Genomic DNA, 116,194 nt, shown 5'->3' with positions numbered 1-116,194 from the left:
GTCCTACGTTCGCACTTAAATTTCAGAATTTTCTCTTTACTGTGCAAGAAAGACAAAAGAAAGAGTGGAGACTGAAGAGCAGGGAAGATATCTAGACATCCTTCTTTTAGGCCCAGCCAACATTTTGTGGTTTTTCAAACCTGCTAGTGTTTGATGTCTCTTCAAGGATTTCTGACACCAATAGAAAAGGTTTACTGGACTAAATTTATTTCTACATTTCTTCTGAAATCTGAAGCTTTTGGACTTTGATATGGACTGATATGTGGCGTGTTCAGTGTTTGTAGAAACCTTTGTTCATACAGCAACTTTCTGGCTCCTCAATAATTAATGAGATGGCAGCACTGAGCTGCATTCACTGAAGGACAAATTGGAAGGTACAGGTTGAACAAGTGAATACAAACAGAGAAAAACAGAAGCGGTGAAGAAAAAAAACTAAAGGCTTTAATTGCTGATTACTTCTCCATTAATCTCGATTGTGAGGACCCTCAGATTCCATTAGCTTTAACCTTGAATCTAAAACAAAACACTAAGAACATTAAGCTCGTGTGGGTGAGATATGTTCTCACAACAATTTGCAACAAGGTCTTTGTGTCCTTAGGTCTGCCTCATGCAATTGAAGCTGGAGTATTTTACTGCATGATATTAATAAAAGTGAACTCTCAAGGCTTTGTGTGTTTGAAGACTGAAGCCAGTGTCATTTCTTTCTGTGTGAAAGTGAAACCTTTACTTAAATAGCTGAATATGCCTTAATTAACATTGGGGGCACTTGAACGTACACTTTAAAACTGCATTTTAGGTCGTTTTATTTAGTCATCCAAAAAACATTTGGCAACATTATGTGTATTAATTGTGTTTCAATTCACCTAATGAGTTTAATCAGTGTGCATCCGTGTGAGTCTCGGCTGAACCCTGGGAAAAGATCTCTTTAGCAGTTAAATGCCCTACTCTGTTCACAAACCTCTGGCTTATTTTGTGCATATACTGTATACACTTCATTAGCTTCACCTTGCTAGTACCAGGTTGAACCTGCCGGTGTCCCTGCAGGTTTTAGATGTGTCCTCGAACCAACACAGCTGATTTAAATGGCTATATTAGCTCCTCAACATGTCCTGAAGTTCTCCAGAGGCCTGGTAACGAACTAATCGTGTGATTCAGGTGTGTTGACCCAAGGTGAGATCTGAAACCTGCAGGGACACCGGCCCTCGTGGACTGAGATTGCCCACCCCTGTACTGGATCATGGAGGCTTTCCCCATCTTTTCTGTTGTTATAGCAGTTGCTGCAGATTTGTCAGTTGCACATGATGTAAATCGAATGCTCCACCACATCCTAAAAGTGCTCTACTGGACTGAGATCTGGTGACTGTGAAGGCCACTTGAGTACAATGACATCAATGTCATCTTCAAAAAACCAAACCAGAAGATTGATAACCTACAGTCATAGGTATGGACATGGTGAGCAGCAATACTCAGGTACGCTGTGACCATCCTCAGGGGTCCAAAGTAAGCCACGAAAATATCCCTTGCACTGTAAGACCACCAGCAGCCTGAACCATACAAGGCGGGATGTCTTTCATGCCATTTACCCTAAAATATGACCCTAACATCTAAATGTCACAACAGAAATGGAGGCTCATCAGAACAATGTTTTTTTCCCCAATGTTCCAATCTCTCTTCTCCAATTTTGTTGAATGAACATATGAATTGTAGGAATGGCACCTTTTTGCGTTGTATCCCTACTGCATCAAGGTGTGACATGTTCTTTTTCTGCATAATTTGGTTCTGTTGAGTAGTTATTTGTGTGACAGTTACCTTCGATTCAGTGCAAAGCAGTCTGCCACTCTCCTCTGACCTCTGGCATCAATGAAGCACCCAGAGAGCTGCCACTCACTGGATATTTTCTCTTTTTTGTAAAACCTAGAGATCGTTACGTGCCAGTCCACCTGGCATCAAGAACAGTGCCACATTCAAAGTCACTTAAATCTCCTTTCTTCTCCATTCTGATGCTCAGTTTGAACTTCAGGAGGTCGTCTTGAAGGCTAAATGCTTCCATGTGACTGGCTGATCAGATATTTGCATTAACAAGCATTTGAACCTGTGTACCTAATGAAGTGTCATTGGTTTAATAGACTTTATATTGTTGAAACAAAGCCAAGTTGAAAGCAGCAAGTGTGTGACGCTCATAGCTTCAAATCATTGTAGAATTGAGGTGGATATGAACACTAATAATTATTCAGTCCATCGCTAACACAAAGTTATTCGTACCGCAGCTTAAACAATGGGACATTGAGCTGACTGGAGGATTAAACACTGTCAGTTCACTCTGTGGACGGTGTAAAGAGTGAAGACACACACTGCTTAATAACAGTTTAGATGAGTACAACTGCCTGAGGCTGTGCACAGTCTGATGTTTGCTTGTTTGAATGCAAATTGATGTGAGACCAGAGATGATCATCATGCAGTGGGATTCAAACAGATGACAAAAACAAATTCGATGGGCCCTGATTAATTGTTATAAATACCCACGCAGGCAACGACAGTCTAAGTTAGTTAATCTTGAAGCACGGAGGGACAGAGAGTCGGCAGTAAAATTATGCACACCGGTGGTTTCACTTTGGAGGGAATGTTTTCTTTACATTTCCATTTTTATTGCTGTCCATTCCGGGTCATTTCATGTGCAAAGCAACATCAAGCCTAAACTAATTTCTTGGCTGTTTCACATTCGAAACATTTCCATTAGCAGCCAAACTCATCCACGTAATGAAATATTGTACAAATAAAAATCTATTTCCCAAGTATTTTATTTAATTTCCTCTTCTGAATTTCCTGCAATGTTGCTGAAATATAAACCATTCACTACACTCCAAGTCGTTCAAGATATTTTTGTTAATTTCTCAAATTGTTTCTACCTCTAAGAATTAGGGGAATGGAAAATGCTGAAAGAAACATCTAAAACATCTTCACTCTCCACAGTAATAAAAACAAAAGCAGGATGGGATCCCAAAAGTCATTACGAAACTTATTAAGATGCAACATTTATTCTGTCCTCTTTACTTGCAAGATATATCACTTGCAGAAAGCCAAAGGCCGAAATGTAAATTGATGAGTAACTATAAATATTCAAGTAGTAAAACCGCCTATTTCTTTAAATTAGCAATGGGCGGCATGTCCTTGGTGAGTCACTTACTCTAAAAGGCATAGGGATAAGTCTTTTTACTCTCAGTTCAAATGCTGAAAGACTGTGTCCTTCCCTCTGGCCGAGGTGAAGTGAGAAAATGGGTACAGAGGGAGAGGAAGGGATGGGACGGATCACTCAGGGAAGGTCCGTCATCCTGGTGTCAGATTCCACATTAAATGTCCCGGAGGTTATTCACGTTTGATCAGTGTATCCATTATGCGCTCCTGTCGCCGGCGCTGTGTCACGGATGTCCGAAGGCAGTATAAGTTGTGGATTTTCAGGATGAGGAAATACACACACACACACACACACACACACACACACACACACACACACACACACACGAGCACAAGCAGATATATGTTTTTACTACGTGCATAAAAATGCATGTGAACAAATCATTGTCTAACACACATACACACCCTCAAGTGATAGCTGTTAAACCTGAACCTACATATTCTCTGTGTTTTCATAATTTTTAAATGTGTTAACTCACAATACAACTGACCTGTTCAGAGTGCTGGTGCTGAGAAATATGTAGAGCCAGATTGCATAAACATTTAGAGAGAATAGCTTATTAGCATGCTCTGCAAGGAGCCTCAGTTGTATATCACAACACTGTCTCAGTGAAGACTGCAGAACTGCAAGAACTGAACCTGAATTTAATGTTAAAATTGACTTTAAGACTTATTACATAAGACTTTTCTACAGAGTCGTTTCAACTCCAACAGAAGGACAGCTGCCATCGTCCTGACTCTCCATACCCACAAAGGACAGTGCTAATATGGTTCAACTGACAGACTGTATATAAAAGATGGGCATAGCTATTTCATCTAAAAGCTAAAAACAATTCACAAGTTCCTTTTCTCTCTTAATGGCCTCTTAATTGCTCTGGCTGCAAACATAAGTAAAAAAAAAAAGAAGCAGGATAGGATTTAGGGAATGGCAACCCTTCATTCTGAGCTTCCCTCATTCATCAATCACAAGGCAGTAAAACTCTCAAATAAAAAAGAAATAAATAAATAAGACTTTAAGCTTCTTATATACAGCCTTTTGGTTCACTACTGTTAACAATTACCATGAAAAACTTCCACTTTCCCAAGATTTACACTTACTGATGAAAACAATCTACAGTAAAAACCTGGTTAAATGCAGGCTTTAAATACATACATATGCCTGGCATTAAAAGTAGCACACCTCTCCTTTTTCACACGCTTAGACTCTTGCATGAATAGCTACATTATTCAATCAGACACCAACTCTCTCGCTCCCCTGTCCAACTTTGACAGGAGCTTGTGTTTTGCATACACACAAAACACAGAAAATAATCGCTTGACACACACGCCGACCGCTGGCCAGCTTTCTTTATTTTACACAGCACACTCTACACACATGCACACAGAAATTTCTCCCCAAAACACACTGGAGGAGACCCTTACCCCTCATCACGGCCCCTGTCACAAACGCTACTTGTCGTCAGGCGGTGTGTGACTCCCCTGAGTCGGTTGCCGAGCAACCGTGGCTACATTAATATGTGCGATGGGAAAGGAGCAGGGGATACCTCTTGCCTGTGGAGCGAAAGCAGCCACGACAGCGTCAGTGTGAGGCGACTGGTTCCCTCTCACCACCCCCTACCCCCTCCCTCTGTCTCTTTCTTATAGCCGTCCAACGTTCACGCTCTGCTCAGTTAGTTGGGGAAACACACACAGCCGCCGTAGCAGGAGAAAAGGTATATTAGGTTGCACATCATGTAGAGCTAACAGGGGCTTCCACCACTTTAGCGGGGGTGCTTTTTAAAAAAATCCTTCTTTTAAATTTTTGTATGAATCATGTAAAAGCCAAGGTGTCTGCTAAACATATCTTATGCCGCTGAGCAGTAAAAGTTTTCTTGAGAAGATGAGCTTTTAATAAGGGTTGACAGGTTGTCTTGGAAGGAGAGACAAGCCCGAAAATCTCTCTTTTTTTGTAAGCTTTGCGGATTAAAGACAAAGGAGGATGGAAATATTCGCATGAAACAGCTTTGTTACCCCCCACCCCCATCCTGCCCATCAACTGACTCAATTCTTCAACTTGACATCATCCCTTCACACAGACAAGAAGAAGAAGAAGAACAAGAGGAGAAGAGAGAAGCAGAGGTGGGGAGGCAAACAGACGGGAAAGAGGAGGAAGAGCGGAGAGGAGGTGGGCAGCACACTTTCAGCTCTCACAAGGCTGAGGAGGAGAAAGTGACAGCAGCTAGAACTTGGCCACACTAGTGAGATGAAATTTGGAGAGGAGACGCTGCAGCGCTCGAGGAGACGACATCTAAAGAGAGCCCTAAAATTGGACCGCCTGGAAGGCAAGCCAGCAGTCTCTGGATCCCGTCCACCGCTTCCACCCCCAACAGCAGAAGGATGAGAGGGGTCGACTTTCACCTTAGTGGCCAGGGATGTCTGTGCACTACGGGAAGGCATCCCCTTCCAGCATGTCCAATGCTATGTTATTCCTGATGCTTTGCAAGGTAAGTCTGCTGCAGTTCCACTCTCATTCTAAACCATTAAACTCAAAAGGATTTACATCTGGAAGCTGTCTACAAACAATTTCACTGCAGTTACTCCACAACAGTGCATGGCTAGGAATTTAGTATGCAGCATGATATATTCTTTATAAATGTTAGATATTTACAGGCTCAGAGTTCTTTGCATGAAATATTGACTAAGGGTACCAGAGACCCCTTGAATCTTGAATAACAATTGAACTATTGTCTTTTTGTCTCTGTGCCTTTGCTATGAAAAATCACCTTAATAGTTAATAGCTTCGGAGTTGCACCTCATCTATAATGTTATCAAGTTTAAATATTTAATAAATGGGTTAAAGAGGTAAAAAAAATCTTTACATTTTTAAAAATAATTACAAAATAAAGCATTCCAGCTTTTCAAAGCATGGTATGGAGAGGCCAATTACATAACAAGCCATGAAAACGCAGAAACTTTCCTGTTTCTCACTTTGGTATGTGACTTCCTGAGTGCGTGAAATAAAAAAAAAAGGAAAAAAAAGCAAATTTAAATGTTGTCAGTTCAAAAATAGGCCTGCCAATTTCTTCTCACTCACAAAACAATGAGTACAGGTTACGGAAAATGGGTCACGCTCACTTGAGAAACTATTTCATCTGATTTTCTTTCTCTGTCACTCTTCCTCTTTCTTGATTGGTCTACATTCATTCGCTGTTGAACAGTTTTTGTTCTCTACGTGACGCTCACTAGTTTTTGTGTTTTTTGTCAGCGTGTGATGGGTGTCAAACCCATGTATGCGCGCGTGTGTGCGTGCGTGTGTATACATACACACTCGGGAGGGGCTGGGAGCCGTTTGATTTAATTCCATTTTAAAACAATGCCAAAAGCGACTCTGCCTGTCAGACTCGGTTAGCATCTGGAGTTGTTTGACATGCTCGGGATTATTCAAGTGGTAAAAGGTTTTACTCTTGACTGATCTAATCTGAGGATGTTAGCTTCCGTTAGGTGTAGCAGGAGCGTCCAGATTTATTGTCCCAGGTATGGATTCTTGCTATTTTCCCTCTTTCTGTTCCTGTCTGTGTGTCTGTCTGTTCTTTCTATACGACTGTGTATCTGGATGTGCACGACTGAAGAGCAAGGTTTGAGTTTGCTATGAAAAAGAAAAAAAAACTCCCAAAATGATGCTTCAAATTTTGAAGGAAAATTTGTTGATCCAGAGATGCTGCTTTTATAACGTTGGATAATGTCGGGACCTTAAGTGGCCCTGCCAGTGACAGACCTGCTCGGATTAATTACAGAGACAAAAGTGAAGACGTTAACATTTTATAATCACATAAAACAAGCTTGAGTATAAGAATAGAAATCAACTCTGAAATATTGAATGCCCTGCGCCTTAGTGCACAGTCAAAAATAATCAAGAGAATTAGAAACTGATCCAGATGATAATCTCTCATTTTGATATATTAACCTCAGCACGTGTATACTGTTAATGACTTCTGTTTCATGCTTGTTCAGAATGATAGAGCTCTAAAACACACTGCCCGGCCTTAGTGTTAAACAGACAGAGGAAGTCATTATGGGCAGTTAATGATTATAGCACATCGCACGATGCCAGCACCGGCTGCCTCTTGAAACAGAATGCTCTCGGTTGTTGGCTGTACAGACTGGAGCTGTTGAATGAGGATTCACTGGAAGGCATCCAGAGGGTTTTGCTGCGCTATGCACAGCTGTACCTTTCGGTGAAGCTCTTTACTTAATACACAGGTTTTGGCAGAGCCTGGAACCTCGTACTCACCACCACTTCCACGACCACCTCATCTGCCTCCCCTTTCTTCTCCCTCATCATCCTCAGGCACATTTCTCTCCTGTTTTTTTTTTTTTTTTTTGCTGAGAATGTTTATATCAGTAGCGAGCAGGCTTCTTTATGCATGAGGGCACATCCAGCGCGCCACACAAAGATCTCCTTTCAGGTTGAGGGAAGCCCCGTATATAGTGCTCCCCGGGAGAGGCAATCAAATCCCATTGTAACAGGTCGGGGAGGAGGATGAATTTAACATAGAAACCGAGCATGACGTATTTTTATGTACGTCAAGAGCAGACTGTACAGTGTGTGGATGATTGCAGCAATTCAGAGTATCCATGTGGGATGTTCTGCTTTAGAAAAGACAATCATTTTGATGGTCTTATAAAAAGTCCTGCAGCAAACGTCATGTGACATTTACTTTATGAAAGGCATTTTAACCCCCCCCCCCCCCCCCCACAGGTAATCCTTACATACAGTACCCCCCCCCCCCCCAATAAAAACCCCCCACAAAAAAACCACATCATTCATGCATACTTCTTTGGTCCATAAAATCCAACTTTTTTACAGTAGCAAGTACACTGAATTGAACCTCTTAAAATGAAAAAATCTGACTTTATCTTACTGTAATCAACCCAGTTTAATCTCCCTCGGCTTCCCTCTCTTTGTAGTACATCAGCCTTACAGACTTTGACATAGTGTAAGTGATTCCTGGCAGGTGATGATTTCTGCCAAGGTCTTTTTTTTCCTCAGCCAAACCGTCACAGAATGCAAGTCAGAGAAAAAAGGACAGTGCTTACAACACTGATATAAAACCTTCTTTGTCCAAAGTTCCTTTAAGAGGACACATAAATTCTTTTTAGAGGAAAACAAACTCTGTAATTTAGCCATAATAGTTGTGGATTATAAGTGATTAACTTTAGTAAAACTTCTGTGTGAACTTGGATTAATCTGAAGAAAAAAAAGACAATCTGGATTGCAAGTATACAGAAAGTAAAACTGATTCAACCCAACGAATAAACACCAACCATTGCGATCACCAAATGACCTCTTATTTGACGAAGTTGATGGCAGTCAAAAGTATAAATATCTGCTAACATGGATGCTGTGAATTTGTTTTTTCTCAAGCACAAAAAGCAATAAACATGCAAACGTAAATGCAATGTAAATCTAATCTGATGTTTTGCTTTGGCAGTGTGCTTTGATCCAAATAGGAAGTGCTACCACACACAAATAATAAAGGTTTATTCAGGCCTGTATTTAATATTGCAAGTCTGTTCCTTTTCAAAAAAGACCATAAGCCAACGAGGTACACTGTGTACCTTGGTTGAACTTTAGGTAACCTCTACCTTCTGGAAGTCAGAAACATTGAGTTTATTGAGCATCAAAGCTTTTTTACTTAGAGGAACAGCTTCCTGTTAGAAGGTTTATTTTTAGTTAGGTTACATGCTTTTCTGTTGTTATTTGACATATAAAACCCACTGACCCGCAAAAGGAGCTTTTTCTCCTGAGAGGTGTTTGGATGCCAAGTTGCACAAGCTGCTGCGCCTACGGGCTAAAAACATACTGCTAGTATCTAATACTGCACCCTAGGCTACACAAATCGACACACACACACACACACTAAAAACTCACACTTGAGAGCGCTAGCACACTCAGAACTTGTTTGAGAGCAGTCCCAGTGTTGAAGAAGTACCACTGCTGAATAGAGGCTAGTGCAGAAATATCTGCTGTCTTTTTGTTTTCACTCACTAGGCTTCAAAGACGAGCCAAACAAAGGGTTTAACCAGATGTTAGCAATGAACAAAGCAGCTAGTATTTTATTTATGGTAAAATTCCCCCGTCCTCTATTGAATTCATGTTTCATAGTACATTAATAATATCTGTAAAATGGATAAAGCATTGTGTACTAAATGTACCGAAACTGCGTTATTTTTGTACACAGATTTGAAGAACATCTCACCATATTGGAATAACCTGCAAAATATGTATATATATACATATATATATATATATATATATATATATATATATATATATATATATAGTACTTAGCAAATTCATTAAAATACCCCCAATGTAAGGCTTATCACAGCTGTCCAAATTTAACAGCATTGGAAATTACCAAAGTCATTTTTAATGTTTGTGTAATGGTTAACCCACCAATATGCAGAAGGTCTTTATAGTAATTATGAGTTTTATATAATTACTGTGGTTATCCATGACATTTAAAACATATTGTTTTACAAAAAAGTAAAAAAAAAATAGTAAAAATTATAATTACTTTTTTTGATTACGATGCCAAATTAAAGTTCTATACTTACAGCCCTGAATAGAAAACTTAGTTTAATTGGTTGAATGTTATGCTTGTCCAGTGTCCAAATTTGCGTGTACGAATGCAAAATCATTTTGTTATTTGCCGAGTTAATAACAACATGACTTTGAATTTCAAACAGTTTTCTTTTGACAGATTTCTAAACTATTTGTATTTACTTGTTTTTGTGATTTCCCGACAGCATTCAAAATCCAGATCATTCAAAAGAAAACATATTATAGATAAATCATTCTGCTTTTTGTTGTTTTTCTTTAAAGCTAAAATGTTCCAGCTACTTCCCTCCATTGTATTATTTATCACTAAAATCTGACGTTATTAGCTTTCCAGCCTTTTTTAATGTATTAAAGAGAAAGCATACAGGAGAATGGTGTTTGTTTACTTTCTGTTTTTCAATGATTGTAAATTATTGGTGCCTAAGCAAACACCTCACCAGCAGAAGACTAGATTTCCTGTTTTATTGCCATTATCACTGTCCACCACACACTGTGCAAGGACCCTATTCAAGGAAAATGAATAACCAATTGCATTAACTAAAACATGGATTGTGTTTGTCTTTTCTCCTTATCTGCCTGCTCCAGACTGGTCTGAGAAGAAAACTGCAGGCTTTTCCAGGGAAAATGGTAAACACTCTCTACAGTGATGAGGAAAAGGGAATCCAAGACAAGGAAAGTAAGGAGGAGACCATCTTGGCCATGCTGGGAATCATTGGGACCATTCTCAACTTGGTCGTCATCATTTTTGTCTACATCTACACCACCTTGTAGGTCTTGAACTCTTATTGTGCTTCATTAGTGGACACAGCAGAGCACATCTGAGCTGCTTCAGCAACACTATGTTGACTGAAAAGGAGAAAAAGATGGATGGAGAGAGGAAGAGGCTGAACTGTGCTGTTGCCATATGGCACCAGTCCTGCATCACTTCAAACAGCTGAGACTATAAGAAACTGGCTTGTTCCTCTCCCTTTACAGGTAAAATTATCCAGAATTTCTGGTCATTTTGACTTGTATATAAATGCATGAAGCAAAGTCGAGAGACTGAAAAGATGAGAGCTTTCACTAACACGTGGACTTAAAACAGCAGGAAGAGTGGACATTTTTGAATAATACTTTACAAATGCTTTTATTAAATGAATTATGATTTATTGTTCTGTTTTACATCCATGGGATAACAGTTCAAATTGTAAGTAAAAATTAGCTTTTGGTTTGCTGTTTTTTTTTTTTTAACACAACAAATTTCCATTTCTATGAGATTTTAACAGACAAAAGGAAGAAAATGTTATTCTGATTGATTTAATGTTCACTTTAAGACTGTATTTGTCACCAGTGTTTGCAAAGTATTGACCGGACGACATTTACGGAGACTATTATTCCTGAAATTTAAATACATGCAGAGTTTTAGGTTGTATGCTTGTACATTTACAGGTCAAAACTGAGTCTATAAATGGTATAATATCAGTTTAATGTGCTGAAATGAATCCATAATGGTTACACTTGACATTGTACCGAACATTAAACCACGGAAGAATACTTAAATTGTTACTTAAATTAGTTAAAAGCAACGTCGTTATCCTGTAAGTGTTTAATTTATCACTTCCACCTTTAAAGGCCATCCATATAGAAAAAGAAGAACCGAGAAGCATATTTTACTCAATCAGATGCAGCTTTGAAACTTCATAAAGCCTTTCATAAATTTGTCAACATGTACAAAATGTTTCATAATCTTTATGTTACTTATTACTATAAAAAGCTCACTCTTCAAAGTAGAAAAGGGAAAGCGACAGCTTGGGCTCTCAGTTCGTGCATCACTAAATCAGAACTTGTCCATGATTACTGTTTGCCTTAAAACATGAGGAAATGTCTATTTCCGCAGTGTTTATCAGGTTAAAAAGACTTTGTGAAACCCTTGTTGTACATACATATAATGTTCGTATTTTATGGGTTTATTGGCGGTAATTTTTATAAAAGCATCCTACTCTTGTCTTAACCAACATGATTACTACAAGATATTTCCAGACCTGGGCCAAACAGCTTACCTTGAGTCATTTGTGTCCATTTTCAGAGGACGACACTGGACAGTACTGTGAATCATAGGAAATTTACATGACGGCAAGAACCTTTAGATTAGCTTTTGGTATGATTCTTTTTCTTACACTGACTAAACTAACACTGTGTCTATTTTAAGGCCTCGTTCCATCTGAGAGCAACCATGTCAGCTAGAAATTACATTTACATACAACTAAATTTCAACAAGAAGGGAGTGTGTTGCTGACTGACTTAAGTTTTCTTTTTAAATATTTAGGAAATGCTCTTTATTTATTGAACAAGTGGTTTAGTTTAGGTTTACACAAAGTTGAGGTCAGCTGCACATCCAATTGAAAAAGTTAGTTCAAGCTGCTTTAGCATCCATGCATTTGCTGTGCACCTCCAAGCATCTTGGCAACCCACCTTCACCTCCAGCATTGCCTATGACTATTTATATACGCAAACTCAAAGATGAGGCGGTCCCAGACAAAAAGAATCTTCTTTAAGCATGACACAACAATGTTGATAATGAACTTAAGTGTAACACGTGTAGTGACAGCATATTTAATTTTTCACAAAAATATTTGGCTTTGGAAAAGTATATATAAATGCACCAGCTACAAAATTGTTAGACTGCTGTTTTGGCACTCTGTGTCAACACTTTTGATGTTTCATGTTTAAAATCTTCTGATTCTTACCACTGAACGAAAACAGTGACACAGCCCGCAGTCAGCCAGTAAGGCTGAATAAGAATGTAAACCCCAGGCTGTGGTGTCGCGGTCCAATTTGGGTCCTGTTGTCTATGTCGACTTCCTTATGCTGACTGAACATTCCTGCAGTGCTTCACTCATTAAAAAAAATGATATTAACATATAACCATAATGTTCGTGAGACAGGCTTATTGTCAGACACACTGGACAAAAACCGATTAATTCTACTTGACCCAGGACTGGAATTAAGAAACATTTTGCACTTAAACATGAGAAGAAAGTGTGTCAAGTTTTTTTTCTTCTTTTTTCCACATTTGTGAGTCTGACTGATCTGGTCCAGCTTGTACAAATCAAATCAGGTCAGGTTATGTGACAGTTTGAGGTAAAAGTGACTTTCTGTAACATCCTAATTTAAGAAGCACTGAAATTCAAGAATTTTTCTTTATATTTGCGTTGAAGGAGGGAGATAAATATTTGAGAAAAACATTTTGTTTTAGAGGCAATGGTAGGTACTTTTTTCCTGTGCTTCCAATCTTAATGCTAAAATGACTGGATGCTGGCTGTAGCTGTCAGACATGTAAGTGATATTGATCTTCTTATGAAACTTCCAGCAAGAAAACTAGTAAGTTCCCAAAGTGTTGCACTATTCTTCTAATAAAACTAGATATAAGAGATGAGAAAAGGCCTCCAAATAACGATGTACAGTTTGTAGAGAATGTAAGGGTAGACAGGAGGCTATATTATGTGAAAAAATGTCATGTTTGTGCTCTTCAGTCAACAACCTCTTGATTTCAGAAAGTGCCTGAGATGAAATGTCTCGACCTCACCAGTGGAGAGGTGAAGGAAAGAAAAATAGATCGCCTGTCATACAGCCAGATGAGTGGAAGAGGTTTGCAGAAAAACATGTATCCTGATGGGACTGGATTTCCACATAGCATAGTTAGCGATGCCAGTCATTGTTTGTCTGGGCTGAGGGGCTCCTTTGTTTCACAGAAAGGTTTTAAAATGAAAGCTTAGTAAGCACACGGAAGAGTCTTATGAATGTATTTATATTTGATGTTAAAGTTGATTATTTCTCTTATTCTTATTGTTTATTTATCTTTCCTAAAGCTATGTAACCCGATGTATCCTTATGATTTATTTGTGTGTATGCAAAATCTATTTAAAGTCACTGTAAAGTCTCTTGTGGGTGACAAATGGAAGGGTTAACAGTTTTTCAGCCTGCAGTTTTGTTAACAAATATTAAATAAATACATCTAAAAGTGGTTGCATCAGGTCGTATAATCTTAATGCAGAGGGATAAGGATCCGTGGTTAAATATTCAGGTATAAGCAGCTTCATTCATTAAACATGATATCCATCAATTCTGAAAGATCCTGTCAATATATTAAATAATATATAGGTACGATACTGTGCAAAATTCTCAAGCCACCCCCGATTTCTTTAAATTTTGCTAGGAAACAGGAACAGGAACTTGTGCGGGAAATTACTGAAATATGAGTAAATGTACACAGAAACAGAGGCTATAGAGATAAAAAATATACACCATTCTAATAACCTCTAAAAAGGCTTCTTGAAGGACATTCAAAGCTTTTTTTTTTGGACTTTGGCTGCCTTTTGTTTTGTTCTATGTCAAGATGTTCCCACACTCTTCCAATAATGTTGAGGTCCAGGCTTTGGGGAGGCCAATCCATGACTGACAGTGTTCAACTGTGTGTTTATCTGGTATGCTTTTACTGCATTGGCAGTGTGTTTGCTGAAAACATCAGATCAGCTGCTTTCACCTGATCAGAGGGCCCGGTGGCAGCCTCGCCTCTGTCAGTGCGCCCCAGGGTGGCTGTGGTTACAATGTAGCTTGCCATCACCAGTGTGTGAATGTGTGTGTGAATGGGTGGATGACTGGATATGTAAAGCGCTTTGGGGTCCTTAGGGACTATATAAATACAGGCCATTTACCATTCAAAATAATATTGCATAGTGGCTGAAAATCGGACAATTTACTTTTCTGTGTTCATAATTCCATCAGTTTTAACAAGCTCTCCAACAGCACTCACTGAAACGTCGCACAAATCATAACAGAGCCTCCACCGTGTTTTGTAGATGGCTGTAGACACTGTTGTGCCTGTCTCCTGACCTCCACCGTACATATTAATGACAGTTTGAACCAAATCAACATCTGGACTCATCACTCCATAAGACCTGATGTCAGTTCTTGTGTAATCTGGCGTGCATCAGTCTTTTCTCTGTGTTTCCCTTCCTTAAGAATGGCTTTCTGAACACCAACCTTCCACTGAGAACATTTCTGATGAGGTTTCAGTAAAGAGTAGACAGATCAACTGAAGGGCAGGTTGCATTTCTGCTTGAGTGATTGATAGGACAGGGCTAAGTGTCTAGCATTGGTAGCCAATGTAAAATAAAACTAACCTTCAGAAAGCCTGAAGAACTCTTTCTTAAGACCTTTCTTTTAAAAAAATACTCCTTTTCTGTCTCACAGAGAGAGAAACCCCTCACTTACCAACACTGAAAAATATATTTTACCATCTATAATCTTTTCATTTGACAGCTTTGTGAGATTTCAACAGAACCTCGAAGAAGGAGATGGATGAGAAAACTAAATCTTTATGAGTCTACAGCGTTACATCCTACGAGACGTACATCCGTCCGGCTGCAAATCAATCTGAAAGATGGAGAAAAATGGAGAGAGCACAGAACTAGCAGGACAAAGACATAGAAACCATATTCCTCTAAACAAATTTATTTTTATTTCATCTCCTTTTAGTTTGTATCTTTTGGGTCACATGCAGAGAGTCGTGTCAAAATAATTTTCCACTCCATTAAGAGTGCTCTATGACAAGTAACACAGTGGAATAATCCTGTTGCAGGGAAAAATGGGACTAAAATCAGCTTGACTTTGCTTTTTCTTTAAATATAATGGATTAGGCAATGAACCAAGCGAGAACTGTGCTGTTTGAGGAACCCCAGCTGCTTAAATTCACACATGCCGAGAAGCCTGCTCTAAGCTATTGTTTCACCTGGATTCAGGAACAACCACAGTCCTCTGTATCTGAACGATGATTGGCGAACAATGTGCAGGATTGTGGCGCATCCCAGATGGATGATTCAACCGAGCAGATTGTCCCATCTCTATCTAGCTGAGCTGACACTGTTTTGATGGTTTTGCAGAAGCTTCGCGGACGATTACGCCAACCAGCACACGAGCCACACCGAATCAACACGACATACTCATGCCTGACGATGTCAGGCTGCTTCTGTTGTTACTCAAAAAGGAATTCAACCTGTGGCAGCAGCACACATTAATATTTAATGCCACTTTACAGAGCATGGTTTCCAGAATATCTCAGTAACTTTCTTCCACAAATCCTATCAACAAATCACATATATTTTTTTAATACAAGTTCATAATTTTGCACAACTGGAAAAAGGGAAAAAATGATACTCTGAATAAATAATAATGGTTATTTTCTTCTTAAATACAACCTACAGATCCACATCCACCTATAAATGGATTTAGTGATTGATTAAAAAAAATCCTGATGTTAATTCTTAGATGTCACCTGATATGATTTTGGATAGAAAACATAAAAACAGAGCTGATCCTGCTTCACTTTTGTGACAGTCGCCTCTCAGGCATGTCAGCTAAGAGACAGGTACCAAATAGGAATCTGTAACTGGGAGCAGAAACATTACCTCGCCTGTGATGGTTAATGCTTAATACCACTGTCACTGTTATTCCCCTTTCCATGACACATGTAGTGCCAACAGCTGGATGCACACAATTGCAAATTCTTTGGGGTTGTCAAAAATGATTCTGGAAAATGTATGAAATCACTAACTGAATGTGAAACCGTCTGAGAGAGAGAAGAATAAGCATGACGGTTAAAAAAAATAGCACCTAAATGAAATATTTCTAGAAATGTATTGAAGACTGTGGAAATAAAAGTGGGACATCTGGGGGGGGGGAACTTCAGGTGGAAATGATATATCTTGACACGGTATACTTTTTATCTGCATCAGAGTCAAATCCAAACTGAGAAGAGACAAGAAAAAAAGGACCCGAGTCATACTGATTTCAAGTACAAAGGTGACCTCCAAATCGTTGATTAAAATAAGGAAAGGAAGCAGTGGCTTTTCGGCCTGTCCAGGTTGAAGTTCGCTCCGGGTTTTTGATGTTGTGATCCGGATCTGCCCTTCGCCTCAGTCCTCCCCTCAATTAGACTTCTGAGAGGATTTCCCCAGCAGATGTGCCCTATATAGATTTCTTGTCACAAAGAGTGCACATATCCAGCTGCGTCTCTTCACATTTATTCATGCAGAGAAATAAATCCTGTGATCAAAATCAGGAAACAGGCTTGAAAGCCGTGACAAATCCTGATATAAATGTAAAACTCGAGAGTGGAAAGTGTCAAAGTGTCAGGTTCAGCTTGACTGTCAGAGATTACAAATCTTTTTTCTTCTTATTTTTTTTTTTTGCATGGAATTCATTTAAATTGTACTGATCAACCTTTGCCAGGTACAAAAGCAATAAAGATGATTTTCAAAGGACTTAAGCAAAGAGTTTCAAAGTTACAAATTCAAACAATAAAGAAAATTAATATTTGATAGGAAAGATATAGTATGTTATTAAAATTTGATTTAGGCTTCTTAAGTGCAGTTTGCTTTCTTAATGTTGTGCAAAACACAATGAATTGGTTTTAAAATACTAACTAGGATATATTTCTTCAAGTAGATTAGACTACAGTTACTACAATTATGCAGATTCTTGCAAAGAATTAGATGCAAAGGTGCTAAAGCTGGTGGTGGACCCAACATGTAGTCTCTTTAGCAAATCTGTCTTAGGTTGAAGACTGAAAACATGTGGGAAACAGTCAAGCTACCTTAACAAAGTCTGCTGTTTTTATCTTGAGTTTATTCTGTAGAAAAAACTCAATATGCTGGAGGCTTTCTTGGCCAGGACAAGTTAGTTGGTAAGTGGCAAATGGACTGATACTGCTATAGCTCCTACTCTAACTCACACTAAAAGCACTTTCTCACAATCAGTGTTGGGACAGTAACTTTTAAAATGTATTTTACTACAGATCACAGAATACGTGCACCAAAATGTAGTTTGTAACATATTTGGTTAAGTTACTCAATGTGAGTAATGTATTCTAAATACTTTGGATTACTTCATGTATTAAGATTTAAAAATCTAGTTGGTATTGCTTTCAGATTTGCACGATTATTTACAGCTAGCAGGTTGTTAATGCTATCCATCAAGTCAAACAGTCTGCAGTCTATGAACTAACCTCAGCTAACGCCAGCTAACAATGTTAGCTTGGTGGCGAGTAGCCTTCAGTAATAGTAATAAATCACACAGCAATAGTACATCGAAGATACTGAAGTGACACATAACCCAGGTAGCTACCACAAGGTAGTTGCAGTAGGCTAACTAGTTTTTAAAAAAGAACTTGCTTCCAGATGTTTCTTTAGGTTGGAGTCACTTGACCCTGAGAGCAGCTTGGTTGCTGGCAAACAGAGTCTGTACTGAATGGTCAGATTTCACCCATCCTTTTCTTCTTTAAATGTGAAGTCGTGTTGGAATTTCCAAGTAAGAAATGCATTCCATGCCCATGCTCTGCTGGCTTTGTTGTGCTAGCTTCGGGTCCATTGTGTAACTGACGTCACCAACATTAACGGAATACAGTTACTCATATCTTGTATTTTAAATACATAACAACGGTACATGTATTCCGTTACTCCCCAACACTGCTCACAACAAGCCTCATTCGCGTATTCACACACACACACACACATTAACATAAGTATTTTCTTTCTGTACCTAAGCACCTTGTCTAACGTTTGCATATACACTTTGGTGTTTATGCATTGAGAGTAACTCAGAGTACAGTATCCTACACAAAGATACTTTGACATGCAGAGAGATCGGACTGCCGACATTACGACAACCCACTCCACCTTCACTCATGATGAATAAGCAAGAAGGAACACACTAAAGAAATAAGCCCCCTTAAAATGGCAAGTCCTCCTCTTTTTCTTCATTTCTTCAGTTTTTCCTGTGTTTTTTAAATACAGATAAAAAGTAAAACATATATCAACTGGTGACGTTCACCGCGGCGCTCCCAGCAGTAGAACCAGGTCGGATCCATTATTAAAGTGCAATTGCACACATTTCAAAGAGGGTGCTGAGTATGGTGTAATTAGTATGGAGGCCTCAAATAATTAATATGGATGCAGCTTTGTGGCTTTCAACAGCAACTTTTGAGTCTGTTGGGTGCTCTGTTAGCTGAATTAACTACTGAATATCAACTAAAAAACCCCAAAAACAAATGCTGTGTTGCCAGTTGAAGTTATTCAAGTACCTCTCCTTCATAGTTAAGGTTAGCAGAGTAGCAGCATTTAGTTGTTCAGCACCATGTTTAATATTTGTAATTTGTTCCACTAATCGCTATCTCGTTTTTGTTTTGTTTTTTTAAACAGAAATATGCACATCACTTACAATACGAGTGAGTCAGCTGGCCCCCCCTTAGAGAGGTCAGGTCTCTCCTGCTGTCATTGGAAACTTTGCACGTTATCACTGCTGTAGTTTCACGTTTGTCAGCCCTCAGGGGCGCCCTCCATTGGCCTAGGGGCCCAAGCAGTTGCCAGCCTTGCCTGGTGGCAAGCATTGCAGCATTGCCTGTGAGCTTTATTGTCCTTCAATGTTGTTGTATTATATTTTGTAGATAGCTAGGTGAGAAAATAATATTTTCTTTTAAAAAAGTGATATAACCTGGCCTGGTGGAGACTTATTTTATGTGTGAGGCTTTGTCTCAGTGATGCCAATTCCAGACATTTCCTATATCTGGAGCTGCTGGCTGCAAATATGAAATCCATCAGTCATCTCATCTGAGTCTCAACAACAAAGTGGATGAGAGAGAGATGAGAGACACCTCACATGGTGACTGCTGAAAGGTAAACACATATTTCAAAGAATCATTGTGTTACAACTGTAATGGCGCTTCTTCATAACTGAGAAAAAACTGTCTTCTATCAGGTTGACATCAGGATCTTTGCTGTTAGTAGTTAATTTATATGTCCTTTGAGATTTTAGTTTGATTTAATATGAGTATAATTTTGCTCCTAAATCCAACTACTGCAGAGTAATGAGAGGATAATGTCATTAGTTACCCCTCTTGCTAACCTAAAAGTTCTCATATCTCACACACACACACACACACACACACACACACACACACACACACACACACACACACACACACACACACACACACACACACACACACACACAGAGCTTTATTAGCAGCAGATGACAAAGACGTCGGAAGAGAAAGTCATTAGAAGGAGAAGATGCTTCAAAGCAGTTTGTCTTACATTTAGGATGCCAGCCAAGGATCCTCACTTTACACACGCTTTGTCGTCATCCTTATCTTTCAAAGTGGGTCATCGTGATCAACGCAGTGAGCAGAATATAAAACTTTATTAACCCTGTGTTTTGTATCTTAAAATAAGTATATTTTTAGTCAGTCTGAAGTATTAAGAAAACACATTTTAGAAGAAGTTAATTGCTCATTTTAGCCACAAGTTGTATTCAGAATTGTCCATAAGAATGTAAAGGTTTGTGTAAAAGTGGCTGTTAATTATTAAAAACTGTTCAGCCACACAACCAGGTGTGATGTGCTGAGTGACTATGATTAATTATGGTAATATTTACACTGGATCTGGTGTTAGAGAGAGGCATGATTAAATAGTTTTCTTGTCAACTGTCAGCCAACTTTTTCCTTTTTTTTCTTCTTCTTTTTTTTTTTTTTAAATCCAGCCTGATCTGCCTAAGCGCGGCGTTAGCCAACTGTAAAGTCTTTGGAAAGATTTTCGCTTGTGCTTCGGAGATCAAGCTGCATCTCAGATTACTGTGCTATAAATTCTAAGCTAGACTAGACAAAGTATGTTATTGTTTACAAGCCTATTATTATTCAGACCTTTATCAGTGAGATATAGCAAACTTGACCTCATGTTTTTGTTTACTGTAAATGAATGCACAGGAGACATGGACACAAACTTCACTGTTAAAAAAACCCTAAAAACCAAAAAACCGAAATGGATGCCTACATTGAAAAGGACAGATCACAGCAAGCTGTTTTTTAATGGGCATAGGAGAAGAAAAAGTGTGTGTGTGTGTGGGGGGGGGGGAGGGGGGGGCAGCTGTGTTGTCTCAAGCTGAGACTGGACGAGTCAGCTCCCAGTATCTGTCACTGTTGTCTAAACAAAGACTGCTGATTTGATCGATAGACTGCAGACCACTGAGCCTCTGGAAAAATGACTGCTTCAGTAAAATATCTGAGTATAAATGAAAGGGCAAAAGAAAACTATAGATTCAAATGAACGCCTCTGTTTTTTGTTTTTTTGCACTTAAGCTTCAGCGTTAAACTGCGAAGGCAGACGGTCAGAAAGTACAAGACAGATTTGATCTGGTGTGAAATCAATGCTTGCTAACTACTTACACTGTGCTGGATAAGCTTAGCAGAATGGGTTTTGCTCTTACTGTACTTCTCACTTTGAGTCTGATTTGTACCCAGAGGAGAGGAATGGATGACTCCTTGGCCGAATGATGAAGGCCGTGTGGAGGCGAGGTTTAGGCAGAAAAAACCCACCAACCAGACACAGTCGTATTCAAGGGCTGACACACCCCAGTGCACTTCAATCAGTCCAGTTGTTGCAGTAGCACACACACGCTGTGCAGTTGCTGAATGTACATTCACTCATTTCTGCTGTTTATAACACATCTCTGGCACATCCAAGGGGCATCTTATGTTTGTATATATATATATATATATATATATATATATATATATATATATATATATATATATATATATATATATATACATATATAGTGTTCTCAGTACACATAAAAATGCCCTCTTTAGAGAGTTTGCTTTATGAAACAACACAGATTTCAAACACTCAAAAGATGAGAGTGTGCATTTTTTAGTTTGCAGTGGGCTTTGGAAGCATGCTGCAATCAACTGTATTTGAGCTTTAACTCAATCCTCACATATGTAATTACATAATTGGACTATATTTCCATGAGCATCATCACATCATATGATTTATCTTGGGTTTTCTGCACTGGGTTTCCTATGTCATGAAGAGAGAGTTCATAATATCTTAAAAAAAATGCTACATTGGAAATACTGACCTTTGATTCATCAAAAGCAGAAAGTATGTATATATTTATATATAAAGCAAAGCCGATTAAATAGACGAGTTACAGCATTAATAATCATCATCATGACTCTGTTCGCTCGAGTACTGTTTGCTAATTGAGTGGACACCTCACCCTGTGTTTGCAGCAGCAGCAGTCCACTCCAGTTTAGCACAGAGTCATATTTTAATGGGGTCACAGAGGCTGTTTGCTCGTTGGATGCGTGCACCTTCAGCAGAAAAACATTCACATTGATTTGTTCAGCATTAAAACAATACTGCGAGGAGAAAAGCGGGATTCTGAGGCAGACGGGACAAGTATGCAGACGACTGCCAAAGAACAGAGACGACATCTTCATAAGAGCTGCCAGGGTAGATTTTTAGGTCCAAACTCAAATCTCTTTCAGAGCGGAGGCACGCTGCCACCTGCTGGTGGTCACTGAAAAGCTTAATTCACTAAGGATTTAATGTGTTTTGTGCATTAAAAAAGAGAAAATGAAAAAAATTCTAAAATTCATGCATAATAAATAGACATGCATACAATATCAATAGTGTGATCTAGTGGTGCTTAGAATACAAAAATACATATAACTGAAACTCTACAAAGCCTCCAAAAACAAAAAGTCATTGGAGTGTCAAGCATGGCTTTGCTGTTAGATTTGGTTGCATGACATCGTAAAAAGCTCCAGTTCACATATATTACATGCACAATGGCATATGAGGATATTTTAACATTTCATCCCACCAATGTTTGCAAGCTGCTGACCTCTAGCTGATACAGAAGGTAACAGCAGATTGTCTTGACAAAATCATCTTCCTGTAATTGACACAGCAGTTAGCAGGACCCTCCAAATGTGCAAGTAAAATCATCTGTTTACCTTAGTGGCAAGACTTGGTTACACTTAAGTCATTTTTATTTAGTTCAAACACACATGTTTGACTCAAAAAGCATAAAAAATTCATTTGCCTCCCATGTTTTGTTTTGTTTTTTTAAATGGTATCATAAAACCATGACCCCATTTGGAAGAGAAAAAAAACCAAGGGAAAAAATCATTAGAGAGAAAAGTCTGACTTTGTGCCTGATCTGTATTCAGGCCTTTGTAATGGTGTCCACTCCACTTGGTGGCACGTTGACAGACTCCATTGATATTCACCAGGGTGAGCGTTTGATTTAAAAAGGTGGTGCTCTCCTCAGAACCAAATCTCATTTATGATTCTGTGTTCCCTGTAATATTAAAGTTAAGGGAGGCACTTTAGAAATGACACAACACAAATCTACCATGACAGCTGAGGGTTTGTCATCTCAGACCATGCTTGGAGAAAGAAACATGAAAAGGATTTAACTGAGGTTAGGTCTCTTAACGGCACTTAAAAAAAAAAAAAAATCACTAAGTGGGCTGAAATTGCCCATCTTTCCAGGCAATCATGTAAAAACCCCACATTTAAGCACATCCTGTAGATAATCAGGCACTTTAAAAAATTACAAACCAGCATAATGCAACCAGCTTTAGAGGACTTAAACTCGGGACTGAAAAGCTTGACTTATAGAGGAATATTATCAATTACATCTTTCTTTGTAGGCTGCTTTTTTTAACATTGTAAAAAAAGCAGATTTTTATCTACATGCAAGTGTAAATTTAAGCACAATCAGACATCATTCTTAAGCAAGATTACGTGAAGCTGAATGAGAATAAGGAATAATTTGAGTTAATACTGCACCACTTCATGCTTCTCAAAGTTCAAATGAAAATAAAGACATCAAACGTTCAAGAGAAGCAGCATCATAAAGATTTAAACATTAATGCAGCTAATAAATATGCCATCAACACCAGCTGAGCAATTTATTAATGAGGTTACAAATGGGCATGACCTTGCAATCATCCCACTTCCTCTTTAAATGTCTGGTCAAATACGAGTCTTACACGAGGTAGGACCTCTGGAGTTTGTCATTTCCAAACGCGTGTTCATTTCACTTCCCTGACAAAATTAGAGGTGACAATCTTTCCATTAGCTTGGGCCGAGGATGTGTCACCTTCTGGGGATTAATTGCTAACATCTAGCATCTTCATGTATACATCAATAATTAATAATCATTAATTGCACCTATTGCGTGGCTTCATCCCGCCTTATAAATGAAACCACATTATGTAAACACTTGAAACATTAAGAGGGTCAGAAAATGTTTTACCTTCATAAGAGTTGTCTGAAGCTTAAAACATTTAGCGTGTTAGGAGTTAGCAGTTTTTGGAGACTTAAGCCCTCCTCTGTTGCCCGCTTGAAGATCTACTTCTCTGTTAACCACTTGGGTGACATTTTTATGCGACATACTTGGGTTTCTGTGCTGTGGGTGTGTCTGTTCAGTGATACTGGTGATTGCTTCTGAGAATCACTATGCAGGTTTTTTATTTATTGTAAACAAACTGTTTTTGTGGCATGACACATTTCATTTTAATGGTGCTGTGTGAACAATTTAGTGGCATCTATCTGATGAGACTGAAAACCTCATTGTCTTCTCGGTGTGTAGGAAAAGACCGGTAGCTACAAAATATACTCGCCAAGATGCTCAAAACACATTCTTCTGTCGGTTGGTTGTTTGTATGCAAAGAACCAATTTTAGATAGTATCTTGTGGCTCTTTAATACTAACACCCCGTTTCAAAAACTCAACATTTATTTCCATTTCTTTCTTTGAATCTATGAAAAATGCCAAAGATAACACAGCTTGACAGGCATAAAATATTTCTTTGGCACCAACAAGATGATTCCCAAAAAGCTATTAGCTGAAAACTTGGCATATCTCACCATGATACGCAGTATGTCCTTGAAAGATTTGAGAAAATTGGACAAATGGAGGACAGAAGAAGAAGTGACAAGTTTAGAAATGATCTACAGGATATGAACAGTATCTGTCATATCATTAAAAATCCATCAAAGACCTCATACAGGATCTGAAAGATGCATCTGATCCTTCACTTTATCCATTTACTCGTTACCAAAGCATCATCAGAAATGGTTTCAGTGGAATGGAAGCCATTCTTCAGGAAAGGAAGAATGCTGTGGGATGCCAAATTACCCAAGAATTGGACTGAAAATCAGTAGCAATAGAGCTTATAGGGTGAAGATCTTATAAATCCAAATGTGAAATGTTTTGGTTTAAATCACCATCAGTATGTTCAGATGACATCAGGAGAGAGTATTGTACAAGTATTGTACAGCCATCTCTAAAACACGGTGGAGGCTTTTTCATGGTTAGCACTTTATTTCAGTGAGTGGTGCTGGAGATCCTTTAAAATTGATGGAACTACAGAACACAGCTTTTGATCCACTATGCATCAACATCTGGAAAACATCTGATAGGCAGCAGCTTTATCGTTCTATGGGGTAAAGATCAGACATGGATTGGACTCCCCAGAATCTGGACCCAAGCATTATTGAAGCGTGTGGGATCATCTTGACGGAGAAGGAATTAAAAGGAAGCCAACATCCAAGGAAGAGCTTCAAATGTTGTTCAAGAAGCCTGGAGAAATATTCCTGAAAACTGCATATAGAAATTACAAAAGAGCACACCCAAGAAAGTTCAGGCTGTGTTGAAGAATAGCAGAGTTCATGCCAAATATCGACTTCCAAGCCACTAAAATTGTGCAGACTGTTGTTACTGACTGACTTCTATGACTTCAGGGCTCAGTTAGTTGACATTGTTTATCCTTGGGTGTAGTCAACACTGCAAATCTTCACGACTGGAGGGAATGACAGGAAAGGAATCGTGGTTATGTCTGTGTGTGTGCATGTGTGTGAACAGACAGGGTTGGTGACCTTTTCAAAGAGCTATCGTTTAATCAACCCTGACAGCCTTTTAGAGACCACTTACCATTCATCTGGTCTACAAGATTAGACCCTCCAGTGAAACTACATAGTGATCGAATCATGGCCCCCAGACAGCATAGTGACAGCAAGAAAACACAAAATCAATATTTTAGTGGCGACACTTCATATTTTAGGGGTTCAGACAGCAACAGGCAATAGTCTTCCAACCATTCTTCTTTTTCACCTGATTACTATAAGGGCTGTGAGAGGCAGAAGATAAAGCAGGTCACCAGCCCACAACACACACAACCAACTTTTTGTTATGGTTGAATACTACTGGAAAACTGGGACATGTTTCTTAGTTTTCCTTCCTTAAGTGGAACAACCAAACAAAAATCCTCTGAAAGTAGTCACATACAAGGACTGGACTGCAAATAAGGGAAAACGCAGACAATGACCAAAGAAAAAAACTTTTAAGGACCTTCAGAAAGACTCAGGACTACTGCTCAAGACCAGAACATCTTTAGAAAGTTACAGGGAACGTCATTGGAAGCAAAGCATAAAGAAATGAGGGGTAGTTTAAGACTTTATCAAAGTACTATAAGTGATAATCAGGATCATTCAATTCAGGAGACATTCAGAACTTTCTGGAAACATTTAATGGAGCATCAGTACAGGATGTTGTAACGCAGTATCCTAAAAGCCCTGAGGGGAACAATTTTGTATGACCTACAGGAAAGAATATGAGAAGATTTTCTTTGTGCCCCAAATGAATGAGGCATCCTTGTGACTAACAGAAACCATAGGAGAAGGTGATGTCATTTTGAGAGGATTTGCAAAAACAAAAGACAGGTTTTAGGAACATTCCCAATTTTCTGTAATGTTTCTGGAAATTCATCAACTTTGCAGAACATTACCCAAGTTTTTTAGCAGGTCCTGTTCTACTTGTGAAGCCAGTGTCAAAGCAAACAGTGTCCTGGGTGCTTGGATTATACAGTCAATATGTCTATTCCTCTTTAACTTTGAACACTCTTTTCTATCTGCTCTTTCTCTCCTCACACAAACACTCCAGCTGACAGGAGTAAGATTGAACCGGGGACATTATGAGTCTAAAATGACACTCAGGCCTCAGCCCTCAGGACAACGAACTGAGAAAAAAGTATTTCAAGGTTTAATATTTCAAAAACCGTCAAGGTCAGTGTACAAAACTAACCCACTAGGAGTAAACACACACATACCACTTGCACACACAACCCTGAAGACTGGTTCACTGTGAGTGCTTGGTTTCACGCACCGCTGCTGCAAACATGAGAAGTGCATACCGGAAACAGGCCGACGAGAATAAAAGCAAGAACACCAGCATGGGGCACGCAACTACTTTTCTCTTTGTCTGAGGCAGCCTCTCACCTACCCGGCTTCATGTTTTTCATATTAAATATGAAGCATTTACACATCCACGCTGCTTCTTAGTCTTGCATTTTAAATAAAAAAGACCAATTCCCCTGTTCTGTGAAAAACTTCAAAAGCTCATGGAGAAATCAGGCATCCCTGCTCCACACTTCTCTCCAGGCAGACTCGTGCAGTGCATTGATAGTACACTGAGGAATAAATTGATGGAGTTACATTTGGATGAATAAATTAGTTGGCCAACTTGTACTAGAATACATTTACATCCAGATGAGATTAAAGCCCTGACACGCCAGCTCATTACTGGCCTCTAAAGCTTCCTCCAGACGTCATCACCCAATTGCATCCCACCTCATTCAGTCGGATTGCTGTGACTGTGGGAATAATATGTACAGTAACTGGCTGATTGAAGTGATAAATTGCAGGCAGGGAACACAGAGAAGCTACCAGCCAAGCATAATGAAAGCTAGATTTTACTTACAGAGCTAAAGAGACTCCAAGGTACAGTAAAAATAAATATTTTAAAAATTGGGGGTTAAGAGCATTCTCAGTTAAAGGCTAAACTGCACAGCTTCTGTCAACAATCTTTGATGATGATCCCTCTGCCGTTTGCAGTGACCCCCCTTTGTTAAAGAAAAAGCCCCAAATGTTTACCCAATTATAAAGAAATATGAAACTGGTTTTCATTTATGTTTCTTTATGTAAGTAAAGGGCTGAATAATCTAAACATATAGATACATGTATGCACTACTTGTTGTGTATTCAATACAATATACTTATACATTTTTTACTCATGTTATTTCAATTAAATCTATTTTAAAGATTAAGAGTCTACATTGAAACTATAAGATGGCAAGTAAGAATAAATACCCAACAGCGTTTAATGTTAATAAAGTTATTAGATCATGTCAGCGAGCTACAACTCTCTGACATATATTTAAATAACAATGTATAAAATATGTATGTGACATTACTAAAGGGGTTATATATAGCAATGCACCTGCAGAAATGTGTAGAGCTTTTGTGTTTCACCTGTTTTATTGATTATTTGTGAGAACAGAAACCTTACTGGTTTGACTTGGTCTTACATGGAGTCGTTTTAGGGCACAGGAGGCAGCTGTGCTTGACAAAAAAGCTCTGACATCCACTGTACACTAATTGCTCGACAGCAAAAGGCAGGCGAACACAGAAAGCTGGTGAAAATTGTTGTATTTATACAAGTCAAAGAGAAGAAAAAAGAGAGTTATAGTCATAAAATGAACAAGAACATGACTAACTGCTTAAATCAGTATCCTCCATTTTCTTCCACTTATCCAATTCAGGGTCACAGGGGGGCTTCCACTTATACTATTCCAGCTGTCTTAGAGCAAAAGGTGTAGTACAGTGTGGACAGGCTGCTGGTGTATCAGAGGGCTAACACAGAGACAGTCAAACCATTCACACCCATTCACGCTTAGGTCCAATTTAGAATTACCCCCCCCCCCCCCCCCCCCCTGCATGTCTTTGGACTGTGGGAGGAAGTACCCGTGAGAGAACCCACCCACACAGGGGGAGAACATACAAAGTCCAAATAGAAAGTCCCCAGCCAGCCACTGGACTCAGACCAACAAACTTCTTGCTGTGAGGTGGCACGATCATGCTGCTAAGTAACGCAGTTATACAATACAATAACTTACAATTAAAAACACATTATTACCATGCTTACATCTGGTTTTCACTGCCAAAAAAGTTACCAGCAGTGTGAAAACTTGTTGGTATTTTGTGCACAAATACAACAGCTGAAGCAAGTCGGTTACCTTTAATGACCACATAGCCAAGCTGGTGATCCTTAAATTTAATGGCACAGTATTACAGAAAAAAATGTAAATGAAAAATATAACAGTTTACAATATAATAACTCTACTAAATATACCTCTATAAAGCAACATTAATAACAAAAAAGATATATAGCATCATGTATACAAAGTCCAGCAGAGTATCTTCATCAGTGTGTAATTATATGTGTGAATGTTTTGTGTTACACCTCATGAGCAAAGTGCTGAATTAATTAATATTCCAACTATTTAGAATGACTGTTAATTCAAAGGGCATGCTTGCAGAATAAAATGATCAAATTAAATTACTACATTCAATTCATTTAGTTTTATTTTCCTATACTGTCACAGTTCTACAGGAAAAACAAAACACACACAGCCAGTTTGCTGGTGCGCAGGATCAAAATGACAGAGCTAAAATGGCCTGCAGCTTAAAGTGAAAAGACTGGACAGAAATGGAAGGGGAAAACAACACCATGTGTAGAAAGGTAAAGGCTTTCCTACAGGGAAATCTGTTGAAGGGAGGAGGAAGACAGGACACCATGATCGGTGGCTTAAGTGCTCAAACAATCACGCACACTGAGCATGCACACAGACCTCTGAAGCATGCCCGAAGAAGCACTAAGCAAATATACTTACTCAGTTGTTATTTTTCATCTTTCATGATGTAAAGTGCAGTTTATTAAATGCTTTTTAATGACTATTATAAACTGAATCATGGTACGTTAGACTTGATTAAAAAATAGAAGAGCTACAGCTTCTACACCATTTGAAGGACATTGCCTAAAGAGTGGTCACATCAGCACCTGTCACTTCTTGCCTTCAGATGCCTTGTGACACTCTGCACTATCCATGTATAACACAGCACAAAGCCATAACCTTCTTCCATGTGCGCCATCACATATTCAGGCAGCAATCTGGCTATGAGGTGCTGGGAGGAAGAGGAGGAGCAGCTGTGCAGAATGAGAAGTGAAAGGTGAAGTCGAGGACTGCAGTCATTGCAGGGCAGGTTATTGTGGACGCGTTTTGGCAAGTATATGTTATAGCTCTGAGAAATTGCTGCTGTTTATTGTTTACAGCTGGCAATAAGGACAAGGCAGTGGTGTCGATGACCTCACGGGTTGATGGGCTGCATTTGGTATTAGATCACAAAAGAAAACTGACCCATGTGGGATAAACGACACAATCAGAACAAATAATTTCTTTCCATTGAGGGACGACTCAAAGGTATTCGTTTAATAAATGTTTTGTAGCTAAATGTTTAATAAATAACTGAGAACATTTTGATTTGCAGTGTAATCTCTATAAGAGTTCACATTAATCTAAATAGTTAAATCCTAAAATCTGTGTTTTGACATTTATTTGTAGCTTCTAAATAAAGCTTGCCTCTTAGAAAATAACCTTGAACAGGTTACACTGGATTTATTCCTGAATGTGCACAGGGTATTAAAGGAAACTAATACTTAAATGGACTCTAATCAGAAAACAGCCGATGATGCTTAATGCGGCAGGTTTAATCAGAGAGCTGAACCACACATTGTCCTTGAATGTAGGTCTAGATCAGTACGACCTTTGACTTGGCTGTGATGAGTAAAAAAGTCTCTACAGGTCACAAGTGTGACCTATAATGCTGTTAATGATAGTGGGACACAATTATTTCTCTCTCTCTCTCTCTCTCTCTCGCTCTCTCTCTCTCTCACACACACACACACACACACACACACACACACACACACACACACACACACACACTCATAATATAAAATTTGATCACTGTACTAGTTGAAAGCAGGTTAGTGGCCTGCCAGCAACACTCAACACAACACTGATGTGTGCCAACGGCTTGGTTATAAGAAAAATCATTGAAAATATATGACAGATCTAGAGCTGGATCAATGTTAACATTTAAACCAACACTAACTCACTGAATATGAATGTTGACTGGAACTGATCTGTAGATGTAATGCTGTGTAGCTTTTGCTTGTTGTATTGAAGAATATTAGGGGCACCTTTTGTTTACACGGATGTCAGAGTCTCAATCCGAATTACCCTAACTGTCCCGATCAGCTTGCTGATTGGGTAAGGAGGGTCAGGTGTCCAGGATCTTTTGGAAATTGCATGGTCACAAGTCATCTAATCTTCCAGATATGGGGACTGGATGACCACCAGCAGGTTGTGTGTGTTTGGGTGCAAGTAGGGAACTGTCTTAGGGCCAGAGTGTTATTGATTTAAACCTTGCAAGTTTAGTATTGTACATATAGTTTTTTTTTCTTTGTGCACAGGTCAAACAAATCTTGCAGTACACAAATGTGCAGCGCTGACAGATTAAAATGCAGTGTCAGAGACATGTTAGCATCAGTGATAGTAGATGCTACAGACAGTATAGGTTTATTTATGTTGCCTGAACTGGTGACATAATGAGTTCACAGAGTGTGACATTGTCTATGAGGCCACAAATGAAGTGTGACATCACCTGTAAAGCAGAGCTTATTTTATCTATTAGTGAGACATCATCATGCGCACACACGAGGTGTAGGCCACGCAAGCCCTGCTTTCTTTATCTATGCGGGAAAAGAAATGTTGTTTTTTTATGATTAGTATTATTTCTTTAAACAGAACCTGACACAACTGTGACAAAACAATGTTGAAAGAACTACTGACTACAACAGCTGTATATAAGAGATAGCACAAGAATTATAGTGGTACAAAGAGATGAACAGACAACATTTGGATGGTTTGTCATAAAATGCTTTTGTGCTCTTGGCATTCATTTGCAGAACACTACTTATCCATCTCTCTTGCTTTTATTTGTCTGGCCCCTGCCTTCAGGCTGGCAAATGTTATATACACTTACCTTTTGGAAGATAGGTCACCATTCAAACATATGGGAATTAGACAAATGAGATGCAGCAGAGCAAAAATCAAATGTTGCTTCAAATATTGTTCATGCTAAAATATATTTTTAAAATGCTTCATGTAGTTGTATAGATTGCTGCAGGGATGATGTTTTTTTTTTTTTTTTTTAGTAGGCCAACCTGCAATTTACCATCACCCCATATTGCTCAACAAAACGGCTGTCGAGGTACAGATGGAGTCAGACATGAAAACAAAAGGCAAGTCTTTATTGGACTGATGCAGTCCAAATAATAAGCAAATCCAACAGAAGAACAGCAAAGTCCACACTGAAACATGGAGGAGAAACAAATGTACAAACACAAGAAGAAGCAGAGCACTTTATATACAGATAGCACTAAAACAGGACACAGGAGGAAACAATTAAGAAGAGGTGAAAACAATCAGTAAAGCCACAAAAATAAATATAATTGAATAAAAAGGATTATATCAGGAACCAAAAAACAAAACAAACTAAGATGGGGCGACCGTGGCTCAGGGGGTTGGGAATCACATCTGTAACCGGAAGGTCGCCGGTTTGATCCCTGGGCTCTCTGTCCTGGTCGTTGTGTCCTTGGGCAAGACACTTTACCCTACTTGCCTACCGGTGTTGGCCAGAGGGGCCGATGGCGCGATATGGCAGCCTCGCTTCTGTCAGTCTGCCCCAGGGTAGCTGTGGCTACAACTGTAGCTTGCCTCCACCAGTGTGTGAGAGTGAATGAATAGTGGCATTGTAAAGCGCTTTGGGGGCCTTGAAAAGCGCTATATAAATCCAATCCATTATTATTATTATTAAAAGAATAAACAAATATATACTGTATATATTGAGGATCCCAAACTCATAAACATAACCACAGCTTGGGACCAGGACAGCAGTGGTGGGGTTTTCCAACTGCTTTTTGAATTACTAATGAAAATGATGCTTGTGGGTTATACATTTTCAAGATACTTGCATAAATAGCACAATTACTATTACAATTGTAAAGGTAAACCTATCTTATCTGGACATTTCAGAGTAAAGCTGTGAGAGACCATGATGATATGCAGTCATGAGGTCAGATTCACAACAAGGCTTTCCAGTAACTGACATACTGTCATGGTCCTGGGTCGTGCGACCCAGTGTTTTGTGTTTTAGCCTATTTTGATGTTTATTCTTTGTTTAGGGTCACTAAGGCAGTCCAGCCATTTGTACATATTACCCGTGTATTAAGTCTCCCTTGCCCTTCGTGTGTTTATGTCTGCGTGTCTTATATTGTCAAGTCCATGCTGTCGGTTATGTCATCTCCCCTGTACTACGTCTCCCCGGTTCATGTGTCTTGTCTAATCTCCATGTTTCCTGTTTTACTTTGAAAGTCTGTATTCACGGTCAGTGTATTCAGTTTCACTCCTTCTGTCCTGTCGTTAAGTTCATGTGTGTCAGCTGTGTTCCCATGTGTGGCCACTTCCCCTGATCATCCCTCATGTGTATTTAGTCTCTGTGTTTCATACAGTCTGTCTCGCGTCGTCTGTGTTACCACCTCCTGCCATAGTCTTTCCTTAGTTTTGTCCAGTTTAGGTTTTCTGTTGAGTACTACACGTATGCTGCCCTCATTCTGTTTTTGTTCTTTTCATCAGCCATAATAAAAGGCTCGTTTTGTTGGAATCCACTCCTGCATCCTCGTTTGTGTTCGCACCTGGGTCCACCACACACCTTTCCGCACGGTCTGCCGACAGTACGACGCGAGCATGCCGGACCCAGCGACACATGACATGGAGATCGTCCGGACAGTGGAGTCGCTATGCGACCGATGGCTGCACTGCCCCAGAGAGGGGGAACGGGAAGAGTTAGCCCGCCAAGTAGGGGTGTGCGTGTCCGTGTTCCCCTGGTTATGGGAGACGCTGCACCCCCTCGTCAGCGACTTTCTCGTCTCCACTCTCCGACTCCGCCCGCAGCAGCAGCGGCTCGGCGAGCATGAGTCGTCACCAGAGCCATGCTGTTGCGGTGTTACCCCGCTACCTCATGAACCAGTGGCGGTCAGAGTCGGAACGGTGAGGCTCACCACCGACACACACACTTCATCGGCTTCCGCATCTTCGCCACCGCCTGTCTGCACGGAGATGCCCGAGGCTATTGACTTCGGTGAGGAGGAGCGGCAGCAGGTGTTGCGGGCGTATCGGGAGGACGAGCTACGCTGGAAGCCCTGGCTTATCTCCGAGGAGGAGCTTCTGCCAGCCGCCCCGCCTCGGACCGGCCGCCCGTCCTCGCCGCCTCGATCGGACTACACTTCTCCCGCTTCTTATCTGGCGCGGATGTGGTCGGAAGACGAGGAGCCGCTCGCCACAGAAATCCAAGTTCCGTCCGCGTCCACTTCAAGACGGAAGCGACGTTCACGTCGCCGTCGCTCATCGCTACGGCATGTGTCGCTCTCCACTGAGCTACACGAGGAAGCTGTGGGGGGCATGGATTCCGACCTCGAGGGGCGGCAGCGCGCCGCATGCGCGCAACTGCAGGAGGAGCTACGGGAGGAGCCATGGCTCGCTCCTCACTACGGTGAGATCTTCTGCGGGACACGCCTAGCCCTTGGGGGCCCCCGGAGTTGCCTGGAGCTCCCGCCTGCCGCCCCGCCAACACTCGCCGCCTCAGCCTCTGCGACGCCGCAAGAGGCTCCACTTTCCACGTCAACGGGACCCACGGCCAAGAAGAAACGGCGTTCGCGTCGCCACCGCATCGCCCGACGCTCGGAGGTTAGTGACGATGTTTTGTGTCCACCTAATCGCTCTGGATGTACTGAGAGCGAGGGGCTCGGAGGGACAATAAATGTCTCAGAGATGAAGACCCCGTGTACCGGTACTGTTAACTCTGTCACCCCCCCCAGGCACCGTGTCACAGTCTGTTTTCTCGGAGGCCAGTGAAGAAGCTGTCTTTCCCGTGCCTCTGGCTACTGATATTGAAGGTGTTACTCTCGTGCCTACGTTTTGTATTGACAATAAAGCTAAGTTTTCTGGTGTTGGGCATGCTGTTTTTGGGGACGCCACACTGCCCTCACAGTACTGTGAACCTGACACTGCCAAACCGGCCATAGGCACTTCGGTTTTGGGGATCAACCCGTGCGATGTTCTGTTAAACCCTGTTATTATGAGTGTGCAGGCTGAGGGGGAGGTTAGGGAGATAGAGGATAGAGAAGACGCTGCACACCCAGGACATGCGTCTTTCGCTAAGGAGGCTTCTTTTAAGACTGTTACGGCATCTGGAGCCTTTTCGAAGACTGTGTCTCAGCACCTGCTATCCATTGACTATAAATCACGTGAGAAAACGTCTGATCTGACTAGTAATAAGACTGTATTCCCTTTGACTAGCACCCACCTTTTGGGGTCTTTTTTCCCTGTTCCCAAGCCGAATAATGAATGTTCTGCTTATGTAACGTCTGGTGTTGATCGGGAAATTGTATGTTATGTTCCGGCGCTAATCGGGCCCCAGGTTCCTCACTCTGCTGATGATTTGACCAGAGTGAGTGCTTTGGGGTCCGACATCAGCAACCGCTCTTCTGCACCAGTCCGCCGGGGCTGGACGAGTATTAAGGGCCTGCCGGGTTTTCCTATGTCTGTGAATGGCATTGTGATTTCTGTTAATACTAAAGTGAAGGTCTGTTTATGTTGTGCTTTCCCCTTATCTAATGACAAGGCTGTATTTTGTGTTTCCAAGACTGTCGGGGGGGGGGCGCCACGCTAATCATCACAAACCAGCTAGCCCTTTAACCGCACCCCTGGGCCAGGGCCTTTTGACTGCAGTTAATGAACTGGCCGATCTAAGGACAATTCAGCCGGATTGCTCAGAGCCAGTCCACTATGTTTTCTATGCCACGCCAAGTCCATGTGCATCCCACTCACTAGCTTTCTACAGCCGCCTAGTGTGTGGGGCTGAACCCCTCCTTAACTCAGTCTCGCCAACAGGGCTCTTAGACTCCAGTAAGTGTAGTTGTCTCCCATGTGACTGCCAAATTATTGTGTTCAAATCATCTGCACCTAGTCCGGGTTGTGTTATGTGGGTTCATGCATCGAGTCTTGGCCTTAAGAGTCATGCTTCCTGGGACAACATAACTGTCACTTGTGTCACTGAGCCACCTTGCTTCTGGTCTGAAATATTGTTTGAATCGTGCTCCAAGACAGAAGGAGTGTTTAGCTCCCCAAGAAGGGCAACTAAGGACAATTCGGACTGTGTTAAGGACTTAGAGACATCAAGGTCCTTGTCTGTCGTTGCTCCTCTGCTTACATCTGCCAAGGAGGACAGTGTCCGGAGCTTCGTGCTCACTCCCAGGGTGGCTGTGGCGTTACCTGACCTCTCACCTGCGTCTGATCTCCAGGTCGAGGCAGTGGACACCCAGCCAGCACCTGAGCTAGCTCCCACCACCAGGGTCAGGGCAGCCGGAGGTCAGCCATATCCTGCGTTTACACCCCAGGCGGGAATGGCTGCCGTCCGGTTTGTTCCTACACCCAGGTGGGTTCCCAAAGTTATGCCAGTCAGTACACAGCTGAGCTCCGCACCCAGCCTCGGCGCTCAGGTGGGAGCGGTTGTCGCTCTGCAGGCGCCTGCACCGGCTCATGTTTCCATTGGAGGCTCAAGAGAGTCATCGCCACCACGACAGCCTCCTGCTCTGCTCCCTGTCCAGGTGGCAGCCCTGCTCCCGGTCCAGCCAGGGGCCTCCTTAACTGTTCACCCTGCGCCTGCTGCTGGATGCCCGGGTGTGCCTATCCGGCATCCTGCAGCATCCACACCACTTCACGTCATGCCAGCTGGAGGGCCCGAGGAGCCCCTCCGGCCTCATGTCTCGTCAGCTGGAGGGTCCGAGGGGCCCGTTCAGCCTCATGTCTCCGCTGGAGGGTCCGAGGGGCCCGTTCAGCCTCATGTCTCCGCTGGAGGGTCCGAGGGGCCCGTTCAGCCTCATGTCTCCGCTGGAGGGTCCGAGGGGCCCGTTCAGCCTCATGTCTCCGCTGGAGGGTCCGAGGGGCCCGTTCAGCCTCATGTCTCAGCTGGAGGGTCCGAGGGGCCCGTTCAGCCTCATGTCTCAGCTGGAGGGCCCGAGGGGCCCGTCCAGCAACCTGCCACGTCTGCTGGAGGGCCCGAGGAGCCCGTCCAGCACCATGCCACGTCTGCTGGGGGGCCCGAGGAGCCCGTCCAGCACCATGCCACGTCGGCTGGGGGGCCCGAGGAGCCCGTCCAGCACCATGCCACGTCGGCTGGGGGGCCCGAGCCGCCCATCCAGCCACCTTCTGCGTCGTCTGCTGCAGCCTCAGAGTCGTCGTCTGCTGCAGCCTCAGAGTCGTCAGCCTCGTCTGGTCCGGCCTCATCGGAGTCGTCAGCCTCGTCTGGTCCGGCCTCATCGGAGTCGTCAGCCTCGTCTGGTCCTGTGTCCACCGGGCCTCGGCCAGTGCGCCTGACACTGCTCCGTCGCCGCTGCCTTCCGCGCGGCCGGCCCCCTGAACTGCTCCGTCTCCTTCGCCGCCGCCGCTGCCTTCTGCGTGGCCGGCCTCCTGAACTGCTCCGTCGCCTTCTTCGCCGCCGCCGCTGCCTTCTGCGTGGCCGGCCTCCTGAACTGCTCCGTCGCCTTCGTCGCCGCCGCTGCCTTCTGCGCGGCCGGCCTCCGGACCGGCTCTGTCACCTGTGCCGCCCGCCTGGTCGGCCCCCCGACCATGTGACCCGTGTACTCTTGTGCCTGTGGGCTCTGGGTCGGCCCCCTGAACTTTGTTTGGACTTTGGTCTGGTGCTCCTGTGTGTTCTGTTGTTCGTTTTGTTTCCTGTTCTGGTCCCTCCGTCCTGGTCCCCCGCCTCCCGCCCTGGGTGGAGTTTTTCTGTTTTTGTTTGGTTTCTCGGTTTTGGGCTGTCGGGAGCCAGCCCTTGAGGGGGGGGTATTGTCATGGTCCTGGGTCGTGCGACCCAGTGTTTTGTGTTTTAGCCTATTTTGATGTTTATTCTTTGTTTAGGGTCACTAAGGCAGTCCAGCCATTTGTACATATTACCCGTGTATTAAGTCTCCCTTGCCCTTCGTGTGTTTATGTCTGCGTGTCTTATATTGTCAAGTCCATGCTGTCGGTTATGTCATCTCCCCTGTACTACGTCTCCCCGGTTCATGTGTCTTGTCTAATCTCCATGTTTCCTGTTTTACTTTGAAAGTCTGTATTCACGGTCAGTGTGTCAGCTGTGCTCCCATGTGTGGCCACTTCCCCTGATCATCCCTCATGTGTATTTAGTCTCTGTGTTTCATACAGTCTGTCTCGCGTCGTCTGTGTTACCACCTCCTGTGTTCTGTACCTCCAGCCATAGTCTTTCCTTAGTTTTGTCCAGTTTAGGTTTTCTGTTGAGTACTACACGTATGCTGCCCTCATTCTGTTTTTGTTCTTTTCATCAGCCATAATAAAAGGCTCGTTTTGTTGGAATCCACTCCTGCATCCTCGTTTGTGTTCGCACCTGGGTCCACCACACACCTTTCCGCACGGTCTGCCTCCGCAGACCGTGACACATACAACTGAATCAGCTCAGTCTCCAAGGTGTTTCCATCTTTTTATGTTGAGCGCGCACACAGACATACTAGATCCGCGGAGTGACAAAAATACCACAAAGGTCATTACAATTTGCCACACATTTGCTGCTAAAAGTCAATCATGTGCATATTTCTACCCATTGGCAAGTGGCCCAATGGCAGACTGCCATGAGAGACAGACTGAGCAATGTGCGTGCCTGTGGATTGAACCAAACCTGTTGTAAAACCCTGCTTTCTAAGCTTTCCTTTTTTTTGGTCCAATTGAATGTATCACCACAAAGGACAAAACAATCACTGCCAGGAAGTGCACAAAAAGACATTTGAAAGTCAATTTTATTTACAACGGGTGAGTCCAGCCTCAGGCTAAGATGAATGTTCCAGACAGGCATCCACAAAATTAATCAGGTGATCATAGAAGTAGATTTTAGAGTATCAGCTCATTTCCACTAATTTAGGATGTGTGAGAGCACATGGTAGATGTGGGAAGAGAGGGTGGCCAAAAAAATCAAATAAATGAGTTTTGCTGTGTCACATGGTTACCTCAGGGTGAAGATGTCATAGAGCGCACATTAAATGAAAGGAGATATATTTGAGACTGTATTAAATATTACTTCAGGGGGAAAAGGGCACCCATTTCTAAAATTGTACTAACACAAATTATGTATGAAGAGAAAACATGATGGCTGGGTGTGACAGTTTGTGTAGTGCCTTTTGTGTGATATGCCCTTGATAATAAATAATGAACATAAGCCAAATATTCATGGTAAATTACACTTTATTGATCCCCTGGAGGTTTTTATTAAGAAATCATGAGGAGCAGATTTCTTCAGTATGACATGTTGGGAAACAAACCCAATGTTAAATCTGTAGATCTGTGATTTGATAAATGTTTCACTCTTTAAAAACAAATATAAACAAATAAAAAATATACAATTTGAATGAGAGGTTGAAAGGTGGATGAATGAAGCTCAAGGATGGGGTGAAACACAGTTGAGTGTTCAGTGGGGGAACAATGGCATTTCTACTGTGGAAGTTTAATAGTGATTAACCCAGGGAGGGAATACATTTCTCCTCTTCACTTGTGGTTAATGTAGTGAGAGACAGGAAACAAAAAAGGGAGTTTGTAACGACAAGGTTTTATATGTGGGCTTTAGATTACAGTTAGATCTGGACTTTTTAAATTACAACAAAATCATTAAACTCTCGATCCAAAAACCAGTTACACATAAGCACTTTATCAAATAGTACCACATGACTGTAAAGCATGAAATGTTTGCAATAAGCAAAGAGTTTTTTCCTGTAAGTTTATCTTGGTAAATTTTACAAAATCTGACTGTTATTTTAAATACACAAAACAGAACTAAAATGATAAAAACACAGTGTAAATTAACAGGTCTAATAATGTTAAAATGATGGAAAATCAGGCTCAAATGTTCCTCAAATACAGCAGGTTGCTGTCTGTCATATCTCCCTGAAGATTAATTTGCCAAGTGATGACAAAGAATATATACTACTGAAACAAATATTAGTTACACTGTTCATAAATATGACAACAGGAAAAAAGAATGGAGAAAAGAAACGGGAAACAAAATGGGCTGATTTTAGAGCGGTTGGGAAATAAATAAATAAAATGAAAAGCTTTTACTCGTAGACTTCCAGACGCATGTACTTCACAATGTTCTTTTATGGAATTTTTTTCTTTGTTCTTATGTCCTTACTTGCCCAAACCCTTTCATATCAAATACCTACTTCAGTAATATAATGTCGCATGAAGATGTTGGCTCTTAGCTGTGTGCTTTAAACTGACAGATTTAATAGGAAAAAATAACACTTTTTTAAAAATGTGATATTATAAACAAATTTTCCTGTAGATTAAACTGAAAAATGGCTACAAAAATAAGAGTTTGGTATTTTTATTGGGTATTTGTGTGACTGAAGATATGAACTTACTAGCCACTTTATTAAGTTAAAATGCAAAAATGTAATTAGGCAATCACAAGTCAGCAACTCAAGGCTTTCAGGAGCAGATAACCACAGTGGGCACCACTCCTGTCGGCGAAGAACAGGAAACTGGATACAGTTCAAAGTTTCACTAAAACTGAACAATGAAAGACTGTAAAAATGCTGCCTGGTCTGATGAGCCCCAATCTCTGCTACGACATTCAGATCCCAGGGTCTGAATTTGGTATGAACAATGCAGAGACATAGATTCATCTTGCTTTGTAGCAACGGTTCAAGCTGCTGCTGGTGTAATGGTGTGGGGGATATTTTCTTGGCATCAGGTCTGAATCCAATTGAGAACCTTCGGGATATGGTTGAATGGGAGGTTAACATCAGGGATGTGCAGCTGACAAATCTACAGTAACTGTGTGATGCTTTATCAGTATGGAGCCAAATCTCTGAGGAATGTTTCATCACCTCATTGAATCTGTGCCATGAAGAATGAAGAAGGAAATTCTGCAGGCAAAAAGGATATAGCCTAAGTAGCTGCAACTTAGTACCTAATGAAGTGGTCATTGTGTATACACTGATTTAAGATTAAGAGCTTAAGAGGGGGTAGTAATTTATAATTTATTGAAAAATGAGAATAAAATTGTCATTTTAGAAAGAAATTTGCTGACATTTTGATCAGACATGGGTCACTGTAGGAGCCATTCTTGGGTTAATACCTTATGTGGTCACTAGAGGTCACATTTTTCTGTTTTGATTATGTAATGTAAAGGTATTTAAGGTAGACGCACGTAATCGGCGTCAGGTGTGTCATTGAGAAGGCAAACAGTTTGTGACCGTTGTGCTGTTATGCTATGTCGATACGGAATAAAGACCAAAAAGGACAAGATACATACTGCTGGATTTATTGGACTGTGAACTTAATTCATGCATACCAGTGACATCGCGTCATCCCCGTTAACGACCACCTCAGTGGCTTCAAGCGTAGGCTTAGCCTCTACAATAGAGTCACAAACTTCTTTTTCTTTGGGGAAAAGTTTGTGCCAACTTCGCCGCGGTGTTTTGGAGACTCGGCGCAAACAGGAAAATTAAAGTCTGAGTGATCGATCGCCGCGGAGAGCTGAATGCCGTTTGGAAAGGTTACCGTGGAGGTTTCACGAGGAGCGGACAGCTGGACTAGCGGTCTGTCAGCTGACGACGTGGAATGCTTGGCGATTGTTCCGTGGATGTTGGAGAGGACTCAGAATTCTTCATCGGAATCAGTACGGCGCCCAACGCAAGGTATGAGTAGCGCTACTAATAAATGGCCATTTATAAAAGTGTGCACACTTATTTAAGAAGACGTAATTCCAATGCATTGGTGGTCAACCCAAATAAAACTGATTTATAAACACAAACTCGCATGTGCGCATAAACCCTCAATACTTGATAAATATTTGAGTTTTGGAACATTTGAACTATGGACACAAATAAAGCTGCTGACAGGCCCCCGGAGCCTGCTGCAGAATCAGCTGTGCAAAGTAGCAACGCCAGCAAGGCTGGGACACATCCAGAAAAGGAAAAACGAGTGGTGAAATTGACTGCCAAGGCACTGGCAGAGAGACTAGACAGGCTGCAACGTGATAGAAAAGCTAAATTAAATAAAGCTAATAATTTAAAAGAGAGTATAAGGGTCTCAATGGAAAAAAAATGAAACTTCTATGGTTCAAGCATCATTCAATGATTTTGTTGGTTTGTGTAATGAAGCAAAAACAATTCATGGTTCATTGATGTGTTTGTTACCAGATGATGAAAAAGAAAAGCATGAAACATGGTTTAAAGCAAAAACAATGCATTATGATGAGTTCACTTATGAAGTGAAAGAATGGTTGTCAGGTTGCGAACATTTACATTTAAAGGGTGATCATGGTGTCGATGATGGCGTTAAGCCAGAGGAGAGTGTTTCAAATGTTGCTGGTAAATCTTCAGTCACTAAAAGCTCATCTAGTGGTAAAGTGAGCACAACTTCTTCTGCCAAAATCAAAGCAAAAGCAGAAAAGGCAGCATTACTCGCTCGTATGGCAGTCCTCAAAGAGAAGCATGCTGTGGAGGAGCAAGAGCTAAAGCTAAGGAGGAAACGTGAACAGCTTGAAGCGTTGCTTTCTGCCTCTTCTGCAAAGTTAGCTGTTCTCCAAGCTGCTGAAGTTCAAAGTATATCTAACATATCGTCCAATGCTATGAATTCATATTATGAAAGGGAAACCAAGAAAACAGCTGTTTCAGCCACAGTCAAGCCTAGTACACCAGTCAATGAAGATAAACCTGCAGTGCAAATAGTACAGACTGAAAGCAACATATCTGCAATGATCCTGCCAGGAACGGAAATTGAAAGTGAGCCACAAGCTCAAACGGTCATCACAACGCAATTTCACAATGTGGATCCTCCATCGCCCAGGTCCATTCCTACAGCGGCAGAAGGACGGTCGGAGGACATTTGTACCATTTTACAAAGACAAAACGAAATAACTGCAACCCTTGTTCAGCATCAGCGTGCATCGTCATTACCATCCAGGAAAATACCTGTATTTGATGGTGATCCTCTTCAGTACATCTCTTTCATTAATGCGTTTGAACAAGGAGTGGAAGAAAAGGCCAATAAGAGGGACTGCTTGTATTATTTGGAGCAGTTTACAACAGGACAGCCGAGAGAGCTGGTACGCAGTTGTCAACATATGGCTGCAGGACAAGGCTATATACAAGCAAAGCAACTGCTCAAAGAACACTTCGGAAATGAATATAAGATTGCAACTGCTTACATTGACAAGGCGTTATCTTGGCCTGCAATTAAAAATGAAGATGTGAAATCATTGCAAGCATATTCCCTTTTCTTATGTGGGAGTTGTAATGTCATGAAAACATTGCAACATATGCAGGAACTGGACATGCCAGTGAACATGAAAATCATTTTGTGCAAGTTGCCATATAAAATGAGAGAGAAATGGCGAGCGTTTGCATATGATATATTGGAAACCTCTAAACACAGAGCTCGGTTTCAAGATTTGGTTGCATTTATTGAAAGGCAGGTGAAAATTCTTTCGGATCCTTTGTTTGGGGACATTCAGAATGTAACGTCAACAATCCCTGTCTCAAAGGCTGACAACAGACTGAAGTCACAACCAATCAAACAAATTAAAGGGAACAGCTTTGCTGCTACAGCCACACCCATGAACATGAATAAAACCTACAGCACGGAAAGGCTGATTACTACAACAAGCCATGACTTTACAGTAAAGCCATCTTGTGTCTGCTGTACTCAACGACACACACTGGAGGAGTGTCAACAGTTTCAGCGGAAGAAGCACAGAGACAAAATGCTTTTTCTAAAGGAGAAAGGGCTGTGTTTTGGTTGCTTAGGTGCTGGGCACATAAGCAAGGACTGTGCTAAGCGTTTGATATGTAGAACGTGTGGTAAAGGTCATCCCACTGTCCTCCATATTGATAACAATGGTGTAATCCCTGAATGCTATGGAGAGCCCTCCTCTTCAAAGAATGTAAAAACTTGTGGTCATACAGGGGCCGGAAGAGAAAGCGGTTTGCTTTCCATTCTGCCAGTTCAAATAAAGTCTGTTAAAGGTACTAATGTCATACAGACATATGCTTTTTTAGATCCTGGCAGTTCAGCTAGCTTCTGTTCAGAGCACCTCATGCAAAAGCTAAATCTTGTGGGCAAAAGAACTCAATTCCTGTTACAAACGATGGGTCAAGAAAAGGTCGTCTCTGCCCACTCACTTACTGGTCTTGAAGTTTCTGGTTTAGGCAGCAATGCCTTCTATGAACTTCCAGAAATTCTAACACAGGAAAGGATGCCTGTCACCACGAATAACTTCGTAAAGGAAGAAGATCTGATCAGGTGGCCATATATCTGTCAAAGGTTCAAATTCCCCACATAATGGCTAATGTGGACCTGTTGATTGGATGCAACGCTCCCAAGTTATTGGAACCATGGGAGGTCATTCATAGCCAGGGGAATGGCCCATATGCTATAAGAACAGCATTGGGTTGGGTCATAAATGGGCCCATGGAAGATGATAAAAGCAACTTGGACAGCGAGCACCCACCAACAGTTGTAAATAGGATATCTGTTTGTAAGCTGGAGGAGATGTTGAAAAGTCAATATAACTATGACTTTAATGAAAGGGTTACAGAGGAAAAGGGTTTGTCAAGGGAGGACCTTAAGTTCATGAAGATCATGGAAAAATCTGCAACAATGGAAGATGGACACTACTGTTTGAAGTTACCTTTTAAAAAGGATAACATAAAGATGCCAAACAATTTTTCCATAGTTAAACAAAGATTGCAAAGTCTACAACGAAAACTTCTCAACAATGAACAGTTGCATAAAGAATATAAAACCTTTATGGACGAGATGATAAGTAATGGATATGCAGAGCAAATACCTTCACAGCAGCTGTCTTGCGAAAATGGAAAGAAGTGGTACATTCCTCATCACGCAGTTTACCATCCCAGAAAACGATCTATAAGAATTGTATTTGACTGTGGGGCATCATTCCAGGGGACATCATTAAACAAGCAGCTCTTACAAGGTCCTAATCTCACAAGCACATTGCTTGGGGTTTTGCTTAGATTTCGACAGGATCCAGTCGCATTTATGGGTGACATAAAGGCAATGTTTTATCAAGTTAAAGTTGCCAAAGAGTACAGAGACTTTCTGCGTTTTTTATGGTGATCTGAGAAAGGACATAATTGAGTTTCGCATGACTGTTCATCTGTTCGGTGCAGTATCTTCCCCAAGCTGCGCCAGTTTCGCTTTGAGAAAAACAGCTGAGGACAATCAAACTGAATTCCTAGACAAGGTATGTGTAACGCTGAAAGAGAACTTCTATGTGGACGACTGTTTAAAGAGTGTGGCCTCCACCTCAGATGCTGTTGATTTGGTCAAAGATCTTTCAGCACTCTGTCAAAGGGGAGGATTTACACTGACCAAGTGGGTCAGTAACAATCGCACCCTGTTGCAAAGTATCTCTGAGGAGCAAAGGGCTAAAGACTTGAAAGAATTAAATCTTGACAGAGACAAACTTCCGGTAGAAAGAGCTCTGGGCTTGCAGTGGTGTGTGGAAACTGATACATTCAACTTCAAAATGGATATCCCTCAAAAATCCTGTACTAGGCGTGGAATGTTATCAATATCAAGTTCCATTTACGATCCATTGGGATTTCTTGCACCAGTCCTGCTGCCTGCCAAAGGAATGCAGCAGGAGCTTTGCAAAAGGAAACTGGGATGGGATGAACCAATACCCCAAACCATGTTGCAAAGGTGGAAAGGTTGGCTCAGTGATTTGCAAAGGCTTTCCCATTTCAAGGTTAAAAGGTGTATACAACCAAGAGGGTTTGGACCTCTCTCACATGCACAGCTACACCATTTTTCAGATGCTGGTGAATCTGGATATGGAACCGTGTCATATCTGCGCATGCAAGATAATAGGAAATCCATCCACGTCGCATTCTTGATGGGCAAGGCAAGAGTAACACCTCTAAAACCTGTCACTATTCCACGTCTGGAACTAACAGCTGCTGTAGTTGCCGTCCGAGTGGATCTCATGTTAAGGGCTCAGTTGAGAATGAAACTCGAGCAATCTATATTTTGGACAGATAGTACATCCGTACTCAAATATATAATGAATGAGGATAAACGATTCCTTACCTTTGTGGCAAACCGAGTCTCATTCATTACAACTGCAACTAAACAATCACAATGGAGATATGTAAGCTCAAAGGAAAATCCAGCAGATGATGCTACAAGAGGGCTCAAGGCTGGGAACGTTGTTCATAGCAGCCGCTGGATCGAAGGACCAAGCTTTCTGCAGAAGCCAGAAAGTGATTGGCCAACCAATTTAATGGAATGCTCCTTAGAACCAGAGGACCCTGAAGTCAAAGGTGAGGCCACAGTAAATGTTACTCAGGTAAAAGACTTGCTTGATGCTACATGTCAATTGATGGTGTACTTCTCAGACTGGAGAAGGCTCAAGGTTGCTGTTGCTTGGTTCCTTAGACTGAAGGCAATCCTTCGTTCAATGAGAGATAAGAAAAAAAGACCGCAACCTTACTCAGATAACCCAATTTGTAAAAGTACTACAAAGGAGAAAGTAAAGAAACCGCAGCTGTACAGACTATCTTCAAAGGATCTTCTGAAAGCTGAGCTTGCCATTATTAGATTTTGCCAGCAACAACGATTTGGAGAGGAGATTGCTACGTTGTCAAGTGGGAAAAGTTCTGTGAGCAGGCACAGCTCAATTTATAGATTAGCTCCTTATCTTGACGATGAAGGCCTTTTAAGAGTTGGGGGACGACTGACAAAGGGCTCCTTACCAGAAGAAACGAAGCATCCCCTTGTTCTTGCAAAAGATCAACATGTAGCAAATCTCATCCTAAAGCACATTCATCAACAGCTTGGTCATAGCGGTCGTAACCACACCTTATCCACACTAAGGAGAAGATACTGGATCACAAAGGCCAACTCAGCTGTGAGGAAGGTTATCGCAGAATGTAATTTTTGCAGGAAATATCATGGAAAAGCCTTGGAGCAAAAGATGGCAGATTTACCCAAGGAAAGAATTTTGCCAGATAACCCACCATTCACCAATGTTGGAGTTGATTACTTCGGACCTATTGAAGTAAAAAGAGGACGAGGTACAGCTAAACGCTATGGAGTCATTTTCACCTGTTTAGCCAGCCGAGCAGTGCACTTGGAAGTGGCTAGCTCTCTAAACAAAGATGCCTGCATTAATGCTTTGCGCCGTTTTGTGAGTCGAAGAGGTCAAGTTGCTCACATCCAATCGGACAATGGAACCAACTTTGTCGGAGCAGACAGAGTTAAGGGAGGCTCTTGAATCGCTGAAACATACCCAAATAGCGGATGCTTTGCGACACATTGGAATAAGATGGAGTTTTAATCTGCCTGGAGCATCACATCATGGTGGAATTTGGGAACGGATAATTTGTATGATCAGAAAGATTCTGAGATCCGTTCTTCAGCAACAACAGTTGGACGACGATGGATTAAATACGGTTCTATGTGAAATTGAAGCAATTTTAAATGACAGACCCATCACAAAGCTTTCTGATGATCCAAAAGACCTAGAGCCACTTGCACCAAATCACATCCTCCTGATGAAAGGAAAACCATCTTTACCACCCGGACTATTTGACCCTCAGGATATGTATCTGAAGAGAAGATGGAAACAGGCTCAGTACATCTCAGATCTTTTTTGGAAACGATGGATACGTGAATACCTGCCTTTGTTACAGGAGAGACAAAAATGGAACCAAAAGAAGAAGAATCTAAAACCTGGAGATATAGTCATTATAATGGATTCTTCTGCACCACGTGGTTCCTGGCCACTTGGAAGAGTTCTGGAAGCCATTCGTGACAAAAAGGGACTTGTGCGATCTGCACGTTTAAAAACAAAGACTAATATTCTGGAAAGACCTGTAACTAAACTTTGCTTGTTACATGAGACTGTAATCTAAAAGTGTGTTATTTATGTTTATTTATGTGAATGTATAGGTCTAAAGTAGACTGTATTAGTGGCTCCTTATTTTCTTTGTGATTAGAATTGCCATGTCTGATAGCCATTTCAATTAGGGGCCGGGGTGTAGGAGCCATTCTTGGGTTAATACCTTATGTGGTCACTAGAGGTCACATTTTTCTGTTTTGATTATGTAATGTAAAGGTATTTAAGGTAGACGCACGTAATCGGTGTCAGGTGTGTCATTGAGAAGGCAAACAGTTTGTGACCGTTGTGCTGTTATGCTATGTCGATACGGAATAAAGACCAAAAAGGACAAGATACATACTGCTGGATTTATTGGACTGTGAACTTAATTCATGCATACCAGTGACATCGCGTCATCCCCGTTAACGACCACCTCAGTGGCTTCAAGCGTAGGCTTAGCCTCTACAGTCACTCAAACGCTGTAGCATCCGAGCTGTTTGTCTGCTTGTTTGGAAAAAAGTACATTGGCTATTTAAAAATAAATGAGGGTAAACTGAGGAAAAAGCTCCAAAGCAACAAATCAAAAAGCAGCTTGTTCATGCAAAAGAATTCATACTAATAGTCTTCAAGTAACTTAAAGAAGTCCAGACACTTTTCTTTGCAAGCTCCTTTGACTACGACGACCTGGATGACTGAGAACCTTCACAGACATACTAATAGAAGAAAATACACAGTGAGCAGTGAAAGGTGTGGCCGTGGAATACCTCCTGCTGTGAGTCTGATGCCAATGTGCTTTATCAAATCTGGCTGGACAATAACACCCACTGTCAGAGAAACAAAGCCAGAGAGGTTATTGCAGTTTTGGACTGTGATAGAGTTGAAATGCATTAATTTAGCCAGGACAGATGTTGTGTGCAGATGCACCCTGGCCTATAACAGAAGCTTCTCTCTGTAGTGTTGGTTGATAAAAAGCAAAAAAAAAAAAAAAAAAAAGCACTCTAGTGGTACAGCAAGGTAAGTAACCAACTTAGAAGCTCTCGGTTTCAAAAGGCTGCCTGAAACGCGACTGAATATCTCAGAAATGAACTTTCATGTGGCTCACATGAGAACTGTGAGAAGCAGGTGCTGTTTGTAAAGCAAAGTCAACACTACATCCCTGTGGATTTCCCATGGTCAAACACACATGAAGAACTCCAGTATATACAGCTGAGTATTAATAATGAATCAGCTGCGTCGTTGGCTCTGCATCAGTTGTGAAGAGGCAAACCAAGATGTACCGTACTGCTCGAAGGTGAGAAAAAACCTTATCCAGCACATGAAAGATGTGTGCGCCTGCATGTTGCATGCATAATGTGTTTGTGCGCACAAGTGTGGGAGGAGGAGCATAAATTTACTCCTTTAATAAATAATAAACCAGCATGTGTGGGAGGACTGTGTGGATGGTTCTCATTACATATCGTTTCTCTGGTGGTTCTGGCTCAGATATTCCCATGTTTGACTTTTGATGCCTTGCTCTTTTTTGGTTGATTATGCATAGATTTTCAGTGGGAGTAATGATATTCATAGGTTCTGACACACAGCTGTCAAAACCCAAATTATAACAACAACAAGCTCTCTCCCCAAGATTAAGGGTGACTGATCATCCAAGTGTCCACCCATACACGTACACGCTGTGTACATAAATACATGAAGCCACACTAGTGCAAACATGTGCTCTGCGAGAAATGAAGGCCTGGCCGACAGACCACATCAGTCACATCACAGGCTTTAATAAATGTTGAGCAGGCCAGCCAAGTGCTGTAGGTGGAATGACATTATTCCAACCTATAACTATCAACCAGGACTATTGTTACATGACAAGACCCAAACTGATGCTCATTAATAATCTATTTTTACCAAGTTGTGAATCAAGGCCAGTAGCATGTCCACATTAACATGAAAGAGAACAGCATAGGACATAGAAGCACACATCAAAGTCAACGGATATCATCGAACCTTACAATGTGATTGTTTTTAACAGCCTTAAAAATTATCTATGTATTTTCATGTAAGTACTGAGACAAAGATGCTTCTTTTGATGCTTTGATTGTTATTATTACAAAAGGAATATTAAGTGTTTATATCAAAAATGGGGATGGAAAAAGTTTAAAGTGTTCATGGAAAAGACCAAGATTCTTTCAAAAAAATTGTGTTCAGGTAATGGCTTCATACATTGCCATAAAACAGTAATTCATTACAGCAGCATGGCATCATTAACCAGTCTTCAGCAGCTAGATCTGTCAGTACGCTTGTGTCTTTAGGAATAAAACACAACATCAGTATGGAAATGGATATGCGCTGCTTTTCTAACTGGATCAGTGAGTCACTTGAGGCAGAGTGTTCCACTGTCTGGTTTTAGGAAATATTGCAGTCTTCAAAGCCACAATCCTACTAAAGAATTCAACATTTGTTGGTGGAAACCTTGATTTCACATCAAAGCATAAAGTCACAGTTTCTTTTCATCATCGGTTTATTAAAATATTCATTTCCATTTTTTTGAATGCTCATGGTACAGCCATAAGTTTATTTTGAGAAATTCACTCCACTGAAGCTTCTTTGAATCAGATAGAAAACAGGGCAACTTTGATGTCACTGGAAAAATCATTTAAAGCAGAATTATTACAGATCTTCAGTAATTTCCCTGTGAAATTATTTAACATGAGTGGGAAACAGTATTTTAACTAATGTATTGTTATGACTGCTGGTTTTAGTAGTTCTTTATTTTCCCAGTGAGGCAACAGACATTACAAAATAAGGCCTGGATTAGTCTGAAAAGTATAACTGAAGCTGGAAACTGAAAGTGGGGGAGTCAAATCTTCTACACTGGAGGATTTGGATGTTCTGTATGCGTGCTCAGCAAAAACAAACAGGAGGAAGGAGAGTGAACTGCTGATCTAGGAGATCTGCTTCATCCCCTCCATGGCAGAGGTTATGGTAAACTATAAAAATCACAACATGGGATCAAGCTACTGTAATCGTGCTAGCCCAAGCCAAGTGCCATCAATATTTTCCACTAACCTAAAAGACTATCATCAGTCCATTCGTGTACATTGCTGTATTTCTCTTAGAAAGGGCACATCACTGTCCTTGGATGATTAATTATCAACTTCAGAAAAACAACAGATAAAGTCTGGGTTGTCAAAATACTGTTAGATGCACTTGCACTTTAGTGTTACTCAAACACAGAAAGAGTTTTAGTATGCACACTGGAGAGCGGGGTCACCATTAAATTAATCAGTCCCAATACCCAAAGTAGAGCGTGCTAATTGGATCTTTGACGAGCCTCTCCAATGAATAATAGCAGCATCCTTTATTCTGCAGGCCTAGTTAATTCACCAGCATGTCATTAGTTTTTAGGTTGGAATTTTTCACCAGAGCCTTGCAGGGGAGCTCTGGGGAAAGGTAACACAGTCGCACATATTTGCAGCATCTCTACCTGTCAGTCTACAGATTCAGCACCACAGCTACACACCTGTTGTTGCTTCTGACTGACCAGGGCTGCAACATTTATACCACATAGCTTAAGTGTGTAATGCACTTTGCAATCATCACATGCATGTTGCATCTAATTTAAAATAATGGAGTTAAAACTTTCTGCTACAAAGGTTCAGGCTCTTATCAGAAAGGCTTTCTGTTAGTTTAGTTATGTTACTTTTGTTGCTGTTGTTCAAGAACTGTATTTTTCTCCCCATAAGGTCACAAACAAAATTGGACAAACAGCCGGTTGAATCTTATAAAAACTTGCCCACATTTAGACGAACTCCGAGTGTTATGCAGTGTTATTAGCAGAAGGCAGGAAGGAAATTATGATGGGTGAAATCCGTGAGCTGCATCTGAATTTCTCAGAGCTGCTCCTGAAGCCACTGATATCACTCTGGCCCCAGAAATTTTGTGGTGATGTGCCAGTATCAGCGGTTTGTCAGTGGCACCAGTCTTCGTTGGTGGAAATTCTCAGAACAGACTCTAGATCGAAGTCTCAAACATAAGGCTGGGGCGTCCAGAATCGGCCCAGCAAAGACTCCAGTCTGGCCCACAATCTGGAAATTGTGAAGGACTGCATAGATTTTTAACTTCTAAGAGTATTTTGCAATTTATACTACACCAGAGTAAAGCAATAGATAAACAATTAAATGAAGCAAAAGTTCATGTTTTTAATCTACTCAAGAAATATCTTGTCTGTAATTTTACACAGTTATCATGTAGAAAAACCGAGATCTACTGTAGAAGTTGCACTTGTTTTCCTCATATTAAGACTTTTCAGCAAATATAGAAAAGGCAGTTTCATCGGTTTGGCCCAATTTAGAAAGAGTTTCACATCCCTGCTCTAGATTTTGTTCCCAAACACAGAGATGGTAAAGGGGTATTAAAAGACCCAGCTCTGGGAAAGGTGCTATTGTTATGTTGAAATCCAGATTTCTCTGAATTGAAGAGTGAATATATTTTATACATGCATTGCATCATTAAAGAACTCTTCAGTTCTTATAAAAAACAGTGCATATAAACCAAAAGAATAAAGAGCTATAGTTCCTAGTTTTAGATTCAATGATTGAAAAAGCAAAAAAACATTTTCAATTGTTCTCCACAATGAAAGACTGGAACAATCTCCATGAAAAATGATAGCACTGAATGCTGTCTTTGTTAGGAAATGCAGTCTCATTGTGGGAAAAGATTAAAATACTTTCCCCGCTTTCATTCATTTTTGATTTATGAAATAAAACAGAAGAAAATGAGTAAAAAAACCGATTAAAAGGTAAAATATGAGAAAATGACGTACAACGCAGCTTGAAGAGACAAAGAAACAGCAGGGAGGCACAAAGAGAAAGAAGCATGACACACACACACGAAGAGCGACAGAGACTGAGGACAGAGAGGGAGGACTTGCACCTCCTCCGTTTTATGTGGCAGTCCGGCTCCCCTGCCTCCTCCACGCTCTCCCTCTCACTCGCGCTGTCTCTCTCGCAGCCACATCTCTTCATTACCCCGTCTGCTTCGCCCCCTCCCTTTTCCTCCTTCCTCGTTATCCCCCTTCATTTCTCCTCCTCATATTCTTTTCCACTCTTCATATTCGACATGCGCTTCACGTGAAGTCCACCTACCAACTTGCGGAGTCGGTGGATGTCGAGTAAACAAAAGCAGGCAAATGCTCTGACGGGGAATTAAAGAAAAGAAAACACGCACGTTCGCATCTTTCGTTGAGTGCCTTGGCTTGAACGGAGCAACAGTATGGATCTCTCATTCATGGCTGCACAGGTGAGACGCTTTGCCTCCAAACTGCTCAAATATATTTAGCTTGTCTGAACTTTTAAAAAATTATTATGAATGTATTTTGCCCGTGGATTTCAAGGGCGTGGCCGAGGATTAAGTTCATATCACGCTTTGACACTTTCCAATAATTGCAGTGTGCAAACATGGTTCAGTATGGATACCATCGCGTCTTTATGCGCGCATATCATTGTGTGAGGGCCAGTGGGACGTTGTTGCACTTCAGCATCACTCTAACAGTCTTCAAGTAAATACTTTAGTTTCCTTCCTTATCCTTTCAAAGTTTATAGCTCGCAGGTTTTCTTTGCTTCATGTGTCACCATTAGGCGTTGAGTTGCTGCACTTCTGTATGCTTTTGTGTCAGAGAATTCAAAATAATGAGAGCTCCAAATGTATATTTTAAGCTTTAACCACATCGTGGATGTGATACTCTTCTTCATTTCGTTTTATTTTTGGCATTTGAATTGCACCAGCTTCACTGGCCCAAATCATTTTTGTAATTCATGCAAATATGGTATTGCACTGCTTTGCATAATACGTGCTGAAGTGATTTTGGCTCCATGGAGGACATGTGCTATTGTGCATCTGTTTAGAACATGGGGTTTGTTTTGATATTCTCCCTGCCCTCCTCCTCCTTCTCGTCTCTTTCTCTCAGTGTCTGGCAGCTTGTGGTTTATCTGGTGCCATCTACTTTGCCATTCGTTGCACAACTACTATTAAAGGGTTCATTGCATTATTTTTTTTCTGCCAAGGGCTGTTCTTTGAGGCAAGATGAAGCCAAATGCTCCCAAATCTTTTTAAATCAAGGACCTCTAAATGGAAATGCATTGGAGCATGGACCCATCTGAGAATACGTTGTTGTTGTCCACTATTACCTGATTTAAAGAGAAGCAAAGTAATACATTATGGAGAGCATGGAAACCTCACAAGTCAAAAGTGAAGATGCTGGAATTAGTTTTGTATTTTTTCTTCTTCATGCAAGGAAGAAAAACAGTGTGTCACAAATGAAATTCTTGGCAAAGGTCCCCAAAATGGGTAATAGATACAAGTAATGTTTAGAGATGGATCAACTGATTAATTTATGAGATGAATACCAGACAACTAGACAGCAACCCTTTCAGTACATAGGGGGAAAAAGAGTGAAAAAATGTAAATATTTGAGAAATATGCAATCATAGGACACTTAATTACAAATTACTAGTACCTGGTTGGACTTTCGGTTGTTTGCAGAATTGCTTCAATCCTTCTTGGTATAGATTCAACAAGGTGCTTGAAACATTCCTGAGAGATTTTCGTCAATATTGACATGATTGCATCACACAGTTGCTGCAGATTTGCTGGCTGAACACCCATAATGTGGATCTGCCGTTCTACCCCATCCCACAGGTGCTTTATTGGATTGAGACCTGATCACTGTGGAAGCCATTTGAGAAAAGTAATCTCCATGTCATGTGCAAGAAACCAGTTCGAGATGATCTGAGCTTTGTGTTTATCCTTCTGGAAACAGCCACGAGAGGATGGGCACACCGTAGTTATAAATGGATGGACACGGTCAGCAAACATACTCAGCTAGGCTGTGGCATTAAAAAATGTTTTGTTGGAAAGAAGGAGCCAAAATTAACCAGGAAAAGATCCCCCACGCCATCACAGCACCACCACCAGGCTGAACTCTGCATACAAAGCAGGATTCATGTTGTCTAAGCCAAATTCTGAGACGACAACATGAATCTTCTGTTGTTTAATTTTGATGAGCCCACGTAAACTACAGACTCTGCTGCTGTTCCATCTTCTTTAAGATTCAGTATTTTATGCATTCAGAGATGCTCTTTCTATACTTTGGCTGTAATGGGTGGTTATTTGAGTTATTGTTGCCTTCCTATCAGCTTGAAGCAGTCTGGCCATTCTCCTCTGTCCTTTGGAATCAACAAAGCACAGAGAACTGCTGCTCACAGGATATTTTCTCCTTTTCAGACCATTTTCTGTAACTCCTAGAGATGACTGAGTGTGAAGTTCCCAGTAGATCAGCATTTGTGAAATACTCATACTACCGATGTCTGGCACCAACAACCACACCAAGTTAAATCACCCTCTTTCCCCATCCTGTTCTTGGTTTGAACTTCCACACGTCATTTAACCATGGCTACATACACTGAGCTGCTGCCATATGATTGGCTGATTAGATACTTGCTTTAATGAGCAGTTGAACGGGTTTATCTAAGTAAGTGGGAAGTGAGTGTATATTGTCCTTTGTCCTATTGTATGTTAGTAATATATTATGGACAAAGGAAACATGTTTTTAAAGAGTAAAGGACAAAAGTGTGAAATACTTACACTGTAGGCAAAGCAATGAATCCAACAAAAGACCAACAGAATGTTAATATGTTTTATTATATGTATTTATAGCGACCTAAACTCAGTTAGCAAAATAGCTTTTACAGCGCACCAGTAGATAATGCTCCAAGGATGTTTGGTAAGTAGATAAAACTTGTTTTTCAACATTTGCTTGATCGCACATCTGCCATATGTGTCTGTAACACCTTCAGTTCAATTAACATGTGAGCACCAGCTTCAAATGGCCGATAAAGGAACTGCAGTTTTCGGCACTTGTGTGTTTATTTCATTTTGAATGAATGAATTGAATGAAATGAAATGGTGAAAAATCTTGGTAGTTAAGACTGCTGTGTATTACTAGCCCCACACCAGACGATTCCCCTTTAACTAATTTCAGTCCTAAAACAACAGTAAACAAATGCTTTAAAGGGAATTTTGTATTTGGTACTAGAAAGGTGGCTTACCACTCCCTCTTGACTCTTTACCTCACACTTGCCATTTTTGAAGTTCACCTTTTTCAACATTCACGTACCTTCCCCCCAAAGAATGCAGCTCTCTCAGATCAGTAATGGCTAATTTAACTGAAGTGAAATTCATTCCTGTGCCCTGAGTCACTCTGTAATGGTGACTGTGAATGAAGTCAGGCAAATGTCCCTGGAGTTTTGAAGACTGACTTCACAATGGATGATTTTTTGCCCATCCATCTCAGTGTAGCTCTGCTGCCTGCAAATCACTGGACCTTCACCACCACTTTGTCTCTAAAAGATGACGGATGCTGCTAAAGCTGTTCTGGCCTAAAGATTGGAAATTTTTTTAAAGAACTTTAACTCAGATGAGCAGGTTTCTGATTTTCTCTATGTAGAAAATTGGTGGGTTTGAAGATGCACTGGTCATTATTGTTGTAGTATTTGAAAAGAGGAACTTGACCATAGAAACTGAGTAGCTTGCTTGTCATTCAGAAGAACCAATAACATGCACGGTGTGTACCATTACACAGAAACTGGTAGCATTACTGGCTATTGTTTTTCAGCATTTCTCACTCCTGTTTTTGTTAAAATGGTTTTGTATGTTATCCGAGAAACATTTCTAAATAGCTCTTGACAGAACAATGTGTGCACTCTTGCGTTTGGTGAATGATTTGCATTTGGCAGCAATGCTTCGCTGGTTTGAAATGGAAAAAGGGTATACAGCATTAGCTTTAAAGTGGTGGCATCCTCGAGCATTGTGAAACATGGATTAATAGGCGACAATCACAGCAAAGCTTTTGAATGCTAAGCTGAGTGCGATTCGGCAGTTTGCGTTTTATCTATTCAATTAGACTGAACTGAGAAATGTTTCACACAGCTTCCCTTAGATCCCTGTGGATATCAAGATTAATTTTTGACATCCACATACTTATGAATTTCTTTTTTTCCCCAATCCTGCTACTTTGATGTTAATTATATTGTGTATATCTTAGCATCTTGTTGAGGCTGTCACTGTGAGGTTATTTAACTGGCAGATGTTAAGGCATAAGAAAATGAATCATTGTGTTAGTAACTGATGTTGAGGTCAGCCCAAGACAAGCTTCGCAAATATCCTGGGCATTCTGCCAGTCTCAAACGTGCTTCAGCTGACAGATCTGCCACACAGGGCAGCAAAACCCTTAAGGGTCTGCCTATCCAGTGGAGGGTGTCCCAGTGGCCTTTGCCTTTTACTCGTTTTTTAGCTCTTCATACATGCACTATAACCACCTCTGACATATAGGGTTATATTTAATCCCCTGTCATGTCTATTTCTTTCGCTTTAAAATATTTTCATTACCTGGCCAAATTCATAGCTAAGGATGAGTACTGGTTTGTTTCCACATTCTCTCTTAGGCTGATTTGTCTCTTCATGGCAAGCCATCATGATTTCTCGTGAAATTATAGCCCCAAGTCATTCTACCTGACAGGCTTTGTACATCTCTTCTTGTGTTAAAGAGTACAGATGAGAGTGACAGGATGATGAAGTAAAGCGTTGTTGACAGCAGCAACAAGCAGACCTATGTATATAGACACAAAACCACTTTAGTTTATTTGCCAGATGACATAAAAAGCAAGTGTTTAAAAATGAGCACAAGCTGATAATTTAGAATTAGAAAGACATGCTGGAGATATAGCAAGATATGTTTGCGCACCACCACCCCTGGATATTGAGTCAGATATAGAAATTCAAGTTGACTTATTCGCAAACTAGATTATTTTTCACTAAACACAATTTTGGAAATAGACACAAAGTGTAAATCTAGGCCATTTTTTCTCTTTTCCTTTTTTTTAAACCCAACTTCATAAAAAAAGTCGAGTTACATAATGATATTATCTCACTGTGAATTCTCCACGAACTGACTGCCCCTATTAAAAATCTCCTGCTTTCTATAGTCGTGGCTAATTTGAAGAGTGTAATAATGTCACGGCAGCCTTTTCATCTTGAAGAATTTATTTCCCCTCTGGTCTTCTTTTGTCTGCTTTTTCAGCAATTGCTTTTACATGAAAGCTGTAGTCCTGAGATAGTGAAAACTTGCAACAGACCCAGATTTTCATGTGTCTTCATATTTAGAGGCACACAGGTTGAATGCAAACAGTCAGCTCAAGCAAATTACACGGAGCTGTTTGCATGGGGGGGAAAAACAATCAGTGCTTTAAATAGATGAAAAGCAGGTAATCGTGCTTTGATAGGTATGTTTTCTATTCTGGTAGCTTATCAAGAAATGCAATTTGAAGGCAGGTCACTGATTTATTTTCCTTTATTGTCTGTACATGCAGTCTTTTCTCATGTCTCTGGGTATAAAAATTTGATAAATTCAAGGACACAGAGAGAGTGAAAAGGCAGTAAACAACATTAAAAAGTTGCTAATGACAAACTCTTATACAAACCCTTAAGAGATGTTGCCCTGCTTGACACGTCTCCATTAACAGATGGGTTGAAGGAGAGGTCGTGCTCTTCAATGCAGGGCCACTTCGTAGTTTACTCCCACTTGATGGATGCATGTAATACAGAATAGCGGGGGGAGACGAGCATACAGTAGTACTGTGGGTTGGTGTTGTCAACTGCTTTTTATGCAGTCTTTCCTAGAATCAGATAGATACATTAATTATCTCATATCGAAGACAGAAAATGCTGAAAAGTCAGTAATGCTGCAGCAGGTGGTTAAATGGCCAGCTCCAGGTTCCCACCCTTCCTCTTTCTCTGATTTGGGCATAAACCACACTAGCAAAAATGCCACGAGTTTCCAATTCATTTCCCACCTGGCTGGCACTTTGTTGTATGTTCATTCCCCTGCTCGCTCGCTCTCTCTCTTTATCTCCACCGTCTTTATCAAATATCAAATAAAGCCATAAAAGTGCCAAAATGATATTAAAAGAAAGCATGCAAATGGGACCATCAAGTTCCTGACTAACAGGAAATTGCAAATCTCTGTTTTTGGCTCTCATTATTCTTGGAATGAAGCATGAAACTGCCTTCTTGTAGAATTCTTTAAACTAGGCAACAGTAAAGCACCTCCACCCAGTGGTACGACCAGTACATCTGTAGTAATGTATTTGTCCAATAAAAATAAAAAAATAATAAAAATATCTATTCACTAAGTCTGTCTTGATTAGTAAGAGCTCACTGCAGTGAAGTTATCAACAGGTGTAGTATTTCTTTCTTGGATGAAAGCTAATGTTATGAAACTATATATTTTTGTTAGTGACTTTAGCCTTTGGAAATCTAAACCAGGAGTATGTAGCATTTGTTAAGCAAGCAGTGCCTGCAGAAATCTCTGTGGCTACACATGGTTAATTAGAGGATGCTAGCTCCAATCCCCCTGTGAGCCTAAATTGGAAGGAGTGGATGAAAATGGATGGATGAATAGTGCCTTAAATTCTGCTGAGCTCTAAATTTAACGAGAAAGGATGCTTGAACACAGCCCATCTACTGCAGATGCAGTAACTAACATTTCAATCATTTCAGAACAGCAACATTTCAAAACAAACCAGCATTTTTACTGCATACTGGAGTCCAGTTCCCCTTGTTTTTCCCTGATCATGAATCTCTGCCCTTTTAGGAAAGAAGCCTTAAGGTAAAATATGGTCAGGAGAAAGAGCAATGGTTCCTCATCCCCTTTTGTGTGCTCAATCTTCACTGGATCAGGTGTGATTTATTGACCACCGAGCAAAAGTTGGGAAGAGATGGAGATGGAATAGCAATACCTGCCAGCACATTGCTGTTAGTCCATATGCTCAAAGCTTTTTGTATTGTGTGACACTCAAATGATAATAATAATCTGACATACAAGTTTTGTTTTGGTGTCACAGGTGGGATCAAAAATTATTTAGCTAGTGGATTTAATATTGTAATACATTAGGAGGCAACACGTTCTCACTCCCAAAGCGTAACATTTTACACTAGGTGACAAATCATAGGTATGTTACGCCTTTGGCCACCCAACACGTCCCTATATTACGAGTTCGGAAAAATTAGGAAACACGAGAACCGTTTGGAATGAATCTACACCTGTACATTTATTTTATTTAAATCGCTTTGGAAAACACTATCTAACGCGATTAAGGTGGTGGTTAACGTTAGGGTTTGGGCTGGAATACACGACTGGAACGTGTGTTACTGCAGGAGCGTCATTCTATTCGATTTCATGCACAATCCGGTGTGTAGCATAGGAACGCAGACGGTCACCTTTTGCGTTCCCATGGAACACCTCGTGACATGACAAATCGTCGGTATATTACGCGTCGGGAGTGAGAAGGGGGTGTAAGAGGGGAATGATCATGTTAAACTGATCTTAAATTGATCTTGAGTTGCTGAGGATTAGGGTCGTATCGTATCCCATAGTCCCAGAAAGTTGGCTTTGTTCATGTGGACTTTTCAGATGAAATCAACATGTTTGACCCTGCAGAAGTTAACTTTAGAAGCCTGAAATCAATCAGAAGACCCACACCCCAAAAACAGGGGTGTGGGTCTTTCTATTTCAAGTAATGCTATATGTTTTTAAGTTATAAATTTGACTTAGCTATAGCCAAAAGCATACGAGTCAGCAGTAAAATGCATCCAGTGGTTGAAATTCTCTCGTAAAAGATCTATTTCAGTAAATGGAAAGTCAAACTAGAGATTTTTAATGGGATCTTCCAAATTCTTGTCACCAGAGGGACAAACATGTATTTGGCAACAGCTTACGGAAGGCTTACTATCTTGAAAATTCCTCAGATTTTGATTTATAAGTCTATCAATGTTATCAAACAAAATTTAGCCAAGTGAGACCAGATAATTGATGGATGTAGCAACAGTAACCAAGGGAGCCGGGGCTAAATGAACTGTCAATAACTGTCATATTACAACACATAATTTCTCAATTTCACCTTGCCATCTTATTTTACAACATGTTTGCACTGTAATAGCAAATGTCTCCCAGCTGTTTCGTACCTAAAATGAGTGGCTGCATATTGAAAAAAGTCCTGGGGTGAATGAAAGGGAGACTTGATGGACTGTGACAGCCAAGTATGAAGTAATAACATCTTTCCCTGATAGACCTATGCCAAATGTTTCTTATAGTGTGCTGCTTTAGATATTCTGCAAGCATCAATTATACATTTTGGCATGAATAATCTATTCCCCCTAGATAACTGCAAAGTAGCTTCATCAGCCTGTATTGATGTGTTTTAAATAAAATTAAGATACAATTTAGGGTAAAACTTTGAAGAGTAGTGCCTCGGCCTGCTGTTTGAAAATGAGCTTCAAGCTGATGCTCCAGACGTTAAAACGCACATAAAATGCACATCTGCATTCAGCTCATGAGCAGTTTTTTTTTTTTTTTTTTTTTTATGAAAAGGAAACACGATTGGCAATTGTGGAGAGTTAAACAGTGAGTGGTTGTTCTGCTTTGGTGAATGGTGAATGGCAGAAGCTGATTACACACTATTAGTGAGGAAGCAGTGATGAATTATGATTGTAGTTAAACATCGCCACGGCTGCTGTAATATATCGGTATCATTATGCATTTTTGGAATCATTAGTATGCTAAAGGCAGTATAAGTGGGTCGTGAGTCTCCAACATGGCGTCTGTAGTTTTCCAGGAGAAGCCAGTTAAATTGTTTACATCTCCACAGTTTAAGTTAATTACCCGCTCGCAGCTTTTCCACAACTTATGTCAGCTGTTACTCTTTCCAAACTTTAAAACCTTACTGGCTTCAAACAATGCCTCCATAATAATACCAACAACAAAATCCTGCTTCTTGATTTGATCTCTTTCACTGGGCCTTACTCTTTGAGTGTGACCTTGGGTTTGTTCAAAGAAAGCAGCCCTAAGGCGAGTGACAAAGTGTACAAAGAGGCCTTCCCCTCCCTCCATTTCCCTCTCATTCAACTCCTCTTCAATCTGCAAAGGAGTTTAGGTTGTATACCACACAATATTACTTCACTGCTCACGAATACTGCTGCCTTAGGAGAAAAGTATTCCTTTAGATTGGCTTCTAAGGCAACAGCTGACAGTCTCTGTTGTAGCTCTAGCCACAACTCAAGAACAGGCTGCTGACTGTATTTCATATGAAAACATATGATACCTCTCCCATTACAACCCTGGTTGTATTTTAGTACTAGCAGGGCCTCCACTGTCCTTGTGATGTTTTATATAAAGTAAATCTGGCTGCGACCTTCCCTTTCTGGGCACATACAACTTTAATGCCCAGGTAATGAATCAGGCACTTACAGTATGTAAGCTGTATTACATATGGAAGTCATTTGGCATCTCTGCTGGTATGCTTGATTTGTGGAGAAGTACACTAAGTTTGCATTTTTTTTTTCCCTTTTAACATTGAATTTTTTATGACGCCTTCAAGGAGTTGTGAATCAGTTGTTGGCAAGTGCTTGAACCTTCTCTTAGCAGGTGTTTTGATGCATTTGAACTTCATAACTCTGTGTTGGAATCAACAGTTTCAGACCTAAGCTTACACCAAACTAAGAAGTATCACAATATTTTACCCGGGGCGTTTTACTCTAGCCAAAATAAGTAAATGGATAGTGAGGATATTCATACTGGAACATGTAGTGCATACGCCATATCAGGTTAGGCTTACGGCTATGCTTTAAGCATAGCATAGGCCCTGAAGGGTCAAAGCTGTGCAGTCTTATACTTTACTGTCGCTCATACTTGTCATTAAGAAGCGATGATATTGTTTGTTGCTGCAGTTACTGATTTCACACCTGAGTCCCGCTCACTTGCAGCCTGTACACATTCTGTGTCTCACCACCCACTCACTATTGCTCCCTGTCATTTGTATACATCTCAGAGTGCGAAAGTCAGAAATTATTTATTTATAATGATGACTGATGGATAGAAGGTCCAGAGACATAAATGCAAGGCTTTCGTGTGCATACGTGGGCTTTCGTGTATATCTTTCATGCTCATTTTTTTCCTTCTTTTGCCGTGCAATAATTAATGTAGGCTTGTCCAGATTTGTTCTGTCAAATTATTCAGAAACTAATGTGTTTTCATGATGCATTGTACATGCAAACATTTAAATAAACTCATACTGCGAGAATTTTAATAAGAACAAACAGAGAGGCACCACTGTAATGTAACTAGGCCAACATGGCACACACATGACAAATGTATGACATCCACCCACAGGGAAAATAACCATTCATAAATGCTGATGTCAACCTACAACAGTCTATAGGTTATACACTGTACTATACGAGTGTAGGCATAAGTATTCTCACTGCCGACAACATACACACTGAAGAAACATCGTCCTCGTAGCTTAAAACAGGCTTTGTGTTTTTTCAATTTTGCATGGATAATGAAATAATGCTTGCTTTTTGTTGTTTACTACAACATACAGCAAACTAAAAAGGCTAAAGCGTCAAATAAATATGACTGACCACTTTTTGCTCTACCAACACCAAGCCCCAAGGACAAAATAATGATAATAAAAAATACATTTTCACTTTGTACTTCAGATCCACTTAAGTAAAGGTCAACCAAAACTCATTCACTTTGCAGATCATTATGCGCCATGAGGCCACACTGACATAAACAGGGAAATCTAATTTTGGAGACTTTACAGCAAGTCCTGCAGCACTTTGTGGAGCCTTCTGTGTTTATTCTTGTGTTTGTTCACAGAACCCCTGTGGCCACTCTTTTTACACCCACACAATCTATTTTGATTAAATATATAAAAAATATCAATATCAGCTGGCAGGTTTATGTTTTTTTGTTTTGTTTTTTGAAAAAAAAAAAGCATAATACTGAGACTGTCATTGCAGAGAAAAGCATAAAATGTCTTTTGGCTTTAGTAGCCACCCATGGATACATTTAAATGGACTGGATATTATTAAGATGCTTTGCTTTTTTCTTTAGGGTTAATGTTAAAAAGAGGCATGTTTAAATCCTTTTTACACCTAAAGAAGCATTGAGGCCTTAACCTCACCAAAGAGCCCCTGATCACCAAAGCATTTATAATAACACCACAAAAGCACATCCCTGTTAATACGAGCAGCATAACCAGTTTAGTTGTGTTCAGAGCAGCGCTTGCATTATGGATGGGCCTCTGTATCCTGTAATTGCATCCCCCGAGGCTGAATTCTATGGATACACTTTGACTATAAGTTACACTAATTCATACAATATTGGTAATGAAAAACGTAAACACCCATGTCACTAGTTTTAAAGCACGACCCTTGTTGAAAATTGCAAAACAAATGGAAATGTGTTGAGCGCTCACAGTCAGCTATCCTAGTGTGCTTCTTTCCTGCTTTGCCTTGAAGACAGGTATTTTTGGAGTTTTGTAACTACAATTTTCTATCAGTGTGCAATATGTGTATGGTTGTAATTACTGGAAAAGAATTGACAAGTAAATGAATAATTGTAAAATAGCAAAGTGACTTGAGGCAAGTGGCCCCTGTTAAAGTTGGTTCCCCGTCCACTTCATGGTCTGCTGCCAACCCTGATTCAGAGGTTAGGGATATTTTGCTGGAAAGCATCCATTATGCTAGCAATACAATACAAAAATGCCTTCCCAGCAGGAAAAAGGAAACTAAACCATCCATCCATCTTCTTCTTTTACAGCATCATTTCCCTCCACCCGCTACAGGGTCAATGAGGGAGGCTGTAGTCTATCCCAGCTGTAACAGGGCAAAAGGCAGAGAAGCTGGAGTACCCGGAGAGAACTCTTACAGGCAGAAGAAAAACACACAAACTCTACATAGGAAGGCTCTAGCCTGTCTTTGAACCTACGATCTGCTTCCTGTGTGGCAGCAGTGCTAACAAAAGTCAAATCAATTTGATCAAAAAACAAATGTTTATTGCTCTTGACTTGCGTATTGTGTTTGCAGTTAATCTTGAGGAAATCAAAGTACTATTTACTGTGTAACAGATGGATCACTTTTCTAGTGCTTTTTGACAACCATTCGTACCTCTTACATTATCCACCTCATCGGTTTTGTCATTTTATCTTAAATTCATACATATATGAAAAGAATTTGCAGTTTACATTTGACAGGAAGTGTTGGTTCTTAATGCTCTGCAGACCTGAGGGCTGCTCTGACGCAACACGTGTGCACATAAGTGGATTACTGTAGGTAGGGGATGTTTGCTCTGATAACCCACGTTTAAATCACATTATTATGTCATACACATACACAAGCAGTATTTATACCAGCAGCCATGCGGATGTTGATTTATATTATACTGCATATTCACAAACAAAGAGAGAAATTCTCTTAATCTGCCTTAAAAAAAAATCCTACTGCCTTTCAGTCACATATCCCAGTAGCTTTACCTTACAGTAAGAATAAACAAATCAAGTTGCTGTTGTTATAAATATTTATAATTTAAATTTTTAAATAAATATATCATGGTGTGGGATGAAAATAGATCATCTTAGCTGTGAATTACAGAAATTAATAAGACAGGTCATTAAGTAGAGAGATGCACAGTGCATACAAATTATCCAGAGATGTTTCAAAATGCATCCATTTCTCTTCAGGGATATACAGTGATACACATAACACACAAATTGCACGAATAGCATATGAGGCTGCAGAATTCAAATGTGACTACTGACGAATAAAGTATAGACAAACATACAAACCAATAGCCATGCTTCTATTCAGGCACTGGTGATCGGTCCTAGAGAGGTACAAACATGGTTAGAGATGAACTCACCAAAACAGAAATAATTTTGTTTGGGGAAGCCAAATGTGTACAACAGTGCCATTTGTCTTTTAGCTTCTTACAGTCACCCCGTGTGATTTCTGACTGTGCATTAAAATGTGAAAAGCAGATTATGAAAGAAGACAAGCTTATTTCAACAAAGTATCCTCAGTAAGGTGAAGGAGTACCTCCCGCCACATGACTTCCAGAGAGTAAGTCACACTTTTATTACCTCTTCCTTAGACTATAGTAATTCTTCATATGTTGCCTCTGATCAGTCGTTACTTTGTCACCTGCAGGCTGTAGAAAATGCAGCAGCTCACCTTTTGACAGGAAAGGAACTGCGTGATCACATTACACCTACATTCCAGCTCATTTCAGGGTCCAGTTTAAAATTTTATTACTTGTTTTTAAGAGTCTCAGTGGTTTTGGCCCAACCTTATTTAATTGAACGTTAGCAACCTTACACTCTTACGGAGCACTGACGTCTGCAAGCCAACTGCTTTTGTACATTGCTAGGCTCAAAAGCAATGAAGAGAAAGCCTTTTCAGTAGCAGCTCCTCTGGAGCAATACTCAGTCTTTCATCCATTGTAAAGCACTATTAAAAACCTACTTATTCTCACTTGCTTTCAATTCTAGCTGAGCAGGGTACCCTGGCTTTTATTATGCACAATCTTATTTACTTTGTTTAATTTTATGATTTTTTTGTGTAAATGTGTTGTATATTTAGTTACTCTTATAGTGTTGTTTTAAATGTGCTATAGAACTAAACACAAATATATTTAAGAAATCTCTTAAAAAATAGACCACAAGTTGAGGCTGGCATAATATTTAACCACCAAAACATTTTTTTCTAATATCTGTAATTTGCCAGCTTAATTGAAAATAATAATGAGGTTTACTGATTTACAAAAAAGCAGTAAAGTCAATGATTATGGAGCAGCTTGCATACACTGGTGGATTAGCCTCAACAGAAACATTTAAAAAAATGATTTTGGTAATTAGCAGCACTGCTAATTTAGTGCAGCTGTGGCTCAAATCTTTCATTGGGTGGTGATCTAATAAATTAATCACTGTATATGTACATAAAGATTTGTAAATACAGTGAGATGATAGTGTAGAGTGTGAGTCAGTAGAATCCTTGAGGAGATAACTTTTCCGCCTATATAAGATGAGTGACTCCCATTCCCATGTCACTGAAGCCTCTGGGATTCAGGAGGAAGAAGATATGAGACCAGCAATGACAAGGTCAGAGCAGTCAGTGACTGAGGGGGAAAAGGATGTCAGGAAGAACTCTGGCATCCAGACCTCATTGAACCATGACCTGGAGGCGTTGAGTGTGCAGGTGTGCACAGATTCTCAGCTTTTTAGGATTTTAAAGTGAGAAAAGTGACATGAGGTGAAATTGAAGATGAATTATTCATGAATCCTCACAAACGCTTGCTGTAATTCTGTTAATATTGTTGCCGCAACAATATTACCGTTATTACTGTCGCAAATGAAATTTAGTCGTAATGAGAGTCTTTTACAAGCTCAAGCAGAGGAAGTGAGATTCTCAAATTAGCCTACAGAGCAGATGACAATATTCTCATTGTAACCACTGTTGGATAAGTTCACCTCATTGTTTGTGTAACATTAGACATTAGATTAGTCTCCTTAAACAGCAAACCTCTCTTTGGGAAGACTTGCCTTTACAGTACAATGCATGTGTGTGTATGTAACACAGACGGGAGACAGAAGTGTGCATAATATGAAATGCGAATATTTGAATACTGCAATTTGCACATCATTATTGATAATTACAATGATATCTACCTTGATATAATTTACAAATGCAGTAGTCTTAAGGTACGTAGGCATGTGGAGGAGAATGTGGTTCCTTGAATCACTGACCCTGAGATCGCTTAAAGGAGAGCTACTCGTCATTTCAATAGCTGAAAAGATGATTCTTCATCTTATTGCCAACTGCTTTGTACTTCAGATAATGAAGTAGATGTGAGTCTTTCTGCTTGGCCTGTATATTAAGAGTAAGAGCAAAGAAGAGCCTGCCCTGCAGCACATCACCTCAAGCCTTAGTCTTACATGAGCGGACACTCAATTCAGCACTTTCGTCTCTGCGCTTGGTTTCTCTGTAGTGAATGAGCAGACATGGATGGAGATGTAGCTGTGGCTGACAGCAGCAACATATACAGCAAGTGCATGGTCTTTTCTAATCTCTCACAAGTGTTCCTTATATACACATTCAACCTGTTTGCCCTGATACTTACCAGTAAAGTTTGAGAATGAAAACCAGATCACTCTATGTACTGAACTTTATAGATTTTACTGAGATTGGGAAATAGAATAAACTCTGTCCTTAAAATCTCAAATGCAAATTCAGTTTAACTCTTCTAGATTTGACCATGATAAAGATTATTTAATCCTGTAAATGAGCCCAGATGTTTGTTTGTTTTTGAGGGTACAGGTCTCTACTCGTTATTTGCTAAAGAGTGTCTCTGAGATGGGCTTATGGTTTGCATCTTCTTTTTTTTTTTAGAAGACTGAAAATATGACTGAAATGAGTTAAGGCACAAATAAAAACCCTGTAAAAAGTCATGAAAGTAGATTTGCTTTGAGATTTGAGTTATCAGTTCACTTTTATGATCTTACTGCCTTCATTTGCCTCATATGGTTTTGTAGAAAAGGGTAGCAAGTTAATCAGCATTTATTGTGTCCATATATTGTGACAACCTTGCTTGAGGTGGAACAAAGACAAGTTCCTGCCAAATGCAGATGCAACAGCTCCACATGATTCATCATCTGAATTATACAAAGAAATATAATAATGTTCCAGATATTTTTCAGCTTACACAGCTCATACAAACATAACAAAGCTAACGAATTTTAATGAGTGAGTATTTTATTTGTATGTTACTAATTAGCAAGTATCTGCCCGCATTCATAGTGGGTGTGTCAGTAATTAGTATACCACATCTGCAGAATTGGCTTACTTGTACCTCCAAAAACAAAGGTAGCAGTGGCTAATTTTTTTACACAGATACATGGATATTGATTAATTTATTTAAGAAAATAAATCTAAAAAGCAAAACACTTTTGAAAGACTTGCCTGCTTTGTTTGTAAAATGAAGTTAATGATCCAGCTCACAATTCTTTGTGTAAAGGCAGGAACACAGCATCTCAGGCAGTTTTAGACTTTGAGGAATAATGTGATGATTTGAAAAGTCTGAATGCTTGCATCAATAACAATTATGTGTATCACGAATAGAGCCTAAAGAGGTAGTCAGCACATTAATCATCTAAATAATAGAGCAGAAAAAAATAGATTTTCTAGACTGCCAGCCTCTGATTTGATCTCTTCAGTTCGTTAAGACTTGTTTTGGAGGATATAGAAGTGAAATCCTGAGTCATCTTTTAACTTTTCAGCTCCATTTTCCCTTATTTCTGGTGTTTTTTAGGTGCTGCTGACTGATGCCATTTTTAGCTTTAGGATTTCTCCTTGTTTTGTACCTGTGTGAACCTGGATGGAGTAATGGATGAAGGTATAACAGACCTAGATAGGCACTAAACATACCTCGACTTTAAGACTCCCCTTGATATTTGATGTATAATCAGCCAATTCACCTCAGCGTCTCTGAATAATTGTCTGTCTTTCACTCTTTCTTGTTGCTATAAATCCTTATCTGTCTGCTCCTTGGTGTGATCTAGTTGGAATAAGAAATCAGTCTTTGTTTTGGTGCAATTTAATGTTTTGTAAGCTGATGGATTTAGTTTAATCTCACATTATAAGTTTTCACACTACTGCTAATTACAAATGTGCGAGTAGCAGACACTGAGTAATTACCCCCAGATGTGAACATGCATTATTACAGATATTGTGTTTCAAATAAATGTGGCCTTTTTCTTTAGCTGTCCTACTTTTAATGCATTGTGAGTAGCAATAATGGGGGAAAAGAAAGGTATAAAGTCGAGGTCAGAGACAAAACCAGGAACGCTGATCATTTATAATATCTAAGAAGTATATTAAACTTTCTTCAGTCCTGCTGAATTTCCACTGACCTGACAGATTGATCGAGGCGTCAAGTGAGGATCACTTGGGCTACACTTGTTCTATTGAGTTATAAGATTTATTAAAAAATGCTGCTGGGCTGCTGAGACAGGGAAAATCAATGAAAGCAGAGGTGTAAATCTGACCAGTAGGAACCAAAGGGGTTTAACACTACCGTGCTGGTGAAGAAACCTTTTAAAAACCCTTAAGATTTATGGTATGACTACCTCAATCTGCTACAGTTTACTAAGGAATATGCTAAATTCAAAGTTTTTTCTTGGTGCCTACAGCCCTATAGAGAAGAGTGGTCAGAGTGGTATATTTATTTACTTCCCTGATTAGTACTGTAATTCAGTTGCATCTGTAGAGAGCTAATGTTACCAAAGCCCAAAGTCAATATAGTTCTGCAAAGCACGCCTCCAGAATCTGCAACTTTTTGTTGTCAGATAAGGAAACAAAAAATATTCTGAAATTGAAATGTAATGTAATACTCAATGTATTCAATGTAATACATTTTAATACTGCCTAAAGGTTTCTTTCTATGAGATCTGTGCTGGCTCTTTGCAGGCTATTTGTCTGCAATCTGGTGCTTTCACGAACTCACGAATCTCTTCATTGCTGACTTTAACAATAATACATCTGCCTGCTTGAGAGTGTTGTAACCAGGTCAGTGTAGATGTTGCAAAGCTGTTTTTACCATAGAAATAATTCTGTCATCCCACCCTCTATATGTCTACTGTGGTCTTTCGGGGATTTGGAAGTGGCTGAGCTATCAGTGCTTTCCTTCTGCTAAAGAAAGTAAAAGATTGTTCATTTGGTAACTTCAAAGGTTTTCTTCAGATGTTATATCTGCTTCATTTGTTGTGAAACAACATGGAAAAATGCTTCAACTGGCCATGAAATTACTCATTAGTCATTAGGCCTCTGAAAATGGGGTAATATGCATAAAATAACTTTAATTACTAGAGTTAACATTTATTATTTGATTTCAAATCCACAGAGGTGGTGTACAGAGAGAAAATGACAAAAATTTGGTCTGTTTCCAACAAAGTTTGGACCTACATAAAAAGAACTTCTTCATTTTTAGGGGTTCAGTAGATTTAAGCTATAAATCTGAAATACATCAACAAGAATGAGAGTCCACACCTGTGTTATGAGCTCTGAGAGAGAGTATTTAGGCACAGCAGTGTTTCAGATAAACGCTAACATCAGCATGCCAATATGCTAACAATTACATTGCTAACAAGCTGATTTTTAGTAGGGCTGTGTCCAGAATCACTCAGTCTGCTGTGTCTATCCAACAAATGATGTACCTATATATACATTTTGATGTTGTGCAGATATTGTAGCCTGTCATCATCACTGGTACTGTGGGATTCTGAGTGTAAAATCTGTTCTCTCAGTAGACTCTTTACTGCTGCCCATATTCATTGCTAATGAAAGCAGCAGGGTGGCGATGTGAGAAACCTGCCAGCCTTTTAGAGCAAGTCACATCTGTGCGCAGTTACATTTAGTATCTGTTGCTGGATGATCTCACTGTTCCACCTGTTTCACTTCTCTGAGAAGAGCACTGATTAGACAGGATTAGATTTAAGTGTAGTAATACATGTCTTATGCATATGTACAGTTTTAGGTCATCTCACCACAAAGGTGGTTTCACTGTAACTTAATGATTAGGCATGCTTTCAGCAACTATTTTGGGGTGTGGTTGATTGACATCCTTATGTCTTTGCACATGGGTGAACCAGCAATAAATAATTCTGAAGAAATAAATGTCACTTTCAATAAAAGTCATATTTTAGTAACTAAAATAACTGTTTGAAATCATGACATTCTGATAAATATTTAGTTATACTCCTTCAAATAAACAGTTTATTAAAAATGTATTATAGGAGGTTTGGGCTTTGGACATCAATTTTGGACACTGTAAAAATAAATAAATAAAAACACCCTTCAGTAGAAAAAAAAGATCTTTCTGCCTTTTGATGGTGTGTGATATTCTCCGTGGACATGTTTAACTAAATCATGATTTCAAAGCAGAAGAGCGTTTGTCTTCAAGCAACAAAATAACTTAATTGTGAAAATGTTGAAACCAAAGCCAAGATGGCTGTGACGACTGAGAAAATCAACAACTTTGTGTTTTCATTGATTGTGCTTGACTTTGCAAGCACAAAGTCAATTCTGAACGCAGCAGGGATCCACTTCTGTGCCTGTTTGTTCTCTAAAGTACTCTGTTGGGTCTGTGTTTCCACAAACCCCGCTAATTCTAGAGACTTATTCATCATGAAGAAAACAAGACAGTCGATCGATCCATTACTTGCGCAAGGGAGGCCTCGTCTGTGTCCAGCACGACAATGACCCCCAATGGTGGCCTCCTCTCGCTGCCTTTTATTGACAATCTTCAAACAATAGTTTACAAAGCACCTCCCCTTGCAACCCCCCTTTGGTTACATAGACAAGGCACTGTGTGTGTGTGTGTGTGTGTGTGTGTGTGTGTGTGTGTGTGTGTGTGTTACCTCCTGCTGACCAAAGGGTCATAAACCCAGGAAGTTTACATCAAAAGAAACAGATCTTTCAGATAGGATGTATCTACAATAAAACCTCCCCCAGCACAGAGTGGCTGGAAAGGTGGTCAGAATCAAAGGAATGGCTTTGATCCTACTGCTTAAACTAAGACTGTACAAATTTAAGAAACACAATGGCAACATTCAACAATTAGACTTAACATACTCCTTGTTTTTTTGTTTTTTTTCTTCAAGAGTGCAAGTATTGAGTGTGATTTCAGTCTAGCGTCACTACACCGGTCAACAGTTTTTCAGAAAAATTTCGGCTTCTGAGATAAAATGTGCTGCTTCTTATTGACTTTTATGTGATGAAAAAGAACTGGCTATCTTTTAAAAGACTGTATAGTTTTTATGTACTTTTATTTTTTATTTATTTATTTTTAAATGTATTTACTTTATGGACCCATGTCCACTTTTTTAGATGCATTTTATTCATCATAAACTGTCTGTCCATATATATATAGTAATTTTTCATCTTGTTTCATTAAATAAGAATAAAAATATAATAAAAATGATAAAGAAGGACTGAATGTAAAACATATTACTACTATTATTATTAAGTGTGGCAGGACTCTGTTCACAGCCCTGTACTGAATTTATTTAGAGCCCCAGCCTGGTGGGCCAAGTCAAAATGTTCTGTCTAGGTGTGACTTCATTATTTACTCACAGTATTATTACATCTTTTTGGATGTCTCCAGAACCAAACTTTTTTATTATTTAACAATGTAGGACACCAATGCAAGAAATATAAGGATTATATTTCACCTGTGCAAGTTCTTTATGCCTTTTCAGCATCACATTGTGAAGAAAATAAACAAATATATTATTTGTGGGATATTTCAGTCTACCTTTACTTTGCACATGCTGCGTCCACACCTACGTGGGGGATTTTTGAAATGCGGCTTTTTCTATGCTTTTGGGCCTCACTGAAAACAAAATGTTTAAAAACTCCTGCCAGGCTGGAGATTTTCGAAAACTCAGTTTTTGCGTTTACATGTGGACGAGGAAAATAGAGATTCAGTCACACGTCAAAGGTGTGCGCCTCTTTTTGACGTCACGCTGTGCGCCACGTTATTATTTACGTGAGATGAATTTGTTTATGCTTTTCCTCCCAGGCTTCTAGACTTCTGATTGGCCAACATTTCTAGACGGTTAGGATCATATTGCCACCTGTTGCTTTGGCATTCTCTTAACAGCATTTGACTTTGTTTGTTGCGTTTACATGTGGACGAAAAACTGCACGTGTGGATGGGATTTTTTTTTTTTTTTTTTCAAAACAGAAATGGAAAAATACCCATGTACGTGTGGATGTAGCCACAGATTTGCTGCAAATTGTAAGGTCAAATTTAAGGTCACAGGAGAGGTCAAAACGTCAAATAGGAAAAAAAAGTGTATTCGGATTTCATAGTTGATGCAATTCCAAATCGTAAGAGCCCAATTTCAACAAAATTATATTAATTAAAAAAAAACTTTTTACCAACATTTCAGCTATTTTGGCTAAAATTCAGGTATTAAATAATGTTTTAGTCATTTTTACTGCAATGTAAAGCATCGTGTTCAATTCAAGTGACTCAAAATTTGGGATAAATAAACATCAGTACAGGAGGGGCACTGTTGCTTCATTGCAAGAAGGTCCTGGGTACCCCAGCCTCCCCCACAGTTCATAGACATGTTTTTTAATTAGTGCTTCTGAATTGTCCGTTAGCATGATTGGTTGCACTAATATTAGATTGACAAGCTGTCCAGGGTATATACTGCCCCCTGCTTTGTGACAACTGGGAAAGGCTTCAGCCCCCCGTATTCCTGTATTGGATAAGTGGAAGTAAATGGTAGGGTGAAAGGAAAAGTTTGACTACATTTATTTCCACTTGACCAGTGGATTAATGCTGAGAACCACCTAGTTCTATCTGATTTTGTTTTAATGGTCATGCGTGAGTGCTTTTGTGGTTAGGTATATGTGTTGGTTTTTCCACTCTTCAGAGACATTTGTTTGGGCTTTTCTTATCTGGAATAAAAACCATTTCAGTTCAACACTTACTGGTGGTTTATCCCCCAGGAGGCAATTACAGTCCATTCTATTTCACAATTACTGTGATCATCCATGTAGGAGGACAGCTCTAGGAACAGCTGGGACGAATAAATCAAAGCTGTGAGAGCTGAGCAGGTGGAATTGTACATTTTCACTGTATCATCTGCTGTAGATTGTAGTTTTGCTGCATGGTGTGTTGCACAGGTGTAGCCATCACTCAAAGCCAAGAAGGTGTGAAATATGCAAGTTGGGCAATTTCTCCGCTGTTATTGGAGTGAAGTTGTGTCCCAACTTTTTACTGTTTTAGTTTGTGTGTGTGTGTGTGTGTTGATTTCATTTAATATAAAAAAAACAAAAAACAAAAAAAACAACCACAGATTCAATTGGTTAAAGATGAACAGTAAGTTGCATTTTTACAGTTTTTTTTTTCTCAAATTTATTTTTTTTTATATGCTTGTTCATTTGGTTTGTTATCCACACTCCTGTACTGATATATGTATATACGTGCAAATGTGTGTGAGTATTTTTTTCCTGAGGTGCCTGCAACAAACCCATTTGAGTGGCGTAAACTAATTCCATGCCACTCCAAGGATGGAAAGTTACACTTGAAAAATTTAGTGACTGCATGTCTTTTCCAAAACAAGGTCGTGTTGGCTTTGAATAATCCAGACCCCACTCTCAATAGCTTTAATTTTAACCACTTCATTTTCTCTCTTCTTCTATTCCATAGCTTCTGAATCCTAGCCCTTCGTGTTCAAATAAAGGATAAACATCTGCACAACATTACACAAAATACTACACTATCATATGTATTATCTGCACAGCTGGTCCTTTGAATTGAAGGAAAGAAGCTATTTGCACTTTTCGATAGCTACTGGAAATTGGGAAAGCGTGTAAATGTATCCAGGAGGCACAGATGTCAGGCAAATGTATTTGTTTAGCTGACTCAAGGAAGTGAATCATCGGAAAGTCAAGTTCCCTACTCCATGAATTTGATACATGCATGTATGAAAATGTAGCCATATGAAATTATATTTTGTGGTCTCTCATTTTCAGACCTCGTATTTGGCATTTTTGAAAACAGACATTATCACAGAGGGGGAAACAGAGAGTATGATTCTGGTAGGATAGCCATAAAGTATGCCATAAGCCATAACCTTAACAGGAATCTGTTTACTGAGGTCATAAATCAAGTGAGAAGTCAATTTCTAATAGACTTCTGTAAAATCGGGCTTTTTTTTTTTTGCATCAATTTTGCAAAAAGTAACGCATTATGTTACTTGTTTATTCCCAGGAGAAAGTAATTTGTTACACTACTTGTTATATTACTTTTGCATTACTCTACAACATTGGCCTGGGGTGCAATGTCACATAACTACCAATTAAAACCTAAACCTTAGGCTGTAGTCTTGCACACCAACATAAATCTCTATCCAAATGAGGACACACAGTATCTTTATTTTACTGTTCCATAGTTGGAAACCAGGGCAAAGAGTGCTTCATTGATTAGACTTTAAGGTAGAATGAAAATGAAAATAATATTCATAAGTGTGCATGGTAAAAAAATACAAGTTAGATTTTTTTTTCATGTATCCAACCATCATGCAGATAACTGCCACACTTTTGAAATGCAAGTAATGATAGATTACAAAAAACACACTATCTGTAAAGTGATTATTGAATTTAGTAATGTTTTATAGCATTGCATTACAAAAAAAATGCAATGTGATATCAGCTGTGGTAGAAAGTAATATTACAAATTCCAAGTTTAAGGCATTTCCAAATCAACTTCATTTCTTAGACTAGGAGGACAAGGAGGTCTTTTTTTTTTTTTTTTTTTTTTTTTTTAAAGCAACCATAACAAGTAGGTTGGAAAATCTTAACAGACAAATCTGATTACTTGCAAATAACAAACAGACAATCTCTCCTAATGACTGCATTTTACTCCAACAATGCTGAGTAAGGCGTTTAGTGGAAGAAGTTAGCTTTCCTAGTCCACTGCTTTTGTCAGCTACAAAAAAAAGTACTGTGCATTAAACAATTGATTTATTAAACACGTGACCATTTACGATGGGATATATCAACCACAATGCTATGAACATACCCATCCGGTGGCTGATTTTATACAGTCATAATTGTATCAAGACAACGTCTTGTACCACAAGGCCTTCAAGAGTATAGAGAAAATATTACAGTAATTACACAAGTAATAACTTTTTTGAAAATCATCCTTTTTTTTTTTTTTTTTTTTTTACACTGTTTACTTTGTGGTTGAAACACAAATATCCACAAGTTACAAAACAACCAGAGAAATTAGACTCTTTTCACCTTTCCCAGTGGGATACTCTTGAGTGCTGAGGTCATTTGTAAGGTTTCAATTTGGTACCAAGATGGTCTGAAAGTGGCTGAATGTGGTTATTGAAGCCATTTAGCCACTTGTTCACTGTTATGTTGAGGAGATGAATGTTTCCAAATATCAGGAAACTTTAGTCAGTACTAGAGCTTTATCCTAGCAGTAATTCTTAGGGGACGGCCTCCATTTCCTGCCTAAATGTTCAAACGCTATGGGATGCATGTGACCTTGAAGGTTCTAATTTCCAGTGATCCATTAGTTTTTAACTGCTTGATGCTCTACTCTCATATGAATGAGCCACAGAGTAATTGTGGACTTGTAGTTATAGAAGCAGTCCCACTTATCATCTGAACAAGAGGGCCAAACCTAGGGGATCAAATATTTATATTAAGACGTATTACTGAACTAGTATTTCACACGCTTCCATTATCCACTTCACTTTATTAGTATGAATACCCACTGATCCAGACAGCTTGCTAATGAGTTATCAATAAATAAAACATAAAGGTAAAGAATGCAGACAGCGTGGCACACATCAGTTATTGTCTGATTGAACATTAAATTAGGCAAGATGGAGGTGGAGCTCTGAATGCAGGATAAGGTTACAATTAAGGTAGTGTCTAGAGATTAGAGTGAAATAATCAAATCAGTCACTTTTTGAGGAGAAAGGTTGGAGTTGGCTTGTAAAGGTACAAGGTAAACAAATAAACCTGTGGGACAGTATTTGAAAGACAATCCACACAGATCACTGTGCATGCAAATGTCATTAATGTCAGTTGTGTTGCAATTGTAGGTTTGTTTTAGAGACATGGTTATATATATATAGTATGACATTTTTAGGTGCGGCCTTGTGTAGTGTGGCTCTGTGACAAAGTGGAGGAGCAGTTGCAATGCTCTCCATTTGTCCCATATGGGTTTACCTTTTTTTTTGCACATTTTACACATTATTCTGTTTCTATGTATTTGCTATGATTTGCTATTTGTTAAGTAACATTGCTTCACTCACTATCCCGGGTTTGTTTGTGTAAGCGTTTTGTTGCCGGCAAATCAAACATTCTGCAAATTAAGACAAATACTAAGTTATGTTTCTTTATATTTTATTATGTTACTGATTAAGTCATTTGTTCATACTTACTTTGTTTGTCTTTTCAGTCTTCATAAGGGTCAGGTGTGGGGAAACGCCTGCCTGGCATTTCCTCATTTTAAAGTCCTGCTGATGTCACATATGACATCAGCAGGTCAAACCAAGTGGAGGGGTTTCTTTTTCCATAGAGATGCTTCCTTTTGTTTGTGTTAAGGTTTAAAGTGATTTGTTGAATGTTTTTCCTTTCGTTAATACTGCCATTTAGTTGTGTAAATGTGCATGTTAGAAGTGTGTAGAGGTTTTGTGTTTTTAGATAATCTGTGTAGAGTTTTAGATCCCTCAGTTGAGTGAGTGGTACTGGCTGGGCAATTGGAGGGAAATTGATGGCCCTATTTAAAGCCAGTCTCTACCAGATGCAGGAGAGAGGAGCAGTGAGCGGTGTTACCAGAGCCATGTTGTGTTGAGGTTTGTTAATTGAATTGTGGGAAGTTTTGTTAAGTTATACATTAAGTTCACTGTAAATTGCTCACCTCTGGAAACCTGAAATGTCTGCATAGTCTGCTTCTCTACCACCTTCCTTGACGTTCGTGCCTGACTACTTCACAGGCTCCCACTGATTCTGATTTGCATTACATGTTGTTCGTGCAAACTTTTAATATAAAAAGAAACGTTAAAATGGAAAAGGTTGATTTGAGATGCCACAGTGGGATGAGTCAGCACTTACAGTGACAGAATGGAGGGCAGAAAACACAGGTTGCTGGACCTCATGCATGCCTGTCTACCCCCATCATGCTCATGTGAACAGCAGGCGCTTTACAGGATGTGTCATGTCATTATTCACCACCAGGGGCCAATGAATGGAGAGCGGCAGAATGCTTTCTAAACAGTGTTTTCCCTTGTGTGTGTGTGTGTGTGTGTGTGTGTGTGTGTGTGTGTGTGTGTGTGTGTGTGTGTGTGTGTGTTAACGTCTTTGTGCATTAGCCCGTGTTCGGGAGAGAGAGTGAAGGTAAGCAAATGAGCAAGAGAGAACGTCTGTGTAAGCGAGCACTCAACATGCCTCCGAGGTATTTTTAGAATGGTTTTTTTTGTTTTGTTTTTTTGCTCTTTTTTTCCCCAACATCCTCTGCAGAGTTAGTTCTCCAGTCAGACAATATAATGGTCTGTCATGCATTTCTCAATCATGCACGTTGCTAAAGCCAGAGCGTCAACATTTATAGGACTCGGACTCCTAAGCAATGAGTCATTTTCAGTTGTCATGTTTGAAATCTAATTTTCACATTTATCAAGCATACACACATGCTGTGTTTTAAAAACTTATCCAGCAGTATCTGAAACTAAAAGGACACTCCATGCCTGTTTAGGAAACTTAACCAATTACCTTACAATCTGGCATGCTGGGTTTGGAGGGAAAGGGCATATTTGTCTTGGAGGTTTGATGTGCTGCACTCAAAGTGGGGATTTATGTTTTGTCTATGTCAGATTATATTCTTTCATCAAAGACAAAGTCACTTAAAAACATTAATATTCAGTTGAATTAGATGAGAGACTACAGGCAATGCTGGGAGCTCGGTAATAAATTAAATAAATTTTTAACTTTCTGAAAAAGGTCTGAAGCGATAATGTCAGTGCAGTTAATACGAACTCTTTGGAAGAGGAGGCCCTAATGGGACATTTGTCTACCATCATTTTTCAGACAGATTTTGTGCAACTGCTAAAGGGAGACAGGGATAATTCATGGTCAATTCTGATTGGCTAATTTTCTTGACCTTCTAAGACATGTCGAAAGTTGTGAGGTTAGTGTGTTGGTGAATTTTTAATGACAGATTTTCAGGAAGGTTAACAATAAAAATAATGATTGTTATGAAATCAAGTAATTTTCACACTGATTCCTATTGGTGAATTTATACCAAAATATTGTGTTTTACAGTAGAAACACAGGCAAAATAACTTTATTATTCAAAGCCAGTAATTGCACCTTTACATCAACATTTTTAGTTTTATTACAATTTATATTTACATTTTCACAAAAGGTTTCGTCCATACCTTGATATACTAAAAGCAACAGTTTATTCCTAAAAGCAAAAAAGATGATTGTTTATGTTGTCAAATAAACAACCAAAATCCGTCTGAAAAACTTATTTTTAAATGGTTTATGAATTTGTGACCTTTTTTATTCAATTTTAATTTGGGAGTTTAGATTTAGATTTCAGACTTCTTTTCTGCATGAAATGTAAGAATATACCTACAATCTTGTAATGTGAAAATAATTTTCTCTGCATCTCCCTTGAGTGCAAAACTTATTTTGTACTCTCTCCTCACTTTCCCTTCTCCCTTCCTAGATCCCTGTAATGACAGGAGCCTTCATGGACTCCTCGCCCAATGATGACTACAGCGGCGAGCACTCGCTCTTTAACTCCTCGGCCAGCGTCCATGCCGCTGCCTCAGCCGCCTCGGTACAAGGCCAGCAGGATGAGCCGCAGTCCATGTCCAGCGATGCCATCTGGCTCTGGATTGCCATCATCGCCACTATTGGAAACATTGTGGTGGTGGGCGTTGTCTATGCCTGCACTTTCTGATGAACACATGCTGACAAAGACAACCCGCACACTCACACATCCTGCTTTTTCTCAGTCTCCGGACCCCCGAAGGAGGCTTTGTAGACAATCTCTCGCTCTCTGTGTCTCTCGCTGTCTTTCTTTTTATCCCTCACACTTTTTGGCAGGGAAGGGGAGGGACAGACCTGAGGGTGTAAAAGTAGCGATACTTGACAGTGACATATACACTGCTATACTTCTTCGTTGAGGGGAAAGACTGAAATTTGGCAGCATTTATCAGCAACAAGCACTTTTGAATGCTACAGCTTGAGAACTTGAGAATAAGGTTATGTGCACAGCAACTCTTTAGTTAAAAACAGAAAGAAATCTTTGCTCTCAACCATTAATCAAAAGGATTTTTTTTAGCTTAAGTTTGTTTTCGTGTTTCTGCTCATACGACACTCACTTATTATGTAGGAGGGAGGATGGAAATTAAATGGGGCTTAAGATTCAGGTTGAACTGGGCCATTTGAAACAACCACCAGATAGTTGCTAAGCAATTTAGGACAAAGCAGCTTAATTATGCCACTGAACAGAGATGGTGCTTGTTAAAATATTTAGAAAGTGTTAAAATATCTGCAAGATAAGCAGCACTGAGATTCTCCTATATGCTGATGAAACGGAACATATGGTTATAATGATCATTAGTGTATTTGGTGTCTTTCTAAGGTGAAAGAACAGGAAACTGCATTCATTAAAGACACTTAAATTGACTGTTACAGCAGTGGCATGTCAATTACACAAAAGTAATTTTTATAGACATCACCCCATGGAAGTGCATGTGCAGATGTCCAGCAGAGTCAGATCAAAACCAGCCAGTTCCCCAGTACACTCTCACAAGAGCTTGATGTATAGCACCTCTGAGAATAGAGGAGCTAACTGACCTGTGAATTCACAGCGAGTGAGTGGGCATGATTTATCTGCTTTTTGCATGCTCTATCCTGATAACTCTCCTTACCCAAAATAAACTGGGTATTTCCATTTGTGAGAATGCATCTGAACTTGACCATCTCATATTATCCTTTATGTGTGAGAAAGGCATCTGGTTAGTGCGCTGACCAGATTCTCATAATAGTGAGTTAGGAGTAATGACTTGTTGTCGTCATGCCCTTAATGTCAAATTCCTTCAGTAAAAGTGGCTATTACAAAATCTAATCATATTGTCATAGTCTGCTTCGATAGGACTAGATAGATGTGAACAAAATGTAATTAGAAGCACAAATCAAATTAAACACACACAGCTTTTTTCCCCTGCTCAACCTTTTCCATAGTTGCTTTTTCACCTGTAAGCGATGTATTTCATCACCCAGCAGCAGAAGGTGGAAGTTTCTGATATTACAGTTGTACTGTAAAAACAGTAAATGTATGTATCCCGAAATGATGTAACACTAAGCAGAACTGTGGTAAACCTTGTTATAAATATGTTCAGCTATGTATGAAATCTCATATATAGTTGTCCTTTAAAATTTTCACTACTGGAGGTCATTTGTTCTGTGTTAGTGTGGATGGTAGTGCCAGCTTTTCAGTGGCAAGTAGTTCTTGTCCTAAAGGGGTTACAGTAACTTTACCTTAAGACCCAAAGATACAAATTGGTTTTCACATGAAACATACCATACGATGCACTGCACTTACACTGAAAATGTAGCTAGTAGGCTTTGATCTGCTAATTGATGTTTGTGCTTTGGTTAAATGTCCCTTACAAGCTGCAATGGAAAATTATACAAATATGGGCCTACTAAAGTCGGCAAGTTGTTTTATCTGTCAACTGTTCTATTTTTTTAGTATGATAAACTGACTGTTTTCCATAAGCCTTGATTATACTCCTTTGTGGATATGAACACAGACAGCTGGAGACAGTACAGCCGAATAGTCATTCTTGTTATACTTATCTGAAGTTTGCCGCCTGGGGCGCGTGCGTAGTTGGTGTATTGTAATGTAAAGTCTCCAAATTAGTCTGTGTGGGTCACAAAACATGGCAGGCATGTGAATAGCCACATGAATCCTCAACCTCACTGTCTGCTGAAAAATTTGACATCATTTGGACCCAAGTGGACCCACGTTGAAAGTATAATCAAGGCCTTAGAGGGTTGATAGCTCTTTGCTCAGACAAGTAAGTCATGTTTTCCTGGGATTTAGACATTACCAGTATATAATCCAGTCTTGTAAACACCATAACTGTTCAAATGTTCATACACTAGAAAGAAAAAACTGGCTTACTGTATGTATTGTACTATGTAAAGTAAAATTTAGACACTCAATTACTATAAGAGGACTTTTCAAGCCTGTTATTTTTAATAAAGTGTTGATGTAGAAATATTTAGAAATGTTGTAAACCACATACACAATGCTCCTTTTGTAAAGACATATGCTACTATTAAAATTTATGTACTAATGCAAAATTGGCTTTCTGTATTGACTTAAGAAGCACACACTTATATTTACTGAAATGTCACAAAGATGGATTAAAATGCAAAATATGTGGCTTTGTACGCCGATTGCAGAAACAAGAATTTGTTTCAGTTTCATCTTCAGCTGAATCACCTGGTTTTGTTCTCAGTGAAGCCAGTTCTCTGGCAGACATCAGTGCTGTTTGCTGCTTAGCCATCAGGTGAGATTGATTCTAAGCTCAAATCACGCCATCTGTCATTTTGACACAAGCACCACTTGTTTAAAAATTACCTAGATTTTGTTCTCTGCAGCACTTAGCTACTCTGACTCTCTGATCTCATACTTGTTTTGCTGAACAAACAGGAAGGCTGCAAAAAGCAAGCACTTTAAAAAACATGAATGGGTGTAGAAAGTGCATCTGTATCCTGCTAAATAAGTAACAGAGATATCAGTGTATTTTCAGCAAATCAATGCAACAACAGATAGATGAGAAACCTTTGACCTAGATGTATTTTGAGATGTACAGACATGGTTGCTATCATGAATAGTCATCAAACAAATAGACAAAACTAAAACAATGTGATTTTTTTGTTTGTTTTTTTTTATAGAGAAGAGTCACTTTAGCTCGATTAATAGTTAAGTGACTTAACTAATGTACAGTCATGTGGAAAAAGTACCTTTTTAGTTTAAAGGTTTTATGTATCAGGAATAAGATAAAAAATAAAAACATCTGGTCATCTCACCCTTCTGAAATTAGTAAAATTTAACCTCAGATGAGTGAAACATTAGCAAACTAAGCCTAAACGCAGCAGCGTGAGGGGAAAAGTAAGCACATCCCATGACCCAGCTTGTAGAATCACCTTTAGCAGCAATAACTTGAAGTAATTGTTTTCTGATTTTATCAGTGTCTCTATTTGATGTGGAGGAATTGTGGCCCACTCTTCTTTGTAACGTTGCTTCACTTCAGTCAGGTTAACGGCTGGTTGTTGACTGGGCCATTCCAACGCTTTGATTCTTTTCTTTCTCAGCCATTCTGTTGTAGATCTGCTCCTTTGCTTTTTACCAAAGTCCTGTAGCATGATGGCTGATGGATTTAGCTGATACGTATCCTCGTCTCATAAGGAAGCAATAAGGTTGTTGGTTCAGTTTTTGTTAAATACTTAATAACATTGTGTAATAAGTTGAGGTTGTATTTTCCTTATTTTAAAGTAGAAGCAAGAACTTCTACAATTATGTTTGATATATAAAACTTTAGAACCGAAAGGTGTTTTTTAGAACATTTTTTAATCCCAGAATAATTTATTTGCAGAGGTTTGAGATTAAACAAACAAACAGCCATCCTGATGTCAAAAGCACTGAGGGATCACATTCATAATTTCATTTAAATGCAGTGATCTTTACCTCATCCTAAGAACTGAGTAAGTCCTTTCCCAGTTGAAATGCCAGCCAGACTTGGTAATATGTGGATCAGCTCCTTTCAGATTTGCCTTGAGCATTTCTGATCCCCCACCAGCAGATGAGATACAGATGGAAGCAAAACTGAATGCACATGATCTTCGAACAACCTTCACATTGCTTCCGCAGCGTTGCGCCTTCTATCCTCCAAATCCGATCAAACGACTCAGTTGGGGGAAAAAAAATCCCTAGGGTCTCACAACAGCCGCTGACTCCTAGAGGGAAGTAAGGCCAGTTTTATTTATAAAGCCCCAAATCACAAATCACAAACATGCCTCAGAAGACTTTTCACAGCAGCCGGCGTCCTCTATTCTTAACTCCATCAAAGAAAATAAATAACTATTGACCTTGCCTGGGATAATTTATGCTAATGTGGGGTAATCATTACACTTTTAGGTGATGGCTTTGTGAAATGCACATTAGTTGAGACTTCAGCTCTCATACGGTGACTCATACTGACTTTGCCTGTGAATAATAAATGTTTATTTCAACCTAGCTGGAAAAAAAAATGTTGTGAAGTAGTATGTGGGGAGAGGCTGTCTCACTCCTCCACTGTTGGCCCAGAGTCTCACAGGATGTAACGCTTCAGCTTGAATCGCATCCAGTTGAGAGTGAAAGGTTGGTGATGAGTTGCTGGATATGCTAATGTGTGCCAAGCTGCTTAGACACATCTTATCAAACTGTCACTTTAGAGACACATGGGGACACACAGTACACTGTAATAGTAATTAAATACCAAATATAAACAAAGACAATGTCTGCAGCTTTCTGCCACTATAGTACTTTTTTTCTTCTTAAATAAAAGTTACTGGGCATTTCCATAAATCACATTTAATGCATAGTTAGAGAAATGTAAAAACATCTGCAAATTTGGAAATTTTCCTTCATTTTAAAATGATACATTGTATCAGAACATTTTACCTGTCTCAACAAAAAGGAAACGTTATCATCTGTGGTCTTATAAAAACCTCATAACAGCAAATTGTTATGTGTGAGAAAGCATTGCAACTCCAAGAGCAGAGGCAAGGCAAGATACCTGGCAGAGCTTGCTAGTGTTTGTATGTATGTGGGCGTTTGAAGGAGATCAGGTTTGTTACAGGCAATCAAATACATCTGTGTTTTAAGAAGATGCACAATTGCATGACAGTTATAAGGATCCTATGCAACCAGATTAAGGTCTGACCATATTCATATTCATCTAGGTGAGATTGTGCCAGAACAACTAAATAATTATAGTCTACAGGGTGGGCCATTTATATGGATACACCGTAATAACATGGGAAAGTTACGTTGAAACCAAGGACACCATTGTTTTTCTTGTGACATTACCAATAAGTTTGATGTGTCACATGGCCCTCTTCCTATTGAAAAAACAAAAGTTGTATCCAAGATGGCCGACTTCTAAATGGCCACCATGGTCACCACCCATCTTGAGGAGTTTGCCCCCTCACATATACTAATGTGCCACAAACAGGACTTTAATATCACCAACCATTCCCATGTTATTACAGTGTATCCATATAAATGGCCCACCCTGTATTTATATACTGTGTAAAAAAACAACAAAAAACCCCAAAACGCTTTAATTATTTTATTGATCCACTGTTTTGATTTATTCCAGGTCTGCACTTGGGCGATCGTAGCTCAAGAGTTGGGAGTTCGCCTTGTAATCGGAAGGTTGCCGGTTCGAGCCCCGGCTTGGACAGTCTCGGTCATTGTGTCCTTGGGCAAGACACTTCACCCGTTGCCTACTGGTGGTGGTCAGAGGGCCCGGTGGCGCCAGCCGGCAGCCTCGCCTCTGTCAGTGTGCCCCAGGGTTGCTGTGGCTACAATGTAGCTTGCCATAACCAGTGTGTGAATGTGTGTGTGGATGACTGGATATGTAAAGCGCTTTGGGGTCCTTAGGGACTAGAAAAGTGCTATACAAATACAGGCCATTTGCACTGGTATATGCTGCCACTCGCTTTACTTCATTGTAAAAAAGTTGGCAGTGCCACTGACTGACTGAATCTTGTTTTTCCTTCAGGGCTTATGTAGTCCTGTGAGCAACATTTAGCACTACAAACCTGAATACTCCACTCACTGCCCCCAGTGTTCTCATACATGCATAACTGTAGCTCATACACCGAAGAATCCTGAAAAACACGGGAGCCCTAAGGCTCGAAACATTCATTCATTTACATTCTCAAATAGTAAGTAGACCATGCTTGTTAGTTGGTTAGCATCATGTGTCCTAATACTTTCCACTGTTGCTCATGTTTGGCAAGAAAACTGTTTGTGCATTACGTATTTTGTTTTGATTAGATTTGATTTATTTTCAGGGTATTATTTTATGATATAGCATACAATAGTATTTCTGTTCCACTCCATCACCTGACCACAGGCTTAATCATTTGGAAACATAATGATGTTTTACTCCCCAAGTTGAAAAAAAAAGTGTGTGTTGGTTACAGTTATATTGTCAGCACCATGTCTTGAGTCATGGGCTTGGCTGTGCAGTAGGGAGTTCAAATGAATGAATTTGTTGCGGCACACCACAATAGAAGGAGCCTAATGGAGATGCATTGGTTTGCCAGAGGTTCATGTTAATGGGTTTTCTGAATGGAGATTAGGTTGTTACTGGAATCGATACTGGGATTTTGCTCACACGTTTCAACTTGCAGTCACTTTCAAAACAGGAAAAAAAAGTGCCTCTTTCTATCAGATCACCAGCCTGCTTTCGCTCCATATCACACTGTATTTGTTTAGCTCTGATGAAAAGAGACACTAATATGGTGCAAGTATCAGAGCATGACATGAGTTATGCTGTTTTTGCATCATCTGTAATTGACTCTAGCATGAGAATGATTTATGTCTTGAATAGGATATTTAGGATAATATTTTATGCCCTATCCAATGACTATGCAAGTAAATGAATGATAGCCGTCATCGTTTTGAGATGTTACAGAGATCTAATGTACTGGCCTTGTGTGATTTCATGTTTCATATATTTCATAGCTTCCAAATAGCAAGCTCGGTTCCATATGTGATCTACTCTGTGGAAGTATGGTTCAACTTATGCAACACCAACACTACTCCACTGTATATGCTACACACTAAAGCTCTAAGAATTATAAATGGAATGGATTATTATAAACCAACAAAGTGAATATTCAATAAACTACACATCTTAAAATGTTACAATTTAGTTGAGCATGTTTGTTTTGATGACATCTAGTCAGAAAAACCTTTGCTATTTAAAATATGCAGTGTCTTAAGGTTCAGCCTACAGTTTTTCAGTCAATAATTTACGTTCTTCCCATTGAATTTAATTCTTTATTGTCAACATTTATTTATTTAACTTCTTTTTGTTATTTTGAGAAAGAAAATGTAAATATTGCCCAAAGTAAAATATCATTTCAAATTTGATTGGTAACACACAGACTGAATGGGCTATGGGCTTGTGCAGACAGATATTTCCTTATTGGTCCTTGTCAAGTTTCAGACAGAAAAGTCAAGTGTAAGGCATAGCAACAAAAAAGCCCAGAGTAGTAACACATTGACAGAATAAGGTAAATGTTTTGAGTAGGACTAATGACTGACTTTGGGTTTATGAAGCTATTATGTTCCAGTTTTTTGTATTCACTCTGCTGTTTGTATCCCCAGGTCTTAGTTTGATATCTAGCCTTCAGGTTTCTGTTATCATTCCTTGTCTGTGTTCCTCATCCTCTTGTGTCTAGTTTCCTGTGTTAGTTATATGTGTCCCCCTGTGAAGTCAGTCATGTCTCCATGTTTATTTTCCCCCATGTCTTTGTATGTCTACCTGGTGTCTCCCTCTCTCTGTGTGTTTAGTCAGTGTTACAGTGTGTTTCATGTACTTTCTGTTTTAATCTGATAGTCACTTGTTCTGTGTGCATCATGTTCAGTTTTGGTTCCCTTGTCTCGTCAGTTAGATTATGTCCATCTGTGTTCCCAAGGTGTTTCCTCTCTGCCCTGATTCCCTCTTGTGTATATTGTCTGAGCCTCTTTCTGGCAGTAGAGGACAGTAGTGATCTCCCTCATCCCTTGTGTGCCTGTGTCGTATTTCCCCAGTTTAGATTCCTAGTGCCTTACTAGCTTAGTTATGTAAATCTTTAAATTCTGCAATAAAGCTGTCTTTGGGCTTAGTCCTGCTTGAGAGTCGTGCATTTTGGGCCCTAAACCTGTCTGCCTCACACAGCCACATGACAACTATGGAAACACTAATTACAGAACAGGACACAGGTGAGGGCAGAGCACAGCAGGAAACAATTAAGAGCAAGTGAAAACAATCAGAGGAAAATAAAGTAAAAGCACAAGAGGCACATTAAGATAGGTATTTACCAAGATAAAGCAGGGAGATGAAAGCAAAAACATTTAGATAACAAATCATACAAATGAAACAAAAGAAAAAACTGGGACAACAAAAATATTAAAATCAAAATGAGAACCAAAACTAAAAAACAACCAATCAACAAATCGCCAAGTTTTAAACTATTTCTGTTGTAAAATTTGGTCTTAAACATGGAAACTGTGGGATTTGCCTTTGGACCCATCGTTAAGTGGCTTTTTGAGGAACTGCAGTTTTTAGTACTTGGCTTCATTTTTTCAGTTCTGAAGGTTGCCACTTGTTTCTCACACACAAACACCCCACAAACATGCACTCTAATGATGCTGTTCATTACAGATGGTTATCAATCCAGCTAATATCCTCTGATGAGGAGCGCACAGTGCAGCTTGATTAAACAAGATGATAAGCCCTGTAAGCAGAATCGCTCTTAATGGAATAGTGTTAACAACCCTGCAAAAATTGACACATTGTAGATAACTGATGATGTGCACCGTCAATAAAATTCCTTTTGGTAATTTAACATCAAGTCATAGTCATAATTGAAAGCTCTCTCACTGAGTCATTTAGTGTTCCTGCTGTTTGTTAAGACACAGAAGTAGAAAAAAATAATAATCCACTTCTGCATTAAGCTTTCCTTTTCCACCTCCAGTCACTTGGGATGGTAAATAGTGTTCCAAGTGTGACAGGGAACAGAGAGTCTTAATGCAATCCTGGGGGCTCCACCACCCCCTGATGCTGCCACAGCCTCAGTGAAAATGCTTCATTACTGCTACTCCATGATGGGAGCTCGGCATCACCAGTCACCCAAAAGGCAGAAGCCCTTTTCTTTTGATTTAACATTGCTATTGAGTGGATAGCTGGGTCTCTGCCTCTCTCACCCACTGTTCTATGACACAGGAGGACAGATAGAAAGAGAAATATCCGTCTCTGCCTGCCATTGGTCTCACAGAAAACATCATTCGAAAGAGATGAGGATTTATGAGGGAGTTGCCCTTTGAACAAGATTAATGCGGGCCTGCCCACCTGTGCCCTGAGTCAAATCTCTTTGACATATTAAGCTTATTACTGTTATTATGTTTTAGCACCACTTTCATTTTTATGAGGAAAGTTGGCAGAGAACAGACACATGCAGTATTAACACAGCCTACAATACCCCTTGTAGTTCTTGGTGGTAGAAAATGTAGTGAGGCTGTACTAAAACACAATGTGTTGGCTAGTGTTATAAAATAAAGTTGCTTGCTTACAGTAAACCTCCTACCAGACATATCTGGAACTATCATAGTGTCTATATTAAATGTGTGTGTGTGTGTGATGTATTTGGTTCATTGTTGGTTCATTGTTTAACCACACCGGTCCCAAGTTCATATTTTGCATTTACGTGTCGCAGAAAGGTGCGAAAGCTCCCGCTTCATTATACCTTCCCAACTGTGGTAAATAATGGAAACACAGATGCAGACTATTTCCTTTTGTGTCTCACAAAAACTCAAGATGTCTGCCACTTAAATGCTTCGAGCTCTAATCTGAGGTACAATCGATTGCCAATGTCTGAGGCCAGGAACTCTAATGAACTTATCCATAACTCTAATGAAACTATCCTCTACAGCAGAGCTAATCCTTGGTCTTTTCTCCTCCCCATGAGGGCCAGTTTAATCACAGTTTTTGATAGTTTTAGCAGGTGCACTTGAAGACGCTTTGAATTTATCGACATTTTCAAAACCAGCTGACCTTTCATGTCTTAAAGTGATGATCGGCATGCATTTCAAGGCAAGCTTTTTACACATTATAGATTAGCACATTTGTAAGTCTGTTTTCTGTGTATCAGAATTACCTTAGTACATTGCAACTGATTCTCTCACTTTTCAATACATTTTAAATCATTCTAGGTGAGTAAAACGTCCAAGGTACATAAAAATAGACCCAATGCATGCCAGTGAAACCAAAAAACTGGATCCCCTTAGTGTATGAATGTATGAATTCAGGCTTCATGTGTCAACCACAGTAGTATATGCAATGAGATTTGCATTCACTCACATCTTTTACACATAGTCATGTTTATAGAAAGGGGGGTTGGACGCCCTTTTTGCTTTGTTGGTCCATATTGCCATTATAGCATCACAAAGTTGCAGCAAATGTGTTGTCCCATTACACCATTTCCCAAAGGTCCTCTATTGGACTGGGATCTTGTGACTGTGTACGCCATTTAAGTACAGTGAAATATTTTTGACACAAATCATCATTGTGCTGGAAGCAGCCATCATAAAATGGGTGCACTGGGGTCATAAAGAGATGGACAGGGTCAGCAACATTACTCAAGTAGATATGTCTGTGTAGGTTCTCAGTCATTCAGGTCATGGTACTCCGAGGAGCTTGGAATCGAAAGCAACTGGATTTCTTTGAGTTTCACGAAAAACTTCATAAAACTCAAAGTCCAGCTTTCTTTCCAAGCTGGTCAAAATGGTTTGCTCAGTTGATAAGAGATTCAAAGTCTGCCAAGAAAATATCCCCCACACCATCACAACATCACCTCTACCAGCCTTTACTGTTGATACAAGGCAGGATCGATGATGCGTTCGTGTTGCTCTACCTAAATTATGACTCTACCATCTAAATGTTGTAGCAGAAACTGAGACTCATGGGACCAGGCAATGTTTTTTGCAATTTTCTATTGTCAGAGGTGCAAACTGTATCCTCACTTTAACTGTATCATTGGTGTAGTCGCCAGCTGTTGCTTCAAGGTTTGATGTGTTTAGAGATACTCTTCTGCATACCTTGGTTGCAAGAAGTGGTTACTCAAGAAACTGTTGCTTTCCTTTCAGATCAAAGCAATATGTCCATTCCTTCTGACCTCTGACCTCAACAACAAACCATTTTCACCCAGAGAGCTGCCGCTTGCTCGATATTTTTTCGTTTGTAAACCCCAGAGATGACTGTGCATGAAAATCCCAGTATATCAGCAGTTTCTGAAATACTCAGACCAGTCTGTCTGGCATCAAAATGCCACATTCAAAGTTACTTAGATCGTGGCTCACGAGTAATCAGAAGGTTGCCGGTTCGAGCCCCGGCTTGGACAGTCTCGGTTGTTGTGTCCTTGGGCAAGACACTTCACACGTTGCCTACTGGTGGTGGTCAGAGGGCCCGGTGGCGCCAGTGTCCGGCAGCCTCGCCTCTGTCAGTGCGCCCCAGGGTGGCTGTGGCTACAATGTAGCTTGCCATCACCAGTGTGTGAATGTGCGTGTGAATGAGTGGATGACTGGATGTGTAAAGCGCTTTGGGGTCCTTAGGGACTAGAAAAGTGGTATACAAATACAGGCCATTTACCATTTATTTATATCACCTTTCTCAGTTTGAACTTCAGCAGTTTTTGTCCAAATCTACATGTCTAAATGCGTTAGATATTTGGCATAACAGGCATTTGAACAGGTATACATATAACAAAATCACTGCGGTGTGTGTGTGTGTGTGTGTGTGTGTGTGAGAGAGAGAGATTGCAAAACAAGACACAGGTGGTGGTGGATACAGTCAAACATAGGTGAGATTTATGATATACCTAAATTAATGGAAGGAAAGAGACACCGAAATGAATCCTGAAAACTAACAGCAAACAAAACAAGCCCAAGTGGAAGCAGAAAGCAAATGGATAAACTGGAAGCAAAGTGACACAATAAAACCAACAAAATACAGAATATAACTTAATTGAGATTAAATGTAAGTGTCAGATTTCTGTGCTCTGTCACTACACCAAACGTGAGCAGATATCAGCATGCAGACCATAAGGCCTGTCACCATGGAGACTGACATGTTTTACTCCCGTCGCCTGATGCATCCATTGGCAGACACAGTTGAGTCTCACTGACATGGTTGCTGGCCAAAATAAAAGTGGAAACCACTCCAGGGCTAATGCACGATCCATTAAAAGGAGAGTGAGACACATAGAGAGACAGATGGGCAGGCTGACCGAAAATGACAAGATGACTGAGATGAGAAAAAAAAAGGGCCAAAGTAAAGGAAGGAAAAGGATTAACACTGGATGTCCATTTCTCTGAGTTGTGATGAATTTCTGACGTGTGTTTGGAAATTGATCGATGCTGATATCTGTCATCTCAAGCTCACGCTGAAACTGACAAGTGACCCCGGGACACTGTTTTCTCTGTGTAGCAATTCCTACATGTGTCATCACAGTTATGATTCATGACACCTGTAAGGTCGTTTCAGTGACAGTGGTTTAATGACAAGATTTCTTAGAGTAAACTTCCAATCAGTGGAAAGTGCCATTACAAATAAAGCTTGTGTATTTGCAACAAATACTCAGTAATGCAATCATTAATTATTTATAATTGTTATCTAATATACAGTATTATGAAATAGCTTAGATATCATAGTGACCACTTTTATCTTCAACACTAAGTGTAAAAAAAAAAAAACTAGTCTTTTTTTGTGTAAAATGTTTCATGCACAGCCTTTACTTACACAGTACTTTTATTTTGTTACTTTTTTCTTTTACATAATTATATTTTTAAAAAGCACCTCTTCTTTCTGTAACGGGTCAAGGAAGAGTTAATGTCACATCTGACAACAAGCACGCCGATATCATGTGAATTATTTTCATGCATGTGCTGTGCACCAAATTTGTTTAGTTTTAGGAATTCATTTGTTCATTCTGTCAAGGCACTGAACACTACATACTTTGCCCAGTAGATGGCTCCCTATTTATTTTTTTCAAACGCTGGTATCCAGGAAAATGAAGATTTGAAGTAGACACATTACATCCTGTATACAAAAGAGTCAGAGTAACAAGTGTTTCCAATAAATTCCCTTTGGTTTTCTGCAGTTCAAATATGAATATGACAAAGTGTAACAAACACAAGAATGATGTTTAAACTTTCAAAGAGGTAAGATAAGATAAGATAAGATAAGATAAGATAAGATAACCTTTATTAGTCCCACACGTGGGAAATTTGTTTTGTCACAGCAGGAGTGGACAGTGCAAAAGTTATGACGCAAAAATTAGAATACAATAAGAATAAATACAGTACACAGCTGTACAGAATAGAATAAAATAATATACTATATACAGTAAAATAAAATAGAATAAAAATATACAATAAGATAAAAATAGAATACGAATGCTATATACAACTGAGTAAAAATACAACGATGCCAGAAAAGATTATTGCACTTAGTCTTATTGCACATGTGTGGATGTGTGTGTTTGTTCAGTTAAAGTCTTTGTTGTGGAGTCTGACAGCAGTGGGGAGGAAAGACCTGCGAAATCTCTCCGTCCCACACCGTGGGTGCCGCAGTAGAATAGTAGAATATTATTATAATTATATTATTATTATTATTATTATTAGTAGTAATAGTAGTAGTAGTAGTAATAGTAGTAGTAGTATACCCATATACTGAGACTTAAGTTTGACACTAAATTAAACATTTTTACATGAAAAGATCCAGGCTTCTCCTCAAAGTGCAGTCTGCAGTTAATGTTTGTGATTCTAAAATCTTTCTTTAGATTAATTATACATTAAGATTACTGTGTAAGTACAGCATAGCTATATAAAGTATATCTTATTTTCATCCCTGTTGCCTAAAGTGAGATTCCCCCTCTTCATTTCTCAAGAACCAGGCTTCTCCTCAAAGTGCAGTGTGTACTTTATGTTGTGAGGCCCACCCCTGCAGAAGCCAGGGCCACACCCTTCAAATCGAAGCAGCTTGGGGAGCAGCCAAGGAAGGATCATGTCACAAAGTCTTCTGATACTTGAAGAATCTTATCCTTTGGAATTATAATCACAAACAGACTGCCTTTTTCTCAAAACAATGTAGCTTTCCTAGTTTTATCACAGAACTTGCTTTCCAGTACTAAACTCTCGACAAACAAAGTAAACATAAACAAAAGGTGCTTTTCGCATTTTATAAATGCTCTCTGAAAGCTTTTTTTTTTTTTTTAAATGGAGGAACATTTTGACTAGTAAGAACACACAATAGCAATACCTAGTTGTGATTTATTTTCTAAGTATCACCACTATTTAGTTTTTCTAAAGCTAATATTGACCTTTAAGTCTTTCAGACTGTCAGCAAATAAGGAACACTCCCATATCCTGTGTTATGAGCACCTTATGATGACTCATGTTGCACCCGATGCGCCAAAAAAAACATGTTTATGTTTAAGTGACAGAGTCCTCTTGCAGATGTGCAAAGGAGAACGCCAGGTGACATTCAAGAGCCACAAAGCAAGTAAGTGTGGAGAGCCTGTAAGGAGCAGAATTCTAAAATGTGACACCAGTGTTTGTTTGTTTTTATTTCAAAACAAGGCCAGATGATAGGCATGTCTGTTTTGAGGCTTGAACTATCAAAATAAGACGAGCATGTTTGAGTTATTGCATTTTAGTCTTCAGACATTCTTTTAAAGGAAATTGAAAAACATGAAAAAAAAATGAAACAGTGTGTTTGTATGCTGCAGAAGGCTGAGTATCAGAATAGAAAGCTAGCTTTTTCTCATAATTTGCACTGTGGTCTGTTCAAAGAAAGCTGTTAAAAATAACTGTTCAAAACTCAAACGTAAGTCTAAATAACTGGCTAAGGTGGTCTGGCAGCAACATAGCTAGTGTCGAGAATAGCACAGATGGGAACTTCAAAAGTCTGTTTGCTCAGAGTCTCTGTTGATAAAAGACTGCCCTTTTGAAATTATTTATGTCAAGTAAATCGTAACCATGAGTTATAGCTACGATTACGTACTTTGCAAGTCACTGGAAGATTAAATATTTTTCCCTAATAAGGTGATCTTCTACCACAGTTTACTTCTCATTCTCTTTTTCTGTAAACTATGAACATACACAACTTTCGCCATAGTCAGTTGACGCAAACACGTTTGAAGTACCATAAATGGTAGATTTCCTGGATCTTAAAATTTTAAATCTTCTTAAAATGTTTTTTTTTTCAAACAATCAAACCATGAGCTGAAAACAGAAGTAAATTTCAGACGACAGACATTCAGACTGTGGCTGCCCACTTACTGCTGACTCAATGTCTTGCAAAATAATTGTGATGGTTGGTTTGTGATTGTCTTTTTTTAAATTGATTTCAACATTTTGCAATGCCTTTATTAAATCAAAATATTAAATGTAACAGGGGCATCTGTGACCAACTTATTTCACAAGTTGTGGATTTCCAGCAGTATAAACAGCATTGTTCTGTGGTTTGTATATTATCTGCCAGGAACATTTGAGCAGCACTGGTTGAATTTTTGATGTTTGAAGAAATGGGTTTGTGTTCCAAGGTTTAGTGCTCATCAAAGTTGCATTAGTGGTTTCAGACAGGCCTGTGGCCACTCCTTCCACTTTTTGTAAGCGCTTACTCACTCTCCTTGCAAAAGCCCAGAGTGTACGAGGCAGCTGTGAAAACAATAAATACCCAGAGCTGCTCCCTGTTGTCTCAAATCTGTGTGGAGTTATGGAAGAGGAGATGGGGGTGGGACACTGAGTAATGGAGCTCACGGCCTGGAAAAAAATCTTTTGAGACAGGCAGAAGGAGACAGGAAATGAGCTGAGTATTTTCGAGGAGTAGCGTGAGCGTCGCCGCCCCCTCGTCCAGACATTCGTTATGTACTTCACTGCACACACTGAGACATAACTAACAACAGCAGACAGATATGTAGCCTGTTACTCAAGGACCTTTAAGTTTGCAAGTCTATAAAACTTCAGTTAATAAACTGGGGGAGACAATTCATTGGATTTATTTCTATACAAGTTTTTTTTTTCTTAAAGGCTGTTAAAGTTAATAGACTTTATTTTATGTTGTGCTATTTAAAAGCATGGGATTTCTTAGGTCCTTAGGAGATTTCACGTTACTGGGAATAGTGGGTGCGTTAGTGGAAGATGCTTTGCATGAGGTACAAGGCCCCCGCTGTCTTGCTCAGTAGAGAAAGCTGATTCACCACAGCACTCCAAGGTCTATATGTGCAGTAAATGGTAAATGGCCTGTATTTATATAGCGCTTTACTAGTCCCTAAGGACCCCGAAGCGCTTTACATATCCAGTCATCCACCCATTCACACACTGGCAAGCTACATTGTAGCCACAGCCACCCTGGGGCGCACTGACAGAGGCGAGGCTGCCGGACACTGGCGCTACCGGGCCCTCTGACCACCACCAGTAGGCAACGGGTGAAGTGTCTTGCCCAAGGACACAACGACCGAGACTGTCCAAGCCGGGGCTCGAACCGGAAACCTTCTGATTACAAGGCGAACTCCCAACTCTTGAGCCACGATCGCCCCCATAAATGTACCATTTATGAGCTATAGTCCGAGGTTTTGTCACTTCCTGAGTGCTTTTACACTTGCTGTAGTTGGCGCAGGTGTTTTGTAGCAAAGCTAAACAGAAGTGTCTCTTCCATGCTCGATGAGTTACCATTGTTGATTAACTGATAACTTGGGGCTGGATGTTTCCACAGAAGTGCACCACGAAATTTAGCCGGCTGATTTATTGTTTAATTTTTCTTGTACAGGGAAAACTTTTTCAGGAATCATAAACCTGTAGCTGCCTGATCAGTGTTGACTAGAATATCTGAACTTAATAAGCACATATCATATGCATGTGTATAAGACAAAGCTCCTTTTTAATACTTGTTATATTTATACTATGTGCGACTGTAATTATTTTTATTTTATTTTTCTAATTACATTCAAGCACTGATCATTATCCACTAGTGTTTTACCTCCTTTGTACTTAATTATATGGCTTCCTGGTGGCAGCCAGTGTGCCCACTTGGGAGTATAGTATATGGTGGCACCTTTCTATGTAATAGAATTTTGTGTATTTGTAGAGAGCTGGACAAGTGGATGTTTTTATTTTTATTAACTGATTTGCATTGCCCTCATATTTATATAATTATTAAAATTGCTTGTAACAACACTTGTACAGGATGTGTTTGACTGCAGTGCTTATTTATTTCACAATATAGTAACCCCTTTTTTAACTAGTGGTAGAGAAATGGCTTAGAATCTCAAGAATCTTAGAGATATCAGAGCCAAACTTCACAGTGTTCCTTTAAGTTTATCCTTCCACCATCCCATAATATACTGTGGAAAGAAACCACAACAACATTCTCTACTTAAGATTTCGAGCATCAAAAGTCACAGTTACATCAGTGTTTTCATTGGCAGCGCTTTACTATTGTTACAGAGTCATTGAGATAACCATCGAAAGCATGGCATGAGCTATTTCTAGATGAAAATAGAAGCGGTGCAATTCATCTTCTAAAATACAACTCTATAAACAAAGTCTGTTTTGGAGATTTTTCAGGAAGCAAGACACAACTTTGCAATGTGTGCAATTACTTTCACCTCCACTAACAACAATGGGAAGTCTCTGTAACTTTAAATCTTACAAACAAAGTTGTGGCAATATTTCCATCACTAAATTTCCCTCTCTCTACAGCAGGAAACCTCACTTGCTTTTTTTTTTTTAACTGCTCCTTTTATATTAAGCCCATACTTTAGAGGCAACAGAGCAGAATTTAGATTTACATCAAATGCTATTTACATTGCAGGGCTGTGAGTTTAAGACTTAAAAAAACCCCACTTTTATTCAAACATGGAAACTCTGTTCATAAGGGCCCAGATTCTATTCTTAAGTAAATATTACAACCCAAATTCGGCTAATTGGGGTATGCATTAATTGCAACAAATGTGTGAACTAAGCCCTTTTGTTCTTTTGTGTCAGTGGAGCCTTTGCCCTCTTTAGTAGACACAGAAATGTATCATGCAAGTGCATAAAAAGGCATCAAATAAGATATCTGAAATTTAATATTTTTTAGAAATGAGGAAATGGTGATTGAGGAAAGGAAGCAAGCAACCTATTTACTGCAACACTGACACATCTTGGAGGAAAACCAAAGACAGCAGCTGGGAATCTGCCTACAAATGAATGTTAACTGTGTTACTCTGCCTGCAGGGATCCCACCTGCCAGGGATCAAACTGAGGTCACTCTTCACCAATCTAATTACATACTTATATAACAATAACAGTTCTCTCAAAACAAAACAGAATAGTCCAACAGTTTGCCTGTATCAGCCCTATGACTGACATGATGTGGGGAAGTGAAACGTGATTATAAAATACCAGTCTATTCACTAACTTCCTTGTGATCATGCATCCGTTGCACATTAAGAGCATGACCAAGACACACGAGCTTTGTTTCCACACAGCTTTTAAGCCCTTTGTCTCTTCGAATCAGTGATAACTTGAAGATGGCCTTCGGTCTAGTATTCTGTGTTTAGCTAAAATCTTATTACATATCTCTAATTACCATGATGTGCACCCATATGTTATCTGCAGGTCATATGAAAATCTCAGTCCACAGATAAGTGCTTGCTTAATGGGAGAGCTGTTTATTCCATTTTGGTGCTTTTTAGTAATATGTCACATAGACACGAGCCTTTTTCGTTTACAGAAAATCTTATTAGTATGAAATATAAGAGAGACTGTTTAGAGATTAGACGATTAGTATGGACATCACCCTGAGGAAAAGCATCTGGTATCTGGTGGTAACACATCACGATGACCGCGTTGTTTAATTTGTTTATTTGGATTGTACAACAATTTAGGGCTTTACTGCCATTTGTTTAAAACACAACAAAGAGAAGATCAAAGAACCCTGCATAGTGCTTTTCGGTTGATAAAGAGACCAGTCCAGTGGTTTTGTGTCGGCAAATTTTAGGAATATGCTGAAACAGTGGACATTTAACATGCAGAAGGCTCTTCAGTAGGTAGGACAGAACTGAATATACAGTCCCGATCAGAAGTTTAAGACAACTTGAAAAATGGCAAAAAGTCATATTTTGCATGATTGGATCTTAACAAGGTTCCAAGTAGAGCTTCAACATGCAAAAAGAAGGAATCGGAGTGAGACAAAACTTTTTTTTGAGCATGCATTTTATGCAAACAATGCTTAAGGCCCAACAGCGGCTGCACTTCCTGAGGGTCCTCAGGAAGTACAAACTGAACTCCAACCTGCTGCTGATCTTCTACCACTCATCCATTGAGAGCCTGCTAACTTACTGCATCATGGTATGGTACGGCAGCTGCATTAAGGCGGATAGAGCGAGGCTTCAGAGTGTAGTCAAGACAGCACAAAAGATCATCGGCTGCCCTCTCCCCTCCCTGATGGATATTTATTTCTCCCGCTGTTTCAGCAGAGCAGCAAACATCATCAAGGACAGTTCCCACCCTGGTTTCAACATGTTCAGCCTGCTTCCCTCAGGGAAGCGCTACAGCAGAAAAACCCACAGACTCAAAAACAGTTTCTTCCCAAAGAATATAACCACCCTGAACTCACACATGCACCGGTAACCCCCTACCCCCCATTTTTCCCCCATTTCCTCTATGAACCACCACTGTGCAATGGTAAATGGTAAATGGTAAATGGCCTGTATTTATATAGTGCTTTACTAGTCCCTAAGGACCCCAAATTCTATGTGCACTAACCCAATTGAATATACATAACACTATTTGTTACATATTATTTTTTAACACTGGCATGTATATTTGTACATTTTAAGTATTTTTTCTCTGTTAATAGTGCCAATATGTATATGGTGCTGCAGAACATCATCAGAGATTTAAGGCTTATTTTGTACCAAAATACCGTGAGTTGGGATAGAACAAATCTGCATTTTACAATACTCTCTGACTTGTTGGATTTTACCTGTTTTACCTGACTATTAAGTAACATAACATTTAATCTGACATCTTTGTGTAAAATTGCTTTTATCCACCAAATGGAAACCTACTATGCAAAGATAACCATCTGTTCAGGCGATGTTGATTACCCTAATGATATATTGCCATAATGCCCAGTGAAAATGCACTTCTAAAGAAATTGGCAGCTTTATTCACTGCAATAATTATCTTACGGGAAATATTACAAAGTGCCGTAAATGGATTCTTTTGTCTCTGCACTTCAGTGGTGTAAGGAACTCTCTTCCCAACAATACTAATGGGACGTGTATCCATATTATATTCCTCAGAGATATTGCTCCATATTGACATGATAGCATCACACAGTTGTTGCAGATTTGTTGGCTGTAGTGCATCTATGATGCAAATCTCCTGTTCCACCACATCACAAAGATGCTTTATTGCAGGGGTGTCCAACTCCAGTCATCGAGAGCTACTGCCCTGCAGCTTTTAGATGCATCCATACTCCAACGCAGCTGAATCAAATGGTTGAATTACCTCTTCAGCATGCCATGAAGTTGGGCAAAGGGCTGGTAACAAGCCATTCATTTGATTTAGGTGTGTCGGAACAAGGACGCATCTAAAAGCTGTAGGACAGTAGCTCTCGAGGACTGGAGTTGGACACTCCTGCTCTGTTGGATTGACATCTGGTGACTATAGAGCTCATTTGAGCACACTGAACTCATTTTCATGTTCAAGAAACTAATTTGAGATGATTTTAATTTTATGACATGACAAGTTATTGTACTGGAAGCAGCAATCTTAAGCTGAGAAAATTGCAGTCATAAAGGCGTGGACATGGTCAACAATGAAATTCCGGTAGGCTGTGATGGATCGCAGCAGATGGCCGCCCCTCCCTGAGCCTGGTTTTGCCTTCCTATTGTCGCCAAAGTGTTTGCTCATAGGGGGTCATTTGATTGTTGGGTTTTTCTCTGTATGTATTATTGTAGGGTCTACCTTACAATATAAAGCGCCTTGAGGCGACTGTTGTTGTGATTTGGAGCTATATAAATAAAATTGAATTGAATTGAATTGAACCGTGTAACTTTTTTCCAGTCTTCTGTGGTATAGTTTACAAAATGTAACTTCAGTTTGCCTGTTCGGAGAAGTCGCAGTCGGTGTGGTCTAGCCCATCTGCTTCAAGTTTTGATGCATTGTGCCTTCAGAGATGCTCTTCTGCATACACTATTTTGTATAAGAAGTGTTGACTTGAGTTAAGTTTGCTTTTCTAACAGCTCAAAGCAGTCAATATGTTCTTATCCTTTCACATCTGGCATCAAAAAAGCATTTTTGCCTGGAAAACTGCAGTTCACTGGATATGTTTTTTCTTTTTCAGAGCATTCTCTGTAAACCCTAGACATGGTTGTGTGGGAAAATCCCAGCAGATCAGCAGTTTCTGAAATATATCAGAACAGCGCATCTGGCACCAACAACCATGCCACATTTAAAGTTACTTGAAAGACCCTTTTTCCTCATTCTGATGCTTACTTTGAACTTCAGCAGATTGACTTGACCATTAAATTGCCAAGATGTCACTGGCTGCGTTAAGAACCAGAATTAGCTATCTAGTGAGTATATACATCAGGTCAGAAAATATTTAACATGTAAACATGAACTATGTCAAGCCACAACTGTTTAGTTTTGTAAGAACTTACTAAGAGGCGTACATGGGACAAAAAGTGCCTGGTTTTATTCAAATCCATATCACGGAAAACTGTGTAACAGATGCACCCGTCTGCCATGTCCATTTCACGGTTTGCCTCTCGAAAGCATGAAATGGAAACACATGCAGAAGTTACAGTACATGCAGAAGCTGCAGTACCAGCATGAGGAGATAACATATTTAAAGCCTTTTGCGCCCTTTTTGTTTGTCCCCTGCAGCCCCTTTTTTCTCTCTTTCTTTTGGTCCCTTTTCTTTTTCTGTTTCTCCACCACCTTCTCCTGTTTTTCACCAAAAACAGGCCTTCAACCCTGTGTACGCTCTGGTATAATACCCACTCTGACAATAATGTGAATAATGTAATAAACAAAAGAAACATGATTAACAAGATGAGCCTAGAGTCTACAGTCTACTTTGGATATTAGTATGGCTTGTTGCATGTTACTAGTGCATCTTTGAATAAGGTGCAACCCAGACCGACAGACAGGGAGCATTCAGACTGAATGTGAAATGAGAGAAGTGAGGGTTTTTTGCCATGCCTTCTTTTTTTTTTTGGTGACATCACTTTAATTACAGTTTCCTTTAGGAGCGTGAGGCAGAGACAGGCAGACTAGAGTGGGGGAGTTAACTGTTAACAGTGCAGCAGGACATCTGAACATAGGAAAATGACTCTTAGACCTACAAGGTATGTATGAATCAAATATACTCTATATATTTTTAAATCTTTCATGTGAGATATAACCAAAAAAAATCCCCTAAGAATGGAGAACAATTTTCCAATTGTTTTATTTTTTAGAATCATTTTGTCAGTAACCATGTGCTCAAGCAGGTTAAATATACTCCAATGTGTGTAAAGCAGGTAATACAACTACTGATAGCTGACAGCTGCTGTTAAAATGAACTTCTTGCCTTTGTTGTTACAGCGAGTGAGACTTTAAAAAAAAACATGTCTTTTTGGGTGTAATGTAGAGTATAGAAGTATAGAGTTACATATCGACGATGACCAGAAGAAGCATCTTTTTCTCTTTATTTTGTTTTTCATTTATTCTTTTTTGTTGTACATTAAAACATCAGTTGTACTACATGATATGAGAGCTCAGGTTTTGCCTAAGCATGTTCTTCTAAAGACGAGTTTAATCCATGTCAAACATTTGGTTATTTTAACCAACAGAAGCTTCTGCCCTCCATTGTGCCGTCTGCCACATTGCTGCCAAGTGCTCCTTACGCCAACAGAAACAAACTTTGGAGCAACTTTCAGTAATTTTAATTGCTCTTAAACATTCACACACGTGGATGTAAGCATAGGGTACATACAGTATGGTTTGAAAGAACAGATTGCCAATTAGGTAACATGATAGGGGAATTAAGCAGAAGCATAAACAACATTATGCTATGCCTGATGCTCATTAGTGGAACAAGGTGGTTCAGTCTCAGACAAGCTTATATAATTTTTGAGTGCTGCAGATGTGCAAACACCCTTATTGTTCAACAATTTCTTTATGTTTTAAGCTTATCCTTTGGTTCAATACAAAGGTCATAGCTGCAAAGTAGCTTGCTCCACAACCAGAAATGTATTCATCACGTTTATTACAGGCTTTCATGTTCAGCTCTGTTCTTGTTGAAACAAGAGGCTAAGTCAGTGGGTGGAGATTTCTTCAGCAATCAACTAGTTGGAAAACTGAACCTGGTCGACAGAGAAAGAATGACAAACAGCACACAATGGATGTACAGTTAGGACATCTGTTCATTAACATGCTTATTTACTTCTTTTCTTAGAATAAGATAAGAAGAATGACATCAGTTTCATATCTGTATGGTAAATATTGTATGTAGCAGGGCAACTGTTGGGTTTGCAGAGACGATAGCCAGCTAAGTGCTGGCTAAAGCTCCATATTTATCGCATTGGTATTTTACATAAACTCAAGGTAAGAACCTAATGTACTGTTGATGTTTAACTGCCTATTTACTTCATGTCTCATTTTGTCTTTACAGCATCCCAGACTACAGCACCACTATATCATATGGAAACAATAACAACACCAATGAGACTCATTGTCCAGATCACGAACTATGGGAGTGGCTCACTGCACACCAACCAGTGTACATTCTGCTCATCACCGTGCTGGGAATTATGCTTAACATGTTCGTTCTGACTGTCTTCTGCTTCCACAAGAAGGCGTGCACCATAGCTGAAATCTATTTGAGCAACCTGGCTGCTGCTGACCTAGTCCTGGTGTCCTGTTTGCCCTTCTGGGCCGTTAACATGCTCAATGATTTTAAATGGCCTTTTGGTCATTTCATGTGCAAAGTTATCAATGTGGGAATTAAGATGAATGCCTACTGCAGCATATACTTTCTTGTTCTGGTTAGCATCGATCGCTATGTAGCGCTGGTACATGCGATGTCACATGGAAGAATGCGTAGTCCAAAATATGCTAAACTAGGGTGTCTGCTGACATGGGGTTTTGGCTTGCTTCTGAGTATACCTGTGTTCATCTTCAGGGAAGTGAGATATTTCCCTGAATATGGTACTGTGTGCTATCTAAACTATCCAAACCACAACGTACAAGTTATCTGTGATGGGATATTGATCATTTTTAGCTTTGTTATTCCCATTTCAATTATCTCCTTTTGCACTTTTAATATTATTCAGGCTTTGAAATTGCAAGCAATTGAGAGGTTCAATGCTGAAAACACAGAACGAAAGGCCACCATTTTGGTCCTGGCAGTCCTTGTAGCCTTCCTAATTTGCTGGGTGCCATTCCATGTAATCACCATAGTAGATGTGCTTTTACGAGGTGGGATACTGGAAGGCTGTCACTTTGAAAATGCTGTGGACATCAGCATCCAGATCTTCACCTACTTAGCCTTCTTGAACAGCATTCTTAACCCGATCCTATACGTTATTGTAGGAAAGAACTTCCGGAAAAAAGTCAGAGAACTCTTCCAGCAGTGGGGCCACCAGAGGAAAACCTTATCTGACTCCACACGTTCAAACCTGTCCTCCACATTGAAAACTTCTGTATAAAATGCTGTATGCAAATTGCTTTTTGCAAACAAAAGCACAGAAGGATAGTGGGCAGTCATTTAATGATATTGTCTTAAACTAAATGGTTCAAATGAAATCTAAAATCAAATGAAGTTCGTGAAATCGCAGTGGATGTAGCTTTGTAATAATCAGACTTAATCATACATTGTTAAGAAACCTTTTAACGAACTCTTTCTTTAGTATGTTAGCTGATGCACAACGTCTCACTGTTACGTTTAGAAAAGGTGGTTGTATTACAGATTACTACCAAATGCAAAACACTGTTGTTTAGCTTGAACTGGAAAAAAATGAAGACATATTTTATATATTGCAACAACTCACCAGTGTGTGATATTGTTGGATTCATATATTACAAACTGTAGTAGTCATCAGTATCTTGGCTGTACTGGTTCTGTGATGTAAATATGTGTACTGTAAAATAATTTATGTAAATACAACTTTTTTGTTATAAAGTTTATTGCTGAAGATGCAAATGATGCCACTATTTGTTTCACTCAGAGCATAACGATGAATAAAATCAACATGCGGTCTTTCGCTTTATGAATCTTTATGATGCATTTGAATGTTAAGTTGAACATCCAAAGGTTCATGTTGAAACAGGGTCTTGCTAAGTGTTTCTGGTGTTTCTGACTCAGAGTTTCCAGACTTAAACATGTGACTCTTTCAACAAGTTTCCAGTTGTGACGCACAAACATGCTTCTTTTTGTTGGCTGTATAGACATAACTTTTTCTTTTTTTTTTATTGTATATCTGTCCCCCAAACCACCTTTTAATTGCCAAGTGTTTACTCAAAATGGGTTGTGGGCAAGGGTACACCCATAGGTGTCCTCAAAATGAAGGCAAATCTTGCCAAGCAGGATATCAGGCTTCACCACAATTGCTAGTGCTGAAAATTGTTGTGGAACAAAAGGCATGCAGAAAAAGTTACCGCAAATTGTAGAATGTCTGCCAGAAAACACACAGTTCAACCTCGTTTTATGTGTTTTTGTCTGCTTTTTAAAATGGGTTTAATTTTGTGATTTTTAGCCTTGTCCTTCAAATCTGAAATGTATGTCACTCCCACATTCATGTTCAAAGTTCATGTTATTCTGGTTTATGTTGTGCTACTAAATGGGAATATTAATTAAAATTTTGACTATTCTGTAAACACCACAGTGGGGGATGACAGTCACTGAAGAGGTTTTAGTGCAGATGCCTCATTCATGTTTCCATAAGACTTCACAGACTGTTTAATAAACATGGACACAGTCAATATGACTTCACCCTGTTAGTGAAGTTCTGTTATGACACCTGAAAGTGAACACTTTCGACACCGTTTTCTTGGTGATTTGAAACCATGCGTCATAAACACTGGTTAAAGACTTGTGTCTGTCATGGTGCTAGGTCGCTGACCCAGCATTTTGTATTTTATGATTATTTTTCTATGTTCTAGTTATTCTGATTTTGGTATTTTGTGTCCTCCCCTTGTGCCCTGTTCTTGTTCTGGATTTCCTGTTTTATTTTGAAGGTCTGTGTGTGTTGTCATTGTGTTCAGCTTTTATCCTCCAGTCGTCTTTGTGTATTAGGATCAGCTGTTCTTCCCTCCTGTGTGTGATTACCTGATTACCTTGTGTGTGTATATATAGTGGGTGTCGGTCTGTGCTTGTTGTTGGTTCGTCTGTGTTCCATGGTGTTCTGTTCCTTAGTCTGCAGCGCTCTGCCCCTCACCCTGTTTTGTATGATCTCAGGTTTGCTATTTAGTTTTCCCAGTTTAGGTTTCTTCAGTTATTTGTCATCCCTCATTGCCTGTTTTGCCACTCCGCCACTTGTAAATAAACGTCACTCGTATCATCAGTCACTGCCTGCATTTTGGGTCCTTTTTCCTTCAACGCCACACGGCTTGCCTCGGCAGCCGTGACAGTATCAGTGAGCAACTCTACTGACTCTACTAAGGACTCCCTTTTTTTTAATTCACTTTGACAGAAAACTGAGGGGAAAACATTTATTGAGGTCACACAGCAATGGTACTAACTGGAATTACAATGCAGCTAAGGGTGTTGCCCCCTGCTTTCCGATAAAAAGAATGCAATCATATTTGGCTCAACTTTCAAATCACAAAGCTCATTTTGGCTTTTAAGTGACAGTGTGTAAAATCTCATCAGTAGATGCCAGTAGATTGCAGATTGTAGTCAAATGAATTCAATTTCCTTAACCCTTCCAAGTAACATACATAATCCTAGAAGTGGTGGTCATTGTAGGACAAACATGTTTTAGTCAGGCAAGAGAAACATTAAATTTAGACTGTGCACCTGAGCAACCATGGCTGCTTGAAGTGTTTCTAACACTGTTTATGTAAAAAGCCTTGTTGTACCCACTATATTTTACCATATTTGAATAATATCAGCACGTAGCAATGAATCAGGAATAATACTGCATGACTCAATTAAATATTTTGTGGTATTTTGCATTTTTACCACAGAGTGATCACAGAGACTAGCTGCTGTTCATTCGTGGTAAGTGTAGTAAGATAGCAACATGACTCCCGCTTCTGCCCCAGTCTTTCGCTGTTTTGGTAGGCTGTCAGTCTACTCTTAACTTAGCTATCAATATGTAGCTTTAAGAAATGTAAAATTTTGAGACTGATATGAGTCACCGACTCAGAGAAATTAACCTCTCCCTCTGATGAGCGAATATTGAGGTGGGTTGTTTAGGACATTACTGTTACGGCTGGCTGCCGGCGAAGCTCATGGGCGCGTCACTGCAACTCCCCCTGGCTTCTGCTCCGCGGCTGCTGAGTGAGCCCTCATCTGGGACTCTCCTCAGCTCTTTCTGGGACAGTGGCGCGGCTGCCCCTCTGTTGGTCTTCCTTGGTCTCTTGTGTTCTGGGGGCCTCTGGATGTCTGGAGTTTTGATCTCCTCCATACCTGCTTCATGCCCTGGAGGATGGGGCTGTGGCCCCCCCACACCCTCTAGCAGATTATTACATGAAGGAACCTTTTAAAAAAAACAAAAAAAAAACAAGCGCGTCCATGCTCACAGGTGTACACACGGGTGATCACACCCACAAACTACACCCTTTTTGGCTCCTACCTCAAAGCACACTGTGTTCTGTTGATCTTATGTGCTGCACAATAATGTTTAATATTTAGTATTTACTGTCATATTCCCATATATCATTGTGATGTTGTTTATTCTATTACTCTTGTTCTCTTCTGCTTTTTTTCTTTTTTCTTTCTCAGCAGATGATCCAGGTGATTGATATATGCATTTTTTTCTCTGCCCGTTCTGTTGGTTTTTGTCTTTTGCCCTTCTCCCCCGTCCCTCTTCTCAGCTGTTTCTCTTTCCCTCTTTCTTTCTCCCCTTCTTTCCCCCAGTCAAGTCTGTCCCGTATTCAGTAAGTGAAAATAAAATAAACAATAAAAGGTGAATCAAATGGACCATTACGGCAAGGCTGGGATGGTCAATTTGGTAAAGTAAATCCGTTGGGCATCTTTGTTTGCCTTTAGACAACAATTCCGATGGCAAAAGAGCCAAACGGGACAGGCAAAAAAAAAAAAAAAAAAAAAAAAAGGACATTACTGTTGGCTGCTGTTAGCCTCTGTTAGCCATGGCTAACTGCTTTTAGATGGCATAAGTGAAACTTTCATTAAACTGGATATAACATTGTTGGACTTTGATACTTAGTTAATAAACTCTCATATGATGTAAAATATAGTCAAGCTATTTAGCAGAAGTAAAGTATGATTTTTAGGACGCTCAAGCCTAACATTAACTGACATAATGTTAGCTTATAACCAGTGACTGCGCTGGTCAGCACGTTGTCACCTATATGGAGACATCTAATCTGCTGACAATAATTAACTGTGAAAATATTGGGAATAAATAAATATTATGTGTGTTTTTTAAGTGTTGTAGCTCTAACTTCAGTTCAGGAGATAAGGCTCAAGGTGAAGTGGATGACATTTCATTAAGATGCAAGTGGCTTTGGCTTTTATTCTTAATTGATGAATACTTAGTACAAGAGAATGTTTCAGTTTGGTGTTGGATGTAATTACACACTAATCATTGTATATTTATACAATATTCTTTTTATTTTACTAAATAATCCCACAAAAATGACTGACTGTACTTTTAACATGAAACATATTTTTGTGGCCTTCCTTTTGCAACACTAGAAATGCTCATTACTGAATTGGTTGCTAAGACGGTCTACTTTGAAGATGGCATGTGTGTAGTGTGTGTTTTGGCTGATAAAGCATCCATTAGCCACACTCCATTAAATCAATTATCCCCTCTCCCTAAGAACTGAAATCATGGGACAAAGGTAATGATACATGCATCAAACCGCCGCTGATACACTAAAAGGTTAGACTAGAGTATATATTTGTTGTGAACATGCTTTTTTTGTTTTCTACTTTTTGAATCACTGTCACCATCCAACAGCTTTACCAGTTGGCTCAGACCCTCCAGCTGAGTTACTTATGGAGAACAACACAACAGCTGAGTTTGTCTGCAACCACACGGATGCATGGGAGTGGGTTTACACCATGCAGCCTGCCTATATGTCGATCATCTGTCTTCTGGGAGTAATCGGCAACTCCTTCGTGCTTTGCGTCCTCTGTCTTCAGAAGCGCAGAAGTTCTGTTGCTGACATTTACCTGAGCAATCTGGCAGCAGCTGATCTCCTCATGGTTTCCTGTCTGCCGTTCTGGGTATCAACTATAATCAACAAGTTCCACTGGAGATTTGGGGAGTTCATGTGCCAGCTTGTCAATATTGTCATTGGGATGAATTATTATTGTAGTGTGTTGTTCCTTACTGTTGTGAGTATGGACAGATATATGGCTCTCACTAAACCATTGTCCCAAGGAAGGCAGAGGCAGGCTTTCTGGGCACATGGAATTTGTGTAACCATTTGGATTGTTGGTATCTTCCTCAGTTTTCCTGCTGTTCTTTTCCGCTCTGTGCAGTTCTTCCCCCATCTGGGCATTGATGCATGCTACCTAGACTACCCCCATGAAGGGTGGCGATTGCGGTACAACATAACTGTGAACATAGTCTGCTTTCTCATTCCTGTCCCAATTGCATTGTTCTGTAGTTACCACATTATTAAAGTCATTCTAAAGAGACAGAAGATGAGAAGAAGCAACAGCGGGAGTGCGGAGAGGAAGGCAGCATACCTTGTGCTTATTGTTTTGGCTGTGTTCATTCTCTGCTGGCTGCCTTACCAGATTCTGATCTTCTTTGACACCTTGGATCACTATGAGGTCATCTCTGGATGCACGTGGGCATACGTGCTGGACATTGGCAACCAGCTAGCTACGTACCTTGGCTACAGCAACAGTGCATTGAATCCTTTCTTGTATGTGATTGTTGGGAAGAACTTTAGGGAGCGGGCAAGGGAAGTGTTTAAACCCCTTCAATGCAGGAGGAAAGACCAGTGTGAGGCATCTGGTCATGGTAATGCCAATCTCATCTCAAGTAAACAAACAGAGAGCACAAAAATCTAAATGAATTTACATATAAAGAGTAAACTCTTTTTAAAAATATTTGTGTCTGAATTGAATTTCATGTATTAATATATTTTATGTTGTTGGATTAGGGTCTAATAAGAGGGCCTGCCCTGGCCGTTGAAGCTTAGCTTTACTTTTTAATTTTTGTTTTTAAATTAGTGTTTCATTTTCCAATCAATTAAAGCTTCTCTTGTGTGTCTTACACCCACACAAATGACGGTAAACTCAAAAGGTTAAAAGTTACTTGTGTTATGGTAATCCTTTGCATGCTAAAAGCAAAAAATAAATCTCTATGACAACATCTGTAAAACAAATTCAAGCATGTCGAAAACGGATCTTTTCACATTCTTGGCATGTTTGTCCACAACCACTTGTTTCTAGACAGTAGGAATTTCTCTTAGCAGCAAGCTAAAACAAGTCCTTCTGGCATGTACCCCTACTACAAGCTTAGTTTGGTTCTTATTCTTGGGAGGACCGATGTGCAACCTGTAATTTAGGAACCTTTTTTGAACTGTAACCAGCTTAGTAAAACTTTAATAAAGTTGTTCTTGAACTGCACTGAATCAGTCATCTTTACGTTTTTATTGGTCAAACCCTTGATTAAAGCAGAAGATAACTTTTGAGGTTATAAAGAGTGCTGACACCTTGTAAGAGAATGTGATATGGGGGCAACTGGCTGAACTTTTTCTCTCAGGAACTAAACAAACCAAAAGTTACCCCAGTGAGAAGCATGAATTACAGGAAAGGCTGTGACATGGTAATGGTTGCATCTATATTATTTCCAAAGTATACACCCTCCCTGTGACAACTCCAAACTACAATATTTTATATATGTTTTAACATTCTAAACTGAACAAACAAGTAAAAACAACTTTAACAGAGGATGTTAGAGATGATGAGAAGTTTAATAATTGTTGTGCAGAGACAGACGAAATCTTTCCCACTATTTCTAAATAGTGGGAAACCAAATATCACAAATTTCTAAAATGTTGAAACTGAGGGAAACAGTTGACTAATGTTTGCCATAATTCTGTATTGTTTAAAGAGAGGCAGGGTGGCTAGATTAAAAAAAAAAAAAAAATTCTGGAAGCAAACTGGTGTTTATCCATTTTGTCTATAAAAACACTGGGCTTTGCTTTTTTGAATGGTCCCATGTGTTAAATTTGGCATTTACAAGTAATCAAAGTCACAAATGTAGGACAGATATATAAAACTGACTAAGCAAGGAATGTTTGGCAAAGAGCTGATCTTCATCTTCATTTTGGTATGCTGCTGTCATTTTTACCATAAAAGGGATTACACAATCTCGGACATACTGATTATTAGATAACCCTTCATCTAAGTCTTCCAAGTACTGATTATAGTTTACATTAACTCCAGTGTGATTTGAAGTTGGTTTAATATTTGTTATTGTTGTCATTACCATAACTTTAAATTTAGAACATATCAGAACTGGATGATGTACAAGCTGAGGATAAAACTGATAAATCTGTTTTTATAGCATTTGGAAATCATTACCGGTCTAAAGATTTCAATGTTTATACAGTTAATACAATCACAAATGAAAAAGATGAAAAAAACTAAAGGTTTTATTAATGATATCTCAACATCATAGCAAACAGAGAGGTCCAGACAGGGAGTAATGCTGTAATTTCCTGAATCAGTCATATCTTTACAGGACTGTTCATAAGCTTTGAGATACTCTGTCATTTCTTTATATTTTGCTTCCAAGGAGCAAGACTTTCTTGGAATTAAAAAAAAAAAAATCTCTGACCTCCCCTGTATCATTTATGAAGAGATATGACACCTCAATATTTATCAATAAATATGTGGATTGGCACCTGTTTAGCTTAGTGGGTGAGCAGACGGCCATATGCCGTATGGCCGGCCCTTGGCTGCATGTCTTGCCCCCTCTCTTTCCTGTCTCTCCTATTTCTTGTTGAATAGTTTTCTTTATCCAATAGCAGCCTTGGGAAGCCATATAGACAGATAACCCTCACTAACTTCTGATGTACACCTGGTCATTTTGCTTTGAAATATGACAGGAACCACATAGTGCAGGGAATAGAGTAGACTAGGGTACCCAGTGAGGTACAGCTGATTACACAATAACTGAACTGAAGCAGTGTGGGATCATGCTGACAAACAACAGAAAAATTAACATCCCAAGAAGAGCGTTGAGTGTCTTTCAACAAGACTAGAGAACTATTCCTGCAGACTAGTTAAAGAAATTACAAGTAAGCTCGTCTGAAAGATTTCAGGCTGTGTTAAAGATTATAAGTGGTCATACCAAATAAAAGACATTCAAGTTCATTACAATTGTACAACAAAGCTTTTTATTTAAATACTGTTATTTGATTAATGCTTGCACAGTGAATCAGTGCACTTCCAATTTTCCTAGAAGATGGAAAATTACAAGGAGTGGCTCGACCCTTTTCCACAAGTACATTTTTCCATAGACCATGACGAAAGATGTTAGGTAAACGTTGTGTATCTACTGAGTTTTTTGTGCTTTTTTGGGTTAGTCTGTTAGTGTTTATTACCTTCAGCCTGTTTTTGTTTTTTGTTTTTTTAGTTATAGTTTAGATTTTCACATTTGTATCTTTCTGCTTAGTTTGTTCTTAATTCTGGCCATTTTGAGCTTTATATGCTAGCTTATTTCTCTTCATGATTTTATTCTCAGTCCGTCTCCTTTTTGTCATTTACAACCAAAGCTAATTCCCTGAGTTTGTTTTTGCTGCCCTCCTGTGTTCTCTGTGTCAAATCTGCATTCCTGTTTCCTGTTTATAGCATAACTAAAGTTGGTTCGGTTGACTAAACAATTAAGTGTAAAAGTTGGTTGTGCTGTTACTGGTGAGAGCTGCTCTACATGATTTTAAAAGTGTCTCATTTTCCTTGATATCAAATGCAAAATGTGTCTCTATGTCTACTGTTGCCTTCCTCCCCAGTGTTGATAATTTGTAGTGTTTTCATGAGAAATAGAGAGCATGGGAGCTAACTAAACCCCACCTACCATAGTTCCAGGTGGCAGATCAAGCGTGTGCATCTAACCTTATTGCCCAAGGAGATTACTTCTGATTGGATCACTCACCATCTTGCCCCCCCTTTCCCCACTACTTAATTAGTTCTGATTGGATCTCGTCTCTCCAGAACATATTTATGACAGTTTTAATCCCCATGCATTATTTTTATTTAGTTATTGTCTTGTTTTCATCAGACAAAAAATGTTCTTTGGTAAAAACTGTGATGAAAATTATTGATAAATAACATTAAGACTGGTCCTGCACTGTTTCTCTAGGTGTGGGCCTCCTTTGTTTTGTATTATAGTGTGAGTGCAGGATTAAAGCAGTTTTTTCTTATTTATTTCTGTCTTTTGTGTTCAGCATTTTGGTCCAAATCCAACAGTATCATGACATAAATAATTGTTAAAGTTTAAATAAAACCCTGCTTTCTTTGGTATATGTCATTAGTTTCTAACTATCTGTGATAATAATAGTAGTATTTTCACACACTATGAACTGGAATGTCCAAAGTCTGCATTTTCTCTCCAAGACATGCTACATTACGCCACCGTACTCCACTGCAGTTTTAGCTGCTGCTCATAAATGAGCACCGTCCAAATTTTGACTCTTTGATAAACAACTTGATATATTCAACTAGTGGTGTGGAAGAATGCAACTATATACAAAACGCCCATAGCAGCCTCGTTGTGTACTTTACCAGGAGCCCGTGAGCACAGTTAAGCCCATCTCAGACGTGTTATCTGTTATTACAACTTTGACCATCGGAGTAACATTTTGGTGAAACATACGGTAAGAACTTTTTTAATTCCTTTTCAGTATTTGATGCTTAAAAGAAAAACAAAATAAAATGTGGCAATCAGTCTTTTCAAAGTAGTCATCCACTGATTAAATTAGAAGAAAAGATGCAATACACAACACAGAAGATCTACCTGTGATTTTCTTTTCTTGGCTCTTGAGTGTTTTTTAACACAGAAAAATAATCATCTTCCTTTTCTGGGGCTGTTTGCTTCCTCCCCAGAGCTGAACTTTCTTAACTGGATAAAAGAAAGTCATAAAATTAGCCACCCATTGATTGTTTATATAAGCTGTTTTATGTTCAGTTCCTTGTTTAGCTTCAAATTTGAATTCCTACGTAGCACATTTCTTTAATGATGGATTTTAAATGGTTAGCTTTAATCTTTAATGATAACATTGTACTGAAGGTTTATGAATATTTATTTTTTCCTACTCAGTGGAGCCAATGGAACTCACAACTGTGCCGACAGTGTTGACTGAAAATAGCAGCTTGTCTCCAGTCACTGCAGAATGGGAGCTTATCCACACCATCATCCCCCCATACATCTTCACCATATCCCTGGCAGGTCTACTCTTTAACAGCTTTGTGCTGGTGGTGTTTTTTGCCCACAAAGATCGACTGACTGTAGCAGAGATCTATCTGAGCAACATGGCGCTGGCTGACTTTATTCTACTGTGTAGCCTTCCTTTCTGGGCAATGAATATCCTCAATGAGTTCAACTGGCCATATGGAGAGGCCTTGTGCAAAATCGTCAACGCCCTAATCATCATCAATTTCTACACCAGCATCTTCACTCTGGTCATGATTAGCATCGATCGCTATATAGCATTTGTGAAGCCCATGAAGGCCAGCTGGCTGAGACGGACGCTCTACGCCAAGGTGATCTGCTTCATCCTGTGGATATTAGGGGTCTTACTGAGCACACCGACAATAGCTCACAGAAAGGTGAAGTTCTTTGAGGACTATGAGACCACATCCTGCGTTCTGGATTACACCCATGACAGCTATTGGAAGCTGGCCCATCAGATTGTGATAAATGTGGTGGGCTTTGTTCTTCCTGTTTTGGTCATTGTTTTCAGCAGTGGAAATATAATCAAGGTTTTATCTGAGAGGAGGGAAAGTGTTGGTTTTCATCACACCAGTGATAAAAAGGCCACTGTGTTAGTGTATGCTGTTACACTGGTGTTTTTACTATGCTGGGGTCCCTTCCAGGTAATTACCTTTCTTGACATTCTCTGTGATGTCAATGTGCTGGATGAGAAGCTGTGGTCTGATTCTCTGGATATAGGAAGGCAGCTCTCAGCATATCTAGCCTTTCTCAACAGTGTCTTAAACCCTTTGTTGTATGTCTTCTCAGGGCAGTACTTTAGAAAGAAGGTTAGCGCCATCTACAGAAAGACTAGATATCAACGCAGAGGATCAGACATGACCACATATAAACTCTCTGCTGTGTCCACTTACATCAACAGAACAGAGCAAATTAAACCTGTGGTCATTGTTAATGCCAAAGAATAAAATGTGTCTCATACTGATGGCATCTACTTTTCTTTTGCTGCTTATGTATAAAATGACCCAAAAAAAAGGATATGTTTCTAAAACTATTATGTCATTAGACTTAACACAATAATAATGCTGTTATGTGGCTAATCGGCACTATCAGATTATGTTTATTGCTGTGCATGAGGAAATAATATAAGTAATGGACAGACACTGCAGGAGAAATAGACTGAAATGCATTTACAGTCTGCATAATGACATTTTTGTCTTGCATTGTGGACAAACAGCATCTGTTTCTTTGACATGTTATATGGATTTATAGCAACAGACTTCTCAGTTTAACTTTGTTTGTCTTTTACGTCTTTAAATTTAAATATTTTGACATATTAGTCAGTATTTATTTATTAATTGTAAACCAAATATTTATATCTTATGGCTTTTGTCTTTCGGGTTATCAACATATGGTCATGTCCATTTTATCTAAATCAAATAACAATCCAAGCAATGTCAGACCCTTTTTATTTAGACCAATGTACTGCTTTATTCATGCCATTTCCTTTGCCTGCTACGCCTTCCTGGAAGATTCTTGGAAAAAACTGTTTACTGTTAGGAGGAAAACCTTTTTTTCCTCACTCATGTTGTTAAAGAAACTGTGGA

The 116,194-nt window shown here is 39.6% G+C and overlaps 4 protein-coding genes and 1 pseudogene across 5 annotated transcripts; all 5 read left to right on the top strand.

Annotated features, from left to right (window-relative positions):
* Positions 1–4,816: 4,816 nt before the first annotated feature.
* tunar (TCL1 upstream neural differentiation-associated RNA) lies at positions 4,817–11,414 on the top strand. Its single transcript, XM_085257904.1, has 2 exons — positions 4,817–5,675; positions 10,382–11,414. The coding sequence occupies exons 1-2, from the start codon at positions 5,604–5,606 to the stop codon at positions 10,565–10,567; spliced, it is 258 nt and encodes an 85-aa protein (XP_085114030.1). The 5' UTR covers positions 4,817–5,603; the 3' UTR covers positions 10,568–11,414.
* Positions 11,415–52,526: 41,112 nt separating this feature from the next.
* On the top strand, positions 52,527–82,496 carry LOC146552365 (uncharacterized protein C14orf132-like). Its single transcript, XM_085257830.1, has 2 exons — positions 52,527–52,919; positions 79,843–82,496. Exons 1-2 carry the CDS (start codon positions 52,893–52,895, stop codon positions 80,077–80,079), a joined length of 264 nt encoding a protein of 87 aa, XP_085113956.1. The 5' UTR covers positions 52,527–52,892; the 3' UTR covers positions 80,080–82,496.
* Positions 82,497–94,447: 11,951 nt separating this feature from the next.
* On the top strand, positions 94,448–106,560 carry LOC146552364 (B2 bradykinin receptor-like). Of its 2 annotated transcripts, none has more exons than XM_085257808.1 (2): positions 94,448–94,519; positions 103,673–106,560. In XM_085257808.1, exon 2 carries the CDS (start codon positions 103,812–103,814, stop codon positions 104,706–104,708), a length of 897 nt encoding a protein of 298 aa, XP_085113934.1. In that variant the 5' UTR covers positions 94,448–94,519; positions 103,673–103,811; the 3' UTR covers positions 104,709–106,560. The 2 variants fall into 2 exon arrangements, with proteins under 2 accessions (XP_085113934.1, XP_085113933.1); XM_085257807.1 differs by lacking the exon at positions 94,448–94,519 and adding an exon at positions 102,139–102,365.
* Positions 106,561–109,189: 2,629 nt separating this feature from the next.
* Positions 109,190–110,218, top strand: LOC146552363 (B2 bradykinin receptor pseudogene; annotated as a pseudogene).
* A 3,786-nt stretch (positions 110,219–114,004) lies between these two features.
* Positions 114,005–115,770, top strand: bdkrb1 (bradykinin receptor B1). Its single transcript, XM_085257056.1, has 2 exons — positions 114,005–114,033; positions 114,477–115,770. Exon 2 carries the CDS (start codon positions 114,485–114,487, stop codon positions 115,553–115,555), a length of 1,071 nt encoding a protein of 356 aa, XP_085113182.1. The 5' UTR covers positions 114,005–114,033; positions 114,477–114,484; the 3' UTR covers positions 115,556–115,770.
* The last annotated feature ends 424 nt before the right edge of the window (positions 115,771–116,194 follow it).

This window comes from Mchenga conophoros, linkage group LG19 (genome assembly GCF_057382185.1).
Source record: "Mchenga conophoros isolate Kocher_MC1m ecotype Shallow Benthic linkage group LG19, M_conophoros_male_GT1.1, whole genome shotgun sequence".
Lineage (NCBI taxonomy): Eukaryota > Metazoa > Chordata > Actinopteri > Cichliformes > Cichlidae > Mchenga > Mchenga conophoros.
This window is presented reverse-complemented; position numbering and strand designations above follow the sequence as displayed.

Coding starts and splice junctions, on each gene's coding strand:
- bdkrb1 (XM_085257056.1), top strand. CDS start 114,485: ATGGAACTCACAACTGTGCCGACAGTGTTGACTGAAAATAGCAGCTTG.
- LOC146552364 (XM_085257807.1), top strand. CDS start 102,346: ATGACTCTTAGACCTACAAG. Junction 102,366..103,672: donor ATGACTCTTAGACCTACAAG/GTATGTATGAAT, acceptor TTGTCTTTACAG/CATCCCAGACTACAGCACCA.
- LOC146552365 (XM_085257830.1), top strand. CDS start 52,893: ATGGATCTCTCATTCATGGCTGCACAG. Junction 52,920..79,842: donor TCTCATTCATGGCTGCACAG/GTGAGACGCTTT, acceptor CTCCCTTCCTAG/ATCCCTGTAATGACAGGAGC.
- tunar (XM_085257904.1), top strand. CDS start 5,604: ATGTCTGTGCACTACGGGAAGGCATCCCCTTCCAGCATGTCCAATGCT. Junction 5,676..10,381: donor TATTCCTGATGCTTTGCAAG/GTAAGTCTGCTG, acceptor TGCCTGCTCCAG/ACTGGTCTGAGAAGAAAACT.